We start from the raw sequence: 144,179 nt of genomic DNA, 5'->3' as shown, positions 1-144,179 counted from the left end.
TTCACCAGGGCCTCTATAAATAGGATCAGCCACCCGCAAGATACATGGACACACACAGAGAAAGGGGCGGAAGGTTTGGAAGGATAAAGAAAGAGAGAGAGAGAGAGAGAGAGAGAGAGAGAGAGAGAGAGAGAAGGGCAACGGAGCTCCTCCCCGAAGTTCATCGCCCCAACCAAGAATAGACCCTCGCGAGGATGTTCTTCCTTGTATTGTTCACCATCATCAGCCCAAGAGGCAATCCACCACACCACACACTAGAGTAGGGTATTACACCACAACGGTGGCCCGAACCAGTATAAACCCTGTGTCTCTTGTGTCGTTCTTTCCTTAGTTTAGATCCTAGTAAGGCGGAGGGGTGCAGGTAGGTAGGAGGCGAAATCTCCGCGCGCACCCTAGTGTTCGAACCTCAAGGGTCTGCCGGAACCCGAAATCCGACATTTGGCGCGCCAGGTAGGGGTGCGCCGGGATTCGTCTTCCACCACCCCGTTCTCCTCCGACCATCACGCCCATGTCTGACGCTCGTCGGGCCCGCGCCGAGCGCCGGGCCGCGCTCGCTTCCCGCGTCGCCCAGACGGCCCCTGTCGGCGGGCGTCCTCGCCATTCCCCATCACCTGCCGTCAATGCCGCCACCGGCCCGGTGGGGGACGAGCGGCAAGCATCGTCCCAGCATCCGTCCGTGCGGCAAGACGGCCGCACCGCAACTCCCTCGCTCACCCCAGCTGGTTCTTCGTCCCGCGCGCTCCGCGCGCCCATGGAGGCTCGAGCTGCACTCATCGCGGTGAACGAGCTCCTGCGCTACCGCCCCGTCGATGACGTCTACGAAGAATGGCTCGACCGCGTCGCCGATCTCGTCCGCGCCGCAGGGGGCTCTCCTGCGCCGTCCGTTCCGCTACACCGCACCCCGCCCCGCGCGGGCGATGAAGCTCCGGCGGCGCCCCGACCGCCTCCTCCTCAGGAAGGCGCCATGGATCCAAGGCGCGTGGCCCCTGGGCGAAACCCGCTCCGTCAGGCGCCAGCGCAGCATGAGCAGAGCTGTCAAGAAGTCCCTCGCCCGCAAGAAGCTGCCCGGGCGCTCCCTGCTCCAGCACGTCGCGACCATGCTCCTGCTCCTGCGCGTCAAGACCCCGTGCTGCTCCCAGCTGCAGCGCGTGGGGACATGCAATACCAAGCTCCCCGTCATTCAAGGCCTCCCGTGGCCACAGCAGGCTGCCGCGCCTTCACCGCCGAGCTACACAGCGTCGCGTGGCCCGGCAAGTTCAAGCCGGACTTGCCTCCTCGCTACGACGGACGGCTGACCCTGCGGAGTTCCTCCAGCTCTACGAGCTGGGCATCGAAGCTACCAACGGAGACGAGAAGGTCATGGCGAACTGGTTCCCCATGGCACTCAAGGACGGGGCCCGCACCTGGCTCCTGAACCTGGCTCCAAGCACGATCTCCTCCTAGGACGAGATGCGCACCCGCTTCATCGCCAACTTCCAAGGCACTCGCGACCGGCCACCCGCCGTAAGCGACATGCGCCGCATCAAGCAACAGCCCGGGGAGACCCTGCAGAAGTACATCCAGCGCTTCAACAATGCACGCCTCAAGATTCCCAAGGTGACCGAGGAGGCCATCATCTCGGCCTTCTCCGACGGCGTGCGCGACGTCAAGATGAAGGAGGAGCTGGCGATGCATGAAGACCTGTGCACCTCCTTGGAGCTGTTCAACCTGGCAACCAAGTGCGCCAGGGCCGAGGAAGGGCGTCTCTCCCTCCTCGAGCTGCCTGCCGCGGACCCAGAAGAGAAGAAGCCCAAGGCCAAGTATGTGAATAGCAAGGGGGCTGCCGTGCTCGCGGCAGAACCAGACACCAAGCGAGGCAGAGATCAGCCAGAACCTTCCAAGGGCGGCCGGTACTGTGTGTACCACGACCTCCACACCCACAACACCAACGAATGTCAAGAGCTCCGAGCCGTGCGAGAAGGAAGGGTCGGCCGTCGCCCTGACCGCAGTGACCGGGGCTACGGCCGAGGAGGAGGAAGGAACGCAGGACGCTGGGAAGACCGTGGCCCACGCCAAGGGTGGCACGACCAACCTCGCGAGGATCGCTGGCAAGAGCCGCCTCGCGAGGGAGGCTGGAGAGATCAGCCTCGCAAGGGGGACTGGAGGGGTTAGCCTCGCGAGGATCGCCCGCAGGGCAACGCAGGTCTCCCACCGCTGCCGCTACAGCCAAGGAGGAACGAGGACCGCCACCAGGACGAGGGGACTGGGGGCTTCCAGGAGCCGCGCGTGATCGCCTGCATCCTGGGCGGGGCGCAAGCCCCAGCCTCTCAGCGCATCTTCAAGCAGTTCGCCCGCGAAGTGAACGCAGTCCTCCCCAAGCTCGAAGCCACGCGCCCTCTCAGGTGGTCGGCGTGCGCCATCACGTTCAGCTCAGCAGATCAGCTCAAGTGTGCGGCTAGAGCCGGAGTTCTCCCGATGCTTTGTTCCCCAATCATCAGCAATGTGGTGGTCACCAAGACCCTCATCGATGGTGGGGCAGGGCTCAACGTCCTGTCCGTGGAAACATTCAACAACCTCCAAGTGCCCTACAGCCAGCTTCAGCCAACCAAGCCTTTCTCCGGTATCACCGACGGCTCCACGGTCCCGATTTGGTAGGTCCGCCTCCCTATCACCTTCGGGGCACGCGACAACTACCGCACCGAGCTCATCGACTTCGACGTCGCTCACATTCGCCTGCCGTACAACGCCATCCTTGGGTACCCAGCACTGGTCAAGTTCATGGCCGTAACTCACCACGGCTACAACGTCCTCAAGATGCTAGGAAGTGGCGGAGTCATCACGGTGCCCTGTGAAGAGAAGGATGCGGTGTGTTCCCTAGAACGAGCCTTTCAGGCCGCGTCACTGGAAGACCCAGATCATGGAAGCAGGAGGCCTCCCGAGACAGCCCCTAAGAAGAAGAAGACATCGTCCGGCCCGACCACTCAGGAAACAGGCCCCTCTGGGCCCGCGCCTGCCCAGGGGGAGCCTCCTTCCATCACATAGGAAAGCGCGCCCGGCGCCCTCCTCAGGCAGGGCTCGGGGGCTCTCCCCTGGAGGGCCACCGACCTAGCTAGGGTCACGAGGGAGGCGCTTGGGCACCACATAGAGGCGTGTTTCAAAGCATGTTTCCCTCAGGAAGGAGCAAGGCAAGGAGATCCAGACCCTCAGGAGTTCGTCAGCAAGGCCATTCAGGAGCTACAGGAGTCAAGGATCATGAAAGGCGGCTGCCGCCTGCCAGCAGTGGCTCCCCATCCACGCGAGGATGGTGGAATGCGCGTCTGCATCGACATACCGGGGCTCAACCGAGCCGCCTCTCTGGAGCGCCTATGGCCCTCGCGAGTGGGGCGCTGCGGAGGCCCACCCCACAACTACGTTCGCATGCCTTACGGCCTGCCGAGCGTGGCTGACGCGTACCAGCGCCTCATGAGGGGCATCATGGAGGCACGAGAGGCCAGGCGTTCTGCTGCCCTGGCAGGGATGGAGATGGCCCGCGAGGAGCCGCCAGCGCCTCCGGAGCCTCCTGACGCCCCTGGGCCTGGGGGCTCGTGAGGATCGGCTCCCGCAGCCCACCGAGCCTGCTACATCAATGCTCCTTCGTCCTCAACATCATCAGGTGACACCTTTCTGGTTTTATTTCCAGCTGGGAGCGCCCCTCCCAGGGCTGCATTATTCCCAGGCCGCGTGGGTCCGTCCCTACGGCGTGTATCCCTTTTTGTTCTATGTTGTTAGCTTACCTTGTTCGGGGCGCCCCTCAGGCCGCATGATCCCCAAGCCGCTCGGGCCAGGCCCAGTGGCATGTATCCCATTTGCATTTATTTCCGATTATGCGTTAAACCCACCATGCTTGATTATTTGATGACGGTCCACGGCACCTCTTCTTCTCCATGCCGACCACTTGCACGTTAAAGGGGGGGGACCTGAGCATCGCGACTCAGGGCTCTTACTGGCTCTCCAGCCCTCACCCTCTGGCCTTGTCCATGGCATCGCGACCTGGCATACCAGCGACGGCTGAGACCAGCTCGAGGGCCGGGACCCGAGGACGTAGAGTGCCGATATCTAACCAAATTTGCAGGAATGCATCACAAGATAAGGCCCAGTGCCAGGCGCAACCCGCCTAGAGGTAGGGCCCCATGAGTCCCGCGCTGGCTCACGGGTGCCCAGATACACCTCACCAGGCCCTACCGTGCCAGCCACGTGTCAGGGCGGGGCCGTACACGCCCCGGGGGCTCCTCCCGGAGGGGGGCCCCCCTCCCACGTACCAGTGGAAGCACCATGCTCCACGCTGGCTGACGACACTGCCGAGGAGCGGCTATGCCCGTACACATCCAATTACTGCGGCCTCCCTCGTCCCGCGCGCTTCCCAAAATTCGGATCCCACGAAATCCGCGGGCAGCAAACAACTTGTCAGACCAAAGATCTCCTCCGCACCGTCACTCAGAACCTTACAAGTAAAGAAATTCACTCGACGAAGAATTAGGAATGGATCAAGGCGACTGAAAAGGAAGTTGCTGTCATCACTCAGGTCCGTTGATCCGAAACAAGATACGCTCACGACATGAGAAACGAGTCAGAGAAGTTCTCAACTCCTTCCACAGTCAAACCTCGATCCATTCGGGGGCTAATGATGAAGCTATGTACCTAGGGTAGGGTCATGGACCTGTCCTAACTGCCCTACCCAAGGACATCTCTAAAAGAAATCATCTTTCAATCGACTTGAAGGTGTTCCACTCGACAGACTCGAAGACACTCGACCAAGAAGCAATCACTCGACCAAGATCCAATCACTCGACGGCCAGGAGACCTAAAGTCACTCCTCACGCTAACGGTCGGTCATTAAATAGCTTTTATGGTCATCATAGCACTTTATTACTAGCGTTACCAGTAATGCCCTGCCTTAATGTATATTGAACCCTTTGTAACGTGGGCTGGTCGGGGTCCTGGCGCACTCTATATAAGCCACCCCCCTCCTCCGAGACAAGGGTTCGCACCTCTGTAACTCATACTCACATAATCTAGTCGACCGCCTCTGGGCTTCGAGACGTAGGGCTATTACTTCCTCCGAGAAGGGCCTGAACTCGTAAACCTTGTGTGCTTACAACTTCTCCATAGCTAAGATCTTGCCTCTCCATACTTACCCCCCTACACTACTGTCAGACTTAGAACCACGACACGCGTCACTGTCGCTCTCCATTAGCCGACACCGCAACAGCTCCCGCGCCACCACGTGCGCGGCTCTCATGTTTGCATGTTCCCGTCGTGTGTGTGGCGACCTCGCTGCTGCGTAGCTTGCGGATCTTGCGGCAGCCCGCGCACGCTGCGGTGTGAGGGTGGAAGGCATCGATCCGCGCCGCCCGTGTCCCGCGGTGTTCGGCGGTGTGCGGTCCATTTGGAGCGCGGAGTTGAGGTCTCCTTGGGCGGATGGTGCTGCCCTAACGGGCCAAGCAGCCCACTGGTCGATGTTGGTCCTCGGGTCGCCGGACATCGAGACCGCGGGGTGTTGGCAGATCAGCTGACAGAAAAGAGGCTTTAGAGCACCCCTACCTGGCATGCCAAATGTCGGATTACGGGTTCCGGCAAAACCCTTGAGGTTCGAACTCTGGGGTGTGCACGAAGATCTCTCTCCCCCTAGCTCACACTCTCGCAACAATCTCAAAGCCTAGCTTGCCAAACCCGAGGAACAAGTTACACAACAGTTTATATTGGTTCGGGCCACCGTTGCGGTGTAATACCCTACTCCAGTGTGGTGTGGTGGATTGCCTTGTAGGCTAGAGATGAACAAGTACAAGGGAAGAACAACCTCCTGAGGAGAGGCGTTCTTGAGCTCGGTGAGCTTGTGTGGTGGCCTTGGTCGAATGGATCCAGTCCCCTGGTGGTGGCTAGTCCTATTTATAGAGGCCCAGGTCCCCTCCCCAAATATTAGGCAGGAAGGGATCCCACAACGGCCAATTTGCAGGGGGACAACTAGTACAAGCCATCCTGACAAAAGGTGGTCTTCGCCTGCCAAAGGCTGCTGGTGGTGACGCCGTCGTGGGCTCCGTGATGACCTCCATCTTGCCGTCCTAGTGGTCTTAGTCTGGTTGCACCGATATGGAAACCTTTGCCTGATGCCTCGGGACTCCTCGCCTACGCTTTCCTCTTTAGCACCAAAGAGGAAAGTGGCACTCTGCGCCCGCTGGCGCCTGCCTGGCCTTGGTCGTCATGGCTCATGTCATGGAAACCTCACGAGGTGCCCCTCGCCTTGATCTCTCCGCTCCTTGCGAGCCAGCCTAGTGAGGCTGCCCCTGAGGAGGTCTTGTGTCGTCCGCCTCGCGAGGCTTGCCCCTCGCGAGGGTCTTGAGTGTTTGTTGATGAAGATGGGCTGTACCAGGCTGCTGATGGAGCCACGCCCTGGGACGCAGGCAGGCAAGTCTAGGTACCCCCGTTCCCAGGACACCGACAATATGCTTTGATCACACTATCAAAGCGTATATTCCAACTCCGAGATGCTTGCACCAGTCCATAAATGGTTCGCTGGAGCTTGCACACTTTGTTAGCACCTTTAGGATCAACAAAACCTTCTAGTTGCATCATATACAACTCTTCTTTAAGATATCCATTAAGGAATGCAGTTTTGACATCCATTTGCCAAATTTCATAATCATAAAATGCGGTAATTGCTAACATGATTCGGACAGACTTAAGCATCGTTACGGGTGAGAAGGTCCCATCGTAGTCAACTCCTTAAACTTGTCGAAAACCTTTCGCAACAAGTCAAGCTTTGTAGAGAGTAACATTACCGTCAACGTCAGTCTTCTTCTTGAAGATCCATTTATTCTCAATGGCTTGCCGATCATCGGGCAAGTCAACCAAAGTCCATACTTTGTTCTCATACATGGACCCCGTCTCAGATTTCATGGCCTCAAGCCATTTCGTGGAATCTGGGCTCAACATCACTTCCTCATAGTTCGTAGGTTCGTCATGGTCAAGTAACATGACCTCTAGAACAGGATTACCGAACCACTCTGGTGCGGATCTTACTCTAGTTGACCTACAAGGTTTGGTAGTAACTTGATCTGAAGTTTCATGATCATCATCATTAGCTTCCTCACTGATTGGTGTAGGAATCATTAGAACTGATTTCTGTGATGAACTACTTTCCAATTCGGGAGAAGGTACAATTACCTCATCAAGTTCTAATTTTCTCCCACTCACTTCTTTCGAGAGAAACTCCTTCTCTAGAGAGGATCCATTCTTGGCAATGAAAATCTTGCCTTCGGATCTGTGATAGAAAGGTGTACCCAACAGTCTCCTTTGGGTATCCTATGAAGACACATTTCTCCAATTTGGGTTCGATCTTATCAGGTTGAAGCTTTTTTGACATAAGCATCGTAGCCCCAAACTTTAAGAAACGATAACTTGGGTTTCTTGCCAAACCACAGTTCATATGGTGTCGTCTCAACGGATTTAGATGGTGCCCTATTTAACATGAATGCCGCCGTCTCTAAAGCATAAACCCAAAACGATAGCGGTAAATCAGTAAGAGACATCATAAATCGCACCATATCTAATAAAGTATGGTTACGATGTTCGGACACACCATTACGCTGTGGTGTTCTAGGTGGCGTGAGTTGCGAAACTATTCCACATTGTTTCAAATGAAGACCAAACTCATAACTCAAATATTCACCTCCACGATCAAATCGTAGAAACTTTATTTTCTTGTTACGATGATTTTCCACTTCACTCTGAAATTCCTTGAACTTCTTAAATGTTTCAGACTTATGTTTCATCAAGTAGATATACCCATATCTGCTCAAATCATCTGTGAAGGTCGGAAAATAATGATACCCACCGTGAGCCTCAACACTCATCGGACCGCATACATCAGTATGTATTATTTCCAACAAGTCAGTTGATCGCTCCATTATTCCGGAGAACGGAGTCTTAGTCATCTTGCCCATTGATGACCCACAAGTGTAGGGGATCTATCGTAGCCTTTTCGATAAGTAAGAGTGTCGAACCCAATGAGGAGAAGAAGGAAATGATAAGCGATTTTCAGCAAGGTATTTTCTGTAAGCACTGGAATTATCGGCAACAGATAGTTTTGTGATAAGGTAATTGGTAACGGGTAACAAATAGTAAAAATAAATAAGGTGCAGCAATATGGCCCAATCCTTTTTGTAGCAAAAGACAAGCCTGGACAAACTCTTATATAAAGTAAAGCCCTCCTGAGGACACATGGGAATTATCGTCAAGCTAGTTTTCATCACGTTCATATGATTCGCGTTCGGTACTTTGATATTTTGATATGTGGGTAGACCGGTGCTTGGGTACTGCCCTTACTTGGACAAGCATCCCACTTATGATTAACCCCTATGGCAAGCATCCGCAACTACAACAGAAGTATTAAGGTAATTAGCCCCTTACGAAGCAACGCATAAACTAGGGTTTAAGCTTCTGTTACTCTAGCAACCCATCATCTACTTATTACTTACCAATGCCTCCCTCTAGGCCCAAATAATGGTGAAGTGTCATGTAGTCGACATTCACATATCACCACTAGAGGGATGACAACATACATCTCATCAAAATATCAAACGAATACCAAATTCACATGACTACTTATAGCAAGTATTCACCCATGTCCTCAGGAACAAACGTAACTACTCACAAAGCATACTCATGTTCATAATCAGAGGGGTATTAATATGCATAATGGATCTGAACTTATGATCTTCCACCAAGTAAACCAACTAGCATCAACTACAAGGAGTAATCAACACTACTAGCAACCCACAAGTACCAATCTGAGGTTTGGAGACAAAGATTGGATACAAGAGATGAACTAGGGTTTCAGATGAGATGGTGCTGGTGAAGATGTTGATGGATATTGACACCCTCCCGTTGAGAGGATCGTTGGTGATGATGATGGTGATGATTTCCCCCTCCCGGAGGGAAGTTTCCCTAGCAGAGCAACTCCGCCGGAGCCCTAGATTGGTTCCGCCAAGGTTCCACCTTGTGGCGGCAGAGTTTCGTCCCGTGAGCTTGCTTATGATTTTTTCCTCGATGAAAGACTCCATATAGCCAAAGATGGGCATCAGAGGGCCACCAGGGGGCCCACGAGGCAGGGGGCGCGCCCCCCACCCTTGTGGACGGTAGGTGGCCCCCTCTGGTACTTCTTTCACCCAATATTTTTTTATATATTCTGAAAATAATTGCCGTGGAGTTTCAGGACTTTTGGAGATGTGCAGAATAGATCTCTAACATTTGCTCCTTTTCCAGCCCAGAATTCTAGCTGCCGGCATTCCCCCTCTTCATCTAAACCTTGTAAAATAAGAGACAAAAGGCATAAGTATTGTGACATAATGTGTAATAACAGCCCATAATGCAATAAATATCCATATAAAAGCATGATGCAAAATGGACGTATCAACTCCCCCAAGCTTAGACCTCACTTGTCCTCAAGTGAAAGCCGAAATTGAAAAATATGACCACATGTTTAGAGATAGAGGTGTCGATAAAATAAAATACAGACATGAGGGCATCATGATCATTCTTAGAACATCAACATATATATTGTCATGTGATCTCTTATGCTAAAGTAACAATTCATTCACATACTCAAGTATGCATCATAAACATCATTGAAAACTAGCAAACTATAATCTCATCATTGAAGCAAGCAATTTATCATAACATAGGGAAGAGTCAATATAAGAGCTTCTCAGCAAGTCCACATACTCAACCATCATTTAGTCTTTCACAATTGCTAACACTCACACGATATTTATGGTTATGAAGTTTTAATTGGACACAGAGAAAGACAGGGGCTTATAGTTTTGCCTCCCAACTTTTGACCTCAAGGGTAATGTCAACGATAATAGTTCATGAAAACCCACATCCAATTAGGCATATATATATCAGGATATTTCCAACACATTTTTCTTGCCAAAGGATAAAATGTACAAAGGGAAGGTGAAGATCACCGTGAGTCTTGCATGAAGTATAAGAGCAGAATAGAAGATAGGCCCTTTGCAGAGGGAAGCAGAGGTTGTCATGTGCTTTTATGGTTGGAAATTTTAATGCGAAAGAACGTCACTTTATATTTCCACTTGTGATATGGACCTTTATTATGCAGTCCATCGCTTTTATTTCTTCCACATCACAAGATCGTATAAATCTTATTTTCTCCACACTAATAAATTATACATATTTAGAGAGCTATTTTTATTGCTTGCAACGATGACAACTTACTTGAAGGATCTTACTCAATCCATAGGTAGATATGGTGGACTCTCATGGCAACACTAGGTTTAAGGATATTTGGAAACACAAGTAGTATCTCTACTTGGTGCAAAGAATTTGGCTAGCAAGAGAGGGAAAGGCAAGCTCAACATGTTGGATGATCCATGACAATATAATTTATCTTAGATGTGAGAAAACATAACCCATTACGTTGTCTTCCTTGTCCAATGTCAGCTCTTTAGCATATCATACTTTAATGAGTGCTCACAATCATAAAAGATGTCCAAGATAGTATATTTATATGTGAAAACCTCTCTTTCTTTATTAGTTCCTATTAATTGCAATGATGACCAAAACTATGTTTGTCAACTCTCAACAACTTTTATTCATCATACTCTTTATATGTGAAGTCATTACTCTCCATAAGATCCATATGATCTCTTTATTTCTTTTTATTTCTTTTTTTATTCTATTCCCTCAAGATCATAGCAAAATAATCAAGCCCTTGACTCAACACTAATCTTTATTATATATAGCTCACGGACTCGATTACATAGAAGGATCATAAAGTAAAACTAAAGAACTAGATCATACTAAAAATTTATTCTACTAGAGCAAGATATTACCAAAAGGATCGAACTAAGAAAAACGGTAAAGATAAAAGTGATGGTGATACAATACCGAGGCACTCCCCCAAGCTTGGCAGTTGCCAAGGGGAGTGTCCATACCCGATGCCCAGTTCTTCTTTGTTGGTGAAGAAGGTGTTGGTGATGATGGATAGTCGCACATCGAGCGTAGGAGATCCTCCAATTTGCGGATAATGCCCTTGAGTACGATGATATGCTCCTTCAACAAAATATTTTTGCTTGTGAGATACTTGTTTTGAATGCGAGCTAACTCAATCATCTTGAAAGCTTCAATCTCCGTTGGGGTAAAGAGCTTGTGATGAGGTTGAAGGATGTCTTCTTCTACTACTGGCGGAACTTGATCCCCCATGGCCTTCTTGATCTCATCATCCTTGTTGATCTCTCCGGGCTCTTCTCTTCAGCTCTATCTTCATTAGCCAAGCATCATTGCCCTCATTATTGGAGGAGGAGGGATATGACATGATGCCTGGCCTTGAAAACCCTGGCAGAAAACAACTCGAAACAAAAACAGGAGGTATTTGCGTGATACGGTGGTCAAAGCCTTCGGGAGATTATATAGTGAATTTTTACCGACCCAAAGAAGTATCGTGCAAGAAAACGGAGTCTAGAAGGCACACGAGGTGCCCACGAGGCAGGGGGCACGCCCAGGGGGGTAGGGCGCGCCCTCCACCCTCGTGGAAGCCCCGTGTCCTTCCCGGACTGCTTCTTATTTTCCTATTTTCTTAAATATTGCAAAACGGAGAACAATTGCCATTAGAACTGTTTTGGAGTCGGTTTACTTACCATACCACGTACCTATTCCTTTTTGGAGTATGAAACATTCTAGACAGTGTCCCTTATGTATTCCTCCGGGGTTACGATTTCAATAACATTAATTTCAACATTTATGGGATTACCTGAGATATAATGTTTGATTCTTTGACCGTTCACCACCCTCGGATTTGTGCCTTCAAGTTGTTGATTTTTATGGCACCAGAACGATAGACCTCCTTGATGACATAAGGACCTTCCCATTTAGAGAGGATTTTGCCTTCAAAAAATCTTAAACAAGAGTTGTATAACAATACATAATCACCTACATTAAACTCACATTTTTGTATCCTTTTATCATGCCATCTTTTAACTTTTTCTTTAAATAGTTTGGCATTCTCATAGGCTTGGGTTCTCCATTCATCAAGTGAGCTAATGTCAAAAAGCCTCTTGTCACCGGCAAGTTTGAAGTCGTAGTTGATCTCTTTAATAGCCCAATATGCCTTATGTTCTAATTCGAGAGGTAAGTGACATGCTTTACCATAAACCATTTTATATGGAGACATACCCATAGGATTTTTGTGCAGTTCTATAGGCCCATAATGCATCATCAAGTTTCTTGGACCAATTCTTTCTAGATCTATTAACATTCTTTTGCAAAATTAATTTAAGCTCTCTATTGCTCAGTTCTACTTGACCACTAGAGTGTGGATGATATGGAGATGCAATTCTATGATTAACATCATACTTAGCAAGCATTTTACGAAAACCGCCATGAATGAAATGTGAACCACCATCAGTCACGAAGTATCTAGGGACTCCAAACCTCGGAAAAATAACTTATTTAAGCATCTTATGTGCAGTTCTGTCTCCAGCATGGTGTCATCCATAAGCCTCGGAGTGACACTTGCGTAGGATCTGTTCCTGTTCATGCTCAGGTACACAATGTCTAATAACATCATCTACTCCTTGTTTATAAAGATGTGGGTCATCCCAGAAGTAATGTCTTAAATCATAGAAGAACTTTTTCTTTTGCTGGTATGTGAAACTAGGTGGTATAAATTTAGCAACAATATAATTAGCATAATCAGCATACCATGGAGCAGTATGAGAAGCATTTATCACAGCTAATTGTTCATCAGGAAAGCTATCATCAATAGGTAGTGGGTCATCAAGAACATTCTATGACCTAGACAAGTTGTCTGCAATGGGGTTCTCAGCTCCCTTTCTATCAATAATATGCAAATCAAATTCTTGAGTAAGAGAACCCATCTAATAAGTCTCGGTTTAGCATCTTTCTTTTCCATAAGATATTTAATAGCAGCACGATCAGTGTGAACAGTTACTTTAGAATAAACAATTTAAGGTCTGAACTTATCACAAGCAAATACAACTGCTAAAAATTATTTTTCAGTAGTAGCATAATGTCTTTGGGCACTGTCTAGAGTTTTACTAGCATATTGAATAACATTTAATTTCTTATCAACTCTTTTTCCAAGAACAGCCCCTACAGCATAATCACTAGCATCACACATAATTTCAAATGGTAAATTCCAATCAAGAGGTTGAACAATAGGTGCACAAACCAAATCTTTCTTAAGTATTTCAAATGCTTCTACACAGTCATCATCAAATACAAAAGCAACATCTTTTCATAAGAGATTAGGCAGAGGCCGAGAAATTTTAGAGAAGTCCTTAATGAACCTCCTATAAAAACCGGCATGACCAAGGAAGCTTCTTATACCTTTAATATCCTTAGGACACAACATCTTTTCAATAGTATCAAATTCAGCTTTATCAACTTCAATACCTCTTTCAGAAATTTTATGCCCCAAGACAATACCTTCATTAACCATAAAGTGGCATTTCTCCCAATTCAAGACAAAATTAGTTTCTTCACATCTCTGCAAAACTCGATCAAGGTTGCTTAAGCAATCATCAAAAGAAGTCCCATAAACAAAAAATCATCCATGAATACCTCAACAATCTCTTCACAAAAGCCAGAGAATATAACAATCATACATCTTTGAATGTAGCAGGTGCATTGGATAAACCAAAAGGCATACGTCTATAAGCAAAGGTACCGAAATGGCAAGTAAAAGTTGTCTTTTCTTGATCCTCTTTTGACACAGGTATTAGAGAGAAACCAGAATAACCATCTAGAAAGCAAAAATGTGTATGTTTGGATAGTCTTTCCAGCATTTGATCAATAAAAGGTAAAGGGTAATGATCATTTTTAGTAGCTTTATTTATTTTGCAGAAATCAATTACCATTCTATAACCTGTGACAATTCTTTATGAATCAATTCATCTTTATCATTAGGAACAACAGTAATACCTCCTTTCTTAGGGACATGATACGTCTCCGTCGTATCTACTTTTCCAAACACTTTTTCCCTTGTTTTGGACTTTAACTTGCATGATTTGAATGGAACTAACCCGGACTGACGCTGTTTTCAGCAGAATTGCCATGGTGTTATTCATGTGCTGAAACAAAAGTTCTTGGAATGACCTGAAACTTCACGGAGATCATTTTTGGAAATAATAAAAAATACTGGCAAAAGATCAAGACCAGGGGCCCACACCCTAGCCACGAGGGTGGGGGGCGCGCCGCCTACCTCGTGGCCCCCCTGGAGCTCCTCTGACCTCAACTCCAACTCTATATATTCGTGTTTGGAGAGAAAAAATCAAGGAGAAAGATTCATCATGTTTTATGACATGGAGCCGCCGCCAAGCCCTAAACTCTCTCACGAGGGCTGATCCGGAGTCTGTTCGGGGCTCCGGAGAGGGGAGTCCGTCACCATCGTCATCATCAACCATGCTCCGTCACCAATTTCATGATGCTCACCGTCGTGCGTGAGTAATTCCATTGTAGGCTTGCTGGACTGTGATGGGTTGGATGAGATTTATCATGTAATCGAGTTAGTTTTGTTGGGGTTTGATCCCTAGTATCCACTATGTTCTGAGATTGATGTTGCTATGACTTTGCGATGCTTAATGCTTGTCACTAGGGCCCGAGTGCCATGATTTCAGATCTGAACCTATTATGTTTTCATGAATATGTGTGAGTTCTTGATCCTATCTTGCATGTCTATAGTCACCTACTATGTGTTATGATCCGGCAACCCCAAAGTGACAATAATCAGGACCACTTTCGGTGATGACCGTAGTTTGAGGAGTTCATGTATTCACTATGTGTTAATTCTTTGGTCTAGTACTCTATTAAAAGGAGGGCTTAATATCCCTTAGTTTCCGCTAGGACCCCACTGCCACGGGAGGGTAGGACAAAAGATGTCATGCAAGTTCTTTTCCATAAGCACGTATGACTATATTCGGAATACATGACTACATTACATTGATGAATTGGAGCTAGTTCTGTGTCACCCTAGGTTATACTGTTACATGATGAACCACATCCGGCATAATTCTCTATCACCGATCCATTGCCTACGAGCTTTCCATATATTGTTCTTCGCTTATTTACTTTTCCGTTGCTATTGTTATCATCACTATAAAATACCAAAAACATTACTTTTGCTACCGTTACTTTTGCTGTCGTTGCCACTACTACCATATTACTTTGCTACTAAATACTTTGCTGCAGATATTAAGTTTCCAGGTGTTGTTGAATTGACAATTCAACTGCTAATACTTGAGAATATTCTTTGGCTCCCCTTGTGTTGAATCAATAAATTTGGGTTGAATACTCTACCCTTGAAAACTGTTGCGATCCCCTATACTTGTGGGTTATCAAGACTATTTTCTGGCGCCGTTGCCGGGGAGCATAGCTCTATTCTTTGAGTCACTTATGATTTTTATCTGCTTATCATTATGAAGAACTTGAGAGATCCAAAAACCAAGATTTATCCCTCAACTACGAGGGGAGGTAAGGAATTTCCATCTAGCTCTGCACTTGATTCACCTTCTGTTTTGAGTAAGCTTGCGACACCTAAACCTGCTTCTGCTATTAATTCTGATATGTCGCATATTATTGATGATGCCACTTCTGCTATGCATGATACTTATGATGAAACTACTTCTATGCTTGATACTACTGTGCCACTTGGTGAATTTCTTGATGAACAACTCGCTAGGGCTAGAGAGAATGAAATTATTGAAACTGATAATACTGATGAAAGTGATTATGAAGGCTCTCCTAATAAATATGAATTACCTGTTGTGCCTGAGGGCTATGTTATGGATGAATAAACTAAAAGAGACTTTCTTGCTTGCAATGATAGAAGTGATCTTAAGAAATTATTAGCTAAGCTTAAACAAAAAACTCTAAATGCTAGAATGAAATATGATCTTGCTTATGCTACTTCACCTATCTTTGTTACTGATAAGGATTATGAATTCTCTATTGATCCATATATAAATACTTTGGTTGAATCTGATCCTTTTATGGCTATGAATCTGAAACTGTTGTGGCACATCTTACTAAATTAAATGATATAGCTACCCTGTTCACTAATGATGAGAGAACTCGCTACTTTTATATCCTTAAAATATTTGCGTTCTCATTAAAGGGTGATGCTAAGATATGGTTTAATTCTCTTGATCCTGGTTGTGTGCGTAGTTCCCAGGATATGATTTATTCCTTCTTTGCTAAATATTTCCCTTCTCATAAGAAACAAGCTGCTTTAAGGGATATATATAATTTTATGCAAATTGAAGAAGAGAGCCTCCCACAAGCTTGGGAGAGGCTTCTCCAATTACTTAATGCTTTGCCTGATCATCCTCTTAAGAAAAATGAAATACATGATATCTTTTATAATGGACTAACCGATGCTTCCAGAGATTACCTGGATAGTTGTGCTGGTTCTGTTTTCAGGGAAAGAACACCGGATGAAGCTGAAATTCTATTGAATAATATGTTGACAAATGAAAATGATTGGACACTTCCTAAGCCAACTCCTGAGCCTATTCCTAAACCAACTCCGAAGAAAAGGGGTGTTCTATTTCTAAGTCCTGAAGATATGCAAGAGGCAAAGAAATCCATGAAAGAAAAGGGTATTAAAGATGAAGATGTTAAGAATTTACCTCGTATTGAAGAAATACATGGTCTTAATTTACCGCCTGTTGAAGAAATATATGGTTTTAATCCATCACCTAATGAAGAAACACATGTTCTTGATAACCCGACACAGGTAGTAAAGGTAAATTCTCTCTATAGATATGATAAAGCTGAAATCCCATTTACTAAGTTTGCTAGCCCATGCTTAGATGAGTTTGATAAATTTATGGTTAAGCAAGAAGACTTCAATGCTTATTTTGGTAGAGAATTAAAATGCAGTGCTGATATGCTTGAACACTTGGGTGATTATATGGCTAATGTCAAAGGTGAACTTAAACTTATTAGTAAACATGCTTCTATGGTTACCACTCAAGTAGAACAAGTACTTAAAGCTCAAAATGATTTGCTCAATGAATTGAATAGTAAGAATAAGGACTATGCTGTTAGAGTGGCTACTAGAACTGGTAAAATGACTCAGGAACCTTTGTATCCTGAAGGCCACCCTAAGAGAATTGAGCAAGATTCTCAGAGAAATAATATAGATGCACCTAGTCCTTCTAAAAGGAATAAAAATAAAAATGATAGGACTTTGCATGCTTCTAGTGAACCTATTGCTGAAACACCTAATAATCCAAATTATATTTCTATTTCTGATGCTGAAACACAATCTGGTAATGAACCTGAAACTAGTGATAATGTTAATGATAATGTTCATGATGATGCTCAACCTAGCAATGATAATGATATAGAAATTGAACCTGTTGTTGATCTTGATAACCCACAATCAAAGAATCAACGTTATGATAAGAGAGACTTTGTTGCTAGGAAACACGGTAAGGAAAGAGTGCCTTGGGTTCAAAAACCCATGCCTTTTCCTCCCAAACCATCCAAGAAAAAGGATGATGAGGATTTTGAGCGATTTGCTGAAATGATTAGACCTATCTTTTTGTGTATGCGATTAACTGATATGCTCAAAATGAATCCTTATGCTAAGTATATGGAAGATATTGTTACTAATAAAAGAAAGATACCGAAAGCTGAAATTTCCACCATGCTTGCTAATTATACTTTTAAAGGTGGAATACCAAAGAAACTAGGAGATCCAGGAGTACCAACTATACCATGCTCCATTAAAAGAAACTATGTTAAAACTGCTTTATGTGATCTTGGAGCCGGTGTTAGTGTTATGCCTCTCTCTTTATATTGTAGACTTGATTTGAATAAGTTGACACCTACTGAAATATCTTTGCAAATGGCTGATAAATCAACGGCTATACCTGTCGGTATTTGTGAGGATGTGCCTGTTGTGGTTGCTAACGTTACTATTTTAACGGACTTTGTTATTCTTGATATTCCCGAGGACGATAGTATGTATATTATTCTTGGAAGACCCTTTTTCAATACTGCAGGAGCTGAAATTGATTGCACCAAAGGCAATGTCACTTTTCATGTTAATTGTAATGAGCATACGGTACACTTTCCGAGGAAACAACCTCAAGTCCACAATATCAATTCTATTGGAAAAATTCCATTGATTATTTTTGGAGGTTTTGAATTTCCTCTTCCTACTGTCAAGAAGAAATATGATATTCTTATTGTTGGGGATGTGCATATCCCCGTTGAGGTAACCTAGTGTTATTCGAAAATTCTCCAGTTCCATGTTATTCAGAATGAGTTTGTTAACAAGACTTGATCAACCTTGTTAATGGATTCCTTTTGATGATCATGAGATGGATGAATCTAGAAAACACAACTCTCTGTACCCTCTTTCTACTTTCTGTTATTTATATTAAATAAAGCAAAAATAGTAATTTTTGTCTGTTTTCTGATTATCCGTGCAATATAAAAATACCTCGAAAAAAGTTCTCCAAATGCCCTGAAATTTAAATATGATTTTTTCTGGAATATTTGAGAATATTTGGCACTAAGAACACAGCAGGGGGGATCCACCTGGCCACGAGGTTGGAGGGCGCGCCCCCTGCCTCGTGGGCCCACGGTGGCCCTCCTCCACTTATTCCTGCACCCACACACTCCTTCTTCCTCCCACAAACACTATTATCCAGCTCAAGCACGAGTTCTAGCTCATTTTGCTCTGATTTTCGATCTCCTTGCTCAAAGCACCTCTCACAAAACTGCTTTGGGGGATTGTTCCTTGGTATGTGACTCCTCCAATGGTCCAATTAGTTTTTGTTCTAGTGCTTTATTCATTGCATATTTTTGCTGCTTAGGTGATCCTGTTCTTGAGTTTGCATGTCAAATTTATGTGGTTCCAAGTAGTTTTGATGCATGATATAGGCTCTAGGCACTTGTAGGAGTAGTGGCTATCAATTTTGTTGAGTTTGGTTCACTTTTATTTTTAAGATACTAAAAAATTTCAGAAATTTTTCAGAGGAAGAAATATGTTTTGGAAAATGTACCAAGGTGGTTCTTCAAGGAAACAAGGACCCAGGCTTGCAATGTGTGATGCTGATGATGAGCCACCAAGGGACGCCCCAGTGTGGCCTTGTGAATGGCCTTCAGAGGACTTTATGGATCGAGCAGGAATTAAGGAAGAATTTAACGCATATTTGTGTAATGCCGATCTTGTGAGCTTTGAGGCGGAAAAATGCCGTCGGTACCACTATCTCACTAGTTCCTTTGTGAGGAGGTTTGAATTTTCATCTTCACGTAATTCTCAAACTGTCATGTTTGATCTTTATGAAAATTCTTATACTATGGACTTAGAGGACTTTACCACTGCTTGCAAACTTCCACAATGGGGAAGTGCTAGTGAACCTCGCAAATCTGAATTTAGAGATTTTCTTGCTACTATAACTGTGGGGGAATCTAGAGATACAACACAAGCTACCATAGGGAGCATTCACTTTCCTGCTATACATTATTTTGCTCTCTTCATAGGTAGATGCATTAACGGTAAAGATGAAGCATGTCACATGTGTGTCCCTGACCTCAGTATTCTTAGGAGTGCTGTGTTAGGAGATAAATCTTATAATTTGGGAGCCATTGTTGCATGTAGGTTGCATCTTAATAGATTTAATGGAGATTTATTTGGTGGAATTTATGCAACCCGCATAGCTAATTTTCTTGGTATAACCATACGTGAGGATGATATTGAGTTGCCCCTGCTTATTTGGATTATGAGGGTATGGTTCGCCATCAGTTTTTTGAGAGGAACGATCAGTTCCTCCAGTACCGACTAATCTTTGTCAGACGATGCACCTATCACGTCGCTCTCCCTGCTTCTACTTTCTTTGATTTTCAAGCAAAGGGGTGATATTTTATAACCAGAGAGGAGGCCGAAGAGTATAAGAGGAGGGCTGAGATAGCTCGCCTCCAAGCTGCAGCCCACGATGCAATGACTGCTGCAACTCAGTACGACCCCAACTACAACTTTGGATATCCGCCAGGCCATCCGTGGCATTAGACCAACTTAGGCCAAAAGCCTAAGCTTGGGGGAGTACGTATTTCCCACCGACATTAAATTCATGTTCACACACTCATTGCCACATGTCGGTGCTCATATTTTTTCATTGTATCATCCATGCTAGTTTATTTTCTCTTTTTATGCTTTCTTCTTGTGTGTTTAATAAACCTCAAGAAAAAACCAAAAAAAATTAGTTGTATCTTTCAATTAGTTTACTTTCCATGCTTGTAGTAGTAATTAAAAAGAAAACCCAAAAAATATTTCTTGTTCTTCTTTTTGCTTGTTGGGAGCTTTCCCGTGTAAATAGTTTTATTTCTTTTCTTTGGGGGTTGATAGGAGAAGACCATGATTAAATTGTTAAAGTGGCTCTTATATGCATTATTGTTGATCTGACAAAAGAGCCCATATTGCCTTGTCTTCTCTTGTTTATTGAATGCTTGTAGATTCTAGCTTAGTCCAATGCACGTGCACTATTATTATTATCCACATCGTTTGGTCGTGCAAGTGAAAGGCAATTATGATGATATATGATGGACTGATTGAGATGGGAGAAGCTGGTATGAACTCGACCTCTCTTGTTTTTGTAAATATGATTAGTTCATCGTTCCTGATTCAGCCTATTATGAATAAACATGTTTGCAATGACAATTAGAGAACATAGTTTCTTATGCCATGCTTAATTAGCTAGGAGCTTATAATGGTTTACCTTGCGTGCGAACATGCTATTAAAATGGTTGTGATGTGGTATGATAGGGTGGTATCCTCTTTTGAATGATTCGAGTGGCTTGACTTGGCACATGTTCACGCATGTAGTTGAAACAAAATCAACATAGCCTCTACGATATTTATGTTCATGGTGCATTATATCCTACTCATGCTTGCATTCGGTGTTGATTAATTTTAATGCATGTTCATAACTATTGTCGCTCTCTAGCTGGTCGCTTCCCAGTCTTTTTCTAGCTTTCACCTGTACTAAGCGGGAATACTGCTTGTGCATCCAATCCCATAAACCCCAAAGTTGTTCCATATGAGTCCACCATACCTACCTATATATGGTATGTACCTGCCATTCCAAGTAAATTTGTATGTGCCAAACTCTAAACCTTCAAATAAATATCCTATTTTGTATGCTCGAATAGCTCATGTATCAACTAGGGCTGTCCGTACCTTCCATGTTAGGCGGGTTATTCTCAAGAGGAGTGGACTCTGCTCCTCACTCACGAGAAAGTGGCTGGTCATCGGGATGCCTAGTCCCATGCTTTATGCAAATCAAATCAAAATAATTGCAAACAAAACTCCCCCTGGGACTCTTGTTAGTTGGAGGCACTCGTTATTTCGAGCAAGCCATGGATTGATGCTTGTTGGTGGAGGGGGGGTATAAACTTTACCATTCTGTTTGGGAACCGCCTATAATGTGTGTAGCATGGAAGATATCGCCATCTCTTGGTTGTTATGTTGACAATGAAAGTATACCGCTCAAAATATTATTCATCTCTATTTCAAAACCGACCTCTGGCACCTCTACAAATCCCTGCTTCCCTCTGCGAAGGGCCTATCTATTTACTTTCATGTTAAGTCATCACCCTCTTGTTAAAAAGCACCAGTTGGAGAGCACCACTATCATTGGCATTCATTACTGTTAGTTTACATTGAGTATGACTTGACTGGATCTCTTTTACCATGAATTACAATGTCTAGTCAGTCCTTGATCTTTAAAGGTGCTCTGCATTTATGTTTTGCGGTCTCAGAAAGGGCTAGCGAGATACCATCTTGTTATATCATATTATGATTGTTTTGAGAAAGTGTTGTCACCCGAGATTTATTATTATTGCTCGCTAGTTGATTATGCCATTGATATGAGTAAACATGAGACCTAAGCGTTATTGTGAATATGGTTAGTTTATAATCTTTGCTGAAAACTTGAATGTTGGCTTTACATATTTACAACAACAAGAGCAAACAGAGTTTGTAAAAGTTTTTCTTTATCACTTTCAGTTTGTCAACTGAATTGCTTGAGGACAAGCAAAGGTTAAGCTTGGGGGAGTCGATACGTCTCCGTCGTATCTACTTTTCCAAACACTTTTGCCCTTGTTTTGGACTCTAACTTGCATGATTTGAATGGAACTAACCCGGCCTGACACTGTTTTCAGTAGAATTGCCATGGTGTTATTTATGTGCAGAAACAAAAGTTCTCGGAATGACCTGAAGCTTCATGGAGATTATTTTTGGAAATAATAAAAAATACTGGCAAAAGATCAAGACCAGGGGCCCACACCCTAGCCACGAGGGTGGGGGGCGCGCCCCCTACCTCGTGGGCCCCCTGGAGCTCCTTCGACCTCAACTCCAACTCTATATATTCGTGTTCGGAGAGAAAAAATCAAGGAGAAAGATTCATCGCGTTTTACGACATGGAGCCGCCACCAAGCCCTAAACTCTCTCGGGAGGGCCAATCTGGAGTCCATTCGGGGCTCCGGAGAGGGGAATCCGTCGCCATCGCCATCATCAACCATCCTCCATCACCAATTTCATGATGCTCACCGCCGTGTGTGAGTAATTCCATCGTAGGCTTGCCGGACTGTGATGGGTTGGATGAGACTTATCATGTAATCGAGTTAGTTTTGTTAGGGTTTGATCCCTAGTATCCACTATGTTCTGAGATTGATGTTGCTATGACTTTGCTATGCTTAATGCTTGTCACTAGGGCTCGAGTGCCATGATTTCAGATCTGAACCTATTATGTTTTCATGAATATATGTGAGTTCTTGATCCTATCTTGCAAGTCTATAGTCATCGACTATGTGTTATGATCCAGCAACCCCGAAGTGACAATAATCGGGACCACTTCCGGTGATGACCGTAGTTTGAGGAGTTCATGTATTCACTATGTGTTAATGCTTTGGTCCGGTACTCTATTAAAAGGAGGCCTTAATATCCCTTAGTTTCCGCTAGGACCCCGCTGCCATGGGAGGGTAGGACAAAAGATGTCATGCAAGTTCTTTTCCATAAGCACGTATGACTATATTCGAACTACATGATTACATTACATTGATGAATTGGAGCTAGTTCTGTGTCACCCTAGGTTATGACTACTACATGATGAACCACATATGGCATAATTCTGTATCACTGATCCATTGCCTACGAGCTTTCCATATATTGTTCTTCACTTATTTACTTTTCCGTTGCTATTGCTATCATCACTATAAAATACCAAAAACATTACTTTTGCTACCGTTACTTTTGCTATCGTTGCCACTACTATCATATTACTTTGCTACTAAATACTTTGATGCAGATATTAAGTTTCCAGGTGTGGTTGAATTGACAACTCAGCTGCTAATACTTGAGAATATTCTTTGGCTCCCCTTGTGTCGAATCAATAAATTTGGGTTGAATACTCTACCCTCGAAAACTATTGCGATCCCCTATACTTGTGGGTTATCAGGACACAATGGATAGGACTTACCCACTGAGTATCAGAAACGGGATAAATTATACCTGCCTCCAGAAGCTTTAGTATTTCTTTTCTTACCACTTCTTTCATCTTAGGATTTAACCGTCGTTGGTGATCAACAACCGGTTTAGCATCCTTCTCCAATTTTATTTTGTGCTGGCATAATGTGGGACTAATGCCCTTAAGATCATTAAGAGTATATCCAATAGCAGCACGGTGCTTCTTCAGAGTTTTCCATAATTTCTTTTCTTCATGCTTTGAAAGGTTAGCACTAATAATAACAGGTTATATCTCTTTCTCATCAAGATAAGCATATTTAAGAGTATCAGGTAAAGGTTTAAGCTCAAACACGGGATCACCCTTAGGTGGAGGAGGATCCCCTAGGATTTCAACAGGCAAGTTGTGTTTCAAAATAGGACCCTGTTTAAAGAATACTTCATCCATTTCCCTTCTTTCATTCATAAACATACCATTTTCATGGTCTAGCAAATATTGTTCTAAAGGATCACTAGGAGGCACGGCAATAGAAGCAAGACCAATAATTTCATATTTACTAGGCAATTCTTTATCATGGGGTTGTCTACGAAATTTAACAAAATTAAACTCATTAGACATATCCCCTAAACCAACAGAAACAATATCCTTATTGCAGTCTATCTTAGCATTAACAGTATTCAAGAAGGGCCTACCAAATATAATGAGACAAAAGTCGTCTTGTGGGGAACCAAGAACAAGAAAATCAGCAGGATATCTAACTTTCCCACACAAGACTTCAACATGTCTAACAATCCCAACTGGTGAAATAGTATCTCTATTGGCAAGCTTAATAGTAACATCAATCTCTTCTATCTCAGCAGGTGCAATATCATGCATAATTTCTTTGTCTAAGGAATGGGGTATTGCACTTGCACTAGCACCCATATCACATAAGCCACGATTGCAATGATCTCCTATTTTAACAGAAATAACATGCATGCCTATAACAGGTCTATATTTAAACCACTTCTCCTTAGGGAGATCAACATGAGTAGCAAAGGATTCACAGAAAGAAGCTACTATCTCAGAGTCAAGTCCATATTTAGTGCTAAATTCACGGAATGCATCGGTATCCATAAAAGATTTAACACAATCAAACTTAGGTGTTATACCTCACTCCTTACCTTCGTCGATGTCCCAATCTTCAGAGGTGCGTTTAATTCTTTACAATAAATCCCATTTGAATTCAATAGTCTTCATCATAAAAGATCAAATACAAGAAGTATCGAGCATGGAGTGATTACTGAGATAAAGCCGAGCATAATTTTTTTGAATAATCATTTATTTTGAGAGCTCATGATTGGGGCATGAATATAACATTGACTTAAGCCTCCCCCAAGCTTGAGCGATGCTTTCTCCTTCGCGAGGCCGAAAATTATATATGTATAATTACGATCACAATGAACAAGATGCATAGGATAAAACTTTTGATGAAATTCCAATTTCAATCGTTGGTAGTTCCATGATCCAATATCATCACATAGCCTAAACCATGTCAATGCATCTCCCTTCAAAGATAAAGGGAAGACCTTCTTCTTGATAACGTCCTCGGGCATACCTGCAATCTTAAATAATCCACAACCTTCATCCACATAGATTAGGTGCAAATCGGGATGTAATGTCCCGTCTCCTGTGAAAGGATTAGCTTGCAGTTTCTCTATCATACCCGAAGGAATTTCAAAGTAAACATTTTAGTAGGTTTAGCAGGTTGAGGAGCAACTCTTTGCTCTACTGGTCAGGGTGAAGATACCCTGAACAAGCCCCTCAAAGGATTATGTTCCTTAGTAACAAGTGACAGTAAATTTCAGCACACTATATAAATTTTTTCCTTACCAAATTCCAACTACCAAAGGCGCTTCACTCCCCGACAACGACGCTAGAAAAGAGACTTGATGACCCACAAGTGTAGGGGATCTATCGTAGCCTTTTCGATAAGTAAGAGTGTCGAACCCAACGAGGAGCAGAAGGAAATGATAAGCGGTTTTCAGCAAGGTATTTTCTGTAAGCACTGAAATTATCGGTAACAGATAGTTTTGTGATAAGGTAATTGGTAACGGGTAACAAATAGTAAAATTAAATAAGGTGCAGAAATATGGCCCAATCCTTTTTGTAGCAAAGGACAAGCCTGGACAAACTCTTATATAAAGTAAAGCGCTCCCGAGGACACATGGGAATTATCGTCAAGCTAGTTTTCATCATGTTCTTATGATTCGTGTTCGGTACTTTGATAATTTGATATGTGGGTGGACCAGTGCTTGGGTACTGCCCTTAATTGGACAAGCATCCCACTTATGATTAACCCCTATTAGAAGCATCCACAACTACAATAGAAGTATTAAGGTAAACCTAACCATAGCATGAAACATATGGATCCAAATCAGCCCCTTACGAAGCAACACATAAACTAGCGTTTAAGCTTCTGTCACTCTAGCAACCCATCATCTACTTATTACTTCCCAATGCCTGCCTCTAGGCCCAAACATTGGTGAAGTGTCATGTAGTCGATGTTCACATGACACCACTAGAGGGATGACAACATAAATCTCATCAAAATATCGAACGAATACCAAATTCACATGACTACTTATAGCAAGACTTCTCCCGTGTCCTCAGGAACAAATGTAACTACTCACAAAGCATATTCATGTTCATAATCAGAGGGGTATTAATATGCATAATGGATCTGAATATATGATCTTCCACCAAGTAAACCAACTAGCGTCAACTACAAAGAGTAATCAACACTACTAGCAACCCATAGGTACCAATCTGAGGTTTGGATACAAAGATTGGATACAAGACATGAACTAGGGTTTGAGATGAGATGGTGCTGGTGAAGATGTTGATGGAGATTGACCCCCTCTTGATGAGAGGATCGTTGGTGATGACGATGGTGATGATTTCCGCCTCCCAGAGGGAAGTTTCCCCAGCAGAATAGCTTCGTCGGAGCCCTAGATTGGTTCCACCAAGGTTCTGCCTCGTGGCGGTGGAGTTTCATCCCGTGAGCTTGCTTATGATTTTTTTTCTCGACGAAAGACTCCATATAGCCAAATATGGGCATCAGAGGGCCACCAGGGGGGTCACGAGGCAGGGGGCACGCCCAAGGGGGTAGGGTGCGCCCCCCACCCTCGTGGACGGTGGGTGGCCCCCTCTGGTAATTCTTTCGCCCAATATTTTTTTATATATTCTGAAAATAATTCCCATGGAGTTTCAGGACTTTTGGAGATGTGTAGAATAGGTCTCTAATGTTTCCTCCTTTTCTAGCCCAGAATTCCAGCTGCCGGCATTCCCCCTCTTCATGTGATCCTTGTAAAATAAGAGACAAAAGGCATACGTATTGTGACATAATGTGTAATAATAGCCCATAATGCAATAAATATTGATATAAAAGTATGATGCAAAATGGACATATCACCCACGAGGCATGCTTCGCAACCATCAAGTGATTCCAAAATCCCATCAGCATGGAGTTTCTTCATGCGCTTTATACCAATATGACCTAAACGGCAGTGCCACAAATAAGTTGCACTATCATTATTAACCTTGCATCTTTTGGCTTCAATATTATGAATATGTGTATCACTACAATCGAGATTCAACAAGAATAGACCACTCATCAAGGGTGCATGACCATAAAAGATATTACTCATATAAACAAAACAACCATTATTCTCCGATTTAAATGAATAATCGTCTCACATCAAACAAGATCCAGATATAATGTTCATGCACAACGTTGGCACCAAATTACAATTATTTAGGTCTAAAATTAATCCCGACGGTAGATGTAGAGGTAGCGTGCTGACGGTGATCAAATCGACTTTGGAACCATTTCCCACGCGCATCGTCACCTCGTCCTTAGCTAATCTTTGTTCAATCCGTAGCCCCTGTTTCGAGTTGCAAATATGAGCAACAGAACCGGTATCAAATACCCAGGCGCTACTACGAGCATTAGTAAGGTACACATCAATAACATGTATATCAAATATACCTTTCACTTTGCCATCCTTCTTATCCGCCAAATACTTGGGGCAGTTCCGCTTCCAGGGACCAGTCCCTTTGCAGTAGAAGCACTCAGTCTCAGGCTTAGGTCCAGACTTGGGCTTCTTCACTTGAATCTTCTTGAAACTAGTGGTCTTATTAACCATCAACACTTGATGCTCCTTCTTGATTTCTACCTCCGCAGCCTTTAGCATTGCGAAGAGCTCGGGAATTGTCTTATCCATCCCTTGCATATTATAGTTCATCATGAAGCTTTTCTAGCTTGGTGGCAGTGATTGAAGAACTCTTTCAATGACACAATCATCAGGAAGATTAAATCCTAGTTGAGTCAAGTGGTTGTGGTATCCAGACATTCTGAGTATATGTTCACTGACAGAACTATTCTCCTCCATCTTGCAGCTTGATACGTCCATTTTGCATCATGCTTTTATATCGATATTTATTGCATTATGGGTTGTTATTACACATTATGTCACAATACTTATGCCTAATCTCTCTTATTTTACAAGGTTTACATGAAGAGGGAGAATGCCGGCAGCTGGGATTCTGGGCTGGAAAAGGAGCAAATATTAGAGACCTATTCTGCACAGCTCCAAAAGTCGTGAAACTTCACGAAAGTTATTTCCAGAATATATAAAAAATACTGAGCGCAAGAAGTACTAGAGGGGGGCCACCCACCAGCCACGAGGGTGGGGGCGTGCCCCCCTACCTCGTGGGCCCACTAGTGGCCCTCCGATGCCCATCTTCTGCTATATGGAGTCTTTCGTCGAGGAAAAAATCATAAGAAAGCTTTCGGGACAAGACTCCACCGCCATGAGGCGGAACCTTGGCGGAATCAATCTAGGGCTCCGGCGGAGCTGTTCTGCCGGGGAAACTTCCCTCTGGGAGGGGAAATCATCACCATCGTCATCACCAACGATCCTCTCATCGGGAGGGGGTCAATCTCCATCGACATCTTCACCAGCACCATCTCATCTCAAACCCTAGTTCATCTCTTGTATCCAATCTTTGTATCCAAACCTCAGATTGGTACCTATGGGTTGCTAGTAGTGTTGATTACTCCTTGTAGTTGACGCTAGTTGGTTTACTTGGTGGAAGATCATATGTTCAGATCCATTAGGCATATTAATACCCCTCTGATTATGAACATGAATATGCTTTGTGAGTAGTTATGTTTGTTCCTGAGGTCATGGGAGAAGTCTTGCTATTAGTAGTCATGGGAATTTGGTATTCGTTCGATATTTTGATGAGATGTATGTTGTCATCCCTCAAGTGGTGTCATGTGAACGTCAACTACATGACACTTCACCATTGTTTGGGCCTAGAGGGAGGCATTGGGAAGTAATAAGTAGATGATGGGTTGCTAGAGTGACAGAAGCTTAAACCTAGTTTATGCGTGGATTCGTAAGGGGCTGATTTGGATCCATATGTTTCATGCTATGGTTAGGTTTAGCTTAATACTTCTTTTGTAGTTGCGGATGCTTGCAATAAGAGTTAATCATAAGTGGGATGCTTTTACAAGTAAGGACAACACCCAAGCACCGGTCCACCCACATATCAAATTATCAAAGTACCGAACGTGAATCATACGATCATGATGAAAACTAGCTTGACGATAATTCCCATGTGTCCTCGGGAGCGCTTTCATTCATATAAGAGTTTGTCCAGGCTTGTCCTTTGCTACAAAAAGGATTGGGCCATGTTGCTGCACCTTATTTACTTTTATTACTTGTTACTCGTTACCAATTACCTTATCACAAAACTATCTGTTACCGATAATTTCAGTGCTTACAGAGAATACCTTGCTGAAAACCGCTTATCATTTCCTTCTGCTCCTCGTTGGGTTCGACACTCTTACTTATCGAAAGGACTACGATAGATCCCCTATACTTGTGGGTCATCAAGACTCTTTTCTGGCGTCGTCGCCCGGGATTGAAGCGCCTTTGGTAGGTGGAATTTGGTAAGGAAGAAATTATATAGTGTGCTGAAATTTAGTATCACTTGTTACTATGGAACATAATCCTTTGAGGGGTTTGTTCGGGGTATCTTCACCTCGTCCGGAACCACAATTAGTTATCCCTCAACCTACTGAACCAACTGAAAATGTTTACTTTGAAATTCCTTCGGATATGATAGAGAAACTGCTAGCTAATTCTTTTGCAGGAGATGGAACATTACATCACGACTTACACTTAATCTATGTGGATGAAGTTTGTGGATTATTTAAGCTTGCAGGTATGCCCGATGATGTTATCAAGAAGAAGGTCTACCCTTTATCTTTGAAGGGAGATGCATTGACACGGTATAGGCTATGTGATGATATGGGATCATGGGACTACAAACGGTTGAAGGTGGAATTCCATCAGAAGTTTTATCCTATGCATCTTGTTCATCGTGATCGTAATTATATATATAATTTTTGGCCTCGCGAAGGAGAAAGAATTGCTCAAGCTTGGTGGAGGCTTAAGTCAATGGTATATTCATGCCCCAATCATGAGCTCTCAAGAGAAATGATTATTCAAAAAATTTATGCTCAGCTTTCTCACAACAATCGCTCCATGCTCGATACTTCTTGTACTGGTTCCTTTATGATGAAAACTATTGAATTCAAATGGAATTTATTGGAGATAATTAAATGCAACTCTGAAGAATGGGATCTCGACGAAGGTAAGGAGTCAGGTATAACACCTAAGTTTGATTGTGTTAAATCTTTTATGGATATCGATGATTTCCGTAAATTTAGCACTAAATATGGACTTGACTTTGAGATAGTAGCTTCTTTATGTGAATCCTTTGCTACTTATGTTGATCTCCCTAAGGAGAAGTGGTTTAAATATAATCCTCCCATTGAAGTAAAAGTAGTTGCACCTATTAAAGTTGAAGAAAAGACTATCACTTATAATGATCCTATTGTTCCTACTGCTTATGTTGAGAAACCACCTTTCCCTATTAGAATAAAGGATCATGCTAAAGCTTCAACTGTGGTTCGTAAAAGTAATATTAGAACTTATACACCTCCTGAGCAAGTTAAAAGTTGAACCTAATATTGCTATTGATATTATCCATGGGCATGTTATTTATTTCTGTGATGAGACTGCTAGAATTGCTAAACCTGGTGCTAACGATAAACATAGACCTGTGGTAGGCATGCCTGTTATTTCTGTTAAAATAGGAGATCATTGTTATCATGGCTTGTGTGATATGGGTGCTAGTTCTAGTGCAATACCTATTTCCTTATATAAATAAATTATGCATGATATTGCACCAGCTGAGATAGAAGATATCGATGTTACCATTAATCTTGCTAATAGAGATACAATTTCACCAATTGGGATTGTTAGGGATGTTGAGGTCTTGTGTGGGAAAGCTAAATATCCTACTGATTTCCTTGTTCTTGGTTCCCCTCAAGCTAGCTTTTGTCCCATTATATTTGGTAGACCCTTCTTGAATACTGTTAATGCTAAGATAGATTGCAAGAAGGATGATGTTACTATTGGTTTGGATGATATGTCTCATGATTTTAATTTTTCTTAATTTCGTAGACAACCTCTTGATGAAGAATTGCCTAGTAAAGATGAAATTATTGGTCTTGCTTCTATTGCCGAGCCTCCTACTGATCCTTTAGAACAATATTTGCTAGACCATGAAAATGATATGTTTATGAATGAAAGAAGGGAAATAGATGAAGTATTCTTTAAACAGGGACCTATTCTGAAACACAACTTGCCTGTTGAAATCCTAGGGGATCCTCCTCCACCCAAGGGGTGCGTGATCCCGTGTTTGAGCTTAAACCTTTACCTGATACTCTTACATATGCTTATCTTGATGAAAATAGGATATATCCTATTATTATTAGTGCTAACGTTTCAGAGCATGAAGAAGAGAAATTATTGAAAACTCTGAAGAAGCACAGTGCTGCTATTGGATATACTCTTGATGTTCTTAAGGGCATTAGTCCCACTCTATGTCAACACAAAATAAACTTAGAGAAAGATGCCAAACCAGCTATTGATCACCAACGATGGCTGAATCCTAAGATGAAAGAGGTGGTAAGAAAGGAAATATTAAAACTCCTTGAGGCAAGCATAATTTATCCCATTACTAATAGTCAGTGGGTAAGTCCTGTCCATTGTGTCCCTAAGAAAGGAGATATTACTGTTGTTCCTAATGATAAAGATGAATTGATTCCGCAAAGAATTATTACAGGTTAAAGGATGGTAATCGATTTTCGCAAATTAAATAAGGCTACTAAAAAAGATCATGACCCCTTACCTTTTATTGATCAAATGCTAGGAAGATTATCCAAACATACACATTTTTGCTTTCTAGATGGTTACTCTCGCTTCTCTCAAATACATGTGTCAGCTGATGATCAAGCAAAGACCACTTTTACTTGCCCTTTCGGTACTTTTGCTTATAGACGTATGCCTTTTGGTTTATGTAATGCACCTGCTACCTTTCAAAGATGCATGATGGCTATATTTTCTGACTTTTGTGAAAAGATATGTGAGGTTTTGATGGACGATTTCTCCGTTTATGGATCCTCTTTTGATGATTGCTTGAGCAACCTTGATCCAGTTTTGCAGAGATGCGAAGAAACTAATCTTGTTCTGAATTGGGAGAAATGCCACTTTATGGTTAATGAAGGTATTGTCTTGGGACATAAAATTTCTGAAAGAGGTATTGAAGTTGACAAAGCTAAAGTTGATGCTATTGAAAAGATGCCATGTCCCAAGGACATTAAAGGTATAAGAAGCTTCCTCGGTCACGCTAGTTTTTATAGGAGGTTCATTAAGGACTTCTCAAAAATTTCTCGGCCTCTGACTAACCTATTACAAAAAGATACTCCTTTTGTCTTTGATGATGATTGTGTAGAAGCATTTGAAATACTTAAGAAAGCATTAATTTCTGCACCTATTGTTCAGCCACCTGATTGGAGTTTACCCTTCTAAATTATGTGTGATGCTAGTGATTATGCTGTAGGTGTTGTTCTAGGGCAAAGAGTTGATAAGAAATTAAATGGTATTCAATATGCTAGTAAAACTCTGGGCAATGCCCAGAGAAATTATGCTACCACTGAAAAAGAATTTTTAGCAGTTGTATTTGCTTGTGAAAAGTTCAGACCTTATATTATTGATTCTAAAGTAACTATTCACACTGATCATGCTGCTATTAAATACCTTATGGAAAAGAAAGATGCTAAACCTAGACTTATTAGATGGGTTCTTTTGAATTTGATTTACATATTATTCATAGAAAGGGAGCTGAGAACCCCGTTGCAGACAACTTGTCTAGGTTGGAGAATGTTCTTGATGACCCACTACCTATTGATGATAGCTTTCCTGATGAACAATTAAATGTCATAAATGCTTCTCGTACTGCTCCATGGTATGCTGATTATATTGTTGCTAAATTTATACCACCCAGTTTCACATAGCAACAAAAGAAAAAGTTCCTCTATGATTTGAGACATTACTTTTGGGATGACCCACATCTTTATAAAGAAGGAGTAGATGGTATTATTAGACGTTGTGTACCTGATCATGAATAGGAACAGATCCTACGTAAGTGTCGCTCCGAGGCTTATAGAGGACACCATGCTGGAGATAGAACTGCACATAAGGTATTGCAATCCGGTTTTATTGGCCTACTCTCTTTAAGGATGCTCGTAAGTTTGTCTTGTCTTGTGATAAATGTCAAAGAATTGGTAATATTAGTAGACATCAAGAAATGCCTATGAATTATTCGCTTGTTATTGAACCATTTGATATTTGGGCTTTGATTATATGGGACCTTTTCCTTCCTCTAATGGGTATACACATATTTTTGTTGCTGTTGATTACGTTACTAAGTGGGTAGAAGCTATTCCAACTAGTAGTGCTGATCATAACACCTCTATTAAGATGCTTAAAGAAGTTATTTTCCCGAGGTTTGGAGTCCCTAGATATTTAATGACTGATGGTGGTTCACATTTTATTCATGGTGCCTTTCGTAAAATGCTTGCTAAGTATGACGTTAATAATAGAATTGCATCTCCTTATCACCCATGGTCTAGTGGTCAAGTAGAATTGAGTAACAGAGAGCTCAAATTAATTTTGCAAAAGATTGTTAATAAGATCTAGAAAGAATTGGTCCAAGAAACTTGATGATGCATTATGGGCCTATAGAACTGCATATAAAAATCCTATGGGTATGTCTCCGTATAAAATGGTTTATGGTAAAGCATGTCACTTACCTCTTGAATTAGAACATAAGGCATATTGGGCTATTAAAGAGCTCAACTATGACTTTAAACTTGCCGGTGAGAAGAGGTTATTTGACATTAGCTCACTTGATGAATGGAGAACCCAAGCCTATGCAAATGCCAAATTGTTTAAAGAAAAAGTTAAAAGATGGCATGACAAAAGGATAGAAAAGTGTGAGTTCAATGTTGGTGATTATGTATTTTTATACAACTCTCGTTTAAGTTTTTTGCAGGAAAACTTCTCTCTAAATGGGAAGGTCCTTACGTTATCGAGGAGGTCTATCGTTCCGGTGCCATAAAAATCAACAACTTTGAAGGCACAAATACGAGGGTGGTGAACGGTCAAAGAATCAAACATTATATCTCAGGTAATCCTATAAATGCTGAAACTAATATTATTAAAACCGTAACCCCGGAGGAATACATAAGGGACACTTTTCGGAACGTTTCATACTCCGAAAAGGAATAGGTACGTGGTACGGTAAGTAAACCGACTCCAAAACAGTTCTAATGGCAATTTTTCTCTGTTTTGGAATATTTAGAAAAATAGGAAAATAAGAAGTAGACTGGAAAGGACACGAGGCTTCCACGAGGGTGGAGGGCGCGCCCCCTGCCTCGTGGGCACCTCATGTGCTCTCCGGACTCCGTTTTCTTGCATGATACTTCTTTTGGTCGGTAAAAATTCATTATATAATCTCCCGAAGGTTTTGACCACCATATCACGCAAATATCTCCTGTCTTTGTTTCGAGCTATTTATGCCGCAGATTAGAGCAAGATGTCTTCTCAAGAGTCAGTCGGGGAGAGTTGGGTGTCTCATCCGACACCAGGTCCAGGGGCAAACAGCGATGCCTATCACTTTGGGCCCTCAACGGAGGAAGAGATGGAAGCTGACTTGAAAAGGATAGATGCCATGGAGGAGGATCAAGAAGTTACTTCTCGTTTCCGGGCAGGATTCACGATGGGGGAACCACATAGCTCAGCTATTCCAAACTCGGTTATCCCTTCCAATGTTAGATTTTTTCTTATTAAAATATCAAAAAGAGTGTTACTTGTTCTCCCGCAGCTATGCAACATCCTGGGGTGGAAGGAGCTTTAGGGTGAAAGGAGCTTTAACTGTCACTGGCAAGCTCCGTAAGGAAATAATGAACCTCAAGCAGCAAGTCAATAATCTCGGGGAAGAGAATCGTATCCTGAGGGGCATCATGTAACACCCTCGATGCGACTATAGCTCCCACGTGTCGAGGCACGACTTAGAGACATAATCGCATTGAAGGCATATGTCGCAAGTTAGGCAATCTTCACAACATCCCATGTAATATAAATCATAAAGGGGAGATAACATAGTTGGCTTACACTCGCCACGTCAATCAAGTACATAAATAACATTACATCATCCAAACACTCATGGCCCGACTATGGTGCCAAAATAAAAGAGAACCCAACATGCGACAACGGTCCCAATCACCCTCAACTGGGCACCACTATTGATCATCGGGAAAGGAAACATAGTAACGTTGAGAGTCTTCGTCAAACTCCCACTTAAGCTCATACGCATCTCCTAGAGCGGAATCATCAGGCCCTGCATCTGGTGTAATAGTAATCTGTGAGCCACAGGGACTCAGCAATCTCGCGCTCGCGATCAAGACTATTTAAGCTTATAGGTATGGCAAGGTAAAATATGAGTGGAGCTGCAGCAAGCGACTAGCGAGTATGGTGGCTAACTTATTCGCAAAAGAGAGCGAGAAGAGGAGGCAAAGCGCGAGCGAGAAACTAGAGAATAACCTGCGCAAACATTACTCCAAAACTGTGTCCACTTCCTAGACTCCGCCGAGAAGAGGCCATCACGGTAACACACTCAGTTGATTCATTTTAATTAATTAAGGTTCAAATTATCTACAACTGGACATTAACAAATTTCCATCTGCCCATAACCGCGGGCACGGCTTTCGAAAGTTCAAATCCTTGCAGGGGAGTCCCAACTTAGCCCATGACAAGCTCTCACGGTCAACGAAGGAATAGTCCTCCTCCCAAGACGTTCCGATCAGACTCGGTATCTCGGTTCTTCAAGACACTTCGACAGGTTAAAACAAAACCAGCAACACCGCCCGAGTGTGCCGACAAATCCCGATAGGAGCTGCACATATCTCTTTCTTAGGGCACACTCAGATTGTCCAAACTTCCGGTAGGCCAGCCCAGAGTTGCCCCTGGTAGCCACCGGCTGCTGATAGTTTGGACCAACACTCAGAGGAGCACTGGCCCGGGGGGGTTAAAATAATGATGACCCTTGAGTCTGCAGAACCCAAGGGAAAGAAAAGGCTAGGTGGAAAATGGTAAAACCAAGGTTGGGCATTGCTGGAAAAGCTTTAATCAAGGAGAAATATCAAGGGGTTCATATTATAACCCAACCGCGTAAGGAACGCAAAATCCGGGAACATAACACCGATATGACGGAAACTAGAGCGGCAAGAGTGGAACAAAACACTAGGCGAGAGGCCGAGCCTTCCACCCTTTACCAAGTATATAGATGCATTAAGATAACATAGCAATATAATGATATCCCAACAAGTAAATAAAACATGTTCCAACAAGGAACGGCCTCCAATCTTCACCTGCAACTAGCAACGCTATAAGAGGGGCTGAGCAAAGCGGTAACATAGCCAAACAACGGTTTGCTAGGACAATGGTGGGTTAGAGGTTTGACATGGCAATTTGGGAGGCTTGCAAGCAAGTGGTAGGCATCGTAGCATTGGCATAGCAAAAGAGCGAGCAAACTAGCATAGCAAAGATAGTAGTGATTTCGAGGGTATGATCATCATGCCTGCACAGTTGTCAGAGTTGACTGGATCCTCGAAAGCAAAATCAACGGGCTCCTCGTTAGCGAACTCGTCTCCCGGCTCTACCCAAACAAGACAAACAAGCAACAAGGATATAATCAACCACGTGCAAGACCAAGCAATATGATGAAATGATGATATGCTATGCGGAATGCGATGCGGGATGCAAAATGCAAGATATGACAGGAAATGCATGAACCTGGCCTCAACATGGAAATCCAAGTGTGCCACTGGAAAGATGAGATGAAATCTCTTGAAAACGATATAAAGAACGCCGGAATCGGAGTTACGGTTTGGAAATGGCAAGCGATTCAAAAATGACACCGGTCTGCGATTTACAGCAAGTAGCCATCTAAATGCAACGAAATGAACATGCTACAGCTTCGGCAAGTTTTCAACGAATCTTCGGCAATAGCTTGCGAGACCGAGGAAGCTATGGAGTTGCTTCACGTTCTGGGGAGGTTCCTAATTCATAATTGCAGACACCTTCTCAGGATTCACGGCAATGCCCTTGGCAGAGATGATATGACCAAGATAAAGAACCTCATCGAGCCAAAATTCACACTTGGAGAACTTGGCGTAGAACTGATGTTCTCTGAGCTTATCAAGAACCAAACGCAAGTGCTTGGCATGATCTTTCTTATTCTTGGAGAAAACCAGAATGTCGTCGAGATAGACCAAAACGAAGTCATTGGTGTAGGCGTTGAAGATGAAGTTCATCATGTGAGAGAACGTCGGAGGAGCGTTGACGAGGCCAAAAGACATGACAGTGTATTCATATGAACCAAAGCTTGTCCTGAACGCCGTCATGGGAATATCTTGCTCACGGATTCGAATCTGATGATAACCCATACGGAGATCAAGCTTGGAGAATACTTGGGCACCTTTGAGTTGTTCGAACAGCTCATTGATGTTGGGACGTGGGTATTTGTTCTTGATGGTCTTCTTGTTCACTGGACGGTAATCAACACAAAGTCGGTCCGTTCCATCCTTCTTCTTCACAAAAAGAACACCACAACCCCACGGAGAAGAACTAGGCCGGATGAGACCCATTTTCTCTTGAATATCGAGTTGCTTCTTCAGCTCCTTCAACTCTTCAGGTCCGAGCTTGTAAGGACGTTTGCACACAGGTTCCGTGCCAGGCTCAAGATCAATAACGAATTCAACTGGCCGGCGCGGAGGCATTCCTGGGAGCTCTTCTAGAAAAACGTCTTGATATTCGCAAACGACTAGAATTTGAGAGATGGCATCGAGTACACCCTTCTCATTAAGAGAAAACAGACGGATAGTATTATCCCGAGCGGCAAAGACAATTACATCCTCAGACGAATGAGTCAACTGAATCTGCCTGGCAGCACAATCAAGCTGAGCCTTGTGCTTAGAAAGCTAATCCATCCCGAGAATAAGATCAATATCCGAGTTACCAAGAACCATCGGAGAAGCCAGAAACTTGAAATCACCCATCATGATAGAAATATCCGGAATCTCGTGATTAGCAAGCAAACATTTACCCAGAGAGACAACTGCTAACGGTTTATGCATAACTTGGGAAGTCAACTCATGCTTAGATGCAAAAGGTTTCGAGATGAAGCAATGCGATGCACCAGTGTCAAAAAGAACTTTTGCAGGAACATCATTAACAAGAAGGTTACCCATGATCACATCTGACGAGTCCTCTGCCTGAGCTGCATTCATCAAATTGACCTTGGCGTGCTTGGGGTTATGCTTGACCACAGCTGTACTTGCCGATCTGACAGGAGGAGGAGGAGGAGGAAGACGCCTCTGGTTGAAACACTTGTTGGCATAGTGACCCTTCTGTTGTCACTTGTTGCACGTGACCTCTGAAAGCGGACGGTGATATGGAGCACTCGATCTTGGAGCTTGAGACGAAGTCTTGTTCTGAAAGCCAGGGTTGGGTGGGTGGGAAGAACCACTGCCACCTTTGCTCTTCTGCTGATACGGCTGACGGAACGGAGGAGGAGGAAGCCAATACTTCTGCTGCTTGGCCACTTGAGTAGAGGAAGGAGTAACATCTCTGACTCGCTTCTTGGAAGCATCACACCTCAACTGAGCAGCCTCTTGCTTCAGTGCCATGTTGTAGAACTCATCGTATCTCAAGGGTTCAAAGAGAACAAGAGCTAGCTGAATTTATTCTCTGAGACCACCCCTGAACTGGTATATCATGCTCTTCTCATCAGGGACGTCCTGCTTGGCAAAGCGGGCGAGCTTCTGGAACAACTTGTTCTAGTCATAGACAGACAAAGAGCCTTGCTTCAGATTGCGGAATTCCTCACGCTTGCTTTCAACCACGCTCTGGGGAATATGATGAGCTCGGAAATCTCGACGGAAATCATCCCAAGTGATAACACGTCCACCTCTGGAGTCCTTGTACTGCTGGAACCATTCTGCAGCTTGATCTTTGAGTTGGAAGGAAGCGAACTTAACAAAGTCCTCAGGCCTGACGTTACTGCACTCGAAATGCTTGCACAGATCCACAAGCCAATCGTCAGCATCGGTTGCCTCAACACAATTGCTGAAAGTCTTTGGCCCGTTAGCAAGGAACTGGTTGAGTGTAGCAAAGTGATTCTGATTGCTGCCTTGATTCCCTTGGTTGCCTTGATTGCGCTCTTGAAGAATTTGCATGATCAACTGTGTGTTTGCATTGGTTGCGGCCATCACAGCTTGCCATGCCTCTGGAGGAGGTGGAGGTGGTGGCGGATCAGGATTCGAAGTCGTGCGCGTTGGAGGAGCCATCCTGAATAGGTTGACCACCATTAACACATTGACAGATAAATATTGAAGCTGAATTCAACAGAATGAAAATTGCAACATATAGTCTTCACATCCGAACAAAATGAACAAATGCATTCCTCTTGAAATGGTCACATATCCATAAATTGAGAAGCCACGTAGAATTAAGGTAGAGAAATAATTCAATAAGGTACGGATCAAGAACGAATAATCGGTAAGAAATCCCAATCTCAAACCAATATCCGTGGAAGAAGAACTAGAGCTACTAGAATTCCCACCTATGAAACTCCCGAACCTTTCCGGTTATGCAATCAGGTGTTGGGTTTACAGGGGAAGCATAATATCTCACCCAAACTAGCAATTCCTACATCCAGCTGTATCCATCCTTCAACACATAACCAAGAAACCTTCGGAAACCATCTACCTCAACCTTCGAAAAGCATCCGTTATACGAGTTAGGGTGATACTCCCGAACTCCCGCCCCAGTACTGGGTGGCGTTGAGGTTATCTCACCAAGGAACTGCATAAAAGAGATTTTCGATGTCGGCGTACTAAACTCAGGTATTCCAGAACTGCAATGATAAAATTATGATGACAACACCTCAGAGCTCAACTCCCCGGGACACTTCCACTAAACCCCTGACAGGAGGCACCAAGACAATGTTCTCATCATAAAACCATTGGAACGATTCCAAGATACCCGCGTGATCCTAAAAATAATTTAGTGAAATTTGAGAAGAGAAGAGTCAAAACTCTATGTCAGGATGCCTTACCAGAGCGATGAGGAGACTGGGAAGTAAAAAGAATTCCTAAACTCTCCGATATATAATTCCTATTTGACTCAAAACATTTTTCTAGACACAACTCGGCCACTAGAAACGATCAAGCAATGGGGCTCCTAAGGTCGGGGAAGGCTCTGATTACCAACTTGTAACACCCTCGATGCGACTATAGCTCCCACGTGTCGAGGCACGACTTAGAGACATAATCGCATTGAAGGCATATGTCGCAAGTTAGGCAATCTTCACAACATCCCATGTAATATAAATCATAAAGGGGAGATAACATAGTTGGCTTACACTCGCCACGTCAATCAAGTACATAAATAACATTACATCATCCAAACACTCATGGCCCGACTACGGTGCCAAAATAAAAGAGAACCCAACATGCGACAACGGTCCCAATCACCCCCAACTGGGCACCACTACTGATCATCGGGAAAGGAAACATAGTAACGTTGAGAGTCTTCGTCAAACTCCCACTTGAGCTCATACACGTCTCCTGGAGCGGAATCATCAGGCCCTGCATCTGGTGTAATAGTAATCTATGAGCCACAGGGACTCAGCAATCTCGCACCCTCGCGATCAAGACTATTTAAGCTTATAGGTATGGCAAGGTAAAATATGAGTGGAGCTGCAGCAAGCGACTAGCGAGTATGGTGGCTAACTTATTCGCAAAAGAGAGCGAGAAGAGGAGGCAAAGCGCGAGCGAGAAACTAGAGAACAACCTGCGCAAACATTACTCCAACACCGTGTCCACTTCCCGGACTCCGCCGAGAAGAGGCCATCACGGTAACACACTCAGTTGATTCATTTTAATTAATTAAGGTTCAAATTATCTACAACCGGACATTAACAAATTCCCATCTGCCCATAACCGCGGGCATGGCTGTCGAAAGTTCAAATCCCTACAGGGGAGTCCCAACTTAGCCCATGACAAGCTCTCACAGTCAATGAAGGAATAGACCTCCTCCCAAGACGTTCCGATCAGACTCGGTATCTCGGTTCTTCAAGACACTTCGACAGGTTAAAAAAAAACCAGCAACACCGCTCGAGTGTGCCGACAAATCACGATAGGAGCTGCACATATCTCTTTCTTAGGGCACACTCAGATTGTCCAAACTTCCGGTAGGCCAGCCCAGAGTTGCCCCTGGTAGCCACCGGCGGCTGACAGTTTGGACCAACACTCAGAGGAGCACTGGCCCGGGGGGGGGGGGGTTAAAATAATGATGACCCTTGAGTCTGCAGAACCCAAGTGAAAGAAAAGGCTAGGTGGCAAATGGTAAAACCAAGGTTGGGCATTGCTGGAAAAGCTTTAATCAAGGAGAAATATCAAGGGGTTCATATTATAACCCAACCGCGTAAGGAATGCAAAATCCGGGAACATAACACCGATATGACGGAAACTAGAGCGGCAAGAGTGGAACAAAACACTAGGCGAGAGGCTGAGCCTTCCACCCTTTACCAAGTATATAGATGCATTAAGATAACATAGCAATATAATGATATCACAACAAGTAAATAAAAGATGTTCCAACAAGGAATGGCCTCCAATCTTCACCTGCAACTAGCAACGCTATAAGAGGGGCTGAGCAAAGCGGTAACATAGCCAAACAACGGTTTGCTAGGACAATGGTGGGTTAGAGGTTTGACATGGCAATTTGGGAGGCTTGCAAGCAAGTGGTAGGCATCGTAGCATTGGCATAGCAAAAGAGCGAGCAAACTAGCATAGCAAAGATAGTAGTGATTTCGAGGGTATGATCATCTTGCCTGCACAATTGTCAGAGTTGACTGGATCCTCGAAAGCACACTCAACGGGCTCCTCGTTAGCGAACTCATCTCCCGGCTCTACCCAAACAAGACAAACAAGCAACAAGGATACAATCAACCACGTGCAAGACCAAGCAATATGATGAAATGATGATATGCTATGCGGAATGCGATGCGGGATGCAAAATGCAAGATATGACAGGAAATGCATGAACCTGGCCTCAACATGGAAATCCAAGTGTGCCACTGGAAAGATGAGATGAAATCGCTTGAAAACGATATAAATAACGCCGGAATCGGAGTTACGGTTTGGAAATGGCAAGCGATTCAAAAATGACACCGGTCTGCGATTTACAGCAAGTAGGCATCTAAATGCAACGAAATGAACATGCTACGGCACCCAAACATGACAACAAAATACATGGCAGGGATGCACACAAGATGCTTAACAAAAGTCTAGCACTGAGCTACGGCCAATTCATCCATTAACAGGTTCAAACAAGCATGGCAAAAATGCATATGGAAAACAGATCTCAGACTTAGTGAAATTAACAATTGTCTGGAATTTCAGATCAGGTAGCACTCTTTGGAGCAACAAAACTACATGCTACAGGACCTGAACATGGCAAAGTAAAGCATGGCATTGAGCTACTCAAAGAGCTTAACAAAATTCACTTAGTGACCTTGAGCCAAAAGGGATCAGAAAACACAATTGCAAGCATGTGAACATAGCAAAAACATAATCAGTTTTCAGACTTTGTGAAAACTGACACATGCTGAAATATAACTCAAGTAGGCATGTTTACGAGCTCGATGCACTCACTACGGTGCAAGTCATGACGATACAAGCATACATCCATCAAGAAGGCACAAAATGAAAGCTAGACATGGCAAGAACAATAGCATAGCATGCACGGATCAACTACAACATCATCGGCAAAATTGCAAACAAGTTGACAATCTGCCCAGATTCACAAAGTAGCAAAAGTAGAGCTTGATTGACTCAAGCTAGGTTGCTCCATAATTGCAAACAAAGGCATGGATGCAGAGAGCACTACAAGATTAACAAAACATCCTTACTGATCATCCTCAAAAGAGGCACGGATCACTAGGAAACAACAAGAACATATGGCATCATGAGATAAACAGCTGCAGGACTTAGTGAAATTGCTAAGTCCCTGAAAACAGAATTAGCAAGTGCACCACTTTGCAAGCTTGCACAAGTCACCACACACATCACAAAAATACATGGGTTGCACCTCTGGAAAGATGACAAAACCCTTAACAAAACACATGTAGAGCATCAGGGCATAGCATGCACACATTAATCATGGAAAAAATGACAAAAAGCTAAATGGAGTAGCTGATCTGACAATTAACTCAAGTAGCCCTCTTCTAACAGCATTTCGGGCATCAAGATAACTCAAATGAAAATGATGCAATGGAATGAAATGATGTACTCTCTGAGATGAACATTTTGATATGCTATATGCATGAATCGGAGCTACGGATGCAAAGTTACGGGGCTACGAACATGTGCATATGGACTGAGAATTTCGGGACTTAGTAGAAAAAATCACCCCGAGATCTAGGGTTTCCAGATCTGCACGCTTCCCAAGGCGGCGGCACGTGCACTGTAGACGGCCGGCGGATCCGAGGTCACCGACGGCCGGCGAGGGCGAGGCGAGGCCGGAGAGGGCGAGGCAAGGCCGGAGAGGTCGCCGGGCGGCGGCCAGAGCACGCCGGCGCGGCGCGGTGGCGGCGACGGCGGTGCGCGGAGGCGGCGGCGGCGGCTCGCGCCGGCGGCTGTGCCTCGGACGAGAGGGGAGGTGGCGACGCAGCGTGGGAGGAGGTGGCTCGGGCCGCGGGGGCCGTCCCTGGGCCGGGCGGGCCGCGGCGGTGGAGGCGGTGGCTGCGCCACATGGCAGCGCGTGGGTGGCTAGCGGCGGCGTGTCCGGCGCCGGCAGACAATGTCCGGCGCGCGCGAGGGGTGGATCTAGGGTTTGACGAGGGGGATCCGGATTTCGGGGGAGGGGTCTATATATAGGCATTGGAGGAGCTAGGAGAGTCCAAATGAGGTGCGGTTTTCGGCCACGTGATCGTGATCGAACGCTCTAGATGATGGAGCAGAGTTAGGTGGGTTTTGGGCCAAATTGGAGCGGTGTTGGGCTGCAACACACACGAGGCCTTTTCGGTCCCTCGGTTAACCATTGGAGTATCAAACGAAGTCCAAATGATACGAAACTTGACAGGCGGTCTACCGGTAGTAAACCAAGGCCGCTTCGCAAGCCTCGGTCCAATCCGGAAATGATTAATCCCCGCACACGAAAGAAAGGTAGAATTGACCACCGGAGGAGAACGAAGCGCCGGAATGCAAAACGGACAACGGGGAAAATGCTCGAATGCATGAGACGAACACGTATGCAAATGCAATGCACATGATGACGTGATATGAGATGCATGACAACGATAACAACACACAGAGACAAAGACCCGAACCTGAGGAAATAAAATAACTTAACGCCGGAAATGGCAAGAGTTGGAGTACAATTGGGAAAGTTACATCCGGGGTGTTACAACACTCCACCACTATGAAAGGATCTCGTCCTGAGATCTAGGACTGAAAGAGCGCCGGGTACTCAGAACGGAGGTGATCGTCGCGTTCCCAGGTAGCTTCACGGTCGGAATGGTGTGACCACTTGACTTTGAGAAATTTGATTGACTTGTTGCGAGTCTTGCGTTCAGTCTCTTCAAGAATAGCAAATGGGTGCTCACGATAAGAGAGATCTTCTTGGAGCTCAATGTACTCGAAGTTGACGGTGCGGTCAGGAGTCTTGAAGCACTTTCGAAGCTGAGAGACATGGAACACGTCATGAACATTTGCAAAGTTTGAAGGAAGCTCGAGTTGATAGGCGAGGTCGCCTCTCTTGCTGAGAATCTTGAAAGGTCCCACGTATCTAGGGGCAAGCTTCCCTTTGATACCGAAGCGACGAGTACCTTTCATAGGAGAGACACGGAGGTAAACATCATCTCCGATCTCGAAAGCCAAATCACGGTGCTTACTATCATAGTAGCTCTTCTGACGGGATTGGGCTGCTTTGAGGTTATCATGAATGACTTTGCACATTTCCTCTGCCTCTGTGATTAAGTCATTACCCAAAAGCTGACGTTCACCGGTTTCAGACCAGTTGAGAGGGGTACGGCACTTCCTGCCATACAGAATTTCAAAAGGGGACTTGCCCGAACTTGCTTGAAAACTGTTGTTGTAGGAGAATTCAGCATAAGGAAGACAATCCTCCCACTTCCTGCCGAAAGAGATCACACAAGCCCTGAGCATATCTTCAAGAATCTGGTTGACACACTCGACTTGACCACTAGTTTGAGGATGGAAAGCTGTGCTGAAGCGGATGTTGGTGCCCATGGCCTTCTGAAAAGAATCCCAGAACTTCGAGGTAAAGATGCTGCCACGGTCTGAAGAGATCACTTGAGGAATACCGTGCAGAGAGAAAATACGAGAGGTATAGAGTTCCGCCAATTGAGCCGCAGTGATCGACTCTTTGATAGGCAAAAAATGAGCCACTTTGGTGAGTTTGTCAATGACAACGAATATAGCATCATTGCCACGCTTGGACTTTGGAAACCCAGTCACGAAGTCCATTTCAATGTGGTCAAACTTCCTTTTTGGAATGGTAAGAGGTTGGAGGAGACCTGCTGGCCTTTGGTGTTCTGCCTTCACTCTTCTACAGACATCACATTCATTCATGAATTGAGCGATCTCGCGCTTCATTCGGGTCCACCAATAAGCTTGCTTGAGGTCCTGATACATCTTCGTGCTCCCAGGGTGGATGGAGAGGAGAGAATTGTGAGCCTCGTTCATGATCACTTTACGGAGGTCACCTTTGGTTAACACAATACGATCCTCGAAGAAGAGAGTGTCCTTGTCATCAAGGCGGTAGCACTTGTACTTGGACTGACTCTTGGCAATCCCAATCTTCACCTTTTTCACCATAGCATCAAGAAGCTGGGCTTGGCGAATCTGGTCTTCCAAGGTAGGAGAGACTTGAAGGTTGGCGAGGAAACCTTGAGGAACAACTTGCAGATTAAGTTTGCGGAAAGCTTCACAAAGCTCGGGTTGATAAGGCTTGAGAATCAGACTGTTGCAGTAAGCTTTCCTGCTCAATGTGTCAGCAATCACATTGGCCTTGCCTAGAGTATACTCGATACTCGGATTATACTCTTGAATCATTTCGACCCATCGAGTTTGCCAGAGGTTGAGATTACGCTGAGCGAAAATGTACTTGAGACTCTTATCAGTGAAAATGTCCACTTTTCTTCCCAATAGAAGATGTCTCCAAGTCAAAAGAGCATGCACAACTGCCGCCAACTCGAGATCATGAGAGGGGTAGTTCTTCTCATTAGGCTTCAACTGGCGAGATGTATAAGCAACAACTTTCTTCTCTTGCATCAATACCGTGCCAAGACCTTGGAGAGAGGCATCACAGAAGACCTCGTACGGCTTGGATTCATCAGGCGGAGTCAGAACTGGAGCAGTGATCAATTTCTCTTTCAAAGTGTTGAAAGCAATATCACACTCCGGAGACCAAACATACTTGACATGCTTCTGAAGAAGATTTGAGAGAGGCTTCGTGATCTTAGAAAATTTTTCAACGAATCTTCGACAATAGCTTGCGAGACCGAGGAAGCTACGGAGTTGCTTCACGTTCTGGGGAGGTTCCCAATTCATAATTGCAGACACCTTCTCAGGATTCACGGCAATGCCCTTGGCAGAGATGATATGACCAAGATAAAGAACCTCATCGAGCCAAAATTCACACTTGGAGAACTTGGCGTAGAACTGATGTTCTCTGAGCTTATCAAGAACCAAAAGCAAGTGCTTGGCATGATCTTTCTTATTCTTGGAGAAAACCAGAATGTCGTCGAGATAGACCAAAACGAAGTCATTGGTGTAGGCGTTGAAGATGAAGTTCATCATGCGAGAGAACGTCGGAGGAGCATTGACGAGGCCAAAAGACATGACAGTGTATTCATATGAACCAAAGCTTGTCCTGAACGCCGTCTTGGGAATATCTTGCTCACGGATTCGAATCTGATGATAACCCATACGGAGATCAATCTTGGAGAATACTTGGGCACCTTTGAGTTGTTCGAACAGCTCATTGATGTTGGGAAGTGGGTATTTGTTCTTGATGGTCTTCTTGTTCACTGGACGGTAATCAACACAAAGTCGGTCCGTTCCATCCTTCTTCTTCACAAAAAGAACACCACAACCCCACGGAGAAGAACTAGGCCGGATGAGACCCATTTTCTCTTGAATATCGAGTTGCTTCTTCAGCTCCTTCAACTCTTTAGGTCCGAGCTTGTAAGGACGTTTGCACACAGGTTCCGTGCCAGGCTCAAGATCAATAACGAATTCAACTGGCCGGTGCAGAGGCATTCCTGGGAGCTCTTCTGGAAAGACGTCTTGATATTCGCAAACGACTGGAATTTGAGAGATGGCATCGAGTTCACCCTTCTCATTAAGAGAAAACAGACGAATAGTATTATCCCGAGCGGCAAAGACAATTACATCCTCAGACGAATGAGTCAACTGAATCTGCCTGGCAGCACAATCAAGCTGAGCCATGTGCTTAGAAAGCTAATCCATCCCGAGAATAAGATCAATATCCGAGTTACCAAGAACCATCGGAGAAGCCAGAAACTTGAAATCACCCATCATGATAGAAATATCCGGAATCTCGTGATTAGCAAGCAAACATTTACCCAGAGAGACAACTGCTAACGGTTTATGCATAACTTGGGAAGTCAACTCATGCTTAGATGCAAAAGGTTTCGAGATGAAGCAATGCGATGCACCAGTGTCAAAAAGAACTTTTGCAGGAACATCATTAACAAGAAGGTTACCCATGATCACATCTGACGAGTCCTCTGCCTGAGCTGCATTCATCAAATTGACCTTGGCGTGCTTGGGGTTATGCTTGACCATAGCTGTACTTGCCGATCTGACAGGAGGAGGAGGAGGAAGACGCCTCTGGTTGAAACACTTGTTGGCATAGTGACCCTTCTGCTGGCACTTGTTGCACGTGACCTCTGAAAGCGGACAGTGATACGGAGCACTCGATCTTGGAGCTTGAGACGAAGTCTTGTTCTGAAAGCCAGGGTTGGGTGGGTGGGAAGAACCACTACCACCTTTGCTCTTCTGCTGATACGGCTGACGGAACGGAGGAGGAGGAAGCCAATACTTCTGCTGCTTGGCCACTTGAGTAGAGGAAGAAGGAGTAACATCTCTAACTCGCTTCTTGGAAGCATCACACCTCAACTGAGCAGCCTCTTGCTTCAGTGCCATGTTGTAGAACTCATCGTATCTCAAGGGTTCGAAGAGAACAAGAGCTAGCTGAATTTCTTCTCTTAGACCACCCCTGAACTGGTATATCATGCTCTTCTCATCAGGGACGTCCTGCTTGGCAAAGCGGGCGAGCTTCTGGAACAACTTGTTGTAGTCATAGACAGACAAAGAGCCTTGCTTCAGATTGCGGAATTCCTCACGCTTGCTTTCAACCACGCTCTGGGAATATGATGAGCTCAGAAATCTTGACGGAAATCATCCCAAGTGATAACACGTCCACCTCTGGAGTCCTTGTACTGCTGGAACCATTCTGCAGCTTGATCTTTGAGTTGGAAGGAAGCGAACTTAACAAAGTCCTCAGGCCTGACGTTACTGCACTCGAAATGCTTGCACAGATCCACAAGCCAATTGTCAGCATCGGTTGCCTCAACACAATTGCTGAAAGTCTTTGGCCCGTTAGCAAGGAACTGGTTGAGTGTAGCAAAGTGATTCTGATTGCTGCCTTGATTCCCTTGGTTGCCTTGATTGCGCTCTTGAAGAATTTGCATGATCAACTGTGTGTTTGCATTGGTTGCGGCCATCATAGCTTGCCATGCCTCTGGAGGAGGTGGAGGTGGTGGCGGATCAGGATTGGAAGTCGTGCGCGTTGGAGGAGCCATCCTGAATAGGTTGACCATCATTAACACATTGAAAGATAAATATTGAAGCTGAATTCAACGGAATGAAAATTGCAACATATAGTCTTCACATCCGAACAAAATGAACGAATGCATTCCTCTTGAAATGGTCACATATCCATAAATTGAGAAGCCACGTAGAATTAAGGTAGAGAAATAATTCAACAAGGTACGGATCAAGAACGAATAATCGGTAAGAAATCCCAATCTCAAACCAATATCCGTGGAAGAAGAACTAGAGCTACTAGAATTCCCAATTATGAAACTCCCGAACCTTTCCGGTTATGCAATCAGGTGTTGGGGATACAGGGGAAGCATAATATCTCACCCAAACTAGCAATTCCTACATCCAGCTATATCCATCCTTCAACACATAACCAAGAAACCTTCGGAAACCATCTACCTCAACCTTCAAAAAGCATCCGTTATACAAGTTATGGCGATACTCCCGAACTCCCGCCCCAGTACTGGGTGGCGTCGAGGTTATCTCACCAACGAACTGCATAAAAGAGATTTTCGATGTCGGCGTACTAAACTCAGGTATTCCAGAACTGCAACAATAAAATTATGATGACAACACCTCAGAGCTCAACTCCCCGGGACACTTCCACTAAACCCCTGACAGGAGGCACCAAGACAATGTTCTCATCATAAAACCATCGGAACGATTCCAAGATACCCGCATGATCCTAAAAAAAAATTTAGTGAAATTTGAGAAGAGAAGAGTCAAAACTCTACGTCAGGATGCCTTACCAGAGCGATGAGGAGACTGGGAAGTAAAAAGAATTCCTAAACTCTCCGATATATAATTCCTATTTGACTCAAAACATTTTTCTAGACACAACTCGGCCACTAGAAACGATCAAGCAATGGGGCTCCTAAGGTCGGGGAAGGCTCTGATTACCAACTTGTAACACCCTCGATGCGACTATAGCTCCCATGTGTCGAGGCATGACTTAGAGACATAATCGCATTTAAGGCAGATGTCGCAAGTTAGGCATTGTAGCATTGGCATAGCAAAAGAGCGAGCAAACTAGCATAGCAAAGATAGTAGTGATTTCGAGGGTATGATCATCTTGCCTGCACAGTTGTCAGAGTTGACTGGATCCTCGAAAGCAAACTCAACGAGCTCCTCGTTAGAGAACTCGTCTCCCGGCTCTACCCAAACAAGACAAACAAGCAACAAGGATACAATCAACCACGTGCAATACAAAGCAATATGATGAAATGATGATATGTTATGCGGAATGCGATGCAGGATGCAAAATGCAAGATATGACAGGAAATGCATGAACCTGGCCTCAACATGGAAATCCAAGTGTGCCACTGGAAAGATGAGATTAAATCGCTTGAAAACGATATAACTAACGCTGGAATCAGAGTTACGGTTTGGAAATGGCAAGCGATTCAAAAATGACACCGGTCTGCGATTTACAGCAAGTAGGCATCTAAATGCAACGAAATGAACATGCTACGGCACCCAAACATGACAACAAAATACATGGCAGGGATGCACACAAGATGCTTAACAAAAGTCTAGCACTGAGCTACGGCCAATTCATCCATTAACAGGTTCAAACAAGCATGGCAAAAATGCATATGGAAAACAGATCTCAGACTTAGTGAAATTAACACTTGTCTGGAATTTCAGATCAGGTAGCACTCTTCGGAGCAACAAAACTACATGCTACAGGACCTGAACATGGCAAAGTAAAGCATGGCATGGGGCTACTCAAAGATCTTAACAAAAGTCACTTAGTGACCTTGAGCCAAAAGGGATCAGAAAATACAATTGCAAGCATGTGAACATAGCAAAAACATAATCAGTTTTCAGACTTAGTGAAAACTGACACATGCTGAAATATAACTCAAGTAAGCATGTTTACAAGCTCGATGCACTCACTACGGTGCAAGTCATGACGATACAAGCATACATCCATCAAGAAGGCACAAAACGAAAGCTAGACATGGCAAGAACAATAGCATAGCATGCACGGATCAACTACAACATCATCGGCAAAATTGCAAACAAGTTGACAATCTGCCTAGATTCACAAAGTAGCAAAAGTAGAGCTCGATTGACTCAAGCTAGGGTGCTCCATAATTGCAAACAAAGGCATGTATGGATAGAGCACTACAAGATTAACAAAACATCCTTACTGATCATCCTCAAAAGAGGCACGGATCACTAGGAAACAACAAGAACATATGGCATCATGAGATAAATAGCTGCAGGACTTAGTGAAATTGCTAAGTCCCTGAAAACAGAATTAGCAAGTGCACCACTTTGCAAGCTTACACAAGTCACCACACACATCACAAAAATACATGGGTTGCACCTCTGGAAATATGACAAAACCCTTAACAAAACACATGTAGAGAATCAGGGCATAGCATGCACACATTAATCATGGCAAAAATGACAAAAAGCTAAATGGAGTGGCAGATCTGACAATTAACTCAAGTAGCCCTCTTCTAACAGCATTTCGGGCATCAAGATGAACTCAAATGAAAATGATGCAATGGAATGAAATGATGTACTCTCTGAAGTGAACATTTTGATATGCTATATGCATGAATCGGAGCTACGGATGCAAAGTTACGGGGCAACGAACATGTGCATATGGACTGAGAATTTCGGGACTTAGTAGAAAAAATCACCCCGAGATCTAGGGTTTCCAGATCTGCACGCTTCCCGAGGTGGCGGCGCGCGCACTGTAGACGGCCGGCGGATCCGAGGTCACCGGCGGCCGGCGAGGGCGAGGAGAGGCCGGAGAGGTCGCCGGGGTGGCGGTGCGGCGTGGTGGCGGCGGCGGCGGTGCGCGGAGGCGGCGGCGGCGGCTCGCGGAGGCGGCGGCGGCTCGGAGGAGAGGGGAGGTGTCGGCGAAGCGTGGGAGGAGGCGGCTCGGGCCGCGGGGGCCGTCCCTGGGCCTAGCGGGCCGCGGCGGTGGAGGCGGTGGCTGCGCCACATGGCAGCGCGTGGGTGGCTTGCGGCAGCGTGTCCGGCGCCGGCGGATAATGTCCGGCGCGCGCGAGGGGTGGATCTAGGGTTTGACGAGGGGGATTCGGATTTCGGGGGAAGGGGTCTATATATAGGCATTGGAGGAGCTAGGAGAGTCCAAATGAGGTGCGGTTTTCGGCCACGCGATCGTGATCGAACGCTCTAGATGATGGAGCAGAGTTTGGTGGGTTTTGGGCCAAATTGGAGCGGTGTTGGGCTGCAACACACACGCGGCCTTTTCTGTCCCTCGGTTAACTGTTGGAGTATCAAACGAAGTCCAAATGATACGAAACTTGACAGGCGGTCTACCGGTAGTAAACCAAGGCCGCTTGGCAAGCCTCGGTCCAATCCGGAAATGTTTAATCCCCGCACACGAAAGAAAGGTAGAATTGACCACCGGAGGAGAACGAAGCGCCGGAATGCAAAACGGACAACGGGGAAAATGCTCGAATGCATGAGACGAACACGTATGCAAATGCAATGCACATGATGACATGATATGAGATGCATGACAAGGATAACAACACACGGAGACAAAGATCCGAACCCGAGGAAATAAAATAACTTAAGGCCGGAAACGGCAAGAGTTGGAGTACAATTGGGAAAGTTACATCCAGGGTGTTACACATCATCGCCAAGAATATCACATCACCACCCCCGAAGAAGGACACATAATCACACGGGTATGGGCACTCCCCTTGGCAACTGCCAAGCTTGGGGGAGTGCCCCGGTATCGTATCACCATCACTTTTATCTTTACCGTTTTTCTTAGTTCGATCCTTTTGATAATATCTTGATCTAGTAGAATAAAGTTTTAGTATGATCTAGTTGTGAGTTTTGCTTTATGATCCTTCTATGTAATCGAGTCCGTGAGCTATATAATAAAGATTAGTGTTGAGTCAAGGGCTTGATTATTTTGCTATGATCTTGAGGGAATTGAATAAAAAAATAAGAAAAAAAAAGAAACAAAGAGATCATATGGATCTTATGGAGAGTAATGACTTCACATATAAAGAGTGTGATGAATAAAAGTTGTTGAGAGTTGACAAACATAGTTTTGGTCATCGTTGCAATGAATAGGAAGTAATAAAGAAAGAGAGGTTCACATATAAATATACTATCTTGGACATCTTTTATGATTGTGAGCACTCATTATAGTATGACATGCTAAGAGTTGACGTTGGACAAGGAAGACAACGTAATGGGTTATGTTTTCTTACATCTGAGATAAATTATATTGTCATGGATCATCCAACATGTTGAGCTTGCATTTCCCTCTCATGCTAGCCAATTTCTTTGCACCAAGTAGAGACACTACTTGTGCTTCCAAATATACCTAAACCCAGTTTTTCCATGAGAGTCCACCATATCTACCTATGGATTGAGTAAGATCCTTCAAGTAAGTTGTCATCGGTGCAAGTAATAAAAATTGCTCTCTAAATATGTATGACTTATTAGTGTGGAGAAAATAAGCTTTATACGATCTTGTGATATGGAAGAAATAAAAGCGATGGACTGCATAATAAGGGTCCATATCACAAGTGGCAATATAAAGTGACGTTCTTTTGCATTAAGATTTTCTGCATCCAACCATAAAAGCGCATGACAACCTGTGCTTCCCTTTGTGAAGGCCCTATCTTTTACTTTTAGCTTCTACCTTACATAAGAGTCGTGGTGATCTTCACCTGTCATTTTAACATTTTATCCTTTGGCAAGCACAATATGTTGGAAAGATCCTGATATATATATAGCTAATTGGATGTGAGTCTTCATGAACTATTATTGTTGACATTACCCTTGAGGTAAAACATTGAGAGGCAAAACTATAAGCCCCTATCTTTCTCTATGTCCGATTAAAACTCCATACCCATAAGTATTGCGTGAGTGTTAGCGATTGTGAAAGACTAAAAGATGGTTGAGTATGTGGACTTGCTAAAAAGCTCTTATATTGACTCTTTCCTACGTTATGATAAATTGCAACTGCCTCAATGGCTGAGATTAGAGTTTGTTGGTTCCCAATGAAGTTTATGATTCATACTTGAAATTGTGATTGAATTTTTACTTTAGCATAAGAGATCATATGACAATATATATATACATCTGGGCTATTCTATTATGCGTAACAGAATATTATTCTGTTACCCTACTTGGACTAGCGGTTTCAGGAGGTTGTACTGATGATTTTTGAAGCAGTTGAACTGATGCTTTCAGTTCTGTTTAAGAGATCGTCTTCTTTAGTTCAAAATATTTTTGCAATTTTTTTGTCAGAACGGGGCGTGTAATATATCGTTGGAAAGCTCTTGACAACTATATTTCAAGTATATTGAACGTTTTTGCAAAATCATTATGGTTTAAGAGCAGTTTTGAAAAAACCATTTTTTTTAAAACCGAAAACGCGAATCGTATTTTGGACTCAGTTTTCAAACGGTTTGTCGGAATTAAGCAAATAAGATGGCGTTGGAAAGCTGGTGAAAATCCACATCTTCCATATATTTAATGTTTTTTCTAATTCTATACAATTTAAAAGTAATTTGAGAAACGGATAAATTCTTGGCGAAATGTATTTTCGCTATTTTTTGCAAATGATGTGTTTGATTTATGCAAATGATACAACGTTGGAAAGCTACGGAAAATGCGCAACTTTTTCGTATTTAAATGTTTTTCTAATTCCTTAAAGTTTAAAAACGAATTCTAATACGGCCAAATTTGATTTCGAATGCGATTTTTTCAAAGTTTGTCGAAATGAGGCAAATAATATACGGTTGGAAAGATATCGAAAATACGAAACTTAGTCATATTGAACGTTTTCTCAAGTTCACAACCATTGAAGAGTAATGTGGATTACGGTGAGCCCATCCTGTTGTTTTTACGTCAGAAAAAACAGAGTACTTGTACTGACGTACGTGTGCGTTTGTACTGACGTATTCTTCGGAGAGTAATTTTGAAAGGTTCCAGAAAAAGAGTACTTGAACTGATGTTTGCATGTGTTTGTACTAAGCTTGTTTTTGATAATAGACTTTGCTCTGTTTTGGGTAATATTTTTGCTCATAAATTTTCAACGGTTTACTGTATTGTCGCCCCTATACTTGCATGGTTTGTATCATCGAACTGAATGATATTTTTATTCAAAAAGAAAATGTGTTTGTTTTGTTTCTTTTCTTGAACTCAACATTTTTTTGACAACGATGTTCTAAACTTTTCTCATTTTACGACTTGTACTGAGGTACTTACTAAGCAGGATTTCCATGGGGTTTCTTTTTTTGCTTGAACTTTTACAAGTAGAATTTGTGTCATTTCTTTTATTCCGAACGGACCACCATTTTTAACTTGTACTGAGGTACTTACTAAGCCCGAACTGGGGTGGCTGTCGCGCGGCTCGGCAAGGAAGAAGACGAAGCTCGGGGGCGAGGCTGGATCTGACCGGCGGCTGGTCCGGCCGGTAGGATGCTGTGCAAGGCAGGGGGAGACAGGCGCAGGGCGGCGGGGCTCGGGGTGGCGGCGCACGGCAGAAGGGCTCGGGGTGGCGGCGCGGGGCGGGGATGGCGGTGCGCGATGGCGGAGGGAGGCCGTGGCGCGAGCTGGGGGCAGGGAAGGACGGCGGCGCGAGCGGTGCCTAGGGGAGGAAGACGGCGGCGCGATTGCCAGGGAAGTACGGCGACAACGAGATCCGGGGTGTGTGGGGTGGGGGAGGGAGGGGCGGCGCGCCGGCGAGGAGGGGGAGGAGGCACGCCGGCGGGGAGGGAGGGGGCGGCGCGCTGGCAAGGAGGGGGAGGAGGCACGTCGACGGGGAGGGAGGGGACGGCGCGCCGGCGGGAATGGGAGGAGGAGGTTCGCCGGCGGGGAGGGAGCGAGCGGCGCGCTGGAGGAGGAGTCAGGGATCGGGAGGAAGGTGGGTGGGTTCGCGAGGTTCTGTCGATGTCGCTCCTATATAGGGCCGAGGGGTAACAGAATATTATTCTGTTACTAGTAACAGAATAGTCCAGCCCTATATATTTATATATGTTGCTAATCTAAGAATGATCATGATGCCCTCATGTCCGTATTTTATTTTTATCGACACCTCTATCTCTAAACATGTGGACATATTTTTCGATTTTGGCTTTGGCTTGAGGACAAGTGAGGTCTAAGCTTGGGGGAGTTGATACGTCCATTTTGCATCATGCTTTTATATCGATATTTATTGCATTATGGGCTGTTATTACACATTATGTCACAATACTTATGCCTATTCTCTCTTATTTTACAAGGTTTACATGAAGAGGGAGAATGCCAGCAGCTGGGATTCTGGGCTGGAAATGGAGCAAATATTAGAGACCTATTCTGCACAACTCCAAAAGTCATGAAACTTCATGAAAGTTATTTCCAGAATGTATAAAAGTACTGAGCGCAAGAAGTACTAGAGGGGGGCCACACACCAGCCATGAGGGTGGGGGGCGTGCCCCCCTGCCTCGTGGGCCCCCTGGTGGCCCTCCGATGCCCATCTTCTGCTATATGGAGTCTTTCGTCGAGGAAAAAATCATAACCAAGCTTTCGGGACGAGACTCCGCCGCCACGAGGCGGAACCTTGGCGGAACCAATCTAGGGCTCCAGCGGAGCTGTTCTGCCGGGGAAGCTTCCCTCCGGGAGGGGGAACTCATCACCAACGATCCTCTCATCGGGTGGGGGTCAATCTCCATCAACATCTTCACCAGCACCATCTCATCTCAAACCCTAGTTCATCTCTTGTATCCAAACTTTGTATCCATACCTCAGATTGGTACCTGTGGGTTGCTAGTAGTGTTAATTACTCCTTGTACTTGATGCTAGTTGGTTTACTTGGTGTAAGATCATATGTTCAGATCCATTATGCATATTAATACCCCTCTGGTTATGAACATGAATATGCTTTGTGAGTAGTTACGTTTGTTCCTGAGAACATGGGAGAAGTCTTGCTATTAGTAGTCATGTGAATTTGGTATTCGTTTGATATTTTGATGAGATGTATGTTGTCATCTCTCTAGTGGTGTCATGTGAACGTCGACTACATGACACTTCACCATTGTTTGGGCCTAGAGGGAGGCATTGGGAAGTAATAAGTAGATGATGGGTTGCTAGAGTGACAGAAGCTTAAACCCTAGTTTATGTGTTGCCTTGTAAGGGGCTGATTTGGATCCATATGTTTCATGCTATGGTTAGGTTTACCTTAATACTTCTTTTGTAGTTGCAGATGCTTGCAATAGGAGTTAATAATAAGTGGGATGCTTGTCCAAGTAAGGAAAGCACCCAAGCACCGGTCCACCCACATATCAAATTATCGAAGTACCAAACGCGAATCATACGATCGTGATGAAAACTAGCTTGACGATAATTCCCATGTGTCCTCGGGAGCGCTTTCCTTCATATAAGAGTTTTTCGAGGCTTGTCCTTTGCTACAAAAAGGATTGGGCCATCTTTCTGCACCTTATTTACTTTTATTACTTGTTACTCGGTACCAATTACCTTATCACAAAACTATTTGTTACCGATAATTTCAGTGCTTAAAGAAAATACCTTGTTGAAAACTGCTTATCATTTCCTTCTGCTCCTTGTTGGGTTTGACACTCTTACTTATCGAAAGGACTACGATAGATTCCCTATACTTGTGGGTCATCACAGCTATAGAACTTATTGGAGACGTCATATCTCTCAATTCGGGCATTTGCTTGAAATATTAACTTCAACTCCTGGAACATCTCATATGCTCCATGACATTCAAAACGCCGTTGAAGTCCCGATTCTAAGCCGTAAAGCATGGCACACTGAACTATCGAGTAGTCATTAGCTTTGCTCTGCCAGATGTTCATAACGTCCGGAGTTGCTCCTGCAGCGGGTCTTGCACCTAGCGGTGCTTGCAGGACGTAATTCTTCTGTGCAGCAATGAGGATAATCCTCAAGTTACGGACCCATTCTGTGTAGTTACTACCATCATTTCTCAACTTAGTTTTATCTAGGAACGCATTAAAATTCAAGGGAACGGTAGCACAGGCCATTGATCTACAACAACATAGACATGCAAAATACTATCAGGTACTAAGTTCATGATAAATTAAAGTTCAATTAATCATATTACTCAAGATCTCCCACTTAGATAGACATCCCTCTAGTGATCTAAATGATCACGTGATCCATATCAACTAAACCATGTCCGATCATCACGTGAGATGGAGTAGTTTTCAATGGTGAACATCACTATGTTGATTATATCTACTATATGATTCATGTTCGACCTTTCGGTATCAGTGTTCCGAGGCCATATCTGCATATGCTAGGCTCATCAAGTTTAACTAGAGTATTCTGCATGTGCAAAAACTGGCTTGCACCCGTTGTATGTGAAAGTGGAGCTTATCACACCCGATCATCACGTGGTGTCTCAGCACGACGAACTGTAGCAATGGTGCATACTCAGGGAGAACACTTATACCTTGAAATTTAGTGAGGGATCATTGATACGTCTCCAACGTATCTATAATTTTTTATTGTTCCATGCTATATTATATTCTGTTTTGGACATTATTGGGATTTATTATACACTTTTATATTATTTTTGGGACTAACCTATTAACCGGAGGCCCAGCCCAGAATTGTTGTTTTTTTGCCTATTTTAGGGTTTCACATAAAAAGAATATCAAATGGAGTCCAAATGGAATGAAACCTTTGGGAACGTGATTTTCGGAACGAACATGATCCAGAGGACTAGGACCCTACGTCAAGCAATCAACGAGGAAGGCACAAGGTAGGGGGCGCGCCTACCCCCCCCCCCCCCCAGGTGTGCCCTCTACCCTCGTGGGCCCCCTGTTGCTCAACCGACGTACTCCTTCCTCCTATATATACCTATGTACCCCCAAACTACCAGATATGGAGCCAAAACCCTAATTCGATGTAATCTTCTTTTGCGGTGTGTTTGTTGAGACCAATGAATTGTGGGTTTATGATCAAGTTTATCTATGAACAATATTTGAATCTTCTCAGAATTCTTTTATGTATGATTGGTTATCTTTGCAAGTCTCTTCGGATTATCAGTTTGGTTTGGCCTACTAGATTAATCTTTCTTGCAATGGGAGAAGTGCTTAGCTTTGGGTTCAATCTTGTGGTGTCCTTTCCCAGTGACAGTAGGGGCAGCAAGGCACGTATTGTATTTATTGCTGCCATCGAGGATAACAAGATGGGGTTTATATCATATTTCATGAGTTTATCCCTCTACATCATGTCATCTTGCTTAAAGCGTTACTTTGTTCTCTTGAACTTAATACTCTAGATGCATGCTGGATAGCGGACGATGTGTGGAGTAATAGTAGTAGATGCAAGCAGGAGTCGGTCTACTTGTCTTGGATGTGATGCCTATATACATGATCATACCTAGATATTCTCATAACTATGCTCAATTCTGTCAATTGCTCAACAGTAATTTGTTCACCCACCGTAAATACTTATGCTCTTGAGAGAAGCCACTAGTGAAACCTATGGCCCCCGGGTCTATCTTCCATCATATTAATCTTTCAATACTTTGTTATTTCCTTTGCCATTTATTTTACTTGCATCTTATATTTCTCTTTATCATAAAAATACCAAAAATATTATCCTGTCATATCTATCAGATCTCACTCTCGTAAGTGACCCTGTAGGGATTGACAACCCCTTATCGCATTGGTTGCGAGGATTTATTTGTTTGTGTAGGTGCGAGGGACTTATGTGCGGCCTCCTACTGGATTGATACCTTGGTTCTGAAAAACTGAGGGAAATACTTACGCTACTTTGCTGCATCACACTTTCCTCTTCAAGGAAAAACCAACGCAGTGCTCAAGAGGTAGCAATCATCTTATAATGCTACCGCCGTACTAAGAAAAATAAGATGCATAAAGGATAAACATCGCATGCAATCAAAATAAGTGATATGATATGTCCATCATCATCTTGTGCTTTTGATATCCATCTCCAAAGCATCGTCATGATCACCATCGTCACCGGCTTGACACCTTGATGTCCATCGTAGCATCGTTGTCGTCTCGCCAACTATTGCTTCTTCGACTATCGCTACCGCTTAGTGATAAAGTAAAGCAATTACATGGTGATTGCATTTCATACAATAAAGCGACAACCATAAGGCTCCTGCCAGTTGCCGATAACTTCTACAAAACATGATCATCTCATACAGTAATATATATCTCATCATGTCTTGACCATATGACATCACAACAAGCCCTGCAAAAACAAGTTAGGCGTCCTCTACTTTGTTGTTGCAAGTTTTGCCTGGCTGCTACGGGCTTCTAGCAAGAACCGTTCTTACCTATGCATCAAAACCACAATGATTTTTTGTCAAGTGTGTTGTTTTAACCTTCAACAAGGACCGAGCATAGTCAAACTTGATTCAACTAAAGTTGGAGAAACAGACACCCGCCAGCCACCTATGTGCAAAGCACGTCAGTAGACCTAGTCTCATGAACGCGTTCATCTAATGTCGGTCCGGGCCGCTTCATCCAACAATACCGCCGAATCAAAGTAAGACGTTGTTGGTAAGTAGTATGACTATCATCGCTCACAACTCTTTCTGTTCTACTCATGCATATAACATCTACGCATAGACCTGGCTCGGATGCCACTATTGGGGAACATAGTATTTGAAAAAAATTCCTATGATCATGCAAGATCTATCTAGGAGGAGCATAGCAACAAGCGGGGAGAGTGTGTCCGTGTACCCTCGTAGACCGAAAGTGGAAGCATTTAGTAACGCGGTTGATGTAGTCGAACGTCTTCGCGATCCAACTGATCCAACCACCAAACGTATGGCACCTCTGTGCTTAGCACACGTTTAGCACAATGACGTCCCTCGAACTCTTGATCCAGTTGAGGACAAGGGAGAGGTCTGTCAGCACGACGGCGTGGCGATGGGGATGATGATGTTATCGGCGTAGGGCTTCGCCTAAGCACTACGACGATATGACCGAGGTGTGTAACTGTGGAGGGGGGCACCGCACACGGCTAAGAGAAGACTTGGTGTGCCTTTGGGGTGCCCCCCTCCCACGTATATAAAGGAGGGGGAAGAGGAGGCCGTCCCTAGAGGGGGCGCGCCAAGGGGGGGAATTCGTACTTGGACTCACGGTCCAAGTAGGATTCCCCCCCCCCCCACTTTCCAATTCCAAGTAGGAGAAGGAGGGGAGAAGGAAGGAGGGGGGAGCCGCCCCTCCTAGTCCTATTCGGACCAGCCCATGGGGGGGCGCACGGCCACTCCTTGAGGCCCTTCTCTCCTTTCCCCTAAAGCCCATTAAGGCCCATTACTCTCCCGGGGGGTTCCAGTAACCTCCCGGTACTCCAGAAAATACCTGAAACACTTCGGAACCATTTTGGTGTCCGAATATAACCTTCCAATATATTGATCTTTACCTCTCGGCCATTTCAAGACTCCTCGTCATGTCCTTGATCTCATCCGGGACTCCGAACAGACTTCGGTCATCAAATAACATAACTCATAATACAAATCGTCATCGAATGTTAAGCGTGCGGACCCAACGGATTCAAGAACTATGTAGACATGACCGAGAAACATCTCCGATCAATAACCAATAGCGGAACCTGGATGCTCATATTGGTTCCTACATATTCTACGAAGATCTTTATCTGTCAAACCGCATAACAACATACGTTGTTCCCTTTGTCACCGGTATGTTACTTGCCCGACATTCGATCGTCAGTATCATCATACCTAGTTCAATCTCGTTACCGGCAAGTCTCTTTACACGTTCCGTAATGAATCACCCCGTAACTAACTCATTAGTCACATTGCTTGCAAGGCTTATAGTGATGAGCATTACCGAGAGGGCCCAGAGATACCTCTCCGATACACGGAGTGACAAATCCTAATCTCGATCTATGCCAACTCAACAAACACCATCAAAGACACCTGTAGAGCATCTTTATAATCACCCAGTTACGTTGTGATGTTTGATAGCACACAAGGTGTTCCTCCGGTATTCCGGAGTTGCATAATCTCATAGTCAGAGGAACATGTATAAGTCATGATGAAAGCAATAGGAATAAAACTAAACGATCATTTATGCTAAGCTAATGGATGGGTCTTGTCCATCACATCATTCTCTAATAATGTGATCCCGTTCATCAAATGACAATACATGTCTATGGTCAGTAAACTTAACCTCTTTGAATAACGAGCTAGTCTAGTAGAGGCATACTAGGGACACTCTGTTTGTCTATGTATTCACACATGTACTAAGTTTTCGGTTAATAAAATTCTAGCACGAATAATAAACATTTATCATGATATAAGGAAATATAAATAACAACTTTATTATTGCCTCTAGGGCATATTTCCTTCACTGATCACATGACCGGAGACAAGGATATGTTTCATGAGGTTGCTGAAAATGACTTCCCTCGAAAGTATGTCACTTTTGGTGATAATTCAAAGGGTAAGGAGGTTGGCCTTGGTAAGGTGGCCATCTCACACGACAGCTCCATCCAAAATGTTATGCTAGTTGAATCTCATGGCTATTATTTACTTTCCGTATCTAGACTAGTTGATTTCGATTTCAATGTCCTGTTTACTGAAGTAGATTGCCAAGTGTTCCGAATAGATAATCATAATATGGTCTTTAACGATATAGGTAGAGGTGATCTATACATTGTTGATTTCACTAAAAAGGCTCACCTATTACTTTCTTAATTGCTAAATCTTCTAAAGGTTGGTTGTGGCATAAAAGGTTAGGTCATGTGTGAGGGAGTCCTGGATTAAGGAGTCCTCGGGCATCCGGCCTGTGTGACGTGGGCCGGACTATTGGGCCATGAAGATACAAGATAGAAGACTTCCTCCCGTGCCCGGATAGGACTCTCCTTTATGTGGAAGGCAAGCTAGGCGGCCAGATGTACTACTTCCTTTCTATGTAACTGACTTTGTATAACCCTAGGCACCCCTGGTGTCTACATAAACCGGAGGGTTTAGTCCGTAGAGGCAATCATAATCATATAGGCTAGACTTATAGGGTTTTAGCCATTATCATCTTGTGGTAGATCAACTCTTGTAACCCCCATACTCATCAATATTAATCAAGCAAGAAGTAGGGTATTACATCCATCAAGAGGGCCCGGACCTGGGTAAAACTTCGTGTCCCTTGTATCATGTTACCATCAACCTCAGACGCATAGTTCGGGACCCCCTACCCGAGATCCGCCGGTTTTGACACCGACATTGGTGATTTCATTGAGAGTTCCTCTATGACGTCGAAGACATGGTTGATGGCTTGCCTTGTTATCAAGGATAGTAGCACCTCCGAAGGAGCCATGGCCTCACACCAAACCCTCTGGCTGGGCGGCTTTACCATGACCTCCCGTCCGGCCGTTAAGCCGACGATGACTTCTCGGGTCATCGAAAATCGCCTTAGTGTTGACCCCGAATACTCCAAGGGATCCGATAGAGTTGTCGTCTTTAAACGAGCTCCTCGATCGCATTGCCGCCTTGGGGGTCACTACGGACTACGATTGGATTGGGCTTAAACCCGATCAAAGAGAAACCAAATCTCTGTCGATCACCCATCAGATAGCGGTAGTAGAGGAGCAAATCAACAACTCTTCCTCTATATTGAGGACGAACTATGTTCAGGTTTCCGAGCTCGAAGAACCAGATACCCGTCCGCAGAAAAACATGCCCCATCCTCCGAACCTAGAATCGGACGGCGGACCTGAAAAATCGGTTGATATCCCGGAGCCCGAACTGTTAAGCTCAGAAGTTCCTCAGACTCCGGATCCCAAATTGGGTCAGGGTTCAGATCTAAAGCCACCCACCCACCCAAATATTCACGACCTCACATGCATACGACAACAGTCTTGGGAAACAGTCCATCACTTTTGGGCCAGATTCCTCCTTGTCAAAGACAAAATTAAATATTGCCGCGACGAAGACGCGATCTCAGTATTCTACAATAATTGCACAGACGAAGGAATCCTCAACGCCAGCAACTGCCATCACGTATCACACTTTGCTGACTTGGCAACCATAGTACAGAAGTACCGCGCAATGGAAAGCGCCTGGAAAGCTCAGGCAGCCCGCTGGGAACCAACGGTTTCCACTCAACCCCTCGTCCGGGAAAAAAGGATGCACCCTAGCTAGGCGCCTGACCCAGTAGTAAAGAAATCGAAGCCCAGCATCGGACGCGGAACCGTTCTGGAGGGATGGCTCGATAGGCCATGCAAAATACACATAACACCGGATACGATAACAACCCACGGCCTTAGAGCATGTTGGATACTCTGGCAAGTGGCCAAGAGCGGCGAGGATATCCTCACCAAAAACACCGCGGAGCAACTCCCCACAGAACACGACGAGCACAGAGTATTGACAATCTTCAAGACTTTCGCTTCAAACAATCGGCGCAAGAGGGCACTCCGCGACCTCGCCGAAGGCTGCCAAGTCGCAACAAAAAATCCCTGGAACGACACGGCCATAACTTTCAACGCCAGTGACGAACCAAAAATCCGATCAGTCTGGGCACCAGCCGCATTGGTCCTCAATCCAATTGTGGACGGCTTTCGGCTCACTAAAGTGCTCATGGACAGTGGTAGCGGACTAAACCTCATCTATGAGGACACACTGAATAAAATGGAAATAGACAGGAGCCGCATCGAGCATAGTAATACAACCTTCCGAGGGATCATTCCCAGCCGGAGGCACGATGCGCGGGGAAAATTACACTCGGTGTGGTATTCGGCACGCCGGAGAACTATCGGTTCGAAGAGATAACCTTCCAAGTGGCCCCTTTCAACAGTGGATATCATGCCTTGTTGGGGCGAGATGCATTCACACGCTTTCAAGCTATACCTCATTACGGGTATATGAAGCTCAAGATGCCCGGGCCCAACGGTATTTCCACTCTTGCTAGTGATCCGGACATAGCCCTCCGCGCCGAAAACAAAATAGCATCACTAGCCCTTGAGGCACTGTCTGAGGCCCTCGCGGCTGAAGACTTAACCGCACTATGCTCCATGGTGGACAGGGACGACATAATCCTTGATAAGCGTCCCAAATCCACCTCTTTCAAACCAGCAGACGAAATAGTCAAATTCCATGTCCACCTGACGGACCCCAAGAAGATAGCTTCCATCGGGCCATGGCTGGACCCAACGGTTGACGCCGCACTACGAACGTTCCTGCGCGAGAACTGGGATATATTCGCCTGGCACCCTTCTGATATGCCAGGAATCCCACGCAGGCTGGCCGAACACAGCCTCAATATATTGAAGGGATATAAGCCGGTCAAGCAAACACTGTGGTGCTTTTTCGAACCTAAACGACAAGCCATGGGGGAGGAGCTAGCCAAGTTAATCGAATCCGGATTCATCAAAGAAATAAAACACCCGGACTGGCTAGCAAACCTGGTGATGGTACCAAAGAAGGACAAATCCTGGCGCCTCTGCGTTGACTTCAAAGACCTCAATAAGGCTTGCCCTAAGGATCCCTTCCCCCTCCCCCGCATTGATCAGACCATTGATGCTACTACAGGACACGACTCACTGTGTTTCCTCGACGCATACTCTGGATACCATCAAATTAAGATGAAGGAATCCGATCAAGCCGCAACGGCATTCATCACCCCCATACGGGCCTTTCTGCTTTAACACTATGCCCTTTGGTCTTAAAAACGCCGGTGCCACCTACCAACGCATGATTCAAACATGCCTAGAGAAGCGAATCGGCAAGACAGTGGAAGCATATGTGGATGACATTGTCATCAAAACTAAACACGTCGAGTCGTTAATAGACTACTTGCATCTCACATTCGACAATCTTCGGACATATGACATTAAACTCAATCCGGAAAAGTCTGTTTTCGGTGTTCCCGCGGGAAAGCTGCTGGGCTTCATAGTTTCCAATAGAGGAATTGAAACAAATCCAGCCAAAATCCGATCTTTGTCACAATTGGCCACGCCAACCGACCTCAAACAGGTCCAAAAACTAGCCGGATGCATGGCAGCTTTAAGCCGCTTTATATCCATACTAGGAGAAAAAGCATTGCCACTTTATCGCCTTCTCCGACATACCGACCACTTCGAGTGGACGGAAGCGGCAACGGCCGGACTAGAGGAAATAAAGGCTCTTTTAGTGAGCAACCGATCCTGGCCGTGCCAAACGCTAGTGAACCGATGTTATTATACATCTCTGCAACACACCAGGTGGTGAGTGCAGTGCTCGTCATTGAGCGAGAGGAGGACGGACACAAGTTCCCACTCCACAAACCAGTATACTACGTATCCACTGTCCTTACACCATGCAAATCCCGGTACCCTCATTACCGAAAGATAGCATATGCGGTATTCATGGCGTCCCGGAAACTATGTCGCTACTTCCAAGAGTGCTCGATTACAATGGCTTCTGAAGTACCACTTAATGACATAATAAATAACTGCGACGCTACGGGTCGGATTGCTAAGTGGGCTATTGAGCTCCTACCATTTGACATAACATACACACCACGCCGGGCCATTAAATCCCAAATATTGGCCAACTTCATCACCGAATGGACAGAGGCCGAACTCCCTAAAGAGTACGGCACATATTTGTCGGCGTTCTGGGAACGGGGGTCCCCAGACTTGCCTGCCTGCGGCCCACGGCGTGGCTGAGCCAGCAAGCCGTACGGCCCATCTTCACCAACAAAGCACCCAAGACCCTCGCGAGGGTCCAAGCCTCGCAAGGCGGACGACGCGCGACCTCCTCGGGAGTAGCCTAGCTAGGCAGGCTCACGAGGAGCGGAGATATCAAGGCGGGGCAAACCTCACGAGACCCTCGTGATATGAGCCATGATGCACGACACCAGGCGGACGCCAGGAAGGCGCTAGGGCGTGCAACGTCCTTGTTTCCTCTTTGGTGCTAAGGAGGCAAGCATAGGCGAGGAGTATCGATGCATCAGGCAAAGGTTGCCATTTCAGTGCAACAAGACCAAAACCAGGTGGACAGCAAGAAGGAGGTCATCATGGAGCCCAAGACGGTGTCACCACCAGAGCTTTGCGCAGGCGAAGACCACTTTTGTCACAATAGCTTGTACTGGCTGTCCCCCTTCAAATTGGCCCGCCATTGTTGGCTCCCTTCCCGCTCGATATTTGGGAAGAGGACCAGGGTCTATATAAGTAGAGCTAGCCACCATAGTGGGGGGATCATCTCACCCAAGCTTGATCCAACCAGGGGATGGATCAATTAGACCATCCTCACACACTCAAGCTCACCGAGCTCAAGAACACCTCAACCTTAGGAGGCTGTTCTTCCCTCGTACTGTTCATCATTGGCCCTGGAGGCAATCCACCACCACCACACTGGAGTAGGGTATTACACCACAACGGTGGCCCGAACCAGTATAAATCTTGTGTCTTTCTGTGTTGCGAGTTCGTCAAGTTCATCCACGAGATCTTAGCGAGCTAGGGCATAGATTGGTGGGAAGGAAAGACTTCTCGCGCACCCCAGTGTTCGAACCTTAAGGGTTTGCCAGAACCCCACATCCGACATTTGGCGCGCCAGGTAGGGGTGCGCCGTAGCTTCCCTTCCATCAGTTCGTCGCTCCGTCACTCCATCGTCTCCATGGCGGACGCACGTCGTGCTCGAGCTGAGCCTCGGGCTATCCTGACCGCCCGCGTCGCTCAGACGGCTCCCGTCGGCGGGCCACATCACCATTCTCCGTCCCCCGCTACAAACGCTACCACCGGTCCGGCAGGGAACGAGCAGCAGGCATCCTCGCTGCATCCTTCAGTGCAGCAAGACGTCCGCACCGCCACTCCATCAGTGACCCCTGCCGATTCTTCGTCTCATGCCCACCGCGCTCCCATGGAGGCACGGGCCATGCTCCTCGCGGCAAACGACCTCCTACATTACCGCCCCATCGATGACCTCTACGAGGAGTGGCTCGACCGCATCGCCGAGCTCGTCCGCGCCGCAGAGGGCTCTCCAGCGCCGTCTCACTCTCTGCCTCCCCCTCAACCAGCCGCGGGCGACGGGGCTCGTGGCGCGCCTCCACCCCTCAGCCCCAAGACATCACCATGGCACCAAGGCGCGCGGCTCTGCGACATGATCCGCCGCGCCCGGCGCCCGCGCGCGAAGAGAGAAGCTGCCAAGAAATTCCACGGCCGTGAGAAGCCGCACCTGCGCTCCCTGCGCCACCTCATCAAGACCGCGCACCGCCCGCAGTGGTGCAGCGCGGACCTCGTCAAGACCAAGCTCCACCTCCGAAGCGGGCACCGGCTACCACGGTTCACTGTCGCGCCTTCACCCCCGAGCTGCGTAGCGTCGCCTGGCCAGGCAAGTTCAAGTCGGATCTGCGTCCTCACTATGACGGTACCGCCGGCCCCGCGGAGTTCCTGCAGCTCTATGAGCTGAGCATCGAAGCGGCCAACGGCGACGAAAAGGTCATGGTGAACTGGTTTCCATGGCTCTCAAGGATGGAGCTCGCTCTTGGCTCCTGAATCTGCAGCACGACTCGTTCTCCTCCTGGGACAAGATGCGCGACCGCTTCGTCGCCAACTTCCCGGGCACTCGCGACCGCCCACCGGCCGCTGGTGACCTACACCGCATCAGGCAATAGCCAGGAGAGACCCTCCAGAAGTACATCCAGCGCTTCAACAACACCCGCCTCAAGATCCCCAAGGTCACGGATGAGGCCATCATCTCCGCGTTCTTCGATGGCATCCGTGACATCAAGATGAAGGAAGAGCTCGCCATCCACGAGGAGCTCTGCACATCTTAGGAGCTATTCAACCCGGCGACCAAGTGCGCAAGAGTTGAGGAGGGGTGCCTCTCTCTCCTTGAGCTGCCAGCCGTGGGCGTGGAGGAGAAGAAGGCCAAGGCCAAGAACGTGAAGTGCAAGGAGGTAGCTATGCTCGCAGCGGAGCCCGACATCAAGCGGGGCAGAGATCAGCCCGAGTCGTCCAAGAACGGTCAATCATTCTGCGCCTTCCACAACCTGAACACCCACAACACCAACGACTGTCAAGAGCTCAGAGCCATACGAGAAGGATGCTATGGTCGATGCCCCGAGCGCAGCGACCGGGGCTACGGCCGCGGAGGAGGACATGGAGGCGGACGCTGGGACGACCGTGGTCCGCGCCAGGAGTGGCACGACCGACCACGCGAGGACCGCTGGCAGGACCAACCTCATGAGGGCGCCTGGAGGGACCCGCCTCGTGAGGATCGCCCCTAGGGCAACGCCGGTCTTCCCCCGCTGCCGACACCAAGAAGGAACGACGATCACCACCAGGATGAGGGGGCTGGGGGCTTCCAGGAGCCGCGCGCGATTGCCTGCATCTTGGGTGGCGCCTAGGCCCCAGCCTCTCAGTGCATCTTCAAGCAGTTTGCTCGCGAGGTGAACGCGGCGCTCCCCAAGCTTGAGGCCACGCGCCCACTCAGGTGGTCCCAATGTGCCATCACTTTCAACTCGGCGGATCAACTCAAGTGCGCAGCCACCGCTGGCACCCTTCCCATGTTGTGTTCCCTAGTCATCAGCAATGTGCAGGTCACCAAGACCCTCATCGACGGCGGTGCAGGGCTCAACGTCCTGTCTGTCGACACGTTCGACAACCTCCAAGTGCCATATGAGTAGCTCCAGCCCACCAAGCCTTTTCTCAGGAGTGACCGACGGCTCCACCACGCTGATAGGGAAGGTCCACCTACCTGTCACCTTTGGGGGGGCGCAAGAACTACCGCACCGAGCTCATCGACTTCGACGTCGTGCACATCCGCCTACTGTACAATGCCATCCTCGGGTATCCAGCCCTGGCCAAGTTCATGGCAGTCACTCATCACGGCTACAACGTTCTCAAGATGCCAGGAAGCGGAGGAATCATCACGGTCCCGTGTGAAGAGAGGGATGCGGTGTGCTCCCTCGAGCGCGCCTTTCAAGCCACAACAATCGGCGACCCCGACAGTAGAAATGAAGGCCCTCTGGAGGCCATCCCCAAGAAGAAGCAGCCGCGCCATGCAGGACCTTAGGAGGATTGCATCGCGGCAGGAGCCACGTCAGGATCAGTGCCCGCTCCAGGGGCGCCTCCCTCCATCGCATAGGAAGGCACGCCTGGTGCCCTCCTCAGGCAAGGCTTAGGGGCTCTCTTCTGGAGGGGCCTCAGACCTTGCCAACCTCACGAGGGAGGCGCTTGCGCACCACTTGGAAGCGTGCTTCGTGGCACGTGACCCTCAGGAGAGTACAGGGGAACGAGTGCCCACCACCCAGGAGTTCATCACCAAGACTACTCAGGAACTGCAAGAAGCAAGAGCCATGTGCGGCGACAGCCGCCCATGGGGCGCAGCTCCGCATCCTGGCGAGGATGCTGGGCTGCGTGTCTGCATCAACGTCCCAGGGCTCAACAGGGCCGCATCTCAGGAGCGTTTCTGGCCTTCGCATGTGGGCCACTGCGAGGGCCTGCCGCACAGCTACGTTCGTATGCCTTTTGGCTTGCCGAGCGTGGCGTCGGCCTATCAGCGCAACATGCGATGTGTCCTGGCGGCTCAGGAAGCCAGGTACCACGCCGTTCTGGATGAGATGGAGACGGTCTTCAGGGAACCTCCCGAGGCTCAGGGTTCTGGCGGCTCATGAGGAGTCATTTCTTCAACGCACGCCTTCAACTGCACCAACTCTACTTCGTCTACAGAACCAGGTGACATCTTCCAAGCTCGTTTAGCTAGGAGCGCCCCTCGGGCTACATTATTCCTAGGCCGCATGGGTCCGTCCCTGCGGCATGTATCCCTTTTGCTTATGTCTTCAGCTTACCTTGTTGGGGTCGCCCCTCGGGCTACATAATCCCCAAGCCGCTTGGGCCGGGCCCGGTGGCACGCATCTTCCTGCATTTATCCAAGTTGATCTGCTGTCCATGCTTAACCCGCCAACTGCTGTCACCTCCTCGATCATCGCCCCCCCCCAGGGCCTCCATATAGGCACCGCGCTGGTGCATGGGTCCATCCCTGCCACGCCGACAAATCTGAGCGGTCGAGCTCTGGCTCGCGGCACGCCCCGCGCACGTCACCTCACCAGGCCTCAGTGCCTTCACCTCATTCAGAGCAACCAGCGGCAGGCTGACAGCTGTAACGGCAATCGTGTTTCTTCTTGTGCCTGTTCACAGGGACCTCATGGGAAGGATAGCAGGCGGCACCGCGAGTCTCCTTTTCTCTCATGCAATTCGCTTGCACGTTAAAAGGGGGCTCCTGAGCATCGCGACTCAGGAGCTCTTACTGGCTCTCCAGCCCTCACCCCCTGGCCTTGACCATGGCATTGCAACCTGGCATACCAGCGGCGGCTGAGCTCGCTCGAGGGCCGGGGCCCGAGGACATAGAGCACTAAGGAGAGCATGAGGAGAGGGAAACTCGTATGGGCCAGCCTAGCTATGCCGCATGAGTAGGCGCGCAGCCCTAGCGCAACGTCAGGAGTCGCCACGAGATCAACGAGATAAGTCCCGCACTCGGATTGGCTAAATGTTTGGGCCTAATGGTCACTCACGCCTTGCCGCAGCCCCGTTGCGGCCACGTCAACTCCCTTTCTCACCTTACCATGGCTGCTTGAGCGCTAAGGGGGGCCTCCTGAGCATCGCGCCTTAGGGGCTCTTACTGGACCTCGGGTCGCACACCTCCTGGCCTTGACCACGGCATGCGACATGGCATACCAGCGACGGTTGTAGCCTACCTGGGGATCGGGACCTGTCGGCGTAGAGCAACAAGCTATCACGAGGAAAGAAAGGGGGACCGAGCCTTAACGGGACATGCGTTCACCAAATTCTCATAACAGGGAAGATAAGCCCAAAAGACATTACGAACCCTTACATGCCCCCATGCGGCAATTCATGATTCATTGCAGGAAACAAAAGCCGATACTAAGGGGAATCCTATCTACATCCTTCCGTGGTGGACACCATCATCAACAGTGGGCCACGGGAGGCTGGCGCCAACCCATCCAGATCAGCGGCGGCGATGGCCAGACGTCGCAGCCCTGCTTCGAGCGCGGCGAGAGCTCGGGGGCACGTAGGTGTCGTCGTTTGTCTCCAGAGTCTCATAGAGCTCAGGAGAGTTGCTGGACTCCCAAGGGCTACTGCTGCTAGGGTGGCCGCGAGCGGGACGCGCGTCAACCTCACGCTCCTCTCTAGAGCAGCATTCCAGGCGGCGGCCCTCAGCATCGAAGACCTTGAAGAAGAGCGTGGAGACGCCGTCGAACTCAAAGTTGATCGCGAGAGCGCCCCTCGCATGGCAGACCTGCGCGATCTCGCCCCAGCCACACGTCATGAAGATCTTGCCAGTGGGGACCGCTTTGATCTCCGCTCCGGTCACCGGAGCGCTGCAGTCGGCGTGCTGCAGCCAAAGCTCGAGAGGCCCCCTCGGCGGCATCACGTCAGAGAAGAACCGCGGGAAGCGGATCCAAGAGCTCGGAGGCATCGGCGCCCACAACACCAACTCGCGCGAGGAGTCCACGGCGTGAACCCCAGGGGCGACGGCACGTGTCTCCATGGCGCGGCGACCCTGGATGCGGCATGGGCGGCGCTGCTCGTCACTCCGTCTTCCCGAGCCCTCGGCTTGGGCGTACAAGGGCAGCGGGTACCCCGGAGGAGGCCGCTCGCACCAAGGCCTCGACACCACCTGCATCGTCGCTTCATCACGGCGATGGATCGACCTCTTCTTCAGCGGAAGAGGCCCGGGATCATCACGGTGAGCCTTTCCTTTCCCTTCAATAGAGAACTTTCTGATGGGTGCCATTGTTGTCAGCAGTCGAGCGAGGAGGAAGAAACAAGCAAGCAAGGAAGAGATGGGCAATGGGGGCTCCGCCCCCCTCCCCATTTATAGCAAGGGAAGGCCAACCGGCGTCTCCCACGATCACAGGTAATGATGGTTTTCCTTGCATGTCGCAGGGACTTATCAAGTCGAGTAGTTGCCGAGGCAACATGGGGAAGCGGAGATGCCCACGTCCAATCAACCGCCACCCGTAAATCGAGGTTGTAGGCTTTGGGGGCCCGCGGCGCTCCGTACTTGGCCCTTGGCTTCACCGCGAAGCCAAGCCCGAGCGCACCTTGGGCCCGGGGGCTACTGTCGGCATTTTTGGAACGGGGGGTCCCTAGACTTGCCTACCTGCGGCCCACGACGTGGCTGAGCCAGCAGGCCGTACGGCCCATCTTCACCAACAAAGCACCCAAGACCCTCGCGAGGGTCCAAGCCTCGCGAGGTGGACGACGCAAGACCTCCTCGGGAGTAGCCTAGCTAGGCAGGCTCACGAGGAGCGGAGATACCAAGGCGGGGAAAACCTCACAAGACCCTCGTGACGTGAGCCATGACGCACGACACCAGGCGGGCGCCAGGCCGCGCAGCGTCCTTGTTTCCTATTTGGTGCTAAGGAGGCAAGCGCAGGCGAGGAGTACCGAGGCATCGGGCAAAGGTTGCCATTTCGGTGCAACAAGACCAAGACCAGGAGGATGGTAAGACGGAGGTCATCATGGATCCCAAGACGGCGTCACCACCAGAGCTTTGCGCAGGAGAATACCACTTTTGTCAGGATAGCTTGTACTAGTTGTCCCCCTTCAAATTGGCCCACCATTGTTGGCTCCCTTCCCGCTCGATATTTGGGAAGAGGACCAGGCACTACAAAAAAAGACACATCCGTGACATTTTGGGCCGTACGAAATTTTTTTCTGTCATACATATGACACTTCTATGACTATAATTGTGACAAAACCCGGTATCATCATAGATGTGGTGGGCTCCTACTTCTATGACAAAAATGATGACAGAAAATGGGCTTTTTGTCCTGGGCGGGCCAGAGACGCAGATGCATGACATTCTTTGGTCAGTCCATCACGGAAAAAACTGCGGTAGAAGCGAGGGGGAGGAAAATTTCGGGGAGTTCCCGGTTACGGTGGGAGGTCGGGGGCCAAGTGATGCGCGTTTCTCTCATACACGTACGCGCGTGTGTGCGAGGTGTTGGCTCTAACTGAACCCGAGCGATTGCACTGCAGGCTACGCATTACTGAACCCGAGCGATTGATCGATGGATGTTAACTGAACCCGATCGAGTGATTCCTTCACTACTGCTGCTAACTGAAGCCGATCGATGCTGCCTCTGGGATGAACAGTGAGCATTGCGGGGGGGTTTGGATGAACAGTGAGCGGTGGCGTTGCCTCTGGATGAACAGGACCCCGTGGTGTGGTGGAGGGCTGGATGAACAGTAGATGATGGAGGGGTGCCCGTGGAGGGGTGGTTGAACAGGACCCTGTGGTGTGGAGGGCTGGATGAACAATAGACGGTGGAGGGGTGGTTGAACAGTAGCCGGTGGAGTAGCGCGTGGTGGAGGCTAGATGAATAGGAGCCCGTGGAGGCTGGAGGAGGTCGACGGTAGCCCGTGGAGCCCGGAGGAGGTCGACGGTGGAGATGAACAGTATCCCGTGGAGTCCCGTTTTGCGGTACGCCACACCCCTCCTGATGAACAGGACCCCGTTTCGACCGTAGGAGGTCCGTTTCGTCCGTTTTGCGGTACGCCACACCCCTCCCGATCAACAGGACCCCCGTTTCAACCGTAGGAGGTCTGTTTCCTCCATTTCGCGGTATGCCACACCCCTCCCGATCAACAGGACCCCCGTTTCGACCGTAGGAGGTCCGTTTCCTCCGTTTTGTGGTATGCCAGACCCCTCCCGATGAGCAGGATCCTGTTTCGAACGTGGCCAGTCGAACAGAAGGCCGTTTCCTCTGTTTTGCAGTACGCTAGGCCTCGTTTCCATCGCCTATTCCGTCCAAGCCCTCCAGATGAACATGACCACGCATTCTTTTCCAACCCAGCCGGTTGGCTCCCACGCGTTCCGTTGCCTCCCGATGAACACGACGCATTCCGTTGCCTCCCCATGAACAAGACGCATTCCGTTGCCTCCCCATGAACAAGACGCATTCCGTTGCCTCCCCATGAACACGACGACAACGTTGTTTCTCTGTTTCGACCCAGCCATGTACATGAGCCCTGGCCATACGTATGCGCGAGTAGGCGTTCGAGACCCTGCCCGTATGTTCACATATGTGGCCGTATTTTCTTTCTTGCACCCTGGACGTTGTACGTACGTGTACATGCTACATGCGCACCTCTACTACGACACGTGTGCGCCTCTACTACGACACGTGTGCGCCTCTACATCGACCAGTATGTACGTACACGTTCGCAACCAGAATGACAACGCTACGTACGCTTCGACCAGGTGGGTCCCGACTGTCAGGCACTTCCTTGCCTGCGAAGATGTAGCTGGTGGGGCCCAGCAGTCAGGGGGTGAATCATTTTTTTTGCCCAGACGCACTTCCTTGCATGCGAAGGTGTAGCTGCAGGGTCCCAACAGTCAGGGGGGCGAATCGTTTTTTTGCCCAGACGCACTTCCTTGCGTGCGAAGGTGTAGCTGGTGGGTCCCAGCAGTCGGGGGGCGAATCATTTTTTTCGGACACACTTCCTTGCATGCGAAGATGTAGCTGGTGGGTCCCAGCAGTCAGGGGGCGAATCGTTTTTTTTTCGGACGCACTTCCTTGCGTGCGAAGATGTAGCTCATGGGTCCCAGCAGTCAGGGGGCGAATCATTTTTTCGCGAAATACAGTGGCCCGTCCGGTGGGTCCCCGCTGTCAGGTGGAGGAATAATTATTTTTCACGTAATAAGGAGGCACTTCCTTGCGGCTGCCATGGACCCAGCTGTCAGCCTCTCCACGTACAGTCCACGTCCGATGGAAGTCGTTGCTTGACCATGTTGACCACGTCGCGCCGAGAGCACCAGGGCAGTGGACGATGGCGAGGCCTAGGAAGGGGACGACGCAGAGCCGGGGAAGACGCGGCAGTGGATGCACACGCGGAGAGGAGTACGAGGGTTCACTGGTTCGGCTGCGCTACCGTCGCCGCAGAATAACAGGGGGTGTGGGTGATTGGAGGGATGGCCTGGCCAGCGGTGGGAGTAGTAGGGGGCGGTGAGGCCTCTGCGGTAGCACAGCCGGCCACGGGAGGCAGGAGCAGGCGGCACGACCGACGCTGCTTTGGGCGGCTGGAGCAAGAAGACCAGAGGTTGAAGAAGCACGACGGCCGTTGGATGGACATCGTACGGTCACTGCAGCTAGAATCGTATATATTGACTAAGTTGACAAAGCCCTTGGTACGTCAACTTAGTAGTCCCACAGGTCGGCTTCCGAAATGGTGCGCCCCAGATGTCAGGGGGAGGAATCATTTTTTGGGTGGGTGAAGCTAGAATATCCGAGATTGAAGAAGAAGCATGGCATCCGTTGGATGGACATCCAATGGCCACTGCTGCTAGAACCGTGTGTTGACTATAAGTTGACAAAGCTTTCCATACGCGTCAACTCAGTTTTTTTAGGGGACGCATCAACTTAGTAAGGCCAGAAGTGTGTGGCAGAGAACTTATAGCCCATTTGAGATTTGTAAGAATGTGTAGCCCATTTTTGAATTCTAATGGAATTTATTACAGCCCATTTACAGTTTTGTTAAAAGTGCAGCCCATTTCAACCAACCGTTCAAAACAGAATTCAATAAAATTTCCCATATTTTGATGGGATCCGAAATATTTTTATCCCGAAATTTCTAGTCAGATTAAATACAATTTCAATATAAATTTATATTACGTAACAATCCAACGAAACATTGTGCTCGCAAAAATTAATGAAATTAAAATTTTCAATATCCGAAAATAATATTTTATAAAGTAATAACGTGTTTGGTGCATTTTTTCATAGTTACTGCCCAGTTTTTATAATTACATCCCATTTATTATTTCTTAAAGCTCATTTTCTTGTTAAGCCTAATGCATCCCTCCTAGCAAAGATTTGCAGCCCAGAGGGGCGGAGAATAACAACTTGACCTTGCCTGGGTATTCCTAAAAAAAGTATAGCTGGGCTAGCCATTTTCAGCTTGAAAAAAATTAATATCTGGGCTGGATATCTTGTCGGGTTTCGGGTTCCGGCAGACGCTCGAGGTTCGAACACTGGGGTGCGCGCGGAGTTCTCTCCCCTACCGTTCTACGTCCGATCCTCTCGCGCGAACTAAGATGAAAATGATGAACAACGCAAGAGACACGATGTTTATACTGGGTCGGGCCACCGTTGTGGTGTGGTACCCTACTCTAGTGTGTGGTGTGGTGGATTGCCTCTGGGGCTGATGATGGACAGTACAAGGGAAGAACAACCTCGCGAGAGGTGTTCTTAAGCTGGTGCGATGAACTGCTAGGGTGAGTTCAGTCGCCTCTCTTTCTCTCTGCTAGGGTTCTACCAGGTCTCTCCCGGGGGGTTTTTCCTCACTCTATGGTGGCTAGCTCTATTTATAGAGGCCCTGGACCTCTCCCCAAACAATGAGCGGGAAGGGCACCAATAATTGGCCATTTCGAAGGGGAACATCTAGTACAAGTTATCCTGACCAAAGGTGGTCTTCGGCTACCAAAAGCACTGGCGATGACGCCATCTTGGGCTCCACGGTGACCTCCGTCCTGCTGTCCAGCTGGTCTTGGTCTTGTTGCACCGGAATTGTAACCTTTGCCTGATGCCTTGGCCTGTGTTTGCCCCCTTTCCACCAAAGGGTCAACAAGGACACTGCGCAGGCCGGCGCCCGCCTGGTCTCGATCGTCATGGCTTGCGTCACGGGTTCCTCGCGAGGTACCCTTGCCTTGATCTTTCCGCCTCCTTGCGAGCCTACCTGATGAGGCTGCCTCTGAGGAAGCTTCCTGTCATTCGCCCCACGAGGCTTGGCCCCTCGCGAATGTCTTGAGCTTGAGCTGATGAAGACGGGCCGCACTGGGCCCCCGCTTGAGCCACGCCGCAGGCTGCAGGCAGGCAAGTCTGGGGATCCCCGTTCCCAGAACGCCAACAGTAGCCCCCGGGCCCAAGGCGTGCGTGGGCTTGGCTTAGCAGAGAAGCAAAGGGGCAAGCGCGAAGCGCCGCGGGCCCTAACAGCCTGCGGCCTTGGGCGCCGCGTGGCGGTTGATTGGGCGTGGGCGGCTGCGCTTCCCCATGACGCCTCGGCAACTGCACGACTTGACAAGTCCCCGCATGCAAAGATATGGGTCACGATTACCTAAGGTCATGATGCCCGGCGGTTGGCCTTCTCTGGCTATAAGTACGGGGCTGCGTGAGCTTCACCAGTTCACCCCCTTTCCGTTACTCCTCCTCTTCTTCTTCCTCATCCTTGCTTCCTCTTGCACCAATGGCACCGATCCGCCGGTTTTCAGCTGAGGAGAAGGGAAAGGTCCCCTGAGAGGGTCCTGACCCCCTCCTGCCGAAGAAGCGGCCAATCCTTTGTCACCGGGACGAAGGCGCCTGGCAGGTGGTGTCGAGGCCGTGGTACAAGCAGCCGCCGCCTGGGTTTCTGCTGCCCTTGCACGCCCGCGTCGTAGGCCCCAGGGGGGAGGGCGCCGAGCAACACCGACAGCGTCGCCGCCGACGCCGGCGAGTCACAGTGGTGCGCGTCGTCCCCCCTGGAGTCCACGCGGAGCGCTCCTCTCGTGATCATGTGCTTCACGTCGCCATGCCTCCAACTTCGTGGATCCGCCTTCCTCCCTCCTTCGCCTTCGAGATGCCGCCGAGCGGGGCCCTGGAGCTCTGGCTGCAGCATGCCGACTGTGGCACCCCTGCAACCGGAGCGGAGGTCGCGGTCGTCGCTTCGGGCAAGGTCTTCATGACCCGAGGCTGGGGTGAGATTGCTCGGGTCTGTCGCGCGGACGGCGCCTTGGTGATCCATCTTGAATACGACGGCGCCTCCTTGATGTTCTTCAAGGTCTTTGATGCAGAAGGATGCCGGCTGGAATGCTGCCCTAAGGGAAGCGGCAGTGGTGATGAACTGGCGAGGGCCAGCCCCGCCCGTTGGTCCTCCTGCAGCTCCTCAGGCAGCAGCGGAGGGACTGCGGGCTTCAGCGGCTCCCCCGAACTCCACGCGTCCCTAGAGACGAGCGACGACAGCTACGAGCCTCCGAGCTCACGCCGCACTCGGAGTGAGGCAGCTGCATCGGGCCGCCGACGCCACTGATCTGGATGGGATTGGCACTGGCACTGGGCAGCCCACTGTTGATGATGGCGTCGCCTGGGGAGGTGCTAGCAAGTAGCGTTCCTTAGGGTTAGCACCTTTTGTTCCCTACAAGGAATTAAAGCAACACCCCGTGGGGGTATGTAAGGCGTCTGTCGCATTTTTGTAATTACTATATCCTTAATATGGATTGGCGTGAGGTGTCCGTTCTGTTCTAGCTAAGCTCCCCTTTTCTATCCTCACGAGGACTTGGCGCTCTACGCTGAAAGGTCCCAGTCCCCAGGCAAGCTTCAGTCGTCGCTGGTATGCCAGGTCGCGATGCCGTGGTCAAGGCCAGGAGGTGAGTGGCCCGAGGTCTGGTAAGAGCCCCCAAGTCGCGATGCTCGGGAGGTCCCCTTTAGCGCTCAAGCAATCCTTGCTGGGCGAGAAAGGAAGGTAGCATCGCCATGACAGAGTTGCACTGGGCGGGGATTTAGCGTTGCGTTGGTCTAGCCTTTGCGACGGCGCGACTTATCTTCTGTGTCTGACGTAGTTCCTCGGAGAGGCGCCTGGTCCGAGAGGCGGTGGTCGAGGTACTGCTGGGTTAGGCCCTCGCGAGCTTCTTCCCACTCCCCCGCACTTTCCTTAACGCTCTACGTCCTCAGGTCCCGGCCCTCGAGCAAGCTCAGCCGCCGCTGGTATGACAGGTCGCGATGCCGTGGGTTAAGGCCAGGGGGTGAGGGCTGGAGAGCCAGTAGGAGCCCATGAGTCGCGATGCTCAGGTACCCCCCTTTTAACGTGCAAGCGGTCCGTGCCGAGGAGAGGGAGAGAGAGCTCACGATGCCCCCAACGTTGCTCCTGGAGTAGGTCCTGCACACCAATCATAAGGAGAAACAAGGCATGTTGTTACGGTCGCCGGCCAACCTATGGTCACTCCGAGGGAGCGGTCAGGGCACTGAGGGTCTGGTGAGGTGGCGCCGTGCGGGGCTGCCGCAGCCAGAGCTCGACCACTCAGGTTTATCAACGCTGCAGTGACAGACCCGTGCACACGCACCGTGCCAGAGCGAGCGGCTCTTCAAATAGGCGTCGATTGAGCAGGTGATTAGGTCAGGTATGTCATGCACATAGGAGGAGATCCAATTTCAAGCAAGCGCAGGTAAAAGCAACCGCCGCTAGGTCGGGCCTGAGCGGCGTGGGGATGATGCAGCCCAAGGGGCGCCCCCAACAAGGTAAATGAAGAGCATAAACAAAATGGATACATGCTGCGGAGACGGACCCGCGCGGCCTGGGAATGGTACAGCCCTGTGGGCGCTCCCAGCTGAAAGTAGAACTCTGAAAGATGTCACCTGGTGTTGTTGAAGACGAAGTGATGCTGAGGAAGTGAGCGATGCACGGTGAAGATGTCGGCCTTCATGAGCCCCCAGGCCCAGGGGCCTCGGGAGGTTCTGGTGGCACGTGCAGGTCTTCGGGGATCATCGCCACCTCCGCCAGGACCGCGCGATGCCTGACCTCCTGAGCCTCCAGAATGCTCCTCAACAGGCACTGATGTGCGGCGACTGCGCTTGGCAAGCCGAAGGGCATGCGAACATAGCTGTGGGGTGGTCCCATGCAGCGCCCTACGGCCGAAGGCCATAGGCGCTCCTGGGACGCAGCTCGGTTGAGCCCTGGTACGTCGACGCAGACGCACAATCCTCCATCCTCGCCTGGATGTGGGGCCACGGTAGGTAAGCGGCGGCTGCCGCGCATGACTCTGAACTCCTGTAGCTCTTGGGTGTTCCTTGCGATGAACTCCTGAGGGTTTGGTCTGCTTTGACTTGTACCTTTCTAAGGGAAGCGTGCCTGAAAGCACCCCTCCAAGTGGTGCCCAAGTGCCTCCCCCGTGAACTTGGCAAGGTCAGTGGCTCTCCAAGAGAGAGCCCCCGAGCCCTGCCTGAGGAGGGCACCGGGCGCGCCTTCCTATGCGCAAGGGGGCGGTGCTCCCTGACCGGGCGCGAATCCTAACGCGATACCTCTGGAGGTGCCTGCTTCCTTGTGGCTCTGGCTAGGTGAGGTCTTCTTCTTCTTGAGGGTCGCCTCGGGAGGCCTCCCGCTCCTGCGATCTGGGTCTTCGATTGCTGCAGCTTGGAACGCATGCTTGAGCGAGCACACTGCGTCCCTTTCTTCACAGGGTACGGTGATGACTCCACTGCTTCCTGGCATCTTGAGGATATTGTAACCATGGTGAGTCACTGCCATAAACTTGGCTAGGGCTGGGTACCCGAGGATGGCGTTGTACGGCAGGCGGATGTGAGCGACGTCGAAGTCGATGAGCTCGGTGCGATAGTTGTTGCGCTGCCCGAAGGTGACTGGGAGGCGGATCTGCCCAATTGGAATAGTGGAACCATCGGTGACTCCTGAGAAAGGCTTGGTCGGCTGAAGTTGGTCGTATGGCACTTGGAGATTGTCGAACGTCTCGACGGACAAGACGTTGAGTCCTGCTCCGCCGTCGATGAGGGTCCTGGTGACTTGTATGTTGCTGATGACTAGGGAGCAAAGCATTGGGAGGACTCCGGCCATTGCCGCACATTTGAGCTGGTCTGCGGAACTGAATGTGATCGCACACGAAGACCACCTGAGAGGGCGCGTGGCCTCAACCTTGGGAAGGACTGCATTCACCTCGCGAGCAAACTGCTTGAAGATGCGCTGTGAGGGTGGGGCCTGGGCACCGCCCAAGATGCAAGCAATTGCATGCGGCTCTTGGAAGCCCCCAGCCCCATCGTCTTGGTGTTGGTCTTCGTTCCTCCTTGGTGGAGGCGGCAGAGGAGGGAGGCCTGCGTTGCCGTGGGGACGGTCCTCACGAGGCTGGTCCCTCCAGCCCCCCTCGCGAGGCTGGTCCTGTCAGTGGTCCTCACGAGGGCGGTCACGCCATCCCTGGCGAAGCCCACGGTCTTCCCATCGTCCACCGCCTCTTCCTCCTCCTCGGCCATAGCCCCTATCATTGCGCTCTGGGCGTCGGCCGATTCGCCCATCTCGCACGGCTCTGAGCTCTTGACATTCATTGGTATTGTGGGTGTGGAGGTCATGGTACACGCAGTACCATCCGCCCTTGGATGACTCAGGCTGATCCCTGCCTCGCTTGGTGTCCGGTTCCGCTGCTAGCACGACAGACCCCTTGCGCTTCACGTCCTTGGCCTTGAGCTTTTTTTTTCTTCCGGGTCGGCTGCCGGGAGCTCGAGGAGGGAGAGACGCCCTTCCTCGGCCCTGGCGCACTTGGTTGCCAAGTTGAATAGCTCCAGGGATGTGCACAGGTCTTCATGGATTGCAAGCTCTTCCTTCATCTTGACGTCACGCACGCCGTCGGAGAAGGCTGAGATGATGGCTTCTTCAGTAACCTTGGGGATCTTGAGGTGAGCGTAGTTGAAGCGCTGGATGTACTTCTGCAGGGTTTCTCCTGGCTGTTGCTTGATGTGGTGTAGGTCGCTCATGGCCGGGGGCCGGTCGCGAGTGCCCTGGAAGTTGGCGATGAAGCGGATGCGCATCTCACTCCAGGAGGAGATCGTGCCGGGCGCCAGGTTCAGGAGCCAGGTGCGGGCGCCGTCCTTGAGCGCCATGGGGAACCAATTCTCCATGACCTTCTCGTCTCCATTGGCGGCTACGATGCCCAGCTTGTAGAGCTGCAGGAACTCTGTAGGGTCCGCTGTGCCATCGTAGCGGGGAGGGTGGTCAGGCTTGAACTTGCCTGGCCATGTGACGCCCCGCAGCTCAGGGGTGAAGGCGAGGCAGCCCGCCATGGCCACTGGCGCCCTTTGCTGGTGCTGGACTCGTTCTTGCGGGTCACCACGCGCCACCACTGGGAGCAGCGCGGGGTTTTGTCGTGGAGGCGCTAGGGCGTGATCTTGGCGCGCCGGCGCTGGGAGCGCGTGAGCACCTTCCCGGGGACGTGGGATCTCTTGGCAGCTCCCTTCTTGCTGCGCAGGTGCCGGACGTGGAGGGTCTCGCCCTGGGGCTGCGCGCCTTGGAGCTAAGGTACCTTCTTGGGGAGGAGGCGGCGGAGGCGCCTCCTGATCCTCGCCCCCGGCACGGGACGGAGGGCGAGGCAGCGAGAGAGACCGCAAGGGGGAGCCCCCTACGGCGCTGACGAGCTTGGTGATGCGGGCGAGCCAGTCCTCGTAGAGGTCATCAACGAGGCGATAGTGCAGGAGCTCCCGCGCCAAGAGATGTGAGGCGTGCGCATCCATGGGTGCAAGATGTGCGTGGGACGATGAGCCAGCTGGAGTCAGTGACGTGGTGGCGGTGCGGCCATCCCGCCGCACCGAGGGGTGCTAGGACGAGGCCTGCTGCTCGTTCCCCGCCGGGCCGGTGGCGGCGTTGGCGGCGGGCGTTGGGGAACGACGAGGGGGGCCGCCGACAGGCGCCGTCTGGGTGACGCGAGCGGCGTGAGCAGCCCGGTGCTCGGCGCGAGCCCGACGAGCGTCGGCCATGGACACGATGGAAGATCACACACGAACAGCGGAAGGAAGATTCCGGCACACCCCTACCCGGCGTGCCAAATGTAGGGTTTCAGGTTCCGGCAGACCCTTGAGGTTCGAACACTGGGGTGCGCGCGGAGATCTCTCCCCTACCGTTCTACGTCCGATCCTCTCGCGCGAACTAAGATGAAAATGATGAACAACGCAAGAGACATGATGTTTATACTGGTTCGGGCCACCGTTGTGGTGTAATACCCTACTCTAGTGTATGGTGTGGTGGATTGCCTCTAGGGCTAATGATGGACAGTACAAGGGAAGAACAGCCTCGCGAGAGGTGTTCTTTAGCTGGTGCGATGAACTGCTAAGGTGAGTTCGGTCGCCTCTCTCTCTCTCTACTAGGGTTCTACGAGGTCTCTCCTGGAGGTTTTTCCTCACTCTGTGGTGGCTAGCTCTATTTATAGAGGCCCTGGACCTATCCCCAAATAATGAGAGGGAAGGGCGCCAACAATTGGCCATTTCGAAGGGGAACATCTAGTACAAGTTATCCTGACCAAAGGTTGTCTTCGGCTGCCAAAAGCATTGGCGATGATGCCGTCTTGGGCTCCACGGTGACCTACGTCCTGCCGTCCGACTGGTCTTGGTCTCGTTGCACCAGAATGGTAACCTTTGCCTGATGCCTTGGCATGTGCTTGCCCCCTTTGCACCAAAGGCGAAACAAGGACACTGCGTAGGCCGGCGCCCGCCTGGCGGCCGCCTGGTCTCGATCGTCATGGCTTGCATCACGGGTTCCTCGCGAGGTACCCTTGCCTTGATCTCTCCGCCTCCTCGCGAGCCTGCCTAATGAGGCTGCCTTTGAGGAAGCTTCCTGTCATCCGCCCCGCGAGGCTTGGCCCCTTGCGAGGGTCTTGAGCATGAGCTGATGAAGACAGGCCGCGCTGGGCCCCCGCTTGAGCCACGCCGCAGGCCGCAGGTAGGCAAGTCTGGGGACCCCCGTTCCCAGAATGCCGACATATCTGACCTGGGCTAGACGGGCCACAGCCCGCCCAGTTAATACCTGCAGTGATGTTTTTGTTGTTGTTCAGAGGAGAAAAATTAATATCTGGGCTAAACATCGAAAAACTCTGTAGTGCTCACACCTTAAAAACACAAATAATGCTCGAGCTTCTTGGTCCCAACTGTCGGCCGCTTCTTGTGCAATTCTCTCGTTTATTGACTACTCCCTCCTTTCCGGTTTATAAGGCTCAATTCAAAAATCTCACCAACCATGGTAGATGATGAATGGTGGAATATTTTTTGTAGTTTGCAAAAGCACCCAATTAATGCTCTTGTTTTCCTCAAAAAATTATGTTTACGAATGCATTAATTGCAATGCATGCATGCATAAAGTGCATGCATTAGTCAGTTTTCTCTTAATACTTGCATGCAATGATTTAATGCACCTTGAAGTCTGAACATGTGATGGGGAACAACCAAATTGAGCCTTATAAAATGGAAAAACTAAAATTTTGAGATAAGCCCTATAAACCGGAAAGGAGGGAGTACTACATAGGTTGACAATGGTGTGGGACTGTGATGTCCGGAAACCAGGAGGAAGCAAAATAAATTATAGTTTTATATGTATATATATAATAAGGAGGCACTTGCGTACGTGAGGCTATGGACCTGGTGGGTCCCCATTGTCATCCTCTCCAAGTAAAGTCATCTCCTCGCCCGCACGCGCTTTCCGCCCGAAACAGTCAGCGCTGCCCTCCCCACTTCCCGGTGCAGGCGATTGCTCCGCCTTCAAACGACACAAGTGTCGTCCGTCCGTCCATCTGTCGCCCACATTAATGATACGCGATTGCCGAGGCAGCTACTCCGGCGCCACACGTCCATCCCTCCGCCCGCCCACCATTGCTATATAAACTGTTGTGTCGGCCATAGCCGCAGTCATCCGCATCCGTTCCCTTTCTCCTGTCCACACCACTACTACCCACCATGGCTTCCTTGCGCTCCAGCGCTCTTCAGGGCGGATGGACGACGGACCATAAGGAGATGGAAGCCATTGCTGTCGACCGGCTGGCCGGCAGGCAGCCAGAGGATGACGACGTCCCAATGGAGAACATGGTAGTTGACGATCCAGCGCCAACCCCCTCCTCTGCGCCATCCTCGCCGGTGCATTGCACCATGACCATCGGCGAGGCCTGTGCCCAATATATGGACAGGGTGAGGCAGATGCGTGAGGAGCAGTTCCGGGAGGTGCGGGCCGACACCGCCTACAACCACCATCTCCTCGAGGAGCACCTGCAGGCGGAGGAGCAGATCACCGCGGAGCGGGCGGAGCAGGAGGCGCTGCTCGACTCGTACTGCTCCACCCGCAAGGGCCGCCTCGAGCGCTGGCGGTACCGCATGCAGGTGGCGGAGGCTGCGGCCGCCTACAAAGAGGCTGGCAAAGAGGGCGGTGAAGCGGGCGAGGCACTGTTTGGTGAGACCGAGGACGAGGTAGAGGACAATGCCGGCACCGACGAGTCCCCACTCCGATGGCGTCGATGAGGCCCTGCTTCGCTGAGGCCCCACGGCACCAGCAACAAGGCAGAGGACACCTCCGGCTCCGCCAAGGCCCTGGCCCGCCAACAATGGGGCAGAGGACATTGCCGGCTCAGACGAGGCCCCGCCCCACTGCCAACGAGGCCGCACCACACAGAAAACGAGGAAGAGTAGAACACGGTAGGTCGCCGCCGCTCGGGTCCAAGTAAGGCCACCGCTGCTACCCTCCAGTTGAAGCCAAGCTAGGCGGGTTGACCATTGACGGCCGGTTAGCTTCTTGGCAGCGACGTGGAGTCGGAGAGCTGCGCTGGAGAAGAACGCTGCTTCTACTTAACTGCTGGTGTAGTTGGCTGACTGACATGTGGGCCCAACAGGCCACATGTCAGTTACACAACTGCACCTGCAGTTAAGTCACTGAAGCTTCTATTCGGCTCAGCAGGACACAGGTGGGTAGCTTCGGTTAATTAATTATACCTCCAGCGCACCCCTTTTTAGTTGAAGAATGTATGAAATGTAATGAAATCCGGCATGTTTATATGAAATCCGACCGTGTATGAATGAATTTATTTCGACTAGTTCGAATTCCTGTATCACTGGCATTGGATGAACATGCAAAACAATACGTACTAGCATTATTCCCAGGGTGATCACCTCGTTTCCAGCAGTTTCACATGTACTCCCTCTGGTCCTTTCTGGTCTGCATACAAGTTTTGTCTGGAGTCAAAGTATCTCTACTTTGACCGATCTTATACAAAAAAGCATGCACTTTCACAATGTGCGAAGTAAAAAGGAACAGAAGGAGTACAAATAGTTTGAGCAGCTTTTTAGCGTTTCTTTACATTGCAATCAAACACACAGGCCTGCCAATTCATAGAGAACATTCAAAATAATTGATGATTATGCATCTCAGCGACTCACATGTCAGAGGCAATATTTACTTCACAACTAAAGAATAAAGGAAAATTGGATCGACGCTGCTGACAGCAAAGGGCGTCCCATTCGAAAATATCAAACACATGTCTTGCTAAAATCAATGAGAAAAATTTGACAAGGTTGTCCCATTCCAAAATATCAAATGCATACAATTGTGGAATGGGCAGGGTTTGCCATCAGTTCGGACATTGACATGGCACCTCGTGCTAAATAAACCAGCTATTCTTTTTGTGCAGTTCCACCAAAATCAACCAAATTCGCGCGTAGCTTGTATGATTTCGCCCTTATATGTTGCAACGCCATGAACTTATCGGCACCACCTTTCTTGTGGTGGAAATGAATGATTCGATGTATTCATGAACATTTTGTGCAGTTCCCATTGAAATCAAGCTAAGCACCCCTGTTTGCACAAATACAAAAAAGTGATTAGTATAAAGCAAACTGTACTATGAATTGACAGTTTCAATAGGCACATACATGGTCCATGTAGAGCACACTTTTAGAAAAATGGAACTCACCAGAAAGAATCCTAGAACAACATTGTACTCGCGCATCACGGCAAAAAGATGGAGATTTGTCAGTCCTTCTGAGCTGAAGTTAGTTTGGTCTTATGGGGAGTAATGTAACCATCCTTCAACTGCTCCTTCTGATGAGAAGATAGACATGGCTTCTTCATCCTGGCATAATCGGAACTAGTCACTTCACGTACTCCATATTCTTCTTCAGAGGAAGATGATCCTGTTGTGCAAAGACAAGAGGACTACTGAATGCAAGCATCCCTATTTGCTCGAAAAGAAAAGGCAAGGCAATATTTAAAATAGCACAGATGAAGCACTTCTCAAGGACAATACCACTTTTTCATGACAGTATCTAAAAAGTAGCACAACACCAATAAAGATGACAAAGCTCAATCATATGGATGAAATCAGTGGGCGAGTACCAACCTTTGTCAGGAGGCTTATTGTGTAGAGCATACAGATGAAGCACTTCTCCGGAACCATCTGACGCTATCTACGGTGGTGGCCATGCTTACTATATACTCCTCGATTAGTTTAATGTTTCCAACATCTTCTTGTGCAGTTCCACTAAAATATATGGTATCTTCAAAGAAGATCCCTGTTTGCACAAGTTGAGATAATTACATATTACATTAAGAGTGGCATCAAATCAGTGCAAAAACAATTGCTCGTTCCAGCCATAGCAATAAATTAAGATGCAAAACTATATCATTACTTGTGTCATCATAGTTCCAGTGCTTCATTACAACACCGAGAGTTGATTTTTGTTTTTCTTCCGCTTGTTCTTCCCCTTCATCACTTGGTTCAATAATAGACAAGCTTCGCCTTCAATGTAAGATTTGGCATGTTAATTAGGGAGCACAAGTATAGTACTAAACTTAATTTTCTGATGAAAGTGGCAAAATACAGGCCAGCAGTTGTGAAATATCCATATCTTACCTCAATGGGATATTACGGTGCACATACAGATTGGAAGTCTTGTCTCCATTTGTGAAGTTCACTAAAATCAAGCAACATTATCGTACAAGTAGCACAACATATGAAAGCACACTACAGAATCATGTGAAAGAAGGCTAGTACTGACCTCTCATGATGCGGAATTCAAACAACTCATAAGAAGAAGATCTGAACCAAATTCGCCTTAACGGATAGGAAGTAAGATCTCCTCTTGTGCAGTTCCACTAAGATCAAGCAATCAAGCAACGTTGTCGGTGTGACATTTTGGTTGAACTGCACAAAACACTCTTAAAACAAAAGTGTTTTGTGCAGTGCAACAAAAGGTCACAATGGCAACGAGGTGAAGTAGATAACCCTGTTTACACAGAGGTGCAAAGGAAACAATTAGTGGTCAATAACGGTTGATGACACAGAAACCAACAAAAAGAAGCATCTACCTTATCTAAATGGGAAAGAAAGCAAGACAGTAGCATTTCTCAAACAGTGGCATTGACTAATATTAACATAGAGATTATATTAACAATAAAATTCGTTAAACATGTAATTTGCTTTTAACTGTGGCATTGCATCAATTTTCCAGCGGCATTATTAGAGGGTGTTTGTTTACAGGGACATTTTGGTGTAGGGACTAAAAAAACTCCGTGTCAGTCCCATCTAAACCAAACAGGAGGGACTTTTTGGGACTAAAAGTGGGCATTTGGGACTAAAGAAAGAAGACCCCGAGGGAGTCTTTTTGGGACTTTTTCCAACAGTTTCCCTTGCCACGCATCGCACCTTGTCTCTTTTAGTTCATTACTAGGGATAACATGGTGTTTTAGCATGTCATTTAATAACCTCTAGTCCATGTTTAGTCCCTGGAACCAAGCAAGTAGGGACTATGGAGTTTTTAACCAAACAGGGCCTTAGATTAACAACAGCTAATGAGTTGCACGGGACAGTGGACGCACCAGCACCATGTGCATCTACCGATGTACTGTGGTCATGCACAGTCTGTTGCAACAAAGAACAAACAACCACGGAGCATATGTGTTGGTCCCAGTTTTGTTATCTTTAGACACCTTTCCCTATGTGAGCGCAGCAAATCTAGTCCTGCTCAAACTCTACAGCCTTGTCCTTTCCTTTCCTTTTTGAACTAGTACTTTCGCCCCTTCCTTTCCTTTTTGAACCACGTCCTAGATTTATGTGATACAACTTTCCCCACTACTTTCCCCCCGTTCCTTTCCTCTTTGAACCATGTCCTAGATTCATGCTATACAACTTTCCCCCTTCATTTCCTCTTTGAACCACGTCCTAGATTCATGCTATATACAACTTTTCCCACTACTTTCCCCAACTCCTTTCCTCTTTGAACCACGTCCTAGATTCATGGTATACATGCAGCTAGAGCAATGCATGTGGAGTAAGTAAATTATACCTTAAGGTTCTTAGGGCGTGGTTCGGTGGGCGACGGGACAGCGGCAAAGAAGAATGGGTCGGAGGCCCTCTCGCGCCGCCGCTGGGTGGAAAGTGAACAGCTGCGCCGGTAGTCCCTCGCCGACGGCGACAGTGTTAAGCCTCCTTCCGTTCCCGACGGACGGATCCTGCCGGCTCTTGGAGCAGCAGTGAGGGGAGAGAGAGGCCAACGAAGTCTTGCTTAGATCTGGAGAGGGCGAGAGAGTGTGAAGAGAGCAACTACAAGGGCGAGAGAGTGTGAAGAGAGCAACTACAAGCGCTGAGGCTCCAGCGTGTATATATATACTGGAGAGAGTGTGTGAAGCGTGCAAACCCTAGAAAACATTTTGACCAGTCAAAGAATCCTCCTGGCACAAATTATGCTCAAGTGTAGTTATCGAACCCGAGACCTCAAGTTAGAAGGTGCAATGGTACCAAGGTGCGTGCGTGCGTGTGTGTGTGTGTGTGTGTGTTTAACAGCATGTGTGTGTTAGAGAGAGCGATAGATCGACCTACTCCTACAGAGAGATGTTGTGTAGTGTACGATTTTAGCCGCGAGAGTCGGTGCATCCTCTCGTTTCCGGGCGTGTCCGGTAGGGACATGCGGACAGATGCCATGCCCGCTCCTGACCAGCCTGGCCCACCCAAAGCCCCTCCATCGCCCGAGCGCGCTTCCCGCCCGAAACGGTCAGCGCCGCTTCAAAGAATCGGTGCCGCATTCATGCCCGGGCAGAGCGGACACGACCTCTCACTGGCGCAAGAGTGATGGTTACTGCTGGGTCTATGTGATTTGACGACTCATTGGTCTTTATTACTGAGGTGGTAGGACTGCTGGATGTCCCACGCTTTCGGCGAAAGGAGGTACTACTACTAGATTACAATTTTCTCCATTCTCACAGCGGAGGCGTGCAAGAGCAGTGAAAACACGCAGGCTCAGTGATTACATGGCCCACCTCACACTATCACCGTGCGACACCTAACTCTTTACATAGTACTCCCTCTGTTCCTAAATATTACTAGATGAGTCCCCGCGCGTTGCCGCGGAACAGCGGTATATCTCTCTGCGCAAAATTATCAATTTCGTAGAACTAAAAAAACTCTATAACTGCATGACAAATGTGGTAGCCAAACTCAATAAACTCCCATCATCATTTAGATCATCCCACGTAAGGAAAAAAGATCAGCCAACTCCTACTGCATAATGGGATTACATTTTTCTTTTTGACATGTTAATGGGACTTAAAAGATCACTTACATGCATGCTACCAGTGCATGCTTGCATGCAGACATGTTGATGTGATTTAAAACCCACTCACATGCATGTGCCACGGTATTTCTGCATGCTTGCATGTGGCTTAGTGCGGAGCCTCTCAACGTCTAGATCAAACGGCTATTATGGACTGATTTACTTCATCTAACGGCTACATCAATTTTGATGATGTGGCTCAAGGAGAGGATAGAGAATTCCTAGTAGTGGGGGCTAGCTATTACTAGTAGATAAGTCTTTGTAGAGATTCCACTACATACGGAACAAAATGAATGAATCTACACTTAAAATGCATCTATATACATCCGCATGTGGTTCATGGTGAAATCTCTACAAAGACTTATATTTAGGAACGGGGGAGACGGCATACTAAGCAAGCTTCTCCTCGTTCTTTGAGTTGACGGGACACATCAAAAGTACTCCAGTGTATAGAGCCTTGCCTCTAAGGTAGGCCCCACATGGTTTGCCTCTTTTTTAACATAACACGTCAAGTCGCAATTTGTTTGTTCACCCGTGGTAGACGATCGTCCCTCCACCAAGTGGACAACCAGTACATGTGCCAAATTACCATGTGGGCTGCCTTTTTCGTACAGAAATGAGCTCCACAGTATACCCGCGCGGGTGTGGTTCGGAAAGAGACGGGAGTACGTGTGCCGTGCATGCACCTCTTCTCTTCGTGCACGTCCCCCACCTACGTGGGTGTGTGTGAGAGATACAAACCGCGTTCATGAGTGTTTTTTGTTTTGGGGTGGGGGTGGGGTGGGGGTTGATTTCGTGAATTATTTGTGGGAATATGTGTCGATGACATCTCAAACAAAATTTTGCATGCAATGTGTGTGAAATGGAGGCCTATCCATATCATACATAGAGGGTCGGGCAATCCACGAGAAGAGAGGGAGGGGTCATAGCTATCGATAGAGTCGAAGAGAGGATCAAGTGGGTGGGTGCGAGATCGATGAAGAGAGCCATCGAAATTGTGTGTGTGTGCAAGTCAAAGATATAGGGCGACTGGACTACCGGAACATTAGAGGGCACATGTCAAGTTTGTGTGTGGCAGGGAGACATGACTAGAGTGCTCGATGTATCTGTGTGTGGGGGGGAGGGGGTGGGGGAGGGGGAGGTAGAGGCCTAACTATAGAGGTAGAACGACTCGTATATGTGTTGAGAAGGAGAGACCCAGCTATGTCTTGAGGGAGATCGGTCGACATCCATACATAACTGAAGGACGGGAAATATGATGGGATAGAGAGAGAAGATAGAGAGAGGGAGGGAGAGGGAGGGAGAGGGGTAGAGTGCTGGATGGGTGATGGAGTTGCTTCTCGAAGATGGTGGGAGAGGCCTACTAGACAAACTGAGGGTGGAACTGCAATGTTATCAATAAGAGTGGGGATGTGTTTCTGTGTGTGCCAGTGCGTGACAGATCTGTCGGGACGCATCCATGGATGATGAAGGGGAACCATGTGTTTGGTAAGCAAACCTAACTAGATCGGTAGATCAATTGTTGTTTGTCGGAGGAAGGGAGAGACACAACTAATGAGGTAGATCGATTGACGTGTGGGTAAAAATGAGTTATAAGGACCTAGCTAGCTATATGTATCGCGAGAGATCGGTTGGTGTACGTCCATTTGTTAGAGGAAAATGAGGCCCAGCGAGACGGATAGACAGAGAGAATGGAGCTAGGAGGTGGTGCGAGAGGCCCAACTACTAGCTAGATACGGGGAGGAGTGTGCGGTTGTGAGATCGATGAAAAGAGGGGTGAGAGTTTACACGTGTGTCTGACTGTATCAGAGACACGAGGCAAGGACACATAAAGGAGGAGATTGAAGGTGTGTGCGTATGTTCTAGGTAGGCATCACTGGAGAGGTTTATCGATCGGTGTGTGTCGGAAATGAGTTGTGGAGACTCTGGGAGAACGACCTAAAGAAAAAATGAATGTGCCCGGTGTATAGAATGCCGAGGGAGGGGGAGGGCGAGGAGGGCGTGTGCATGCACGAGAGAAAGTTAGTGGTAGCTACAAAGGTTAGAGGATTGTGTGGGTGTAAGAGAATAACAAAGATCATAATTTGATATGAAAGCGGATTCATATATTTGAATAGGAGATCATAGTGTTTTAAACATTGCATGCATGAATATAGCGGTGATACACGTGTTGTGCACATGTTATACCATAAAATGATAATGCATGGCGTTTGCAACTCACAGCTAAATGCCGAACAATCTAAACCATACTATACATCAAACAATCTCACATTTTATTTGAATTTGTGATAATGTGTGGCGTTTGCAGCTTAGAACTAAATATCAAACAATCTAAACAATACTATATATCGAACATTCTCACATTTTATTTGAATTTGTGGTAATGTGTGGTGTTTGCAACTCACATCTAAATACCTGTAGGCGTAGGGGGCGGGGCACCATACATAGTGTGATAAACACATTATACATATGAGACATGGTTTAGATTATGAAGATCTAGCTAGAGCTAGAAATGTAATGTGACTTGGAATCAAAATAAAGTGGATTCAAAAAATCTAGTTCGAGTTCATATAGTACACATAGTTCATATGTAACTCGAGACTAATCATGTGGTGTGTTCTGAAGATAATACACAAACGATGGTTTAACTTGGCAATAATGATGATTCTAGATCTTATTAAAACAGAGAAACGAATTCAAATGCTTTGACTTCACAACAATCATTACTGTAGATCTTATTCAAATAGAGAAACGAATTCAAATTTAGTTCATATTGAAGCGGTAGTATGATGTTTGGAATGCACTAAATGAGTAGTAGGTTGCATGCATTATATACGTAGCGAAATATTTTAATTGAACATAACATGAATTCAAAGTTTTGAATGACATTTGTAGTGCGCATTGATTTGGTACAGTACACGTTAGGCTTGTCCGGAAATTTCAACCCGCGCCTTGTTAGCCCGAAATATTTAAGATATATCTTTGTCTCATTGTGCTCCGACAACTCCCTCCATCTCAACCCGCACCTTGCTATTCCGAAATTACAACGCGCACGAAAACTCCCACCTCCTGTGAAATCCCGACACGTGAAATGCCCGTGGTACACCTGAACCGAAAGAACCGCCTCAAATCAGTGGGGGTACTTTCGTAACTTACCCCACATTTCGGACAAGCACGTCTCTAAGCCATGGTTCCCCACTGCCATCCCATCCGCCCACCCATTCGTACACCAAGGCCGCGAAAACCCGTGATGAAACCCCACACCTTGCTCCGTCCGCCACCCAGCCGGAGCCTCTTCCCCGACGACGTCGTCCACAGCAACACCTCGACGTCCCTCATCCACCGTACCGGATGAGGATCCGTCGTCGATCTCATCGTCCCACCAGTCCCGTCCTCCACCTCCAAGGAGCTGCCCCAATGTTCCCCTCGTCTTTCGCGCCACCTCCATTCCCACACCGCCATCTTCACCAACACCACCGGAAGAGCATCATCATCACCGTTTCCTCAGATGAAGCTGCGGCCTAATCGGCGCCACCAAAGAGGTTGTACACTAATCGCCGTATTTTCTTCTTCATTCGATCTCACCGTGCTGCCGGCGCTCGGTCTCGAGCCGACACGGCGCGGCTCCATCCACGGCGGTGTCGCCGGCCACTTCCTCCACGGCGTCACTCCCTCGGCGGTGACGTCCACATCAGTAGGAGCAGCTGCTGCTTTAGCTCTCGCTCACGCTGCTGCTCTGCTCTTGCTCTCAGTCCCCTGCCTGGTCTGCTCTTTGCTATTGCTCTTCCCTGCGCTGCTGCTCTCGTTCTTGCTCTTGCTTGCGATGTTGCTCCGATTTAGCTACACTTCAGTCGACTGAATCGACTTTTGGGTCAGTCGATTTTCAGGGGGGGGGCTCGCCGGGGTGAAGGAAGAACCAGCCTCAGCGGGGAGGGGGCTCGCCGGAGAGGTACCCTGCTATCTATCTTAGGGTTCAGGACGGGGGTGGTGGTCGCCGGCGGTGGCGGGGCGTTGGCGGGGCGGTGGCGTGGGGATCGCCGGAGAAAAATCTCGGCACGGGGGGCCTAAAGGGATGGCCGGGGCGACGGCGGACCGGCGGTGGGGAGTGTTTTTGGGGCGGGCGGGGCGGCGGCGGACCGGCCATGGGGAGTGTTTTCGGGGCGGGCGGGCCGGCGGGGCGCTGCTGTTTGGCCGGTGGTGGCTGGCGGCTCAGGGGAGTGGAGGTTGAAGATGAACCGCAGGCCCTTGATTTCGTATCCAACGGCTGCAAAATCGACTGAACAGAGATGAAAAAGTCAGTCGACCGACGTCTAGCCTCACCATGCTAGTGCGTTTAGTTTCGACGGCAAAATTCAGTTTCGACAGCAAAATTCAGTTTCGACAGTTAAGTTCAGTTTCGACAGTTAAGTTCAGTTTCGGCAGTTAAGTTCAGAGATGAGCGGCTGATGTATTTTACATCTAGCACTTTGTGGTTATGTATTTTACATCATGTATTGGAGATGCTATTAGAATTCCACTCAGGTTAACGTTGTTCGTTGTCTCTCTTGTCCTGCTTCAGCCTCGGCGTCGTACAACTCACCGGAGCTGCTCCAACGACGAAACCCTCCATCACAGCAGAGCAGTACCTCGGGCTCCATCTCCAGATGCCTAAGATCTTCTTCCCCTCCTCCGGCAGCAAAGTCAGCCAGAGCATCCTCACCGTCCAACCCAATCACGCTGAGATCGACATGGCTTCGCCAAAGAGGTTGTACACTTGTTGCATCTCTTTTTTACTCTACATGTTATATATATTGTCCACTGAGCACACAGATTTGTTCCTTTAGTGTCTCCTTGAAAGAAAAAATGTAGGAATTTTAATTTTCACTTGTCCTCCTTTTCAAATTCCTATTCATGAAGCACAAGACTAAGAGATAGTACCATAATAGCATTATAACCATACATTTTCTTGTGGTTTGACTTAATCTCACCATGCTTCTTTGCATCCTGTGATCTTCCAATTGTTGTGAATCAAACATCCAGATTGGCAGAAATCCTGTGTTTTTAAATTCTCTGTTTTGCACGTGCATTCCTATCCTATTCCTATCTATTTCCTATCCCTGCATTGTTGGAATCATCCAATTCAAATGAGCCCTTACAGAATTACTTCTCTTATAGATAGTTGTCAAAGAAAACCTTGCGTGGTTTGTCCCGCTCCTGCTGCGCCGTCGTCCACCCCAACTCAGCTGCTCCAACGATAGAAGGGTCCAGCACAGCAGGGATCCGGCCTCCACACTGTCTTTCGCCGCCTCAGGTCTTCTTCCCCGCCGCTGGCAGCCATGAAAACTGCATTACCATCATCAACCGAGCAGATGACCTCGAGGACTACACGGGTCCGCAAGAGAGGTCGCACTCTTTCGTGTCTGCTTACGTTATGCATCGCTTAATATTACATGCTACTTTATCGTCCTGTTCACCGATTAGGCTCTGAGTCAGCTCCAAACTAATGGTCAAACTTGAGTTTTTAAATGGTTGTGGGGTACATATCGGGGCCGCTATCAATAGTATCTATCTACTATCTGGTTAATCTTCGGTGTCTATTATGAGTTTCATGTTGGGTGGGAAACAAATAGTAAAGAAGCCATTATCTGTATTTTTTAACTAAAGCCATTATCTGCCTGCTATTATTGGTTTTGGGTCCATCCACAGGTTGCTACCATCACTCTGGACTTCTGCATGCACTCCTTACACAATCTCACTATGTTTTATTCCTATGCATGACAGTTATTGTAAACAATGGAACTGAACATGTAGAGCAAAAGAGACGAGCCTTGCGTGGCAATAAAATTTCATGCAGACGCCGCTCCATGGTAGGCGCAAAGGCAGCCCCCCTCCACGCATTTTGGATTGTAATCGAGAGGAAGATATCTATTCCGAGGGGGATTCAGAAGGAGAAGACAACTCCTATTTACCCCCTGAGGTCTTTGCTCTAACTTGGCATGCTGATGTTGGTTATATCATGCATATGGTGTATTGCATTGCTTACTTTATACGTCAAATATGTCATCTTCTTAGTTTAGACATCCTTTGTGTGAATGCCATCTGTTTAGTTTATTCATCGTTTATGTGAATTATGCAACACCATCTTGTTTAGCCAGGCATCATATATGTGAATTTTGCAATGCCATCCTGCTTAGCTAGTCATCTTATATGTAAATTACATTGGGCCATCCTTTTTTTCGTTACATATTACATTTGTCAACAATGTTAGTACATTCAACTGCTCTTCGTGTGCATCAGCCATTTGACACGGTGATGGCAAATTCTGGAGTGAAAACAAGGTCTTTAGAGCAGACTATGCTATCTGACGAAGCGCATATCTCGCTGGTTACGGGTAACTCCTCAGAGGAGGATTCAGAGACAGATGACCAGTCCTATTCCCCCCTCGAGGTGTATGCTCTAACTTGGCGGGTTATGTTGCTCATATCGTCCGTATGGTGTCTCGGATTGCTATGTAATTTGATTAGTTTAGACATGCTTTGTGTGAATGCCACCTGTTCAGTGTCTAATTATCATATATGTGAATTATGCATTGTCATCTTGTTGCAAGACATTATATATGTGAATTTTACAATGCTATCTTGTTGCAAAGGCATTATATATGTCGCCATGTTGTTTAGCCAATCATCATGTATGTGAATTATATCATGCTATCATTTTTTTGTATTACGTGTTCCATTTGTCGACAACGTTTGTATATTCAACTACTCTTCCTGTGCATCAGCCATTTGAAGCGGTGATGGAAGTATCTGGAGTGAAAACAAGGTATTCAGAGCAGACAATGCTACCTGCTAAAGCAGACATCTTGCTGGTTACAGAGAGCTCCTCAGAGGAGGATTCAGAGACTGATGACCAGTCCTATTTCCCCCCTGAGGTCTATGCTCAAACTTGGCAGGGTTATATTACCCATGTCATGCATGTTGTCTTGCATTGCTTAGTTTGTACATCATATATGGATTGCCATCTGCTTACTTGCTTACTATATAAATCATATGAATTATATCATGCCATCATGTTTACATAGTACATACACATCATCTATTTGAATTATGGCATGGCAACCCATTTAATAAAGACATCATATAGTTATATCATCTCATCCTGTTTAGTGTTTACAGTCATCATATTTTGAATTATGGCATTCTATCTATGAATGTATGTGAATTATGGCATGCCAACTATTTAATAAACACATTATATAGTTATGTCATGTCATCCTGTTTACATAGTCTCATATTTTGAACTATGTCTTTCCATCTTTTTTAGTTAGCCATCATAATGTGAAATTGTGTCATGCTATCCTGTTTAGTTGGCCATCATATATGTGAAATTGTGTCATGCTATCCTGTTTGGTTAGACAACATAAATATGAATTATTTCATGCCCTCTTTTGTTCCCCACTATCCATTGCACCTGTCTATCATACAATGTCTATACTTTCAATTACTTTTCTTGTTTATCAGCCATTTGAATTGGAGAGCGTGATGGCAGTATCTAAGGGAGTAACAACACGGTCTTCAGAAAAGATAGTGCTACCAGTTGATGCAGATAGAACCACGGTTGTACTTGCCCAAGGACCAGATCCACCACACATAACCTAGACTCTCGCAGATTGTACCCCTACCCAGTTGGACAGAGAACCAGCTACACCCCTTCTAACCCCAACCCCGGCAGATAGTAACCCAGTTCCAGTTGACACAACACCGTCTCCACCACAGAGCACCCAAACACGAGCAGTTAGTAAGGGAACTGTAGTGCCCAAAGCATGAGGACAACCACTCCAAATACCAACTCAATGCTTAAAGGAGAAGAAGATTTGTTCTCAGGTCAGGTTCTGTAGCTATGGTTCATACTCCTTTGCTCTTGCATTACTGTATTTACTCATACCAACTATTTTCAAATTTGAAGGATGGAATTGAAACTCCAAGGGAACAACAGGTACGTTTTAAACCTATTTCTTTAACTGGTTTTCTGTTGTAAGCTGCTCGATGTTGATTTCAGTTTCAATTGAATAAACAGTTATGTTCTCATGTCATGCACATTACAAGTGTTGTTATTGCTCTATAGTTACCCACACTTATATTCTGTCTATTCTGCTTTGTCTTGAACAAATATTATTTGAACTGTGTCTCTATCTTGATTTGGCAACAAAAACTAGAATGATATAGACCATAAAGTGACCATGGTACATAGATATATGTTTGTTTCATGTTGTTATCCTATCCGCTTTACTACTGAAATCATTTACCAAAATGAGTTTCATATACAACATGGTAAACATGTGATGTGTCTGCTTGTTTCTCTTTTAGAATGCGGACAAAATATCGGAGAACAGTACCGCGTTATCCAATGGTAAAGGAAGTAATGCACATAAGGTTCAAGATAGTGAGACATCCCTGTTGGTCTCCAAGAAAGCTGATAAAAACTATCTTGACGACAGTGAGGGAACCCAAAAGTCCTGTCTTGATGTGGTGTTCGAGTTACCGGCCACTACTGCTGGCACAAGCTCTTCGAACTCGCTGCCTGAATCAGTTCGTCTTCTTGAGTCTCAACTTAAAGTTGAAAGACATTGATCATATGTGCTGCGACAGGAAGCTGAAGGACTGAGGAAGTCCCTGCAGAATTCAGATGCATATTTTCTGGTGCAACAGCAAGCGCTAGAGGATTTAAGCGCCAAACAAGAGAAAGTTAATAAGCTTGCTAAGCATCTTGCCAGCATTATGGGTACCCAGGATATTGTTTCTTGAGATCTTCTGAAGTGGTTTTAGTTCTGGATTTGTTTTGCTGCGGCGTTTATTTGCGCTGGTCGCCAACTTTGACAACCAGTGTATATGATATGCTGCTTTGTTCCCTATATTTGCACGGGTGGTGAACTTTGATGCCCAGTGGATGTAATATGTGTAATAGCCGTGATAGACTAGCGTTAGTTGCTTGCTTATTTATTTCCTTGTTGTCTTGTTTATTTGTTTGCTTGTAGTCATTGCAGTTCTTTTTCCGCGATTAGCTAGTGGCTGCAATAACCTATTTTTTAAAACTAGGCCACAATAACCATGGGCTAATATTTACTGTAGTGACACTGGGCCTCCTACTAGCCGTAGAAATAGTGGGCCTTCTACGGGCGGTAGAAACAATGGGCCTTCTACGGGCCGTAGAAACAATGGGCCTTCTGCGGGTCGTATCATCAATGGGCCTTATATGGGCCATATGATCAATTGGCCAAACATGGGCCAAACAGACCGCATTATGGCCGTAAACGGGCTAGAGTTGAAATCGTCCGTTCATGGGCCGACCATAATGGGCCATCGTTAATAGGCCGTATTTGATGACGCTATGAAAACGGGCCAACGTATTAACAGACCACAAACGGGCCGACTATAACCACGGGCTGAATTTGGCCCACAAGCAGAAAATGACAGTAACGGGCCGTAAGTAAATGAATGCTGGAAATGAGCCCAAGAATAAATGGGCTTCGAGAAGGTCGAAGGATAACATGGGCTGGAAACGGCCCAACGGAATAACGGCCCGTTAATAGGTATAAAGTGATACACTGTTCATTACGGGTCAGTTTCACCACGGGCCGTTAATGGGTGTAAAGTGATACACTGTTCATTACGGGCCAGTTTCACCACGGGTCATTAATAGGCCAAGAGTTACATAGGGCCTCATATGGCCCGAAAGACGTCATGGGCCATACATGGGCCAGAAGTGAAAATGGGCTGGAATCATATTGGGTGGCCCAAATGACGCTACTGGGCCTAATTCGGATAGGGCGTAACGGGCCTTGGGTTAGCGGGCTGTAAATGGGCTATATGCGAACATGTCGTTAACAAGCTTTACATGGGCCGGCCCGCCACCTTTTGACCAAGTCAAACAGGCCGGCCTTTTCATAGGAATGGGCCTCTGTTGGGCCGTGCCATGTGTCGACGTATCATAGGCGCCTTTTGTCCAATGAGTGGATGACATCTGTCCTAATGATGAGCCGACACGTGTTTCCTCCAGCCAATGATGATTTTACACATGGAAAATCCCCATTGGTCGGGGCTGTTAACGGGTTATCGGATCCAAAACCCGACCCGATAGCTTAACGGCGTTCCGTTACGGTGGGTGCCACATGTCGGTCACCCTTGACGAAAGCACTTTTGTGACGCGGGATTTTTCGTCATGGAAGTGGACACTTCCGTGATGATAATTTTGGTAATGTCATGGAACACTTCTACGACAGCACATGTATGACTATCTTGATTCTGTCAAAAATCGTCATGGATGTACATGCATGACAGAAAATGCGACCTACTGTGACAAACACGTATCATCATGGAAGTGTATTTTTTTGTAGTGAGGGCCTATATAAGTAGAGCTAGCCACCATAGTGGGGGGATCATATCACCCAAGCTTGATCCAACCAGGGGACGGATCATCCAGACCATCCTCACACACTCAAGCTCACCGAGCTCAAGAACACCTCAACCTCAGGAGGCTGTTCTTCCCTTGTACTATTCATGATTAGCCCTGGAGGCAATCCACCACCACCACACTAGAGTAGGGTATTACACCACAATGGTGGCCCAAACCAGTATAAATCTTGTGTCTTTCTGTGTTGCGAGTTCGTCGAGTTCGTCCGCGAGATCTTAGCAAGCTAGGGCGTAGATTGGTGGGAAGGAAAGACTTCGCGCGCACCCCAGTGTTCGAACCTTAAGGGTTTGCCAGAACCCCACATCCGACAATATTCCAACTGGGTCATGTACTTCGATGGCTCTAAAATACTGGCTGGTTTAGGAGCAGGCGTCATTTTAACGTCCCCCACTGGAGACACAGTCCAGTATGTACTCCAAATATTATACACAGACTCCAACAATGCAGCCGAATACGATGCCTTATTGCACGGTCTTCGGATGGCTACCTCCATGGGCATACAACGCCTGGAGGTGCGCGGGGATTCAAACCTTGCAATATCCCAGATAAATGGAGACTTCAATGCCAAGGACCCAAAGATGGCAGCCTATTATAACGTCCTACTCAAAATATCAGCACGGTTCGAGGGACTCGAGTTCCATCACGTGGCTCGAGAGAGTAATCAAGTGGCGGACGTCCTCGCTCACATGGGCGCCAAGCGCGACCCCGTCTCGCCTAACATCTTTTTGGAAAGGCTCTTCAAGCCATCCGTGGTATGGCAGGATGAGTGCGGCAACACTAGTCCGGATCCGACTATACCCCTAGATTCTGAACATAATACTGATATCATCAGGGGCTCAGCCACCGAAATAACACCATCGGCCCATCTAATAATGGCAGTAATTGCCCCATGGACCGAACCATTCTTGGCCTACCTTAATAGGCGAGAGCTCCCGGCGGACCAGAATGAGGCTCACTGCATTGTTTGGCGCTCGAAATCCTACAAGGTCCACGACGGAGAGCTCTACAAGAAAAGTGCTACCGGAGTCCTTCAAAGATGTATCTCCGAAGAAGAAGGATGGCAGCTCCTGGCTAAAAGCCATGCTGGCCTCGGCGGTCACCACGCCACGGCTCGGGCCCTTGTAAGTAAGGCCTTCTGTACAGGTGTCTTCTAGCTGACGGCCCGAGTAGACGCCCAGGACTTGGTCCAACTTGTGTCGGATGCCAGCTATTCGCCACTCAAAGCCATATGCCGCCTACTGCACTACAAACAATCCCCATTACTTGGCCTTTTGCAGTCTAGGGGCTTGATATGGCGGGACCCCTTAAAGGAGGGAGCCATAATAAAAACGTTAGCTAGTCATGGTAGATAAATTCACCAAGTGGATAGAGGCCAAACTAGTGAAAACGGCCGAAGTTGGACCTGTGATAGACTTTATATCCAGTGTCGTGCACCATTATCGTGTCCAACACAGCATCATCACCGATAATGGCTCCAATTTCACAGCCGATGAAGTAAAATCTTGGTGTGCTAAGTTGGGCATTAAACTCGATTACGCCTCGGTCTATCATCCACAAACAAACGGTCAAGTCGAACGAGCTAATGGTCTTATTATGCGTGACATTAAGGCTAGACTAGTGCAGCCTTTGAAAGAATCAGACAAGCACTGGGTTGAGGAGCTCAACTCTGTACTCTGGGGGCTGTGGACCACGCCCAATTGCACTACTGGATATACACCTTTCTTCATGGTGTACGGTGCAGAGGGTGTGTTGCCCTGCGACATTATTCATGACTCACCTAGAGTGCGCATGTATGAAGAGAAAGAGGCCGAGCTTGATCGGCAGGACGGCTTAGATGCCCTGGAGGAGGAGCGCGACATCGCAAAAGCCTGTTCCGTATTTTATCAATAGCAGGCTCGCAGATATCAAAGCAGGGAGGTGCGGGCCAAGACTTATAACGTTGGCGTACTCGTTCTACGCTTACCAGAGAAGAAAAAGGACAAACTCAAGATCAAGTGGGAGGGTCTCTTCATCATAGATGAAGTTCTCACTGGAGGAGCGTACCGCCTGCATGACGCATCGGACAACCGCTTAGAGCCGAACCCCTGGAATGCCGCCAGACTCCGAAGATTCTACGCCTAGAGCCGAACCCCTGGAATGCCGCCAGACTCCAAAGATTCTATGCCTAGAGCCAGACTCTTTGTTCATCTTCTTCTCCCTTTGTTTCCATTATTTTATTTTTCCTCTCTTTAACTTTTTCATTTAGCTCTTTAGCTCTTGTGCGGCCAAACCACACACCTATGATGTGCACATCCTTAAATGTATACACTCATAACACATGGGGGCTTCTTTTACAGAAGCTTATTATTATTTTCCGAGCATCAAGCTCAACACATATGTGTCCTCTTCCGCATATGTACCTTTTCTTCGCCATTATAGGCATCATTATGACTTAAGTTTTGGCCAAGCTGGGTTGCCTGGCTCCTGTGCTTATGCCCTACATTCCCGTTTGTTCAGCTAGGGCATAAAGGGAGCACCTCTGTGATTGTTACTGCCGGGTCATCCGGACATGTACCTCAAACTGGGTGAAGCCGAAAGCTAGCGTTCTTAAGGGAATATTTGGTCAGCGGACTAAAGACGAGTTACACTCATTACACTATGAACCCCCAGATGTCACTCACACTGCGATTTTTTTCAATCACAGTTCAGACATGCATACTAACGCATATTCGCCCAGGTAAAGGAACCCTTAATAGAACTATTCTCCCTGGAACATGTTCCTTACAATTACAATGTAATATAACATAACTAGCCGGATACAACTTGTGTGTTCAAGCAACTATGATCCCTACGCCTGGTTTCCACGCATTGCCCGGTTTATATTACTGAGTGGGTATTCGGAAACACCGCGAGCCTTCAGGTCCAGAGGTCGAAGCGAAAAGGTCTGCCATGACAATCATTTTACAATCCGGCTAGGGACAAATTTGTCAATTGAACTAAATAGTCATTTAGACTCAAAAACTTCTTCCTCTATGCCGTCTAACAGGCTGTCTAGCTTACAATCCCGTAGGGAATATGTGGCGGCTATCTTTACTTGGTCATATACCAAACTAACTGGAATTCCTTTTCCATCTGGCCCCTTAGGTCCGACCCAGGCCATATGATTTGGATCGAGCTTGGTATACCGTGTTTTTACCATGGCCCAGGACTCTCGCGCACCTTCTCGGCAGGCTGATATCTTCCATAATTGGAAGCACCGCCGAGCTCCCTGGAATAGCTTCACAAGCTCCCCCATACTTCCTGGAGGAGAGGCGGGCAGCCACAAAGCTTTGGAAATGCTCCACATTACTTGTCGAGCTCGCTCGTGCAATTGGGACAGCTCTTGCAGAAGGTCGCCTTGAGAGCCGGACATTTCCTCTTCGGGGCGGCCAGTTAGCATAACTGCAGACATCAATCTGTCAGATCATTTCTTCGCTGAAATGCATAAAGGTGAGGTCGAAAACATACTGAATATGCCGCCTTGTAGCCTCCTATTCTCCTTGACGGCGTCAGCTAGCTGGGCTCGAACATCTTTTAGTTCTTCGCCCAGCCGGGTATTGGAATCCTGCAGTTTGTTCTTTTCATCCCTGGCCCGCGTCAGCACACGTTCGCCTGCCGCATGTTGCCTTTTGGCCTCTTGTTCACCAGCCTGGGCAACCTTCAGTTTCTCTCTCAGTTGCTCTACTGATTCTGTCAGTGGAAACACAACAATATTAATATTACTCGTATATGATTATACTTTTTCTAATGGGGAGAAACATTACCAGGCGGTGCCTCCTTGGATTTTTCCAATTCGGCAGTAGCCGCAGTTAGCTGGGTCTAAGACTTTTCCAGCTCTTGAGACAGCAGGCTATTCTTCTTCGCAAGTGCCTGATTATACAGTGATCCTTAAATCAGTTGTATCAAGTGCTTTAAGTCTCGGGGGCTACTGGTATATGATTATCAAATCTACACTTACCCGCATATCTTTTAGATGTCGGTCCGTGGCTCTGGCAAGTCCATCCCGAGCAGCTCAGATATATGCATCGGCCGAGCTGAAGGCATTGAATGCCTCTTTTGAAAAGCCGGGGTCACGGAGAGTGGCCCTCCGGCAACGATGATTCATGGCGCTCTCCACTTCAGAGTTCGTGACGGACATATCATCCGAATCCTCCGCGCAAGGAAAGTCCGGCGCCACTCCCGTGTCAGCCCCCGTCCTTAGGGCAGGGTCTGGAACCTTACTAGTGGAGGCGCGACTGGCAGGATCCCTGGACATAGTCCGGTGGACGCTCTTCCTGATAAAATGCGGCGGATAATGTCATAATTTGATGTGACGACCAGGAGGCATATTTAAAAAGAAAGCCATAACTCTTTGATGAAGGTTCTGCCATATTGTCGTTTGCCTTTCTCTTTGAAGATGTGCTCGGCGCGGGCACCGCTCTCCTCAGAGATGCCTCTGGTGCATGTTGTGGCGTCGAGCGCCTCCCCTTTGGACCATGAAATAGTGCGGTGGGTGAGGCGTAATAAGGAAGCTCTTTCGAAGAAGGTATCTCTTGATTACTTACATGTGAGGTAGGAAGGAGGCCGGGATAGTCGGCCACGATTGGCACAACTGTGCCATCATAGCTCGCCTGGTAGAATACTCCCTTCTCGAGCTCCACAAATATGTCCGGATCCTCTTCGAATCCAGGGTCAAGATCCCGGTTGTGATCCTCTGGCTGTGGGGCGGGGTTATGGATCCCCTCGGTAACCTTCCGTCGTTCCTGTTATAAATAGATGGGTTAATGTCCATTAGAAGTGATTCAGGGAGAAGATTGAGTAAACTGGTGGGATTAGAGCTCACCCAGCTCGGAGGATGGTACATGGAAAATCCATCTCGGCATTTAAGATGAGTGAACTCCTCTTCCTCCCCTTTGTATAGTTCGGCCAATATTTTGACCAAAGCAGCGGGGGTGTCCAGACCCTTCCGACCGCAGCGTGAGGCGTCATCCTCCCCATTATAGTGCCACATGGGAAGCCCTCGGTATTGGAGTGGCTGGACCCCCCCGCACTATGGAAGTCATCGTCACCTTGATTATTGATAATCTGGACTGGGCAAGTGTCTTTATCTTTCCCATCAATTGACGGACTTCCATGCTATCTTCCTCCTCAAGGCTCCGAGGGCGCTAGCTGTGACATTTCTTCAGCGGAGCATTTGAAAATTCAGGAAGGCCCGTTCGAACTGGGTCGGGGAGAGCGACGTCCTCGATATAAAACCATTCTGAGGGCCATTCTTCGGGCACCTTCTTCGGTGTGTCGGACGGGTATCCGATCCCAGCTATGCTGCCATACTTCGGCGCCACCCACCTCGAATATCGACCCTTCTCGGTTGCGAGGGACGAGGCAGAATAGCTTCCTACACAAATCAAAGTGGGCTTCACAGCCCAAGAAAAGCTCGCACAGGGCAACAAAACCCGCGATGTGCAGGATAGAGGCCGGCGTGAGGTTGTGCAGTTGGAGGCCGTAATACTCCTGGAGTCCATGGAGGAAAGGGTGGATTGGAAACCCGACGCCTCTCAACAAGTAAGATACGAAGCACACCCGTTCCCCCCTAGTTGGATTGGGGAAATTTTCCAACAGAACTTCGCCTGTGAAGGAGGTCAATCCTGCTCGAACAGGGAGCACATCCGTGGGGGGAAGGAATCCCTGTGTTTGGAGCTTAACCAACTGCTCATGGGATACAGAGCACGTCTCCCAATCGCCTTTTTCGGAGCCGTGAGGGCGGGAGGAGGAACTAGGGACGCTAGCCATGTCGAATGGTTTCCCCTGGCAAGACTCTAAGGATTTTTCGCTGGGTGTGGAATGGATCTGAGATCCAACCCCTTTAAATAGAAGCCTTTCTTATGTAGTCGGAGGGGGGTTATGCAAAAATACCCCGACCTCTCGTATTCGCTCGATGCGTGGAAGCAGAAGGTGTGGAGGCATAGAAGCTGATGGGTGCGACATTAAATGGAGGTCCGAATATAGCTCTTTAAGTCAGGTACTTTGAAGTGATCGGAGGAGGAACCCGCCTTGCAATGCCGAAGACAATCTGCGCGCCGGACACCTCGTCGTTGAAGCCTGGTTCGGGGACTACTGAGGGAGTCCTGGATTAAGGGGTCCTCGGGCATCCGGCCTATGTGACGTGGGCCGGACTATTGGGCCATGAAGATAAAAGATAGAAGACTTCCTCCCGTGTCCGGATAGGACTCTCCTTTAGGTGGAAGGCAAGCTAGGCGGTCGGATGTACTATTTCCTTTCTATGTAGCCGACTTTGTATAACCCTAGGCACCCCCAATGTCTATATAAAATGGAGGGTTTAGTCCATAGAGGCAATCATAATCATATAGGCTAGACTTCTGGGGTATTAGCCATTACGATCTCGTGGTAGATCAACTCTTGTAACCCCCATACTCATCAATATTAATCAAGCAGGACGTAGGGTATTACCTCCATCAAGAGGGCCCGAACCTGGGTAAAACTTCGTGTCCCTTGTCTCCTATTACCATCAACCTCAGACGCACAGTTCGGAACCCCCTATCCGAGATCCGCCGGTTTTGACACCGACAATGTGGGCATGCGAAATCTTGATAAGATTATTAAAGGTGATCATATCCTTGGAGTGAAAGACGTTATATTTGACAAGGATAGACTGTGCAGTGCTTGTCAAGCAAGAAAACAAGTTTGAGGAAGCCACCCCGTGAAAAATATCATGACCACAAGAAGACCGCTCGAGCTGCTTCATATGGATCTTTTTGGTCCCAACACCTACAAAAGTCTCAATGGTAACTCGTTCGATTTAGTCATTGTCAATGACTTTTCAAGATTTATGTGGGTGTTCTTTATTGATGATAAATCGCAGGTCCAAAAGATCTTCAAGAGTTTCGCTAGGAAGGCCCAAAATCAATTTGAAGTGAAGATCCAGAAGGTTCGAAGCGACAATCGAACGGAGTTCAAGAATGAAAATGTGGACACCTTTCTTGACAAAGAAGGGATTTCACATGAGTTCTCAGCTATGTACATGCCTCAACAAAATGGAGTTGTTGAGAGGAATAACCAGACTCTTATTGAGATGGCGAGAACGATGCTTGATGAGTACAAGACGCCAAAACACTTTTGGGCGGAAGCGATTGAGACAGCTTGTCATGCAACAAATCGTCTATATCTTCACAAGCTACTCGGCAAGATGGCATACAAGCTACTCGGCAAGACGGCATACAAGCTCCTCACCGGTAACAAACTCCAAGTTGGATACTTTTGAGTATTCGGCTCAAAGTGCTATATTTTTTTATGAGCATCGTCGTTCAAAATTTTCTCCTAAATCTCATGATGGTTTCCTACTCGGTTATGGCTCAAACTCTCACACTTACCGTGTCTACAACAATTTCACCCAAAAGGTTGAAGAGACAGTAGATGTGAAGTTTGATGAATCTAACGGCTCGCAAGTAGAGCAATTGCCAATTGGTGTAGGAGATAAAGACCCTTCAGAAGCAATCCAAGACTTGTCTATTGGCAAGATTAGCCCAACGGAGGTGAAGGAGAGTACCTCGTCCGTTCAAGTGGAAGCTTCTACCTCACGACAAGGTGAACCACGAGTTGACTTGAAGGCATCCACAAGTGGGACATGCCAAGATGAAGGAAACGAGGAAGTACACCAAGATGAACCTCATCAACCTCCTTCTCCACCTCCACAAGATAACAACAACACCAACAACGAGGAAGGCCAAGAGGAAGAACAAGATGATGAAGAAGATGTTCCACCCCGACCCAAACAAAAGCTCTCATTAGTTAGTGCAAGAGTTTCAAGAGACCATCCCGTCGAACAAATATTTGATGATATCCAAACCGGGAGAATTACTCGCTCTAAAACTCGTTTGGCTAATTTTTGTGAACATTATTTATCTATCTCTAGTATTGAACCTTTGAAGGTTGAAGGAGCGCTTGATGATCTGGATTGGGTAAACGCCATGCACGAAGAGCTACACAACTTCGAGAGGATGCAAGTCTGGACCTTGGTAGAAAAGCCGGATAACAACCAAAATGTCATTGGTACAAAATGGGTGTTTCGGAATAAGCAAGATGAAGATGGACAAGTTGTATGCAACAAGGCTTGTCTCGTCGCCCAAGGCTACACTCAAGTCGAAGGTATGGACTATGGTGAGACATATGCCCCCGTTGCTAGACTTGAGTCCATATGCATCTTACTTGCTTATGACAATCATCATGACATTACCTTATATCAAATGGACATTAAAAGTGCTTTTCTAAATGGTGAAATTGAGGAGGAAGTTTATGTTAAACAACCTCCTGCCTTTGTTAATCCTAAGAAACCCGATCATGTTTACAAACTTCACAAAGATCTTTATAGTCTTAAACAAGCTCCTAGAGCGTGGAATAAATGCTTGGCCAAGTTCCTTACTGCAAAATGGTTTTAGATTGGAAAAATTATTCTACTCTTTTTACTAAAAGGGTTAATGGTGAATTATTTGTGTGCCAAATTTATGTGGATGATATCATATTGGTTCAACTAACCCTCATTTTAGTGAAAAGTTTGGAAGGCTAATGTTGGAGAAGTTTGAGATGTCTATGATGAGCGAACTCAAGTTCTTTCTTGGTTTGCAAATCAAGCAAACTAAGGAGGGTACCTTTGTTTACAAAAAAAGTATACCAAGGACTTACTCAAGAAGTTCAACATGCAAGAAAGCAAAGGTATGAAAACACCCATGCCTACTAGTCGACATCTTGACTTGACAAAGGATGGCAAACCGGTTGACCAAAAGGTTTATCGCTCTATGATTGGTTCATTGTTATATCTATGTGTCTCCCGCCTCGATACTATGCTAAGTGTATGCATGTGTGCACGATATCAAGCGGCCCCTAAGGAATGTAATCTTAAGGCTGTGAAAAGGATAGTGAGATAATTAATTCATACACCAATCGTTGGCATTTGGTATCCTAAGAGGTCCTCTTTTGATCTTGTTGGCTACTCCGATTCGGACTATACCGGTGATAAGGTTGATAGAAAGTCCACTTCGGGTACTTGTCAATTTCTTGGGAGATCTCTTATGTCTTGGTCCTCCAAGAAACAAAACTCGGTATCCTTAACCACCGCTAAAGTGGAATACATTGCCGCCGGTTCATGTTGTGCTCAATTACTTTGGATGACCCAAACTCTTAAAGATTATGGGATTAATGTGAAACATGTTCCATTGCTTTGTGATAATGAAAGTGCTATTAAGATTGCTCACAATCACGTGCAACATTCTCAAACTAAGCATATTGAAGTTCGTCATCATTTCATTCGAGATCATGTTGCTAAAGGAGACATCGATCTTAAGCATGTTCGTACCGATAAGCAATTGGCGGATATATTCACCAAACCGCTTGATGAGAAAGTATTTTGCCGTTTGAGAGGTGAATTGAACATCATTGATGCCTCAAACTTGGAGTAGAAACTCCATTTGGATGCATGCAAGGCATGAGCCTTTGACTAATCCTTGATATTTCTCCTATGATGAAGATCATATGTCTTGGATCTATACTTGTACCCTTGTATGTCATCTAACCCTTGTAGGTACTTGGATGATCCCCAATCTATGATATTACAACTCACTCACATCTTGAGCAATCTATACATCACCAAGTCTCTACAATATGGTGGTTGAAGACAAGGAAGCATGAATCGACTTAACATATCCTTTGACAATTTTTATATATCAAATTTCATTTGGTATCAAATTTCATGATTGTCACTTTGGATACATGAGTGCTCTTCCTTGCAAAAATGACCCATGTAGGTAGATGGACTCAAACTACAAGTGGTGCACCCAGCTCTTGATGAACTACATCAACCTTGAGCATCCTACACAAGTTCAACTACATGATCAAGATCAACCTCACGACCCAAGGTATGTTACTCCATCTTAGAGAAGCTTTAACCCAAGACATGGGTAAAAGCATCTCAACAAGATGAGAATACATCAAAATGCTTAAACGAAAAATGGTAACCCCATTTTGAGCTTAAACGATGAGTATGACCTATGATCAAGTGACCTCACTTGACTCCTAAGTCAATATACTCTAACATAGGTGACTGTGTCGCCAACCAATTCTAGATGAAGTTATCTAGTGTTTCTTTGTGTTCTTGCATTTGTCTCTTGCTTGCTTGTTCCTCTTTCAAGAAAAACTTCATCTAGATTTCATTTCTTCCATCTGTTATCTTCTTCATTCCCTGCATCTAATTCATTGCAAATCCTTCAGTTAATTCCTTGCAAATCTTTGTGAGATCTTATTTGCCTAGGGAGCTGAGATGACAAAATATTTCCTCTGTATTGAGCTCGGTCTCACCGATTTATGCATCCCGGCTAGACCGAACTGCAATCCTGCATTGTAGATTGTTCATCGGTCCAACCGACAAGGACAAACCTGGCCTGACCGATATGCATCATCTCTGACATCTCCAACTCGGTGTCACCGATGAAAATACCTCGGCGTTACCTATTTCACTACTAATAAAACATTTTTCCATTGCCATTTTCATTTTCCTTCCAGCTCCACTCGATGATTCTTGTCCTCTACTAGCATCTTCAAATTACATGCTGCTTTGTAATGTGACTCAAGGACCAAACCTATATGACTCATGCTCCAGAAGATCCCTTCTTGGAAATTGGTGTCAAAGAGGGAGAGAAAGCACATCAAAGCTTATCACATAAGAGAGACATCACATCTTAGCTTCTCGAGATGCTTATCAACCATAGAGGAGAGAAGTCAACATGTTAAGTAAAGGTTATGTTGCTTTGTCCTGATTTTCTTTTTCCCTATATTCTCCCATTATCCAATATCAGATTCAGGGGAAGAAAGAGTTCATACCTAAGGGAAGCAAATCTTTGGAATTCATTGCATATCTTTGTTCTTTGGGGACATGTCTATACCCAAATTGAGTACTAAGTGCTCACTCACTACATGTCATCCCAGTCTTGGTACTCTTGTGGTTTCCTAAACTTGCTCTTATTAGTAGGTGTTTGTGTGTTATCTAACTCTGTTTTCTCAAGTTCACCTCCTCCAAAGTCAACTCAAGACCACAAGGTAAGTATATGCATCACAATCATGTGCATGACGATCTCTTGCTGAAGTACGTATTGTTTGCAAGAAGGACTCATGAACATGAAGGTACATTTTCTGTATTTACATCATTTGCTCTGATGCATATAGCCAAGACACATGTAACTCATTGCTTGCTCTGACATGCTTATGCATTCACATGCTCTTACACACAATCCTTACATGACTGCATACATGTAGGGGGAGCCTATGCATGTTACATGTCTTTCCAAAGCTTTACGTGTTATTCTTCATATCTTCATCTAAAGCTTTGATGTATGTTGTCATCAATTACCAAAAGGGGGAGATTTAAAGCACAAGTGCTCCCCGGGTGATTTTGATAATTAATGTCAACATATCTCTTGTTGGACTAATATTTTCATCTAGTGTATTTCAGAAAGTTCAGCAAAGGCGTGGCATGGACAAGAGGATGTGGAACCCCTTTCTAGATGCTAAGGACAGAAGATTGGCAAAAGCTCAAGACTCTTCATTTCTATTTTTAGTGATCCAAGATCACATTGAGCCCATAGGAAAGCCAATACTATTAAAAGGGGATGAGGTGTTGCTTAATGGTCTACTTGCTCAAAGTGCTTAGTGATATGCTCCAAAGCCCTCAACCACTTTCTCAATTCCAAACATGTCCAAAACCTAAAGTCAAACTCGGCCCCACCAATTTGATTCATCCTACGCCACCGAGTTCACTAGGACATAGCCACTGCAAGAAACCCTAATCAGTTCGGTCCCACTGATGGGATCTCGATCTCACCGAGATGGGCTTGCAAACTCTCAATTGCCTATTGCAACTATTTCGGTCTCACCGACATACGCAGTCGGTCACACTGAGTTTGCTTGACCAACTCTCTGTTTTCTTATTACCAAAATCGCTCTCACCGAGTTTGTGTAATCGGTCAAACTGAGTTGAGGTTTTATCCTAACCCTAGCACATCGGCCCCACCGAGTTGATCATGTCGGTCCCACTGAAAATCCTAACATTCACATTTTGAACCGAATCGGTCTCACCAAGTTCATATATTCGGTCTGACCGAGTTGGCTCTTTTGTGTTTAATGGTTAGATTTTGTGTGGAGGCTATATATCCCCCCCACCCTCCTCTCCATAAGTGAGAGAGCCATCAAAATGTGCCTACACTTCCAACATTCATTTTCTGAGAGAGAACCACCTACTCATGTGTTGAGATCAAGACATTCCAATCCAACCACAAGAATCTTGATCTCTAGCCTTCCCCAAGTTGCTTTCTACTCAAATCATCTTTTCACCATAGCCAAATCTGTGTGAGAGAGTTGAGTGTTGGGGAGACTATCATTTGAAGCACAAGAGCAAGGAGTTCATCATCAACACACCATCTATTACCTTTTGGAGAGTGGTGTCTCCTAGATTGGTTAAGTGTCACTTGGGAGCCTCCGTCAAGATTGTGGAGTTGAACCAAGGAGCTTGTAAGGGCAAGGAGATCACCTACTTCGTGAAGATCTACCCAAGTGAGGCAAGTCCTTCGTGGGCGATGGCCATGGTGGGATAGACAAGGTTGCTTGTTCGTGGACCCTTCGTGGGTGGAGCCCTCCATGGACTCGCGCAACTGTTACCCTTCGTGGGTTGAAGTCTCCATCAACATGGATGTACGATAGCACCGCCTATCAGAACCACGCCAAAAAACTCTGTGTCTACATTGCGTTTGCTCATTCCAATCCCATCCCTTTACTTTCTTGCAATTTGCATGCTTTACTTTCCGCTGCTCATATAATCTTGCCATGCTTGCTTGAAATGTATTGTGAATGTTTAAAATTGTGCTAAAACTCCACCTCAACTTAAAGAATTTAAAAACTGCTACTTTTGCTTTTTGAGGGTCTAATCACCCCCCTCTAGACACCTCTTGTCGATCCTTTCAGGAGGGTTTATCCCCGACGGTTTTTGGGTCGTGTGGGAAGGATCCCCCTTATCACACACACTCACTTGGCGATGGTTCAAAACACCATCGCGGAAAAGGGTTAAAAACCGTTTGTATAGCACCTCGTTGTACCAGTGATATCTGCAGGTTGAGCACGCTTCTGCAATTACGCGTACGCACCTCTCTCTTCCATTAACTGACACATGGGCCTGCTATAGACGGATTACCAGCTAGATCTACTATCATCTGTTTGATGTAGTATGCATGAGAATCCTCTACCACACAACATGCATTAGAGCATTCTAAGTGGGGTTTAAATCGCAATGCTTCCACATGAACATGCGTAAGAAAACACCCCACCACAACATGCAACATACTCCCTCTGTTCCATTTACTCATGAGAAATCATTGACTTTCAAATGGAGATCACAATATCACCAATTCACTCTCTCATTCAGAAACTCATGATTGATTAATGACCTTCTCTTTTCAATGACCAAGTATTAGCGTGGTAAAACATACTCCTTTTGTTCTGTTTTATTGTGCGCATAAGCTTTTGGCCAAAATTCTATAATGTACTGCATGGACGCAGTTTTAGACAGCACTACCCTTTGCTGGAATGATGGATGTTAGAGAAGGTAGGGCACATAGGAGTGAGACAAACCTACACACGGGTGTTTTTTGGTCGATAGCACAACAAACATCTCATGCATCGTAAGATCCGTTTTCATGGAAATACCAGTACTTCTTGGTCGTCGGAACTCGCTCTTCTTCCTTTCAGCGTCACATGGGACATCCAGCATCTAGGTCCATGTGTCATGCAAGAAAATAGAGATAAGTACAAGTGAGACTCGGGAACGGTCACACGCATAGGGGGAGTACATGCAGGGGACGTAGTAATAATGACTAATGAGCAGCCAAATCACACAGTAAGTTGGTCAGACGAAGCAACCATCATTCCACTCTTCAATGGCATGTATGCAATATAAAAAGGTTGATATGGAGAGAAATAGAAAACCGCTCCACTATATATACATAATAACATAATACTAGCCGGGAGCCTAAGCTACCCGCCTGCTTGCTGGGGTTGCTCTCTTCACACCCTCTCGCACAGAACGACGGTGCCCACACCGCTGGTCACATATCCGTCCGGATCCCGCCGCCGGGGGAAGGGGAGGATGTTTTGCGTAGACACGGTCGGCAGCAGCGAGGGAGAAAACCCACTGTCGGCGCGTCCCGATCAGGGGTCCCCACCGTTCTCTCTCACAAAGCTCTGGCATGGTAGCCTTTGCCCCTTGCTCATTGCTGCGGTACGGGCTGATGCCGCCTCCCACCGCCCTCCTAACTACATCCCGATGTCCCTTAGGTACAATTTCCTTTTGGAGCCGGCTTGCTCCACTGCCCCAGCTCCCCACGTCTCTCCATGTAGATACTTCTCTACTTCTACCGGCTTATATTTGTGATGAGTTTATGTCTCATCAACTAGTGCCACTACTATTATATTCTAATCACACTTCTCAATATCTTTGCACGAGAATTGATGACTACAGGCTGAGACAATACTTTGCATGCGCGTAACTACCCAGCATTTCCTCCATAGCAAATTCGGGGGCAAAATAGTCTAGTAATTTTTACCTCTTCGAGTTAGAGACATACATGTACGATCTCGATGTAGATCATCATATACTTTGTACCCCATATCAATACAATCAGAGCAGGACATGGGGTTTTACCTCTTCGAGGGGGCGCGAACCTAGGTAAACATCGTGTACCTCTTTTGTCCTATCACCATCAAGCTACGTCCACATCTTGGGACCCCCTACCCAAGATCCTTCGTTGGCACCAAGGCACAGAGCTTTCGCTTGCCCGCTCACCCATGCCACTACGAGGTCACCAGGACAAGCTCAGCGAGGATTGACCCCCCCCCCAGATCCGGATCAAAGCGTAACCACTTCGAAGACAAAGAAGGCACCTGACCCACCTGCCTCTACCCGTCCCATCGCCCACACGGCCAAGACAGACAATCACCACCGTTGTAGTGTTCCCCACTAGAGAGCCAAAACATGCAAACCGCCACCCCGGCATCCATGTCCAAGCCATAACCACCCGCCTACATCACGGTGCACCCACTCCTAGCCCAACATCAACCATGAAGTCTAGATTGACACCTCCATGGTAGGAGGCGTGGACACCTATGCCTCCAGCCAGTCCTGGTGGACCGAAGGAGACACAACTCTGTGACTACCAATGGTCGCCGCTGAGCACGCTCGCATGACACCATGTCCATGGTCTTCGACGCCAATCTGCCTGATGGACTCACGATGTCCTGGCCACCACCATCAACCACTGTACCCACGAGAAGAGGGACCTCATCGCCTGAGAGCACCACCCAGACTGGGCCCACCATCATCTATCCGGAGCGGAGATCTGACCCATCCCGGACCCAAAACTGATCCGCCCAAGCACGAGCTCCAAGTCCTGGCCATCTTCACCGCATGAGCACCCCCGACTCGAACCTGGAAGAAGAGAGGCACCACCAGCACTCGCACCCTGCTGCCAACCGCGCCGCCCAAGCCATAGCGACTGACCCGCCGATCGATGTAGGCACCCTGCGACGGCCGAACCAGACCAGGGCAAGGGGAGATCCCTGCCACAACCTAGACATCCACCCACCGGAGTCGCGAGGAGCATCCAAGGCCACCCAGATTCATTGACGACCTCGAGCAGCTCCCTTGCATCGCGCCTGCAGCACCTGGCCAGATCCCTCGATAGATCAGGGCCACCACTACGCGCCTACAGCATACCCCCTCCGCCAACAACCATGATCGCCTGGAGGCAGGGCCATGACCATCGGCACATGCTTACCCGACTTGCGCCGCTCAACAGACCAATGCTTGCCCGCCGAGCACGCAACACCGCACCTCCGGAATCCGCGCAGCTGCCGAAGCCCTGCCATCTGCCCACGCTGCCGGCACGCCCGTCTGACTTGCTGCCGCTGCACCCTCGACACGATGCCGCCCCGCGCTGCGCACACTATCGGGAGGGGAGAAATGCCCCCTCCCCCCCCCCCCCCACCGCCTACACTTACTGGGCTTTTCCCGGTGACGTCGAAGGGGACGGAAGGCGAGAAGGGGGAGGGAAGCGACAAAAGCTAGGGTTCACACCCTGCACACACTATTGGGCGAGACGAGTTTCCGATCAACTCGGATTCGCGTCCTAGCTATTCTAGCCGGGCACAATTTTTTTGACACTTAAGTTGGTGCTAACGAAATGAGAAGTGCATTGTGAATGTTTTTGTTCCCTGTAGCATCTATGAACGTGGCGTTTTTATTCTTTTTTTATTTTGGCAGTAGTAGCGTTTTTCTAGTAAAAAAACACACATTTGTTTTCACCCTCAAAAAAAGAAGAAGAGAAAAGACACGCCATCACCTGGACCGTTGCAACTCCCGTCCCGGGTACCCTAGTTGGAAATTTCCCTGTCGTCCGCAATTCGAGACGGAAATCTCCCGTTCCGCTCCCGATTCGAGACGGACGCGCCGCCGCCGACCTCCTCCCGCCCACCCCCGCTCCCGCTCTGGATCCAGCCCCAAGCCCCAGCCCACTAGCTCCACTTTCCTTCTATATCCGCCGCCACGCCACGCCACGCACGCCACCTCGGCGAACAAGCCTCCGGCTGCCGCAACCGCCTCTGCCCTGGCTATAAAGGCGCGCCCTTTGGCCGGTCCGCTCCTCCTCTCTTTGCCCAGGCCATGCCTCTCTCCTCGATTCGTCCTCGACTCCTGCCTCTCCTCCTCCCACGTCTGGTTTCATCTTGCTCCTCATCGCTCAACTCGTCCGTTTAGACTGAAAGAATTGCTCGTCCTCGATTCGTCTATTTTGAAGCGCGTCTGATTTGATTGATTTTGCTCGTCCGCGGTTCATCCATTTAGATAGAAATCGCGTCTGGTTTCATTTTGCTCGTCCTCGCCGTCGCCCGTTTAGCATCGCTTCCGATTTACTCGTCCTCGCGGTCGCCAGTTTAGAGTCGCGTGTGATTTGATTCTGCTCGTCTTCCCCGTCGTCCGTTTAGAATCGCTTCCGAGCTGATTTTGCTCGTCCTCGACGTCGTCAGCGTAGAGTTGCGTGTGATTTGATTCTGCTCGTCCTCCTCGTCGCACGTTTAGATCAGAATCGCGTCTGTTTTGATTTTCTTGTCCTCGCCGTCGTAAATTTAGATAGAATCCGCGTCTTGATTTGATTCTGCTCGATCTCGTCCTAGTCCGTCTGGAATCGCGTCTGATTTGATTCTGCTCGATCCCCTGTGTTGCTACTGGGTTCTTTACACTGATGCTCTCGCGTGTTCTTCGTGCCGTCTCATCGGTGGTATCCGTGGAGGAAGCGAGCGGTGGGTCGGTCGGTTTGGGTCGTCTGGTTTGTGAACTAACAAGTCTGTTTGAGAAACTTCTGCATGCGCTTCTGTTATCTGAGAGACGCTCACCGGCTCACGTTCCTGCGTTTCGTGTTCGCGTCGGGCCCTTGTTCGCGTCTGCTTTTGAAATTGGAATTGCTGTTTATCGTGCTCGTTCAGATCGGTTCCTCTGTTCCGTTACCTGCGCTGTTCGTCAGTTACTTTCATATCTCAAACGCATGCGCCCTTTGATACTACTTGATGGATGTTCAGATCTCAAATGCTGCGTTGTTCAGATCAGTTATTTTGATTGAAATTGGGTTGTTGGCCCTATGTCGATTCTTATTCTACTTGATGGATGTTCAGGGTGTTACTATGTTGTTTTCAATTGCTTACTTGTCATGCTTTGCTCATGTTCCCATATATGGTGATGTGTACTCAGGGGTGCAAACCATTTAGGCAGAAAGTTTTACAAGAGTGCAAACCATGTGGCCTTCCTTTCTTCCTCATGTTGCTATTTCCATTAAACTGCTCATCATACGAGTACTAGATGAGGTGCTGCTAGTTAGTCCCCCTTATACTTTGTTCTAGATAAAAGAGCATACCTCCAGAATTTTGTCATTACACACCTGGGCATATAATTCTGTTGTGAGCATAACTCCAGAATTTATTTATCGGTGAAAGCTTGTTCATCACATGTTTTTTTGTCAATGCTGCTAACTTTATAGCTTTTTGAAATTACTTCGGTCTTGCATGTATTAGCTTTCTGTTTGTGCCCCTATCTAAGTCTTTTTCTTGTGTGCAAGCGCTCCATTCTGTGTGTGTCACTGCGTGTGGCTTGATGGTGAATATGTGTGGCTTTACTCTCTGTGTGTGTGTGGCTTGACTCTGTGTGGCTTGATGGTGAATTTGTGTGTGGCTTGACTGTGTGTGTGACTCTGTGAATATTGCATTTGCTTGATGGTGTGCCTTGTATGCTTTGTTGAATGATTGGTTATATAACTTGTGTTTTATATTGTTGTGGCATGATTGATTGCTGTTTGTCGAATGCGAACTCGTATCTTGATGAATAATCATGTATGCTAACTTGGTATTGGTAGTTCCTGATCACCTATTACTTGTTTAGTGTAGACTGACTATTCTTTTTTCTGAACTTTTTTGTGATTATGTCTTGACATTGCACTGCTCGATCCATATCGACGTCCCACGCTGTCTGATGAGGATAAAGATGTAAGGAACTCCTCCCAAGAATATCTCTTGCTCTTTGTATTAACTTGACGACTAGGCTTTACATATTAAAAAAAAATCGTGAAAATGGAGCTCCTTGCTGTAACCCATTATATGACTTTATGAGCATGCACCACTTTCAGGTTATGAGAAAAATAGGGTGCCCCAACCAAGATTGACTTCCTCTCTCTTTCTTATACAAGGCATGCAGAAGATGTGTGACAAGTAAGTAACTCATTATGTCAGATATTTAGAGTGTACTACTTCATAGTGCCATCTTTCCCAACAGATTGAATTTTTTTATATTGATATTGGGTTGACTAGTATCACATGTTTGTTTACATTTCATACTTCGGAAAAATGTTCCTAATGTTATAGAATATTTTGTCCTGCAATAGGCATGGGAGTTCCTCTCAAAGTTAGGTGATCTTAGCCAAACTCTGATTTTGCCAAAATTGAGAATGTGGAGGTAATTTCAAGATATTCCTTCAACATTCCTGAGCAACTTGAATTTGTTTACCACCTATTGACTCCTTATTCCTTGCAGGGCTTGAACCATTTTGATGAGATCCTGGAAGAAGCAGATGGTATAATTCTGTCAAGAGGAAACTTTGGAATTGATCTTCCACCTGAAAAGGTTGGTTATCTCAACCTTCGCAATGCATTATCTCTTAACGTGTCGTCCTAGTAGTGAAAAAATTAGAGAGAATCACCCCAATGCATTGTTTCTTAAGGGTTGTATCTAAATAATGTTGCATTGTGGAGAAAATTAAAGAGTAGGAAAATAGGGAGTGCAAGAAAACGAGCTAAGAGCCGTATCTATATAAACATACAGCTCCACTCTCGTGCTTTCTTAATTATTACAGTGCCACATCAGCATTTTGACTATGCCATCTTTCTAAGAGAAGCATTGTGAGTGCCCTTGGCAGTTGAAGGCATTTTGCTTGATTAACATGTATTTTCCCCATTTGCATGAAGCTTAGTGGTGATTTTATGTGCTTTACTTAGATTTGCTCTTTTTTTTAACAAAAATCAAGGGTCTGTATTGAGCACTACTTTGTTCGTTCTTTAGATGTTCTTATTTCAGAAGTCTGCTCTGCACAAGTGCAACATGGCTGGAAAGCCTGCTGTTGTTACTCATGTTGTGGACAGTATGACGGACAACCTAAGGCATGCTCGCGTGGAGGCAACTGATGTGGCAAATGCGGTGTTGGACAGTTAGTTTTTGCCTCTTGCAAATATCTTATACTTTGGTGATCTTGTAAGTTTTTGCCTCTTGCAGAATCCAATGAAAGTTCTGATTCCGTTATTCATTTACCTACCAATTTTGAAGTGGAAGCTTCATCATTTAATAGCATTTTTAATTATCTTTTTGCCTGATTTCACCATGTTTCACTTCGTTTTCATAAGCCAGCTACCGAAGTGAAGAATTCTGCGGGTTGCTACTGCACAAAAGAAAAACCAGGAATTGGACGGCTCTGACAGCGATTCTGATTATTCATCAGATGAGGTCAGAATCATAAGCAATGCATGTCTATGTGAGATAATTACAAAAGCATAAAACATATTTCTTGCACATACCATTCCCCTGATCTTGTCGTTTAATTCTATGGAGTTTGCAGGATAAGGCCACTAAAAAACCAGTAGCCAAGAAAGTGGTAGAATCCAGTGAAAGTTCTGATTCTGACTCTGAGGAGGTATCAGTCTAATAGTTATATGAAAACTAAGGCTTCATTATTCTGTCTTTATAATGTGATACTAACATTTTCAATATATTTCTAGGATACCACTGCTAAACCAGTTAAGAAGAATAAAGAATCTAGTGATAGCTCAGATTCTGACTCAGATTCAGATTCTGAAGAAGTAAGTTCTCTGTTGTACTTGTTTACTCTTGGTAACTTCTCTTGTGTGATATTTGTATTTCTTATAAACATTGTTTTGTTTCTAGCAATTCTTTTGTCTATGCCATCTTTCTAATGCAGTTCCTTCTATGTCCAGGATACCAGTGCTAAAACAGTTTCTGTAAAGAAAGAAGAATCTAGTGGTAGCTCAGATAATGACTCGGATTCCGATTCTGATGAAGTAAGAGTTCTGTTACTTGCTTACTCCTGGTCACTTTTTTGTTGTGCAATGTTTAAAATTCCTTCCAATGTTTTGCAGCCAGCAAAATCTACTATTCCTGCTAAGAGGCTTCTGACAACAGAGAAAAAGAGTGAACATGTACACATTATTTTTAAAATTTTATTTTCTTGAAAGCATTGTCTTCTATGATATTTGTTGTACATTAATTGATCTTGTTGTAATTCAATATTTGCAGTCCAAGGATGATTCTGATGATAGTTCTGATGAGAGTGATGAAGAGCCTGCACTAAAGAAGCCTAAGGAATTTTTGGTGTTTGCTTTTTCGTCTGAAGATTTTGGTCTCTAAGGTTGCCAAGAAAGAAAGCAGTGGTGATGATGACAATTCTGAAGAGAGCTCCAGCAGTGATGATGAAAATGATCAATCGGTGTCAATGTGAAAGTCCAAGCAGAACGAAGTATGGTTTGAGTATATTTATGCTGTTGTAATTTTTCCACTTATGTTTGATGGTAATCAGCCTCTAACTAGCTTCCTAATTTCAGGAACGAAGATCTGAATCACCCTCACCCCTCTAGAGAAATCAGTTTACTCATTCAAGTTCTGGAAATTCCTTATAGCTTTCTGAGTTTACTTCGGTCTTGCATGTGTTAGCTTTCTATTTGTGCCCCTTTCTTTGTCTATTTCTTGTGTGCAAGCGCTCCATTCTGTGTGTGTGACTGTCTGTGGCTTGACTCTGTGTGTCTGGCTTGACTCTTTGTGTGTGTGTGTGTGGCTTGACTGTATCTGTGTGACTGTGTGGCTTGATTGTTTGTGTGCTTGACTATCTCTATGTGTGTTTGTGTGACTCTGTGTGAATATTGCATTTGCTTGATGGTGTGGTTTGTATGCTTTGTTGAATGATTGGTTGTGTATAACTAGTGTTTTATATTGTTGGGGCCTAACACTGCCTTTGCTGGTCCCAAGCCCGGATGTGAAAATGTGGAGGGAGCTGCAGTTACCTCCTTTGTATTGTTTGCATTATGAGTATCGATAGAAATTACACAGTCTAGGTTACTGTCCTAATCGAATAGTGAATCACATAATTTGTTTGCATGTGATTCCTTTCTGAAGTTGTATGAGGTCAATTTTTTCTTATACGATACCAAAGGGAAGCGACTGTGTGTGGCTTGACTCTGTGTGTGTGTGTGTGGCTTGACTCTGTGTGTGTGACTGTGTGTGGCTTGATTGTTTGTGTGCTTGACTCTCTATGTGTGTTTGTGTGACTCTGTGTGAATATTGCATTTGCTTGATGGTGTGCTTTGTATGCTTTGTTGAATGATTGGTTGTGTATAACTTGTTTTATATTGTTGGGGCCTAACACTGCCTTTGCCGGTCCCAAGCCCGGATGTGAAAATGTGGAGGGAGCTGCAGTTACCTCCTTTGTATTGTTTGCGTTACACGTGTCGATAGAAATTACGCAGTCTAGGTTACTGTTCTAATTGATAGTGAATCTTCACACAATTTGTTTGCATGTGATTCCTTTCTGAAGTTGTACGAGGTTAGTGTTTTTCTTATACGATACCACAGGGAAGCGAGTAACTAAGAATCTAGGCCTATAAGGGTTTGATTTTTCTCCCTTTCTGATTTTTTTACGGTGCCTTGTCAGCATGACGTGTATGGTGCTTTGGTTTTACTTTTGTGCGTGATTTTTTTAGGTGGAGAGGTATGCACGTACGACACGTTTTGGATTTGTTTTGGAGTCCACCGCTTTGACCGTCTTCTGACGCTTTCACTGTTTCCATCATAGGTGACGTGTGCTTTCTGATTTTGACTGTTTCTCCTTGTTTGCCATGTATCATGTTTGTATATCAGTTTGTTTGGGCCGATTTTTCTGGGCTCTTCTTGTGGTACGGGTGTGTTCCTTTTTTTTCTTCTGCTGTCTATAAAGTCCTTCTGGCGTTAGATCTTCTGGTCGATCTGTTCCAAGTCACTCTGAATATAATCCTGATGCTACTTCTGGCGGTGGATCTTCTGGTCGATCTGTTCGAAAAGTCACTCAATATGTTCCTGGTATGTCTTTTGACCGCCCTGATTCAGTTTTAACCAATAATAAATAATCCAATAGCATGTTACACAATTGATACCATTCGACTTGTATACAGAAGTACTTCTTTGTTACTGTAGTTATGATTGTGAACTTGTAACCATCAGCAAAATATTATGCAAGAAATATAGATTCGACGTTTAAACTTGGACAGCCAATCTTTGTTCTACTTTTGATACCTTAAGCTCACAGCATCTCTGGAATCGCCAAAATTTCCTCATGTGGACATTTTTTTGTCTATATGTTGAGCAACCACATTGTCTGCTGTGCCCCATGATAAGCTACTTTGTTGGACCCTACTAGAGAAATAAGTGCCCATTGTACTTGTATGCATGAGTGCATTTTCTTGGCATGGGTTCTTGATGTGCACCCTTCTCCAAATTGCCTTGGTTATATGCAATGCCGGTAATCCATAATATGACTCTTTCCATTTCAGGACCTAGGGAGCTCACTGGTGCTGTTGATTTAATAAGTCAGTACAAATTGCAGCCGCACCATGATTTCTTTTGCAAGAGGCCTTTGCCCTTTCAATCTCAGATACACATTACCTTCACAATGTTGTGGGGGACACTGAAATTCGGAAAGGAGAAGGAATGAAGCTAGATCAACTCGTTTAGAATACTTAAGGGATAGGCATGCTTATATTCAGCCCTTTGATATGGAAACACTGGGGCAAGCATTTCAGCTTCGAGAAACTGCTCCAGTAGATTTACCCTCTGTAAGATCATTTTTTCCATCCCACTTGCTTTATGCTGTTATTCCATTTTCCTATCACACTTAACAATTAAACCAATTGACAGGCAGAAAAAGGCATTACCGGGCAAACCGAAAAGTGAGTCTAAGGACAGAGAGAAAAAACATAAAAAGCACAAAGACAAAGATAAAGACAGGGAGCATAAGAAGCACAAACATTGACATAAGGATCGGTCTAAAGACAAAGACAAGGACAAGGATAAGAAAAAGGATAAGCATCATGAGAAGGTTGCTGTATTTTCTTTATGTTTAAAACTAAAGTATCTCCAAGTCTTACTCATCACTTAGCCATACTTTACATGTCCGCAAATTGTTCAGAAGAGGAAGCATGAGGGGACAGAGGACTCGGCAGACGTGCATAAGCACAAAAAAAGCAAGGTGATATACAACTATTATTTGCTTCTTGGTACAACAAATTTCCTTGCAGCACATTTTGTTGGTCTGTTAACATGACTTATCTATGACAACATAAGAGTTCCAAAACCGATGAGATGGGTAATGGACTTAGTTAGCTACAGTTTTCTTCTTACTTCTACTGTCAATCAGTGTCATATTCTGTTAGAAGGAGGCTCTAAAGGTTTCCGTCACCAGACCCGCTGCAGATCAATTGGTACGTGCTTCTTGAACTTCTATTTGCTGTTGGGTAGATGCATAAATGCTTTTCTTAATTCTGTCTCTCGGTGAAACATGAATTGAAATGTTTCAGATTTAAGCTGCATAGTGAGCTTGTGTTTTTAGGTCAACTTAAGAGTTTTATTTTATTGTTTGGAGCCTAAATGATGAATATTTTAACATTTGGCGAATTATTTATTAGACATTCAAGTGAATAAGATCTGCCTTTTGCCTGACTTTGCCAATATTAGTCTGATTTGATTTTGTCTGCATCTGTACAATATGTGATGTTAGGCACGGTTGCCCGGACATTACTTTATGTACACCATCAGTTTTGGACCTGGGCCAGTTTCATTTTGTCAGTCTCACTTGACTTGAGAAGTATAGTTAGATATTTCCTTTGATTGGCATCTCTAGTGGTATTAATATATCAGTCATGATGGGCCTGCTGACTTTCTTTACTATATACTATATGGCATGATCTGGTTAGGTCTGACTTACATCATATCAATTCATAATGTAGTCACTAGTCGTTTACTGTTTTCAGTTTACGTTGCACTTTGACCATAAGATATGGTGATTAATTGGAGCATAATGACTTAAAAAAAACCACTCACAGTTTACTCAATGATGTTTCTTTTGAAATCATCGTATGCCATTTGCAACTCTTTAATGATCTGCACCCTCTATAACCTTCACAATTATTGCTTGATTTATTTTTTCTATTGTGTGTGCTTTTGCGTTGTGTTCATATTATTGTATGTTTTATGTGGCTAGTTTTGGATCCTACTGAAGCGCGCCGGCGTCGGCATGATATTCGACATGGGAAGCGTCCTATTTATTAACCACGTTCCATTGGCTGGAGTCAAGGAAATTCTCAAGCATAAAACGGCATCTTCTTACTCGGCGTGCTTTTAAAGGAGAATTTGGTATTTAATTTATGGATCTGTATAGCTACCTGATCCCGGTATATGAAATTGAGCCTCTTGAGAAATTACTGATGTGATGCTGCAGACAAAATTGTCCAATACTTGTGGTATGAAGGGGACACACGTTACGTCTTCCCAAATTGTATAAGGCCTGCTGATTTAGAACCACCTCCACATTACTTGTTTATAAGTGGTGCCAAGGTATAAATAATTTGCAGGACATATGGGACACTAGCGATGGGCTTCTTCTTATGGTCTAATTATTAGTGTAGTGCATATTACACTATTAATCTGCCCTATTGTGATTCACTTGCATGCAAAAATCTGCTCCTAATGATTTATTTCAGTACGAATAGTACCATGTCCAAGTTAATGGGTTTAAAGCTAAGTACTAGTATTGTGGCAGACTTTAAATGCATAGTAATATTTGGACAACTTTTGTAAATCAAAGTGAACTAATTTAATCATGATAGAAAGGTTGGGCTGTTAGACTGAGTGGAGGTTAGTGCCTGGTGGCTTTGAGAAACTAAATAATTTACCTACTACCATCTATTTTTTAATGTTTATATAGTAATTTATGAAGAACAGTGATTTCATAATGGTGAGAGAAATGGCATGGCTATGTGTCAATTTTTTTCCAGATTTGTCACTGAAGCAACCTGGATATCATTTACTTGAGACTTGAGTGCTTGTCATACTGTATTATTGTACTGCAAATCTCCTAGTTCCTGTAATCATTTTTATCGAGCAGTGTCTTTTTTCATCTGTACACATGTTCACTTCTTTCGGATCTGATGGAAACATAGGATGTTAGTTACTGAAAAGTTAATCCTTTTTGTTCCTGTGCATATTCGACTTGGATATTAACATGGCCCTCATTTCAATTCGATGTACTGGACTTGAATCATTTGCAGGTTGAAGTCGAAGCGGCATGGATGGCAGCAATCAACAAGGAAATTAAACGTGTGTTGATAGAAGTTCTTCTGAAGGTTTGTCATTGCATGGACTTATTTAGCTAGGTTTAGTAGAACATGTACTTCTGTTCTAAGTTCAGCAAGACTGCCATTTCTTACTTTTGTACTTTTGTCATTCCAGGTTACGGATGATCTTTTTAATGAGATCGCAACCAAAGTTATGAATGAAGATGATTCATCAGCTGAACGTGAGTGAATTATACTAAAACTTAATTTAAATATGTAAATTACATTGCTGATTATCGACTCTGTGTTGCAGCAAATGAGACCACTGGTGTCTCTAGCTCAAAGGAGCTTGGTCTGGGAGAATCAAAAGTGAAGACCACAGCTAAAGTTGTAGTCCTTGCTAAGCCAAACAATGTTAGCTCTACTGGTCGTTCTGATGGTACTGGGCTAAGTTCTCCTAAAGGTGTTCTTATTGGTCTTGCTAGTTATGATTCAGATGACAAGGATGATGAGGGTGATGGTGATGGTAAGGGTTTAATTCCAAATTTATCATCTGAAATTAAAAGTTGGTGCAGCTCATCCTAAAGAAAGTAAGTCCTTGAAAAACACAAAGCAGACATTGTTTCCCAGAATTTATTTTCTAAAGGAGGAAGAGCCTTAACTTTCTGAGTTTACTTCGGTCTTACATGTTTTAGCTTTCTATTTTTGCTCCTATATCTATGTCTGTTTCTTTCCATTTCTTGTGTGCACGTGCTCCATTGTGTTTGTGACTGTCTATGTGATGTGCCCCTATCTATGTCTGTTTATTGTGTGCAAGTGCTACATTGTGTGTGTGATGTGCCCCTATCTATGTCTATTTCTTGTGTGCAATGCTACATTGTGTGTGTGTGTGACTCTGTGTGTGATGTGCCCCTATCTACGTCTGTTTCTTTGTCTGTTTCTTGTGTGCAAGCGCTTGATTGTGTGTGTGCTTGTGTGACTGTGTGTGCTTGTGTGACTGTGTGTATTGAATTTCCTTGATGGTGTGGCATGTATGCTTTGCTGAATGATTGGTGTTGTATAACTTGTGGTTTGTATTGTTGTGGTTTAACACTGCCTTTGCCGGTCCCAAGCCCGAATGCGAAAATGTGGAGGGAGCTGCAATTACCTCCTTTGTATTATTTTCCTTAGAAGTGTGGATAGAAATTACTATCCTAATCGAATAGCGAATCTTCACATAATGTCGTAGCATGTGATTCAAGCTTTGAAATGCTATGAAAAATCTAGCAAGTATAATTGTTGTTAGAATGTGTCCCATCTCCTAAATTACTCGCGCTGGTTTCTTAAATCTTGCTAGCACCGATGTTCTATTTTTATACACTTTTTCTAAAAATCAGTCATCTGTTTTTTATTTGGCTTTTGGTTGAATTTTGTGGCTATCTGATCTTGCATGAATCTCAGCGTCACAGGTGTTCCTCATTTGTCCATCACTCACGAGTGCGTGTTGGGTTTACTTGTTATTGAGATTTTTATTTGGGTTGTGGGTCGACCTCTTCTTGTTTGGATGTGGGGGTCTTCTTTGCAGTTATGTGTCATTTCTAGAGGGGTTGACCTACCGAGAGAGAGTGTGTGTGTGTGAGAGAGAGAGGAGGGCAAGGTGGTCTTCTTTCCAATGATGTGTCATTTCTCTTTCTTCTGGCCAAAGCGAACGACGTGGTGGCCTGGTTGGGCAGCGAAGGAAGCAAACCGCCGATTATTTTTTGTCTCATACACGAAGTGGACAGCGCGAGACAAATAGTAACACCAATGCTTACGTGGACACACACAGCAAGCGCCCTTCTAGCGACGCTTATTGTGTTTGATGGATTGTATCGGACATCTAATCAGTGTTCTTCCATGTTCGCACCTCCCTGCATTGCCGCCGCCGCTTCCCTCTCTCACTGCCAGCGTCACCGCATCTTCCGGGCGACGTTCTCCGCCTTGCATGATGGAGCCGAGGAAGGGGCAGCAAGATACGCATGTATCATTTCTATTAAGGATAACAAGATGAGGGCTATTCTTACATTAGTAGATCTTGTCTACATCATATCACCGTTCTTATTGCATTACTTCGTTTCTTCATGAACTTAATACACTAGTTATTTGATCATTGCCTTATATATCGTCATGATTATTTGATCTTCTATCAATTGCCTAACAGTAATTTGTTTACCCACCGTGTGATATTTTCTTGAGAAAAGCCACTAGTGAAATCTATGGTCCCCGGGTCTATTTTTCCATCATATACTTTCAGATCTACATCATTATTTGCCTTTTTCTTTATTTGCATCTTTTATTTCAAATCTATATTATCAAAAACCAAAAAATACCTCGCTGAATTTTATTTGTCGTTATTCTATTTGCATCTACCAATCTATCTATTTACCAATCTTTAACCCAAGAAGGATTGACAACCCCTCTTACGCATCGGGTTGCAAGTATTTGTTCTTTGTGTGCAGATACCATTTATATAGCTTGGCTTGGTCCTCCTACTGGATTGATACCTTGGTTTCATAACTGAGGGAAATACTTACCGTAGATGTGTTGCATCATTCCTTCCTCATTGGGGAAATACCGACGCAGTTTCTAGCGACATCAAGCACTGGGTTAATAGGTTAGTCCCAAAAATGATATAAAATAATGTATAAATGCATATAAAGCATCCAAGATTGATAATATAATAGCATGGAATAATAAAAAATTATAGATATGTCGGAGACGTATCAACATGCACTGTAGCACATGATTTTTGGAAGCATGCGGTTAAACAATTTTCAAACAAATCTTTACCTTATATCCCTATATATATTAGTTTTAATATTAAAGGGAGGTTTGTTTCTTAGTTCTCCAATACAGGCTACAAATCTTCATGGTCTACTTTCTTTTCTTCAATTCATGATGCCATACCACTAGTTTTCTCATCTTTTATTAAGCCTCTGTCCTCAATGATAGCCTCAAATCCAAGGGAAGGGGAAGGACGTGGCACTTGGCTTTATGGACCTGCAGATCATCATCATCGGCACAAGCAACATCATTGTGGTCGTTTGTGGGATAGCACCTCGCGGACCTCGATGCCTGCCTCTTGTCCCAAGGACAACCTCTTGGTGACAACAGGCTGATAGCATACCCGCGATGGTCGATCAGGGCTAGCGTAGCAGCAATGTGGACTGAGCCAGGAGATCACCAAGGTCAACCTCCATCCATTGGAGCCAAGGGGCTAGGTTGGGGGTAGCCTGTGAATCGGCATTCGCGTCCATGGTTGGACATAGCTTCGTCATTCCCAACGCCGAGCGCAGGGACACCTTCTGCCATGGATCAAGCAACCCGGACATGTTGTCGAGTTGGACGCCCCTATCGTGACTATGTTGTTGGGCTAAGTCTCTCTACATGAAGGTGTGTTGGTAGCACAACATCAACCCATAAGTTCAACATGCGTGAAGTTGATCTTTTTTGTATACAATAGTTGTGAGTGCTTCATAGTGAAGTGAAGGAAGAAAAAAAACTAGCCACTCCACCAGCGCTTGTAACACCCACGATGCGGCTATATCTCCCACGTGTCGGGGCACGACTTAGAGGCATAGCCGCATGGTAGGTTTATCGCAAGAGGGGTAATCTTCACACAATCCCATGTACTGAATAAGAAGGGGATAAATAGTTGGCTTACAATCGCCACTTCACACAAATACAAGTTAAACATACATCATCCAGAATACAATCAACGTCCGACTACGGAACCAAAATAAAGAAGACAACCCCAAATGCTAGATCCCCGATCGTCCCAACTGGGCTCCACTACTGATCAACAGGAAACGAAAAAAAACAACGAACATGATCTTCATCGAGCTCCCACTTGAGCTTGGTTGCGTCATCTGCACTAGTATCATCGGCACCTGCAACTGTTTGGAAGTATTTGTGAGCCACGAGGACTCAGCAATCTCACACCCACGAGATTAAGACTATTTAAGCTTATGGGTAGGAAAGGGGTGGTGAGGTGGAGCTGCAGCAGGCACTAAGCATATATGGTGGCTAACATACGCAAATAAGAGCGAGAATAGAAGCAACGCACGGTCGAGAAGCTAGAAGTGATCCTGAAACTACTTACGCGCAAGCATAACTCCAAAACCGTGTTCACTTCCCGGACTCCGCCGAAAGAGACCATCACGGCTACACACGCAGTTGATGCATTTTAATTAAGTTAAGTGTCAAGTTCTCTACAACCGGACATTAACAAATTCCCATCTGCCCATAACCGCGGGCACGACTTTCGAAAGTTCAAAACCCTGCAGGGGTGTCCCAACTTAGCCCATCACAAGCTCTCACGGTAAACAAAGGATATTCCTTCTCCCAGGAAGACCCGATCAGACTCGGAATCCCAGTTACAAGACATCTCGACAATGGTAAAACAAGACCAGCAAAGCCGCTCGATGTGCCGACAAATCCCGATAGGAGTCGCACGTATCTCGTTCTCAGGGCACACCGAATGAGACATCCTATGAGTAAAACCAAACCTCAAGTTGCCCCGAGGTGCCCCCGCAGTCTACTCGGTTCGGACCAACACTCAGAGGAGCACTGGCCTGGGGGGGGTTAAAATAAAGATGACCCTCGGGCTCCAGAAACCCAAGGGGAAAAGGCTAGGCGAGGCAAATGTAAAACCAAGGTTGGGCCTTGCTGGAGGAGTTTTATTCAAAGCGAACTGTCAAGGATTCCCATAACACCCAACCGTGTAAGGAACGCAAAATCAAGGAACGTAACACCAGTATGACGGAAACTAGGGCGGCAAGAGTGGAACAAAACACCAGGCATACGGCCGAGCCTTCCACCCTTTACCAAGTGTATAGGTGCATTAATTAAAATAAGAGATATTGTGATATCCCAACATATCCATGTTCCAATATGGATCAAACTTCAGCTTCACCTGCAACTAGCAACGCTATAAGAGGGGCTGGGTAAAGCGGTAACATAGCCAAACAACGGTTTGCTAGGAAAGGTGTGTTAGAGGCTTGACATGGCAATATCAGAGGCATGATATAGCAAGTGGTAGGTAACGCGACATAGCAATAGAGCGAACAACTAGCAAGAAAAGATAGAAGTGGTTTCGAGGGTATGGTCATCTTGCAAGGAAGACGAACGAGTCCATGAAGAAGACAAGCGGACGTAGTCGAACGGATCCGAAATGAAACCGAAGCTAACGAGAGAAGCAACCCGGAAAGAAGCAAGCAACATAGTAAACAACCATCACATAAACATGCCATGATGCGCAACCAAGTATGATGCATGTCTGGTTCACATGAGGCATGGCATGGCGAAGTGCAACAAACAATACTACAAATTAAGTGGAGCTCAACATACAACGAGTTGCATATTGACGAAACACCACATCAATTATTTAGTTCTCTCTCATTTTAGGTAGTCAACAATATTAAATGTTGGTTAGCATGGCAAGAGGTGAAGCATAACAAAACTACCTATCTACGTAAGTTTAAATGAGGCCGGAACAACAAGCAACAAGTCCGGAAAAATCCCCATATGCTTATTATGAATTTGGTGCTTGTCGGTGTCAAAACCGGCGGATCTCGGGTAGGGGGTCCCGAACTGTGCGTCTAGCCCGGATGGTAACAGGAGACAAGGGACAAGAAGTTTTACCCAGGTTCGGGCCCTCTCGATGGAGGTAAAACCCTACGTCCTGCTTGATTAATATTGATGGTATGGGTAGTACAAGAGTAGATCTACCACGAGATCGAGGAGGCTAAACCCTAGAAGCTAGCCTATGGTATGATTGTTGATGTGTATGTCGTCCTACGGACTAAAACCCTCCGGTTTATATAGACACCGGATAGGGTTAGGGTTACATAGAGTCGGTTACAATGGTAGGAGATCTTCATATCCGTATCGCCAAGCTTGCCTTCCACGCCAAGGAAAGTCCCCCCCCCCCCGGACGCGGGACGGAGTCTTCAATCTTGTATCTTCGTAGTCCATGAGTCCGGCCGAAGGTATAGTTTGGGACCCCCTACCCGAGATCCGCCGGTTTTGACACCGACAATGGTGCTTTCACTGAGAGTTCCTCTGTGTCGTCGCCATTAGGAAGGATGCCTCGCCCCGTCTTTAAAGAAGACACCGTTGCTAAGGGAGCTTTGGCTGTCGGCCAAACCCTCCGGTTAGGTGGCTTTCTTATGACCGCCTGTTCGGCTTCTGCGCCGACGATGACCTCTCGAGCCATCGAAAACAATCTTCATGTCAACTCGGAACTCGTTGAGCAGTTAGATCCAATAGAGCTTTCCTCCATAAACGAGCTCTTGGATCGCTTCACCGCCCTGGGAGTCGCTACGGATTACGACTAGATTGGGTCTAAAACCGATCTGAGAGAGATTAACTCTCCCTAAGTCACCCATCACGTTGCCGTGGTAGAGGGACAGTGCGGCGACCCTTCATCTATCTTAAGGACTCGCTACGTCCGGATTCCCGATCCCTCCAAGCCGGATACCCGCGGAGGGGAGGATATCACTCAAGACCTGAACTTAGAGTCAGACGACGGGCTGGATTCATTAGACAACATCCAGGAATCCAAATTGTCGAGTTCAGAAATTCCTTGGCCTCTGAGCCTTAGATGGGGTGAGGCTTCGGATTTAATTCCACCCACCCACCCCAACATATGCGATCTGTCCAAAATCAGGCAAGACCCCGACGAAACAGTACATCATTACTGGGCCAGATTCCTCTTAGTTAAGAACAGGCTAAGGGACTGCCGTGAGGAAGATGCAATCTCAATCTTCTGCGAAAATTGCATGGACAAGGGAATACTCAACGCCATAAGTCGCCGTGATATTACACGCTTCGCTGACTTGGCGTCCATCGTACGAAAGTACTGTGCGATGGAAAGCGCCTGGAAAACCGAAATAAAATTTTGGGACAATCCGGCCCTAAATACAAACCCAGTCCGAAATAAAAGGGTGCATCATCACCAATCACCCGGGTCAAGCACTAAAAAGCAAAAACCCTCTACAGGGCATGGAACCGTACTGGAAGGATGGCTTAATGGACCCTGTAAAATTCACAGTACAGAGGACGCCACACCAACTTACAGCCTCAAAGCATGTTGGATACTCCGGCAGGTGGCCAAAATTGGGAAAAATCTCCTAATTCCGGAGGCCACAGAAAGCCACCCCAGAGACACCAATACGGTATTAACAGTCTTCGAGACATTTGCATCAAATAATATGTGAAAAAGGACACTCCGCAGCCTTGCCGAAGTCTACCAAGTAGCAACAATAAAACCATGGAATGATACGACTATTACCTTTAACGCCAGTGATGAACCTAAATTCCGAACAGCCCGAGCACCAGCCGCATTGGTCCTCAGTCCAATAGTGGATGGCTTTCGTCTTACCAAGGTACTCATGGACGGCGGCAGCGGATTGAACCTCATTTACGAGGAGACTCTTCAAAAAATGTAAATAGACTGGAACCGCATTGAGCGCAGCAGCACAACCTTTCGAGGAATAATCCCCAGTCGGGAAGCGCGCTGTACAAGAAAAATCACACTAGATGTGGTGTTCGGCACGCCAGATAATTACAGGTCCGAAGAGGTCACATTCCAGGTGGCTCCGTTCAGCAGCGGTTATCACGCTCTGCTAGGGCGGGAAGCATTTACAATCTTCCAAGCAATACCCCATTATGGGTACATGAAGCTCAAGCTGCTCGGGCCTAACGGGATCATCACTCTCGCTAGTGATCCGGACATAGCACTCCGCGCCGAAAACAAGACAGCCGCACTGGCCCTTAAGGCACTATCCGAAGCCCTAGCGGCTGAGGAGCTGACTGTGCTGCGCTCTACGGTGAACAAGGACGATGTGGTACTCGACAAAAGATCCAAGTCCACCTCCTTTAAACCGGCGGATGAAATAGTCAAATTCCAAGTCCATCCAACGGACCCCGATAAAACAGCTTCCATCGGGGCACAGTTAAACCCTGATGTCGATGCCGCATTGCGAGAGTTCCTACGAGAGAACTGGGACATTTTCGCCTGGCACCCTTCAGACATGCCAGGAATCCCACGCAGCCTGGCCGAGCACAGCTTAAATATCCAAGCAGGATTCAAACCTGTCAAACAGGCTCTTCGGCGTTTTTCTGAACCTAAGAGATAGGCCATGGGAGAGGAGCTAGCAAAGCTATTGGAGGCCGGATTCATCAGAGATATAAAGCATCCGGACTGGCTAGCAAACCTGGTGATGGTACCAAAGAAGGACAAATCCTAGCGCCCGTGTGTTGATTTTAAAGACCTTAGCAAGGCTTGCACAAAGGATCCCTTCCCCCTCCCCCACATCGACAAAATTATCGACGCTACTGCAGGACACGATTCGTTGTGTTTCCTCGACGCATATTCTGGCTACCATCAAATCAAGATGGCAGAACCAGACCAAGCCGCAACGGCATTTATCACACCATACGGGCCATTCTGCTTCAACACAATGCTCTTCGGGCTCAAAAACGCCAGCGCAACATATCAGCGCATGATTCAGACATGTCTGGCAAGCCAGATCGGCAAAACAGTGGAGGCATATGTAGATGATGTGGTCGTCAAAACAAGACATGTTGAATCTCTAGTAGACGATTTGAGGCTCACATTTGATAACCTCCAAACATACGACATCAAGCTCAACCCGGAAAAATGCGTTTTCGGCGTTCTAGCCGGAAAGCTCTTGGGCTTCATTGTATCCGGTAGAGGAATTGAAGTAAATCCAGCCAAGATCCGAGCTCTGTCGCAACTGGATATCCCAAAGGACCTCAAACAAATACAAAAGTTAACCGGATGCGTGGCGGCTCTAAGCCGCTTTATCTCCCGCTTGGGGGAAAAGTCCCTACCCCTTTACTGCCTCCTTCGGCGCACCGAACACTTCAAATGGACGGATGCAGCCACGGTCGGACTCGACGAAATAAAAGCCATACTGGCAACAAACCCAGTCCTGGCCGCGCGAAACATTGGCGAACCAATGCTATTATACATTGCAGCAACACATCAGGTTGTAAGCGCAGTGCTCGTCGTCGAACAAGAAGCGGACGGACACAAATTCCCTCTTCAAAAGCCGGTCTATTATGTGTCCACCGTCCTGACTCCCTGCAAATCACGGTACCCGCATTATCAAAAGATTGCGTGCGCGGTATTCATGGCGTCCCGGAAGCTACGACACTACTTTCAAGAGTGTTCAATAACAGTAGCCTCGGAAGTACCACTTAACGATATTATAAACAACCGTGACGCAACGGGCCGGATTGCAAAATGGGCCATTGAGCTCCTCCCGTTCGACATAACTTACAAGCCATGATGAGCCATCAAGTCGCAAGTCTTGGCCGACTTCGTCGCAGAATGGACGGAGGCCGAACTGGGGGCTCCAATTGGATCATGCATTTCGACGGCTCCAAGATGTTGGCCGGACTGGGGGCTGGCGTCATTTTGACGTCCCCCACAGGAGACACAGTTCAATACGTACTACAGATTATGTACACGGACTCCAACAATGCAGCCGAATATGAGGCCCTTTTACATGGTCTCCGCATGGCAGTATCCATGGGCATCCAACGCCTAGAGGTGCGTGGGGACTCGAACCTCGCAATATCCCAAATAAATGGAGACTTCAATGTCAAGGATCCAAAAATGGCAGCTTACCGCAACGCCATCCTAAAAATGTCAGCTCGGTTCGAGGGGCTTGAATTTCACCATATAGCCCGGGGAAATAATCAGGCGGCAAATTTCCTGGCACGCATCGGCGCAAAACGCGATGTAGTCCTCCCCAACATCTTCTTGGAGAGGCTGTTCAAGCCATCCGTAGTATGGGAAGGGGAGCCGAACAATAACAGCCCGGACCCAACCGCACTACCCGACACCGAGCATTCTGACACAATCGGAGGCTCTGCCAATGAAATAACACCCTCAGCCCACGTAATAATGGTCGTCATCGCCCCGTGGACAGAACCATTCCTCGCCTACCTTACTAGGCAGGAACTCCCCGAGGACCAAAATGAGGCACGCTGCATAGTGCGGCGATCCAAAGCCTACATAGTCCATGAGGGAGAGCTTTATAAGAAAAGCACTACCGGAGTCCTTCAAAGGTGCATCTCCGAAGAGGAGGGGCGGAACCTCCTAGCTGAAATTCACGCCGGACTCGGCGGTCATCACGCTGCAGCCCGGTCCCTTGTAAGCAAGGCCTTCCGTACAGGCTTTTATTGGCCGACGGCCCGGGCAGACGCTCAGGACTTAGTCCAACGATGCACCGGTTGCCAGCTCTTTGCAAACCAAAGCCATATGCCACCCACCGCCCTCCAAACTATCCCCATTACTTGGCCCTTCACGGTCTGGGGGCTTGACATGGTCGGACCCCTTAAAGGCGGAACCCACAAGCAAAAATACTTACTGTTCATGGTGGATAAGTTCACCAAATGGATAGAAGCCAAGCCTGTTAAGACGGCCGAATCCGGACCGGTGATAGACTTTATATCCGGGGTTGTACACCGTTATGGCGTCCCCCACAGCATCATCACTGATAACGGCACGAACTTCACGGCCGACGAGGTAAAACTCAGGTGCAAAAACATGGGCATCAAGCTCGATTATGCTTCCGTCTATCACCCACAAACTAACGGCCAGGTCGAACGTGCAAATGGTCTTATCATGAGCGGCATCAAACCCAGATTAGTGCGGTCCCTCAAGGAATCAAACACGCACTGGGTAGAGGAGCTCGACTCCGTACTCTGGGGGCTGCAGACCACGCCGAATCGCACCACCGGATACACACCATTCTTTATGGTGTACGGCGTAGAGGCAGTTTTGCCTTGCGACATAATTCATGACTCACCTCGAGTGCGCATGTACGAAGAAAGAGAAGCCGAGCTCGATTGGCAGGACAGCTTGGACGCATTGGAGGAGGAGCGTGATGTGGCAAAAGCCCGTTCCGCATTCTATCAACAGCAGGCTCGAAGATACCAAAGCAGAGAAGTATGGGCCAAAAATTACAACGTTGGCGAATTAGTTCTACGACTACCGGACAAGAAAAAGGACAAACTCAAGCCCAAGTGGGAAGGTCCCTTCATAATTGACCAAGTCCTGACTGGTGGAGCGTACCGCCTGCGGGATGCATCGGATAACCAACTCGAGCCAAACCCATGGAACGCAGCCCGTCTCCGAAGATTCTATGCGTAGCGCTGGACTCTGTGTTCGTCTCCTTCCTCTATCCATTTTTTATATTTTCTCTTACATTTCTCTTCTCTCTCTCTCTCTCTCTTATAGCCTCTAAAGGCTCATAAAGTGACGCGCTATCCGCGCTCATTAAACCTGGGGGCTTCTTTAAACAGAAGCTTACTCATGCGGGCTTCATGCCCAACACATGTGTCACACTTCCGCATGTACCTTTTATTCACCATTATATGCATCGATATGACTTAAGTTTTGGCCAAGCTGGGTTGCCTGGCTCCTGTGCTTACCCCTACGTTCCCGATTGTTTGGCTAGGTGGTAAAGGGAGCACCTCTGCGATTGTTACTGTCGGGTCAGCTGGACGTGTACCTCAGACTGGGTGAAGCCAAAAGCTAGCATTCTTAAGGGAATATTCGGTCAGTGAACTAAGATGATCTTTTTTATTTTTATCTATACGCCCCCAGATGTTTTTCCTGCGTTTCTTTTCGCAGCCTGGACATGCACCTTAGGGCATGCCTCCCAGGGAAAGGAACCCCTAAGGGAACTATTCTCCCTGGAAGATGTTTCTTACTAACCATGTAATATAACATACCTAGTCGGGCACTTGTCTGTTCACGCCCTAATGACCCCTACGCCTGGTCTCCATGCATTCCCCGGTTCCTATATAACCGCATGGGAATTCGGACACACTCCGGACCGTCAGGTCCCAAGGCTGAAGCGAAAAGGTCGGCCATGACAAATGATCTACAATCTGGCTAGAAGGCATTATAAATGTCAACTAAATTACATAGTCATTTTGACTGGTTGTATTCCTCTTCAATACCATCTAACAGGCTGTCTAATTTACAGTCCTGCTGGGAATACTTTGCAGCCAACTCTACTTGGTCGTATACTAAGCTTACAGGGATCTCCTTCCCATCAGGCCCTACAGGACCGACCTCGGCCATGTGGTTGGGGTCAGCCTTTGCATACCGCGTCTTTACCATGGCCCAGGCCTCCCTAGCGCCTTGACGGCAGGCTGATATCTTCCACAATCGGAAGCGCCGCCGTGCTCCCTTTAGCTGCTCCGCAAGCTCTCCAAGACCTTCGGGCATGGAGACGGATGGCCACAGGGCCTGGGCGACGCCTCGCATCGCCTGCCGAACTCGATCGAGCAGTTGCGAGAGCTCGGGAAGAAGGTCACCCGTCGAACCAGGCATCTCCTCTGCAGGACGACCTGTTAGCATACCTACAGACATTGCTCTGTTAGTCGACTTCCCCGCCGAACTTCCTTTCAAAAGGTTCGCTCAAGCACTTACTAAATATGTCGCGCCGAAGCCGCTGATTCTCCTTCACGGAGTCTGACAGCTGCGCACGAACATCTTTCAGCTCGACGTCCAGCTTGGTGTTGGCATCTTGGAGATTGTTCTTCTCCCCCATCACCTTTAGCAGCACCCTCTCACCAGCCTTTAGCTGGCGTAGGAGGTGTTGCCTTTCCGGATTCAATCCGGCGCCATCTGCAATTTATTTGTCAGATTCGCACCAAAGCCGTGCTTCGCAAAATACCTATCTTTCGAAGTGTATATTACCAGAGGGGGTCTCCTTATGCTCCCCTGCAGCGGCTAGTGTGGCCTCAAGTTGGGCTTTGCACTCTTCTAGCTCCTTGGACAGTAGGGAATTCTTTTCCGTAAGAACCTGCATCACAAATGATCCTTAAATCAGTTATTCTAACTGTTTCAAGTCTTGGGGGCTATTGGTATATATATATAATTACCAAAATTTTCTTACCCGTATGTCTTTTACATATTGCTCCGTGGCTCTGGCTATACCATCTTGAGTGGCACGGAGGTATGCATCTCCCGACTTGAAGGCATCTAACGCCTCTTGGAAGAAACAAGCGTCGCGAAGAATTGTCCGGCGACGCCTGTGGTTCATGGCACTCTCCACCTCATAGTTGGTGGCAGACAATCCGTCCACATCCTCCATCGGAGGAACGTCCGGTGCGCGCCTTGTGTTCGGCCCCGCTTCCGGGCCAGGCTTTGGAGCCTGGCTGGTGGAGGCGTGATTGGCAGTCTCTTCGAATATAGTTCGGCGAGGTCTCTTTGTCCTGAAGAGAGCACAAGTGTTAATATGCCTTGAAGGTATAACACCTGGAATAAGGGGGTGCGCCATACCTTTGCGCTGACGCCCCGATCCGGACTGCACCTCTTTTCTGCCCACGGGGCCCTGCGGCCCCTCGTTGGCTTGTCGCCGCAGGTTCGGCCTCCCGTTTCTGGGAGGCCGGAATTAACCCAGGATAATCAGCCGTAATGGCCACCAGGGCGTTGTCCTTGCTCAATTGATGGAACACTCCATCAATCAGATCCACCGAAAGGTCTGGATCCTCTTGAGAGTCCGGGTCGAGGGACCGTTCTGGGTCCTCAGGTTGTGGAGAAGGGTTGTTTATGTCTTTGACGGCCTGGCGTAGTTCCTGCATCGAAATCACTAAGATTGAATATTTAACAATGGGGACTCCGACCCAAGGAAGAAGATCACAAGCGGGAGTCCCCTCTAGGAAGAGATGCTTTCCGTAAGATCTCCTTGCGTAGAGGTTAAGGCCAGACGGATTACTGAAATGTAGTTTTACTAACGTTTCCTCATCGACTGCGAGAGTTTGTGGTGTTTGTTCTCGGACCAAAGAAACCCTCGACGTTTGCTCGGGACGGGAGGCTATGAAATAGTTGAAAGCAGATGCAACATTAAAGAAAGTCAATCCAGTAGCCTTAAGTCGTACTGAACACTATGTCCCAACGGCTGACAGAGACTCATAAGAGGGAGAGCGGTAGCAAAAATGAGATCTTTCGTCTAGACAGAAGAGAGGTCCTTTCCTTCCTTTCTATAGGAAATGACTGATGTTGCTAAGTCACCTTCCGCTGCTCTTGCGTCATCCCTTTTACAATTCTTTTTGTATGGCTCGGTTGCATAAAACGGATGGGCAAGATGTGACCACTCACCCAGCTTGGAGGATTGTACATGGAAAATCCACCCTTTGGGTGGACGCGGAGAAAATCCTCCTCTTCTCCCTTGTACAAAGCGGACAAGGTCTTTATTAGAGCCGCAGCCGAATCCGGCCCCTTACGGCCGTAGCGGGTGGTGTCGTCCTCCCCGTTGAAATCCCACATGGGGTGGCTTCTATACTATAGCGCCTGCACCCCTCGCATGATGCATGCGGCCATGACCCCGATCATGGTTAGTCCGGAATGAGCTAACAATCTTATTCGGCCCATCAGGTAAATGATGTCCCTGTCACTTTCCCTCTGAGGGCTCCGTGGGCGCGAGCTCAGGCGCTTCTTTAAGGGAGCACCATTGAATTCAGGGAGGCCGATCCGGACAGGATCCGGCAGCGGGACGTCTTCTATATAGAACCATTCCGAGGGCCAGTCTTCGAACGCCTTCTTTGGGGTTCCGGATAGATATCCGGTCCCGGCGATGCGCCACACTTCGGCTCCGCCCACTTGATACATTAACCCCTTCTTGGAACGGGGCACAAGGCAAAACAGCTCCTTCCACAGTCCGAAATGAGCTTCAACACCCAAGAACAGCTCGCAGAGGGCCACAAAGCCCGCGATGTGCAATATTGAGGCAGGCGTGAGATGATGTAGCTGGAGGCCGTAGAACTCCAGCAGCCCTCGGAGAAATGGGTGGATTGGAAATCCAAGCCCCCTTATTAAGTAAGGGACAAGGCACACCCTCTCTCCTTTGGAGGGGTTAGGGGCATTCTCTGCTTGCTCTCCGCCGTTGTAGACGGCAAGACCGGCTCGAACCGGGACCATATAGGCCGGGGGGAGAAATCCCTTGGTCTGGAGCGCCACTAGCTCGCTATGCGGGGTTGAACATCTCTCCCAATATCCAGGCTTAGGGCTAGAAGGGCGAGGGGAGGAGTTGCGATGGCTAGCCATGGTGGAATGGACCTTTGCCAGATGCGCTCTGATGAACACTCGCGGAAGGGAGGAGGTGTGGATTGGATCTAAATCCTCGTCCCCTTAAATAGGGCGGCTCATTTACGTGGCTAGGGGTGTGAATGTAAAAACACTCAGACTTTTCATATTCGTTTGACACGTGGGAAGCGGCCATTATTGGGTGTAGAAGCCGAGGAGCGCAACATCTACAAGAAACCGGACTTTATTCAAACAGGTGCACGGAATTTGGGGGAGAACCCGCCTTGCAATGCCGAAGACAATTTGCGCGCCGGACTCATCGTCATTGAAGCCTGGTTCGGGGGCTACTGAGGGAGTCCTGGATTAGGGGGTGTTCGGATAGCCGAACTATACCTTCGGCCGGACTCCTAGACTACGAAGATACAAGATTGAAGACTCCGTCCCGCGTCCGGGGGGGACTTTCCTTGGCGTGGAAGGCAAGCTTGGCGATACGGATATGAAGATCTCCTACCATTGTAACCGACTCTATGTAACCCTAACCCTATCCGGTGTCTATATAAACCGGAGGGTTTTAGTCCATAGGACGACATACACATCAACGATCATACCATAGGCTAGCTTCTAGGGTTTAGCCTCCTCGATCTCATGGTAGATCTACTCTTGTACTACCCGTACCATCAATATTAATCAAGCAGGACGTAGGGTTTTACCTCCATCGAGAGGGCCCGAACCTGGGTAAAACTTCTTGTCCCTTGTCTCCTGTTACCATCCGGCCTAGACGCACAGTTCGGGACCCCCTACCCGAGATCCGCCGGTTTTGACACCGACAATGCTGTTCTGCCCTAAACACAATTTTTGAGTTATTAAACATGCAAAAAAAGTACGCCATGTTAAACTAGGCATTTTTCTACCCCATTTACATATAAAGTTTATTAAATTTGGAGCTACGGTTATTTAGTTATGAAATAGAAGTTGCAAATTAACATGGCAATAGGCAAAATATAAGCAAACATAATTTTAAACATTTTTAACAAGGATGAAAGTTGCAAATTACTAATCTACACAAAATTCTAAGCAAGTTTCATATATAATTTATTTTAATCCGATGCACGGTTCTGAAGTTATTATATGCATGAACATGGAGGGGTTTTGTGCAAAAAACTACAATTCTCTGATAATTAGCAAAATTGTTCAGGAAAAAAACAGGCACTCGGGCCGAAACAGAACAGGAAGCCCAACAAGGAAACTTCGAGGGGGCTGCTCACCCTCGGCCTACGGGCCGGAGCAGAGGAGAGCAGGGCTCGGCCGCGGCTTTGTGTGGGCGCGGTCAACGCGAGCGCTCTCCTCGCCCGCTCGATCTGGCAGCGGCGCGAGCAGAGGCGCGATTGTGACGCCCAGATAATTAATCTACAATAATTCCACGCTAATGATGCCACGTCACCTCGGTTACTATTGTTAATCTCGCGTTAGTTCGAAATCGATCCAAATTCAAATTTGAAAATCAAGTCAAACATTAAAAGTTTTGAAACACTAAAACTAAAATGTTCTAAATGTAGAAAGTAATTCATAATAACTAATGGTGGAGGAAC

The 144,179-nt window shown here is 46.8% G+C and overlaps 1 protein-coding gene across 1 annotated transcript; it reads left to right on the top strand.

Annotated features, from left to right (window-relative positions):
• The first annotated feature begins 68,068 nt into the window (after positions 1-68,068).
• LOC125506803 (uncharacterized) lies at positions 68,069-131,552 on the top strand. Its single transcript, XM_087523431.1, has 17 exons — positions 68,069-68,257; positions 120,664-120,753; positions 121,204-121,286; positions 121,545-121,626; positions 121,739-121,813; positions 121,899-121,979; positions 122,115-122,198; positions 122,277-122,336; positions 122,434-122,653; positions 122,739-124,245; positions 124,716-124,997; positions 125,080-125,260; positions 125,351-125,642; positions 126,422-127,562; positions 127,669-127,735; positions 127,807-130,125; positions 130,464-131,552. Exons 1-9 carry the CDS (start codon positions 68,069-68,071, stop codon positions 122,542-122,544), a joined length of 855 nt encoding a protein of 284 aa, XP_087379557.1. The 3' UTR covers positions 122,545-122,653; positions 122,739-124,245; positions 124,716-124,997; positions 125,080-125,260; positions 125,351-125,642; positions 126,422-127,562; positions 127,669-127,735; positions 127,807-130,125; positions 130,464-131,552.
• Positions 131,553-144,179: the final 12,627 nt, after the last annotated feature.

The sequence above is a fragment of the Triticum urartu genome, chromosome 5A (assembly GCF_056163025.1).
Source record: "Triticum urartu cultivar PI428250 chromosome 5A, HENAU_Tu73, whole genome shotgun sequence".
In the NCBI taxonomy this organism is placed as follows: Eukaryota; Viridiplantae; Streptophyta; class Magnoliopsida; order Poales; family Poaceae; genus Triticum; species Triticum urartu.
Note: the sequence above shows the minus strand (reverse complement) of the source record. Positions and strands in the feature narration are given on the sequence as shown.

What these genes read in the sequence shown, in the direction of transcription:
- LOC125506803 (XM_087523431.1), top strand. Translation starts at nt 68,069, where the DNA reads ATGATCCGCCGCGCCCGGCGCCCGCGCGCGAAGAGAGAAGCTGCCAAG. An exon ending in TTGATCTTCCACCTGAAAAG is followed by an intron (nt 120,754 to 121,203) that starts GTTGGTTATCTC and finishes TTCTTATTTCAG; the next exon opens with AAGTCTGCTCTGCACAAGTG. An exon ending in CGGATTCCGATTCTGATGAA is followed by an intron (nt 122,199 to 122,276) that starts GTAAGAGTTCTG and finishes AATGTTTTGCAG; the next exon opens with CCAGCAAAATCTACTATTCC.